This window comes from Syngnathus scovelli, chromosome 4, assembly GCF_024217435.2.
Source record: "Syngnathus scovelli strain Florida chromosome 4, RoL_Ssco_1.2, whole genome shotgun sequence".
Taxonomy (NCBI): Eukaryota; Metazoa; Chordata; class Actinopteri; order Syngnathiformes; family Syngnathidae; genus Syngnathus; species Syngnathus scovelli.
In genome coordinates, this window is record NC_090850.1 from 2774194 (window position 1) to 2918372 (window position 144179).

General features: G+C 45.8%; 4 protein-coding genes and 1 long non-coding RNA gene across 15 annotated transcripts in view; 3 read left to right on the plus strand and 2 right to left on the minus strand.

The window, feature by feature from the left end:
* Positions 1 to 51790: 51790 nt before the first annotated feature.
* LOC125966938 (janus kinase and microtubule-interacting protein 3-like) lies at positions 51791 to 67498 on the minus strand. Of its 3 annotated transcripts, XM_068650406.1 has the most exons (10): positions 67464 to 67498; positions 67293 to 67403; positions 53850 to 53920; positions 53609 to 53713; positions 53180 to 53465; positions 52888 to 52950; positions 52515 to 52801; positions 52380 to 52433; positions 52239 to 52259; positions 51791 to 52093 (listed from the first exon to the last, which is right to left on the minus strand). In XM_068650406.1, exons 7-10 carry the CDS (start codon positions 52632 to 52634, stop codon positions 52046 to 52048), a joined length of 243 nt encoding a protein of 80 aa, XP_068506507.1. In that variant the 5' UTR covers positions 52635 to 52801; positions 52888 to 52950; positions 53180 to 53465; positions 53609 to 53713; positions 53850 to 53920; positions 67293 to 67403; positions 67464 to 67498; the 3' UTR covers positions 51791 to 52045. The 3 variants fall into 3 exon arrangements, with proteins under 3 accessions (XP_068506507.1, XP_068506505.1, XP_068506506.1); XM_068650404.1 differs by having other exon boundaries at positions 52380 to 52801; XM_068650405.1 differs by lacking the exons at positions 67293 to 67403; positions 67464 to 67498 and adding an exon at positions 54005 to 54628 and having other exon boundaries at positions 52380 to 52801.
* Positions 67499 to 68220: 722 nt separating this feature from the next.
* On the plus strand, positions 68221 to 86587 carry LOC125966925 (cortexin domain-containing 1 protein). The gene is made up of 3 exons (XM_049717535.2): positions 68221 to 71702; positions 71899 to 71953; positions 86014 to 86587. The coding sequence occupies exon 3, from the start codon at positions 86036 to 86038 to the stop codon at positions 86270 to 86272; it is 237 nt and encodes a 78-aa protein (XP_049573492.1). The 5' UTR covers positions 68221 to 71702; positions 71899 to 71953; positions 86014 to 86035; the 3' UTR covers positions 86273 to 86587.
* A 1127-nt stretch (positions 86588 to 87714) lies between these two features.
* fah (fumarylacetoacetate hydrolase (fumarylacetoacetase)) lies at positions 87715 to 105863 on the minus strand. 8 transcript variants are annotated; one of them, XM_068650403.1, is made up of 15 exons: positions 105727 to 105863; positions 104507 to 104617; positions 104162 to 104334; positions 103710 to 103831; positions 102232 to 102281; positions 101150 to 101240; positions 100050 to 100147; positions 99723 to 99775; positions 99489 to 99588; positions 97302 to 97432; positions 92421 to 92496; positions 90779 to 90825; positions 90291 to 90392; positions 88408 to 88545; positions 87715 to 88095 (listed from the first exon to the last, which is right to left on the minus strand). In XM_068650403.1, exons 4-15 carry the CDS (start codon positions 103811 to 103813, stop codon positions 87928 to 87930), a joined length of 1158 nt encoding a protein of 385 aa, XP_068506504.1. In that variant the 5' UTR covers positions 103814 to 103831; positions 104162 to 104334; positions 104507 to 104617; positions 105727 to 105863; the 3' UTR covers positions 87715 to 87927. The 8 variants fall into 8 exon arrangements, with proteins under 8 accessions (XP_068506504.1, XP_049573431.1, XP_068506503.1 ...); XM_049717474.2 differs by lacking the exon at positions 104162 to 104334 and adding an exon at positions 104796 to 104939 and having other exon boundaries at positions 105727 to 105849; XM_068650402.1 differs by lacking the exon at positions 104162 to 104334 and adding an exon at positions 104796 to 104939 and having other exon boundaries at positions 88408 to 88525; positions 105727 to 105848.
* Positions 105864 to 106758: 895 nt separating this feature from the next.
* Positions 106759 to 108588, plus strand: LOC125966934 (uncharacterized). The gene is made up of 3 exons (XR_007480607.2): positions 106759 to 106901; positions 106996 to 107104; positions 108248 to 108588. It is a non-coding gene; the product is annotated as an uncharacterized lncRNA (long non-coding RNA).
* A 16627-nt stretch (positions 108589 to 125215) lies between these two features.
* cttn (cortactin) overlaps positions 125216 to 144179 on the plus strand; it is a 22915-nt gene continuing 3951 nt past the window's right edge. Inside the window, exons 1-13 of one of the 2 annotated variants that reach the window (XM_049717465.2) lie at positions 125216 to 125383; positions 126356 to 126463; positions 126575 to 126648; positions 126734 to 126863; positions 130022 to 130132; positions 130349 to 130403; positions 133340 to 133450; positions 134578 to 134688; positions 136298 to 136408; positions 138461 to 138571; positions 140683 to 140738; positions 141539 to 141608; positions 142670 to 142920. In XM_049717465.2, the coding sequence (XP_049573422.1) occupies positions 126380 to 126463; positions 126575 to 126648; positions 126734 to 126863; positions 130022 to 130132; positions 130349 to 130403; positions 133340 to 133450; positions 134578 to 134688; positions 136298 to 136408; positions 138461 to 138571; positions 140683 to 140738; positions 141539 to 141608; positions 142670 to 142920 (1275 nt within the window). In that variant the 5' untranslated portion in view covers positions 125216 to 125383; positions 126356 to 126379. The remainder of the gene's footprint in view (positions 125384 to 126355; positions 126464 to 126574; positions 126649 to 126733; positions 126864 to 130021; positions 130133 to 130348; positions 130404 to 133339; positions 133451 to 134577; positions 134689 to 136297; positions 136409 to 138460; positions 138572 to 140682; positions 140739 to 141538; positions 141609 to 142669; positions 142921 to 144179) is intronic. The other variant, XM_049717466.2, reaches the window with a different exon arrangement.

Genomic DNA, 144179 nt, shown 5'->3' on the forward strand with positions numbered 1-144179 from the left:
ATGATAGCATTTGTATACAATGACTGACAATCGATCTTTTCTATTATTTCAGTTAGATTAAGAGTTCTTTAAATTTAATGAGTTTGATTATTTAAAGGTTTGTTCAATCGTTTAAAAATGAGCTATGTTGGTTTTACTGAGTTGAGTAAAAGCAGGGAAAGCAGGGCTGCAATAGTTGTAAAGGCTTGGGGAGCATATTTGCAAATGGAAATGAATGCGAGTCAGTTTCTGAACTGCAAAAGATAAGTGGCATATTGGAAAGTTGGAGGGAGTATAGTTTTGTGACAAGTTCCTAACAAAATAAACAGATTTAAAAAAAAAAAAAAAACACACACTGAAAGTTGAACTGTTAATGAAAATTGTGAACTTGTCTTATACAATTCAGTCATGTAGCAGAGATCGGGTCAATTATATAAGTCAAGCCAAATCAAATTTATTTATTCAGCCCTTAACCACAGAAACGTCTACAATTGCTCCGCATGCCCACAGTTGACAAATATTAAAGACATCCCGTGATCATAACGCAGTGGTTCTTAACCTTGTTGGGATACCGAACCCCACCAGTTTCATATGCGCATTCACCGAACCCCTTGCTAGTGATTCTTTTTTTTAAATTCAAGACATAGATGTTTTTTACTGGCGCACAAAATGAGCTGTGCATGAAAATCACCTTGTTCAAAGAACAAAACCAACACAATGCATGAATTCACAACAAATTACATACTGGCAAATCAGAATTTACACGATAAATCAGGTTTGTTCGGACCTCCTCAGTGGAGGCTCTGTCGAATCCCTGAGACCGACTCACCGAACCCCTAGGGTTCGATCAAACCCAGGTTAAGAACCACTGTCATAACACTAAGCGCTGCTAAACTCAGTTATCAGGCACTTGCAATGAATCTCACAGTGAGAAGAAAGAGTGTGACAGTGGCTAAAGTCAGACTCTCAGAATAAACAGGATGAAGATTCCGTGCTCACAATTATCAGTATTATAACGATATTGCTAAAATAATCTAATGCTAAAAGTTTTACTTTAAATATTAAACAAAAATTGATCCAATGTACTTTTTGCACATTGATTACAAACAAAACAAAATTCATTTTCAGATAAGACACCACAAAATGTTCTAGGAATGCCATAATATATTGACTAAATCAAACTTGAGTGTGAAATTAAGTTGGTGTGTGATTTTTGATGTTTTTGAATGGGTTTGATATCAGGATCACACCTGAAATGAACACTAATCAACTCACAACCACACAATCACACAAACGAACACACGTACCCACCCCCACACACACACACACAAGCATGTTTACAATGTGAAATGGACAGTTTTAAAAAAATGTTTAAGTGTGTTAACATTTATAGTTTTTTTTCAGTCGCTAACAAGCATTTGTCACAGTCTAAACTCTAAACACAGTTAGCACAGCATCTGTATTTTGTAGCCATACCATTCACACATTTCATGTTGTTTCCGCACAATATGCAGTCAAACACATTTCCCTAACAGACAAGCTATACCCCCAACAAAATTATTGATTGCTGTTGTATTATTACGAATGTGAATAACTCACAACAGCCCACGATAGTAAAAACAATATTCCACACCTTAGATACAGTATCAAAACCTCTGCTTCTGCAATTACATCAGTTCAAAGGCCATTTCTCTCAGCTGTTAATAAATAAACAATTGAGTAATTGACACAGCTGATGAATTAAAGTGGGCCGATCACAGCTGACTCCAGTGTGATTCCAGCGTGCACGTGATTATTTTTAATTTACATGCATTCCCTTTGCCCTCGCCCATGCCCCCACCAATGTGGCTGCCATGTAGGCATGTTGCTAATTTGTCATATAGCCAAGATGGCTGTCCCTGTCTGTCGGAACTGAATCAGCGACAGTGTGCTGGGATAGGTTCTCACATGCCTGCAAGACCTTATAAGAATAAGCAGTTCAGAAAAGGATGGATGGTCAGAGATGGATGGATGGATGGATGGATGGATGGATGGATGGATGGATGGATGGACGGACAGACGGACAGGCAAACGGACAGGCGGGCAGACAGGTAGATGGATGCTTACTTTTTACATGTTTGTGTATCAAAGAATCAAAGTCTCCTTTATTGTCAATTCCTCCGTATGTCAAGACACACAAAGAGATCGAAATTACGTTTCTCACTATCCCAGGGTGACAAGACAGAGTTCACAACGCGCATACAAGTAAACAACACAGGAAAAATAAAACAAGAAGTCAACAACAATGAACAATAAGCGTGATAGCACGCTGGCCGCTCCCGATGCACAGCAGAGTCCGGTAAGATGACAGTCAACCAGGCCACTGTGAACACGAGCACACAGCAGGCACGCACTGTCCGGTTCGTGTATCCTATCAGGCGAACGCAACCCATCTTGTTGTCCCGCGAATGAGCGTATGCCAGGAGAATGGAAGGCACGGCTGGGCGAGCTGGGTTGGCCGTAAGCCTGGCCCGACGTCTCCGCGCTGGCCCCTCTTCCGCTGCTTCGCAGACCCGCTGCCGACGCATCCCAACAATGCTCCAGGACGGAGCAGTCCGAGCTCACAACGCAGTCCAACCGGGGGAGGAAGAGTATGCCAGTCCGGCGTCGCTCCATGACGAAGCAGTCCGAGCGCCCTTAATCTCTCCGCACCAAAATCCAGAACGCCATAAAACCCACTTCCGCAGATGTTGAGCAGAACATGCCCGCCGCACTAGTAGCACGACGTATCACACGAGACGAACACACACATAACTGCCGGACAAACACACAGTAAACACTCACAAAACACCGAACTGGACAGAGAGTGGCCGCTGCGTGTGCACGCGCCGCCATATTGAATCTTGACAGTCGTGCTGCCGTGAAAAGCAAGTCTGTCTCGTAGGTTTTACAAAACATTCCTCCTTAGTATTTTTGGGTGAAATGCTCAAACGTCTTCCAGGCATCAATCCATAAAATTGGCCAAGTTTGCGGACAACACCTCCCTCATCAAGCGTATCTCAGACGGTGATTTTGTTGGCTTTAGTGCACCTCCTTCCTGTAAATTACAGGACAAGAGGAAGGAGGTGCACCGACTGGTGTCCAGGTGCAACTGCAAAGACTTGGATCTTAACACCCAGGAAGCAAAAATAATAATTGTGGACTAGCATAGCTCCATCGCGCTTCCCCACCCTCACAGACTCCTTTCTCTCCATTGTAGAGTCCTTCCACTTCCTGGGCCCCATCATCACACGGGACCTCGAGTGGGAGCCGACCATTGGTTTCCCTCATTAAAAAGGCCTAAGAGAGGATGTTCTCCATCAAAATATGCTCAACAAACTTGCCTCCATCTCCTCTCCTCAGGCTGGAGCATTCACTTTGGTACCACCACGCTGAGAATTTTTTTTTTCCACAAGCTGTAAGACTGTTAAAGTCTAACGCTGCTCTGCAGAACCGACATCAGACCCCACCCTCAATGATTATTCGCCTCTGTATGTTGAACACTATTTTCTTGAACCCTGTTTTATTTTTGTCAAATACAAAGTTACCTTGTAAATATCATGCGCTTTTTTCAAGCTTCTTGCATTTTCATTCTCCTGGATCTTTTGATGCATGGCATTTTTGCAAGTTCAACCGTCAAAAAGTGTCTCTCTTATCTCCTTATAATATTTATTTCCACTTATTTTGTTGGACAATTTTCATTTTCACGAGTCTTAAGGCGGGCAGCTCGATGGGGCGCTGGGTAGCACGTCCGCCTCACAGTTAGGAGGGTGTGAGTTGGATTACACCTCCGGCCCTCCCTGTGTGGAATTTGCATGTTCTCCCCGTGTACGCGTGGGTTTTCTCCAGGCACTCCGGTTTCCTCCCACATCCCAAAAACATGCTTGGTAGGCCAATTTGCCCCGAAGCGTGATTACGAGTGCGGATGGTTGTTCGTCTGTGTGCTCTGCGATTGACTGGCAACCAGTTCAGGGTGTCTCCCGCCTACTGCCCGATGACGGCTGGGATAGGCTCCTGCACGCCCGCGACCCCCGTGGGGACAGAGTGGTACAGAAAATGGATGGATGGACAAGTCTTAAGGCATAATGGGCTAACCTGGGGCCTCTGTGTCTTGGTAACTAATATTCCTTAAATCTTCGAATTTTTGCCTTGTCATTCACAGTTAATAATTCTGCCTTGAGGTTTATATTCACTCTGTAACGAAGAATGGTCTTTTCACAATGGATAGTGCACAGTCACTTGCAATGGATGCAGATGTACATAGAGTGGTCCACATGTATTAATATGACTTCACTGTAAATGTGAGTCTCTTTTATTTTTATTTTATCTAATATTTTAAAATCAGTAAGGCAGAGAGATTTAAAACTAACAACGGCACAGTTCGCAACTAACGCTCTCAGCTAGCTTCATCATTTGTAGTCAGGTCGCTGCTCAACCATAGCGGAAGTCACACATTGACTTCTGGCTTCAGTTGTACCGCTGCCGTGAACATCCGTGTGACTCCTTAAGCATGGTTCCCAAACATGTAAACTAATTAAAATATTGTACAGCAACAGCAAATAATAATATAATTATGACAAATACATAACAAAAACACAAATCTCACATTACACAGAAAAGAGAACCTCATTAGATTTTCTTTATCCAGCAGAATAACAATTTTACAAAAAGTGCCACATAATAATCTTTCTTTTTATGAGAGGTTCATGAGAGGGAGTATGACTATGGCAAGATGGAATTCAAGCTTGCCCAAATAACCCTTTCGGGGAGATCATTATCTTTTTAGAAGGCTGCGGGCTTCTTCACCATGTATTTTATGCATCACTTGTCCTCTTTTATTTAAATGTATTTTAAATCTTTATCTATCTGGAAGTCTGTGTGTTTTCATGTGGCATGACTCAACAGTAGCCGTTAGCTTTGAGAAATGTATGCAAATGAAAGCATATCACAATGAAGACTAAGCGGTTAGAATCCCTCTGGGCAGAATCGTTCACTGAGTGATAAATATCGTTCATTCGCAGTGAATTAATCACTCGTGAAGAATCAGTGGAAGTGGTTGTGATTCATGTGGTTCATTTGCAGTCAACGACTCACAAGTCACGTTCAGTAAAAATCCTTTCCCTGCATGCATTCTAGCACGATACAGCACTAATACCTACAAGATGTTAAGTCAAACATGTTTGGGGGAAAAAAAACGTTATACTGTACACAGTTTGGGTTGTTTTATGTTGATATACAGTATTTCATTTGGTGTAAATGGAACTGGACAGTTCACGATTCTAAATCACCATCAATATCCATCGTTGTCTGTCTGAGAGATTCAATTGCACGCTCTTTGTTCTTTAATTAAAACGCATTACACTATTCTTGTATACTGATCTTGATAGTTATCAGCTTGTTAATGGCTCACTCTATTTCAATATATTATAGCCTCACTGATAACTCACATTAGATTTATCAGGCCACAATATTAAACATCTCTCTCTACCTTCCTTTCGCTGTCTCACTAGCAAATTGACTTTCTTCTTCACAGCCTTAACTCAGCCTGAGTTCTTCTTGCATCAGCACATTTACAAGGGCAGCAGTCAAAACCCCATTACTGCATATTTATAGCAATGCAAGACATAACTGACATTCAATAACTCATATTGTTTGCAGCACTGTTAGTGATCTCAAAGCAGTGCGATTGATTCACAGTGCAGTTTCACTTAGGTGAATTGACCTTTGACATAAACTTTATGGTTTTCAATTCAAAATGGATATATTCCACCTCTCCAATAAGGACCTTCAAGGGGAGCAGAAAGAAGGCGAAAAGGATAGGCCTAAGAATGGAACTTTGGGTGACTGAAAGAGGTGCAGAAGACAAATGATGTTCAACGAGACTAACAGCTAACATCCATCAGACAGAAACCACTGAAGAGAATTGCAGCTGATGCCCATACAAGATTCAAGGTGAGATGAGGATTTTGTGATTCCCTGTGTCGAAAGAAGCTGCAAAGTCTAAAAGAATAAGAATAGCATAATACCCTGTGTCAGTGGCTAAAAACAAATCAGTTCAAAAAGGGGCAGATTCAGTATACACTCAGCATAAGTGTATACGTCATCATGGTTATGAAAACTGGAATTCCCATTGCTCCAGAAGCACACAACAAAATGGGAATACGGTTCCTTGCGTGTGATACAACAATCGAGAAGGTAGACACAAACAGTAGCAGTGTGCAAATGAGCAGTAAATGCACTTGTGTGGCTTTTCTGTGCTCTGTAGGGCTGACCAGAAGGCAACAGTTTAAACAGGTTACTGCTGGGGTGAGAGTTGTCCATGACAATGTTTGTTGCTCTCCTGAGGTAGCAAGGGCTGGCAATAGCCTCTAAATTGGGCAGAGAGCAGCCCATGATCATCTGGGCTGTCTTTATAAATCTCTGCAGTGCTTTCCTGTCAACAGTCGCGCATCCAGAATACCACACTGGCACATTAGGGTTTGACTCAGCAGCAACTCTGCTAAAGTCGAAGATGAGCTATTTTTTTCTGTGCTGTTCAGTGTGAGGTTGTTCACTGTATAATACTCCGACAGACTCCGTACCTCATTTTTGTCTGCTAACTCATCTCTGTTTGACTTGAGTCCAACTAGCATGGTGCCATCAGTTAATTTTATGTAGGAGTTGGAGGGATAGGGGGAGCAGTCATATGTGTACAGTTTGCACAGGAGGGACTTTTTTTGGGGGGGGGGCTGTTATGGTGATGGAGTAGTGGGCGGCAGAGCTGGTCGCAAAACCTAATGACGCTTTGGGCTTGTATAGGTTATATCAAACACCAAAATTATTTTTGAAAAAAATAAATCAATTCCTATTCCCAACAGAGTGAAATGAACACTGTCACTGCTACTGGTTATTTATTTGGGCAAGCTTGAATTCCATCTTGCCATAGTCATACTCCCTCTCATGAACCTCTCATAAAAAGAAAGATTATTATGTGGCACTTTTTGTAAAATTGTTATTCTGCTGGATAAAGAAAATCTAATGAGGTTCTCTTTTCTGTGTAATGTGAGATTTGTGTTTTTGTTATGTATTTGTCATAATTATATTATTATTTGCTGTTGCTGTACAATATTTTAATTAGTTTACAATTCAATATACAGTGGAGCCTCGGTTTTCGAACGTCCCGGTTCTCGAACAAATTGGTATTCGAACAAAAAATTCGAGATTTTCTTTTGCTTCGGATGTCGGATGAATTTCGGTTGTCGAACCTCGCGAGATGAGCCGAGAGGGCCCGCATGCCAACTGACTCCGTTCGTTATTACGTTCTCGTTACTCTGAGGATTGCATCAACTCTAATCATGCCTCCAAAGGAAGCAGGTGGGAGCAGTAAAGCTATCCTAAAACACAAAGACGCTCCTAAAGCAACACGACAGTGATCGCCCGGTGCGCTGCGGTTGCGCGATCGGACCAAATTAAGCTCCCTGCGCACTGAGGTCCACTTAAATTTTGGAAAGTCCATTAGGACTTTAAAAATATTTTCAAAATTTTAGCGACTGCTCTATATATATATAATAATGCGACCAGCGCGGTGCAGTTGCACGGTCGGCGGCACGCTACGGTTGCGCGTTCGGTGGTGCACTGCAGTTGAACGATCGGACAAAAATGCGCAAATGAAAAAATGCTTAAAAAAGGCGGTTTTTGTTTTGTTTGGAATGGATTAATTTTTTTTCCCCATCATTTGTAATGGGAAAACATGATTCGGAATTCGAACGATTCACTTCTCGAACAACCTTCTGGAACGGATTGTGGTCGAAAACCGAGGCTCCACTGTATTTCAAAGTACGTGTTTGTGTGTGCATGTGTTGTGGTCGAGGCACCAAATGGGGATCTCTCACAGGGTGCCATTCAAAGTAGGTCCACCAGGCCATTAGCGCGCCGGAGGAATTGATATACCCAGACGGCCATTTCTGCCACTGGGCCACGTTGCTATTGTCTTCAGTCACAGGCTTTGAGTATGGTTTATTTTGGTGTTAAAACTCAATTGTCCAAGATTACTTGAAAAGGAAGATCAACCCTGCAAATCTTTTTTTTAAAGCTTTTAACCATGTTAAAATGCGAATTCTTTACCAAAAACACCCTCAAAGTGGGTGTTTTCCTCCCTTCTCACATCTTGGACCATTCCTGCTCATTCCTCCGTCGTAAGCATCACCCTTGCCTGATCCAAGGAAACGACTGAATCCTCACTTTGTGCAGCTATCCTTGCAGCTTGAACACTACACGTGCCTGTGACACCTGCCACTCAACCACGCCCTCCTAATCAAGTAATCAGCAATACCTGTCACTGGCTCGTCAGTCTCCCTATTTAAACCCCGCAATCCAGTCACTTCCTTGTCAGCCTGTCCCGTGATTCCAGCCGTTCATTCACTGATATCAGTCTGTCTGACTCCCGTTACCGACCCGGCCCGTGTTGACCTGTCTAGCCCTGCTTGCTGCCCATCCGGACCATCTACCCGTTACCGACCACGTCTAGCTCACCGCCTGTCCTGACCGCCTGCTCGCCCCAACCACGCTTCTCCGCTACGCTCTGCCCTGCTGCGCGCTCGCTCTGCTGCCTTTCCCACAAGGTATTGTCCAGCCCTCCCCAGCTGGTAAAAGACGCACTCGAACGCTACACCGGCAGTCACGTCCGCCAACCACATCTAGGTGATGCCAGCGCTCCAGCCCGACCACCGCTCTCGTGTTCCACTTTCCCCTTCCCTTTTATCAATAAAGTCTGTGTCGCTCTGCATTTGGTTGTCTAGTCTGATCCGTCATAGCTTTTGGTGTGTCAAATAAATTATAACATATTATGCTCAAGTACTAGTCATTGCTGATTGGTGCATTGTATTTTTTTGTATGTAATTTCAGGATGTCCTACTTGCGAGTGGTCAAGAATGCACCTTGAGTCTAGCGACAAATGTGTCCGAGTCCAGCGGCGGCGAGGGTTTTAGTGAACAAGGCATCTTTAAAAAATAGCCACCAAATAACTGTGGAAAGTTTGAAATGGAATGATAAAGTTCCCCTAAGAATGAAAAATGTCAATTCAAAAAAGGATTCATTATTGGGGAATTATGTTATGAATGTAAGATAAGATGCTTATGGAGGTGGAGATGAGGACTAACATCAATTCTCTTCACCTTCAATATTTGCAAGACTGGAACATCCTTGAAGATGTCTATTTTCTTTTAATCTGTAGAGGAAGCAGTCTAATTGACAAAATGTCCAAAGAAAGCAAGGTGACAACCTTGAGTTGCATAAAAATCTATCTTTAAAAAAAAAATATCTAAATGAAATCTATTGGAGCAAGCAGCAGATTCAACCTTGAGTGTGGAAAATCCATCCACATATCCATTCTCTTCTGCTTATCCAAGGCCGGATAATGGGGGCAGCATCTTAAGTAGGTAATTCCAGACATCTCTCTCAGGAACCATGTTGTCCAGCTTCTCCTGGAGATCTTTTCCAACTAAGCCAAGATGTTAGAGTTGTGCTCACTCCAACTTATTTTGCAAGAACCACACGGGAGACAAGTAACCTGCTGGTGGAGTCCATTCGTCGCTGTGCGTACAGCGATGATCGAATGGAGGTCTGACTCTCGGCTCCTGCAAGAGCATTTTTATTAAGAGAAACAGGGTGGGGGTAAGAGTGGACTGAATAGAAAAAGCCCTTGACCTCTAGTCAAAACATAGCAAGGGGTGTTTTACGACTTTGTGTAGGATGGGACAAGCTAGGTTGTTTATTACAGGTTGCATTCCAGCATAAACATAAAATTAATCTAGCTAGGTTATTTATTACAAGTTGCATTTCAACATAATCATACGATAAAGATAACCTGGAAAACCCTGACATCTCCCTCCTGTTTTATCATATGATCATGCCACCCCAAACAACAAATACCCCAGATCAAACTCATTGTGTAAGCGAAAAACCTGCTGGCCAGATGTTATTAGCAGGAAAAGTCTCACACGGTCCCTCTGCCTTAGGCGATCAGAATGCTATCAATAAAAAAAAGAAAAAGAAAAACACAGAAACAGCACATCACTGTATGCATCACTTGCGAAGCATATTTGATGGTCAAATCAACAAGTTTCTGTAAAACATGCGCAGCAGAACAGCATCTACGCAATCCACGTTTCATTATCATTATCACATCTGTCACTTCTAAGAAGTTGTATATGTACTTGTGTTTTCGTCAGCTGATGATGTTCCAGTCTGAAGGTGTAGTCTGTCACTCACACTGGTGCACACACGTGTCCAGTTGGCAGGCAGCATCGGACAACTCTTGTGACCACAAAACCACGATCCGTTCTGAACGAAGTAGGTCCCGTCCGATGGTGCAGCCATGTTGGTAGGAGAGCCCTCACGCCTTGAAAACGACTCTCTCTCATCCTGGCACACAGCGGTGATGTCCAAAGCTCCCATCCAGTTTCCTCCTGGAGAGCAGTCGTCGTTAATGCATTTGTGGGTCCCGTTACCTTGGATGTAACGTGTAATTCACTCCAGCTGGTCTCCCTGTGTAGGCCACTTGTGGTATTGTTCATCCTCTAACAGTCACATTGAGATTTGCCCAGAAGAGTTCATCATAGGCACCGTCTGCAAGTCCAGGGCGGGATGGGTCGGCATCACTGATTGTTACAGCTCGGTGTTGATATCCAACTCCTCCCATGGATGCCATACATTACGCTTTAGTGACATTCATTGCTCTGGCCTCCAGGTGACCTTGTGTGGAGGAAGAGTTTCGAACACACATAACGTCCCTCCCGTGTGTGAGCTCTCACAGTGACCTTCACATACCGGTACCAAGTGTTGGTTTCGTATGGGTTTCTGGGGTCCCATGACCAGTCCTATAAGTTCTCATCATGTGACCATCATTTTCCACGATCAACATTGTCATTTGGTCTGTTCAGATGAGTCCATAGACCATAGCACGCTCCAAACACAACGCAGCAGAGGATCCATCTGGCATATGGATCCCCATTGCTACTAGGCTAGCAGAGACACCGGGACATCCCCTCGCCTAGCGGAGTGAGGGTCGTTGTTCGCTTCACCATCATTGAGACTCCCCACCACTCCGAATTAGGGGTCCAGCACCCTCTGCAACTTGCAGTGGCTGAGGTGAATTCAACTGGGCCATACAGCAATCTTCACTGCGGTAGTCAGCAAGACTTGGAATGGTCCCTCCCGTCGTGGCTGACCCAGTTCTTTCTTTTGATGACCTTGATGTAGACCCAGTCTCCTGGATTGATGGGGTTGTCAAACTGTGAGGAGGAAAGATCAGGCGGCAGTAAATTTGTCTTTGACACAGTTTGAGCGTCCTGATCATATAATCTGCCAAGGACTGCTCTTCATCTGTTGTTTGCAACTCTCGTAGTCAATTGTAGTGCCCATTTAACTGGCAAATAGGAGTGTTTGCGGGAAGAGTTTGAACACTTCCTAATGATTCCCTCTAACCAAAGACTACTTATGACAGGGGCTTTCCCATTTATTGCCTCCTGGTTTAAAAGAGATTGTCTTATCCATGCCTTCTTTCCCCTCACACGCCCGCACCCACACAGGGTGCGCACACACACACACACACACACACACACACACACACACACACACACACACACACACACACACACACACACACACACACACACACACACACACACACACATCTGCACGCCCACATACACAAAACAGCATACAAAGTTCAGACGAACGACAACAGACTGTCACAACTTTACAGAGATTACGCACGAACACAGAACACAGACAAAGGGATTCTAATCCATCTCTCGTGTAGTTTCTTTTGATAAAATCTCCTATTGGTAACTGTATAGCAGACGTTTTAGCATATAATCCCATACTCTGCTCTCTCACTTCTACTTTTTCATGTCGGTGCAGTCGTAGGTGGCCCCTATTGCAGTCAATGTCTTGTTAACTGTTGCCTTGTGCGACTCCTATGCATGATTGTGTGAAAGTCAAAAATTGAACGTACCTAACTTTCTGACCATCCAACCTCCACTGTGGTACAAAAAAACCTTACTATTGTATTGAGTAGGTACATTGAGCAACCTAGCTTCCTCCTGACTGCCAAATGTCCTGTTCTAAAATTTATATAACTCGACCTCTACTTCTTAAGCCTGATGAGCCAAAATCTCAGATCTTGCTCTTGTTTCCTACCATTTTAGCCTATTTGTTTTATCCAAATCCGTTCAATCTCTGGTTATAATGCTTTTCTCTGTAGCCGTACGTATTTTTCAATTTTTTTTATCAAATCTCCTCAGTTCTGTCAAACTCAGTGCACAATGAACCTCCCTTCCACTTTGAACCAAGCTCCACCAAGTTTGGTAACGCCGTAGGAATGCGATTTGGTCGTCGGACACTCCAAGTCCATATCTTTTTTTTGCACTTCACCCTCTCAAGTTGGTGTTCTTTTGTTGTTGCTACAGAGCGGCCCCATCCATCACTCTTGAATGAGTACATTGTTCAAATGAGTCCATTTTCATCATTGTGAGTTCCTCCGCTTTTCACTGCCTTTTCCGTCCCCGAGGATGTTGTATTTCCTCCGGAGTGTACTTGTCCCTCTCCAAGCACAACAGTAGTCTTTTCTTGTCCTTCGCCAAAGGTCAAAGGTGGTTCAGAGCCAGGCACCATTTTGTAGTTGTTCACGGCTGCAGGCGAAGTCTCGGATTGAGTTTCAGGGACCCTGACACTGAGAATGACGGGCTGGGACATCAAACTAGTAAGACTATCTCCAAATGTAGCTGCTGCCATCAATTTGCTGGTAGCGTTTGTTTACCAAACTTCAAATTCTCCTAATAACAGCGGTCTCGTTTTTATATTGTAAATCCTGCAACTCATCCTATTTTCGAGCTACATTTTATCTATAGTTCCAATTTAATGGGACAGTATGTTGTCTTCAGTATCATTATTGAAAATTAACTCATTGAGGTCTGCGTTCCACATCTAGCCCTGATATGTCTTGACCTCTTAAATGTTAACTGTGTCATGCTTGCTCAAAAATGTGACTTAGAATATGGTGCTGTGAATTCTCAGTCTCCCAATCAAATTGGATCCCACTTCGTAGTTCTTATCGTTCTCATGTTCCTGTTAGCCTGCAATTGTCCTAATCAAAAATGTTGTTTTCTTCTGTCTTTCTTTTGAACCTCCATATCTCTTGTGTTGCTAACCTATCCACACCAGAAAACCATTTAAAGGGTCTTAAAGAAAGAATCAACAGATTACTCCCAAAATCTCCTCATTATTTATGACTCAGCAGTCCTTTTCTCACTTGGGTGGGCGCACACGGGGCTGCTGGACGATCTATGACCCCACAGTCAGCCTCCCCAACTCAACACGGTGCATCTCTTGTCAGTTGTTAATGGAAACCAGACGTGTCTCGTGCCAATTAGTCTATGTTCATGGACCAAGGCCCAAACAATCCCTCACGAACCTGACCCAAAACATGACCCGGTCACACTTACGCTTACTGGTGAGATATACATTGCATGATACCAGAACAAAAAAATTACCACAGTATAACACCAAATGTATTTGAAAATTCATTGTCATAAAGTGTTGGATTATTACTATCTTCCACGATCTGTTCTACTCACTCCCTCCTTCTGAGGCTTGGCAACGCCCATGCCTCACACCTTGACAAACTTTCTGGGAGAATGTGTTCTTTACTACATACAATTCCATCATCATTTAATTTGACTTTCTTTCCAAAACGCTTCTCAATTTCTCAGTTCACACATCTTCTACATGTGTTACTGGTTCTCCAGTTTTTTTCTCTAGTTAATTATCAATCCAAAAGCTACGTGTTTATTTTTAGCATTCAACCTGGTCAAAATCACTCTTTCATCAAAGTCGCTCTACTAATTTTCCATAGTAGTCGCCAACGACTTCAACCATTCAACCTTTCATTCAGGCAATCATTCATCAATGCTCATCATATGTATCTCACACAGTCTCGAAAAAGGAGTCTTCCTATCACATTGGTCCCAATTCATCCAAGCTCACCACACAACATTCATATATAATTTTCAACTCAAGGTTCCTGGTAGAACAATCCACCAATTAAAAAAAAAACGTAACTAAAAAAAACTACTGGCAAATTAATCTGACATTTTTATTCTTTGTTTTTAAATTTGAAGAGCTCAATCTCTCAGATTTAGTTTACATTTAGAGTTTTGTATAATCTTATAACACAACCAATCAATTATTCCTATTAAATGTAGCGTTGCAAAATATTAAATTCACAATTTAGCGTCTTCCAATTCCTGAAAGCATCTTCTGTTGTTTTGTTTACTTCGAATTTCTCATGAGGACTCGAAACTAACATGCACTAGTGTGAATTAGTTTCTGCTCGCAAACAGATTTCTCTCTTTCCCTCTCATTTCTATCTGTCAAAATTGTTTCTGTTCTGCCGTGTAAATTGAAAAGACAACAGTCTAGCAAATATTTTTATACTAAAAGTTTAGCCAATCTTCATCATTTCAACACATACGCACACACATGCACAGCTCTCGCGCGCGAAAGGTAGGTCCCAGCACTAATGATTCGTCACAGGTTGGCCATTTCCCGCGGTCGATCATGAGCTGGTCCCTCCCACGCACACGAGGACAGCACATTCTAATTTTTTTTTAAAATTTATCTTCTATAAGCAAGTTTGTATTTCTTTACCACTTGATTTGCAAATTTTAACTTTCTGGTCACACTTCAACTTCCAATTCCCCTTTTACTCCATATTTTTTCTTCCACTTTGTCATGTATTGCATACAATTAAGAAATCTACTTGCCATGAACCTCTCATCTCAAAGAAAAGCAGAGCAAGAGATTTACCGTTCTTATTTCCCATCTTAATTTTAGTAGTTTTAGGTTTTGCAATGTTTTTTCATTTTTTTTTTTCTTCGAGGATCCTCAATGCAGGTTTAAATTGACCTTTCAACAGATTACTAACCTGTGTTATTGCCGTGGATCAATGCTAGAACTGCTTTTTAGTCAATTTATCCTACCAGTCACACTCTCAACCACACAAACACCAGCGTTTTTAGGCCTATCCAGGGATGGGTGAAAAACCCTCCCAAACAGCTTGGAAAAATGGACAAAAGAAAGAAGCTACGCCCTCCTTCAATTAAGAAAAAGAAGCTCTGTTTTTTCTTACCCCGTTCCTTCCACTGGGACTTGAACCCAAGCTGTTCTTTGGCCGGAAACACATACAAAGAAAAATCTACGCCCTTCTTTGATTAACAAAAAACAAACTGTGTTTCTTAGCACGTTCCTTCCACTGGGACTCTAACCCAAGCCAGATCCCTCAGCTCGAAAAAATAGACAAAGAAGAGTCTACGCACTTCTTCGATGAACGAAAAAGAAGCTCTGCTTTTCTTAGCCTGTTTCTTCTACTGGGACTTGAACCCAAGCTGTTTCATGGCTTGGAAAAACCAAAGCCGTATCTCATAGCCCGGACAAACCAAAGCCGTATCTCTCATAGCTCGGACAAACCAAAGCCGTATCTCATAGCTTCAAGCCTTTAACTTACTTGTCCCCTGGTTCGTTGCACTGCCGGATCCCGTCAATCCGCCTCTGTCAGACGAAGGCAGACCTAAGATGCTGGCCCGGCGAAGAATTCTCTTCCCAGGACTTTCTTTTCTAGGTCCTCCTAATGGACGCTGGCTTGTCGACAATGCAGCACGTCCTTCTTTGTCAGCCAGATAGCGGGTATGAGGGATCCCGGGATTCGGCACCAAAATGTTAGAGTTGTTCTCACTCCAACTTATTTTGCAAGAACCACACGGGAGACAAGTAAGTCCTTTTAGACACCTGCAGGTGGAGAGTCCATTCGTCGCTCTGCGTACAGCGATGATCGAATGGAGGTCTGACTCTCGGCTCCTGCAAGATCATTTTTATTAAGAGAAACAGGGTGGGGGGAAGAGTGGACTGAATAGAGAAAGCCCTTGACCTCTTGTCAAAACATAGCAAGGGGTGTTTTACGACTTTTTGTAGGATGGGACAAGCAAGGTTATTTATTACAGGTTGCATTCCAACATAAGCATAAAACTAATCTAGCTAGGTTATTTATTACAGGTTGCATTCCAACATAGTCATACGATAAAGATAACCTAGAAAACCCTGACACAAGATGTTAGGGTTTTCCAGGTTATCTTTATCGTAGGATTATGTTAGAATGTAGACTATAATGATTAAATCAATCTTGGCTTGCCCTCACAATGCAGAGTAAGATGAAGTGGTTGCTTCCTCTGCTTGATTGACCAGCTGCAGGGGAAGCAATCAAAGTTGTTCTGTTTCCCACAACAGTGTAAAACACCCCCTGCTCTGATCTTATCAGAGGCCGGGGGTTCACCAAACCTGTCCACTCACCCCCACTCTGTTCCTCCTAATAAATATGCCCTTGCAGGGAGGAGACTTTTAGACTTCATTCCTGTAGCGAGTGAACTCTCCACCTGCAGGTGTCTAAAAGAACTTGCCTGTCTCCCGTGTGGTTCTTGCAAAATAAGTTGGAGTGAGCAAATCTCTAACACAAGAGGTATAATTTCTCTGGCGTGTCCTGGATCATACCCCGGGCCACCTCCCAGTGGGATGAGCTCAGAATACGTCACCAGGGTCATCCAGGAGGAATCCCAACGAGATGCCCAGGCCAGCTCATCGCCTCTCAATGCAGCGGAGAAGCAATTCGACTCTGTAAAAATGTCTTCAGCTGTTTTTTTAAAAATGTATAATGATTAAAACCCATTTTATTGTCATGCCTGTGGTTGCTATACAATTATGTAAAATTGGAAAGTTTATATTCTTGAGTCACTCAATAAAAAGTTGACTCCCATAAAAAAAATTATGCGATTGGAATGACTCCAAAGTCAAGCCCTCATAGGTTGCAAGGGGAAAATATCCATCTATCCAGCCATCTTCTATACCGCTTGTCTCCACGGGGATCACGGGCGTGCTGGAGCCTATCCCAGCAATCATCGGGCAGTAGGCGGGGGACACCCTAAACTGGTTGCCAGCCAATCGCAGGGCACACAGAGACAAACAACCATTTGCATTCGCACTTACACCGAGGGGCAATTTTGGAGTGCTCAATCGGCCTACCAAGCATGTTTTTGGGATGTGGGAGGAAACTGGAATGCCCGGAGAAAACCCACGCGGGCCTGGGGAGAACATGCAAACTCCACACAGGGAGGGCCGGAGGTGGACTCGAACCCGCACCCTCCTAACTGTGAGGCAGTCGTGCTAACCAGTGCCCCATCAAGCTGCCTGGGGAAAACATTGTTTTTGATTTTGACTGCAAATAGTATAAAATTGTGAATTGTTTTGTGGTGAATTTCCTTCGGTGGTCAGCTGGTCTTCAAAAGCTAGCGGTGGAAGGTGGCTGGTTCTGGGAAGGAAAACTCCAGTGAAACACGGGTGATTGGGAAAAGATTTTATTCAACCGATGTCAGGATAAAGTGTCTCACGCCCAGAAAAATTGTCGAGTTCCCCCCGAGTCTTCCAGCTCTCGAGCCGTATATCCCGTGCCTCCTCCTTCTGGGGGTCCGCACAAAGGCTGCTGGATGACCTATGACAGTCTACGTATTGTTCCTTCCTGAGTGAAATATTCATGGAATAAGAGCAGAATAAAAATATACTACAGTTTCATCTGTTATTTTTGTTACCAAGTCACGATGATATAAGTAATGTAAATCCCTCAGGAGTGTACACTAATGGATTTGGGAACTGTCCTCTGATGCATATTTGTTCTTCCGTTCGCATCTTACATTAATCCATGATAATTTTACACCTCATCGAGCATTGACCATGAGGTCTAATTTGGCTGGGTAGTGAAAGTTTGGGTCTGGAAAGTATGGAATGTTGAAATCTCAGAAGGAGGGACCCCTGACAGAGTAGCTGTGATTTTAGAACCAAATCGTGACACCAATAACATAAGTGCGAAGCTAGATTTTTAGTTATATTAATTTTATTAAATTAAATTTTTGCCAGTCAGGTTTTTGCAGGAAATTACTCTATTTTTATATACTTAATTTAAAATAGTTACATCTACTGTGATGTAATTGAAGAACATTGACTGTGCAGACCTTAAACGACCACAGGTAATAACCAATCACAGCTCACCAGTTTACTGGGTTTCGTCATGTGACATTCGCAAGCTTAGCACTTGCGTCTAATTCACACTGATTGCGGAACGGATGCGTTGCGTATGCGTTGTGGAAAGGTAAATATGCACTCCGTATGCCCTCCGTATGCGTATGATTTCATTTTTGTATTGTGGACTGACTCAAATAAAAGAGTGATTATTTTAGGATTACAGTAATCCCTCGTTTATCGCGGATAAATGGTGCCAAAAACCACCTGCAATAAGTGAAATCCGCGAAGTACGGTCACCCTCTTATCTGTACATTTTGTGTGTCAATAAAAGTATATGAAACCATTTAAGTGCATATTTTATTATTAGAACATTAAATAATTGTTTCAAACATGTAAATCATACATCAATAGTATAAATAACAGAACATTTTGTATAAGTATTGAAAATATAAATATTATACGAGCGTGCCTGTAACATGTTAACAAGAACTACTGGGCAGGCTAACAAGTTAGCGGAAAGATGCTAATTCGCGACCGTGCTAACACGCGAAAACGGACCTATAAAGGAATGCAATAGCAATACTACATTGTCCTAAAGGTTAGACACATATGATCGATCATTTCTCTAAAGGGAAATGTGCTTTCGGTAGTTTGCGAACATATTTTTTTAAGGCTGTGTTAGACTTATAATCAGATAAATATAATATCTAGTAGTGGAGTGCTCGTGTGGTTGGTGGGTTGCGAAGAATGTGTAGGCAAACTGCATGAACTTGTTTTCTTCGAAGTGTTGGGGAACAGGATGTACCATCGGTCCAGACAGGGAGTACCTGGCGAGAACACCTCAAGGTCGGTGAGAAACGAGAATAACATCACGTCCTGGTGGTCGGGCTTCGCGGGGAAAACCCAACCGCCAGACAGCTGAGGCCGGACACCTGCACTCAGCGATAACACCTAGACGAGGAGGAGATGGCCACCGACCAATCATCACACAATGTTTTGCATGTTTTAATATTCATATTGTGTTTCTTTAAAACTGGGCAACCCAGAGGAATGTGTCGTCTCTTGTTGTGGGTCACAAGAACGCACGAGTTTTGGTGTGAGGGACCCGGGACCCAGGCGCCTGTATTAGTTCGCTTTGTCAGGAATAAACAATTGGTAAATTCGGTCTGATTGATCTACTGGTCTTCTCTTTGACAGAACGAACTCGCAAAATTGTTAGGTGCGCCAGTGTGTGGATTAGGACATAGCAACTCGTGTTAAGTGTTGATCGCAATTTGGAGTCAGATCAATAACTAAAATCCGTAGCCTAACAATTTCTTGGTGACCCTGATGTGATGTCAAGAGAAGGGTAATTGACAACTCGTGGTCTGTATCCAAGACACCGGACAGTGTCAGGGACACTGTCTCCTGGTCGGCGAACCGTTTGGAATAAGCACACAATGTTGAGCTGGTACGACGTCTCCTCAACCCTGAGCCCATCAGCTCAGTGGCCTAGTAGTAGAGTGTCCGCCCTGAGACTGGAAGGTTGTGGGCTCAAACCCCGGCCGGGTCATACCAAAGACTGTAAAAATGGGACCCATTACCTCCCTGCTTGGCACTCAGCATTAAGGGTTGGAATTGGGGGGTTAGATCACCAAATGATTCCCGAGCGTGGCACCGCTGCTGCTCACTGCTCCCCTCTCACCCAGGGGATGGATCAAAATCACATGGGGATGGGTTAAATGCAGAGGACAAATTTCACCACACCAAGATGTGTGTGTGACGATGATCATTGGGACTTTAATTTTATCACCGATAAGGTAAGCAGAATACCTGTTACTATGAGTCAAAATTCTGCAAATTGAAAGAGGAAATTTAAAAGGAGACTGTCGTTCAGATCAAATAAGGTGTGCAAAAAGTTAAGATACACACGGTGAATAAGCTTGGAACTTACGTGTGTAACGTGTACAGTAAAGTCAGGGACTTACGCGTACTACGGATAGGTCAGGGACCTAGTGGTTCGTCGTAGCGGACAAGGGTGCGGTGACGATCGTGTTCAAATAGCTGGGGTGTTTTAGAGATCCCCGAGGAGAAGTGAGGCCTCCTCAAAAAGTATCCGGTGGTAACAGTTCCTCCTGTGAGAGAACAGACCGCTAAAATATCCAAAATGAGCAACCAGATTGGGTTGGAGTGTGTGTGATGAGAGGAATGAATAGAGAGAGATTGAAGGAATGTATGCTGATGTGGAAGCGCAAATTGTGAGTGGCATTGACCGATAGAAAGTGGCAAAGAAGCTACATGAGAGATGGATTCAAATCCCTTTGTGTGTTCTGTGTTCGCGCGTAATCTCTGTAAAGATTGTGTCAGTCTGTCATCGTTCGTTTGAGCTCTGTGTGCGCACTTTGTGTATTGGCGTGCGTGCGGATGCGTGTGTATGTATGTGTGCGCTCGGTGTGTGTGCGTTTATGTGCACACCCTGTGTGGGTGCGGGCGTGTGAGGAGGAAGACGGCATGGATCAGAGAATGTTCAAGAAAGGAGGGGGGCCGGTGGTCTCCAAGGTGTGGAATGGCGCTATACCGGTGGGGGTGGGGGCCAGCGGGGCGCGCGGGCCTGGCCAGACCGTGGCGTCAACATTGATACGCTGAGCCCCTCTCGTCCAGGGGCGCTGTGCCGAGGAGTCCGCAAAGGCGGGGCTGGGTCCCCCGGGAGAGGTCAATGTCGAGGAGAACTGAGGCAAGACGAGGGAAGATCAAATGTTGATGAGCAAAGGGTGCATAACCAACAGCGAACGTGCATGATTGAAACTGAAACATCACTGACACTAATGTTTAACAGTTTGCAAATAGGCGAGAGAGGGGCATGCTTGCAATACTCATTAAAATACTAATGTATGTGTACCTGTGGGTCTTAGATAGAAAGATAGAAAGAGGGAGTGAGAGAAGAAAGTGGGGCTAACTCGTAAATAATGAGGAGATATTGGGAGTAATCTGTTGGTCCTTTCTTTAAGACCCTTTAAATGGTTTCCTGGTGTAGATAGGTTAGCAACACGAGAGATTTAGAGGTTCAAAAGAAAGACAGTTAAAAGAAAATATAATTTTTGATTTGGACAATTGCAGGCTAACAGGAGCATGAGAAAGAAGAGCTGAGAAGCGGGATCCAATTTGATCGGGGAGATTGGAAATTCACAGCACCATATTCTAAGGCACATTTTTGAGCAAGCATGACACAGGTAATAACGTTTGAGAGGTCAAGACATAGATCAGGGCTAGATGTGGAACGCAGTACTCGATGAGTTAATTTAATGATACTGAAGACACAATGTACTATCGCATTAAATTTGAACTATAGACGAAACGTAGCTCGGAAATAGGATGAGTTGCAGGACTTACAATATAAAGACGAGATCGCTGTTACTACCGGGAGGCCTTGCGCATGCGCCAGGTGGCCGAAAATAGCTCCAGCCGAGCGGATCGGAACTTTATAAGCACCGCGGATGAGATCGCGGAGCCTTATTTGACTCCCAGCGGGCCGCGCGCGCACGACGAGTGGCGCCGGTGACCGTCCAGCTCCATCCGGTACCTTGCACGGCCCGCTTCTCCCCCCGTGCGGACTTCCAAGTGCTCGGGGAGACATTCAGAGGCTGCCGGTGCCGCTGTAGCGGGAAGCTGCCTCCCTCTGGCGGACACGGCGAGAAATTACACCGCCGGCCAAACGGTGGGAGTAACTATGACTCTCTTAAGGTAGGCTCACTCGACATCTTTTTAACGGTTCGTGGAGGACCCAGGGGACTTCCAGCCGGTTCTCGAGGGTGCATTCCTCCTCACTTTTGAGGCCCGAGGAGGCTTCCAGCACCTCGGCTAAGCATTTACCATGGCCCGCTGAGCTTCCAGAAGACTTCCAGCCGGTTCTCCGGGTGCTTTCCTCCTCACTCTTTAAGCCGGCCGAGGCTTCCAGAGCCTCAGCTAAGCGTTTTCCACGGCCCGCTGAGCTTCCAGAGGACTTCCGGCCGGTTCTCAGGGTGCTTCCCTCCCAGCTTTTTAAGCCGGCCGAGGCTTCCAGCACCTCGGCTAAGCGTTTTCCACGGCCCGCCGAGCTTCCAGAGGACCTCCAGCCGCTTCTCAGGTTGCTTTCCTCCCAGCTTTTTAAGCATTTTCCACGTCCCGTTGATCTTCCCGGAGCTTGTAATGGGGAAATACCTCCCTCTGGTGGACACGGCGCGTAAATACACCACCTCTCGCACTTAGCGCACACTCGCATGGCTCCGCGTCCGAGGACACTTTGCCCGGCTGAACGGCGGGAGTAACTACAAGTCTCTTAAGGTAGGCTCGTTCGACATTTTTTTGAACGGTTCGTGGATATATATATATATAAGTCCGCTCCCCCCCCACACGAGGGACTGGGGAGCTGTCGGGTGTCTTCACGGACATCTTTAACGTTTCCCTGCAGCAGGCCATCGTCCCCTCGTGTTTCAAGGCTGCCACCATCGTTCCTGTGCCGAAGAAACCTGCACCGTCCTGCTTCAATGACTACCGCCCTGTGGCACTGACGCCCATCATCATGAAGTGCTTTGAGCGGCTGGTCTTGGAGCACATCAAGTCCGTTCTCCCCCCCACCATTGACCCTTTCCAGTTTGCGTACCGTGCCAAGCGGTCCTCTGAGGATGCCATCTGCTCTGCCCTCCACTCGGCCCTCACCCACCTGGAGAGAAAGGACTCATATGTGAGGTTGCTGTTTGTGGACTTCAGCTCTGCCTTCAACACCATTGTGCCGCAGCGACTCATCCGCAAACTCGACGAGCTGGGCCTCAGTACCTCCCTCTGCAACTGGATACTGGACTTTCTCTGTCAGAGGCCTCAGGTGGTGCGTGTTGGCGACAAAATCTCCGCCAGCATCACGCTGAGCACGGGGGCCCCCCAGGGCTGCGTGCTCAGTCCATTGCTCTTCACCCTGCTGACGCATGACTGCACTGCTACCTACAGCGACAACCGCATAGTGAAGTTTGCTGACGACACGACTCTGGTGGGTCTCATCACGAATGGCGACGAGACTCGGTACAGGTCGGAAGTTGACCTTCTGACCACGTGGTGCAGGGACAACAACCTCCTGCTGAACGTCAAGAAGACCAAGGAAATCATTGTTGACTTCCGGAAGGGTCACACAACACACCTACCGCTGATCATTGACGGTGCTGTGGTGGAGAGGGTGAGCTGCACCAAGTTCCTGGGGGTGCACATCAGTGAGGACCTCTCCTGGTCCGCAAACACCTCGTCACTGGCAAAGAAAGCTCAGCGCCGCCTGTACTTCCTGCGGAAGCTCAGGCGTGCATGTGCTCCTCAGGCAGTCCTGTCTACATTCTACCGTGGGACCATTGAGAGCGTCCTCACCAGTTGCATCGCTGTGTGGGGTGGTAACTGCACTGAACAGAACTTGAAGGCCCTGCAGCGCATAGTGAATACGGCTGGTAAGATTATTGGTGCTTCGCTCCCCTCCCTGAAAGACATTTACACCTCCCATCTCACCCGCAAGGCAACCTCGATTGCCAGAGATGTGAGTCACCCGGCTCACTCTTTGTTTGACCTTCTGCCCTCTGGGAAGAGGTACAGGAGCCTGCGCTCCCGCACCACCAGACTCGCCAACAGCTTCTTTCTCCAGGCTGTTAGGGCCCTGAACTCGCTTTTTTTTTTTTTTTTTCGCTTTTTTTTTTTTTTTCCTGTTCCTCTTATTTATTTATTTATTGTTGTGTTATTTATTCATTATTTATTCAGCACACTTTTGTTATACTTGTTTACTTGTTTGTCTGTTGTGAGCCATGTCTTGTCACCGTGGGATAGGGGGGAACGAAATTTCGGTTTCTTTGTGTGTCTTTGGCATGTGGAGAAATTGACAATAAAGCTGACTTTGACTTTGACTTTGATATATATATTATATATCATATATACTATATATTATCACATATATAGTCAAATAATGTAAAATTATCAGTCGTTTATAATTATTATATCTATATTGTTTACATGTGATGTGTGATTTATATAATTATTATGCATATAATGTTATAATTATGGTACACTTGTTATATTATCATGATATGATCATATCAGCGGAAGTTGGCCTGGGCTCCGGGGGAAGAGGTCGATTTTTCGCCATTGTGGCCGATCGGGGAACCAGCCGAGGCGAACACATCACGGCGCGAGAGCCGTTGGCACTTTGAAAAATGTTCGCCAAAGTTGACCGGGCTCCAGGGGAAGATGCCAAATTTTTGCCATTCGTGGCCGACCCGGGAACCAGCGAAGGCGGATACGATTTCAAGGGAAGCCTAGGTAGCTGGTCTGCGGGCCGATTGGGGTCTCGTAAACTACCGGTAGAGGACGCCGACCCACGCCGGGTCAGAGCCACCGAGAGGCGGATGAGCTTTCACGGAAGCCCCGCCGGCCGGTCCGCGGGCCAAACGGGGTCCCATAACCTACCGATAGAGGACGCCGACCCACGCTGGCCCAGAGCCACCGAGAGGCGGATAGGCATTCATGGAGGCCCCGCCGGCTGGTCCACGTGCCAAACGGGGTCCCGTAAGCTACCGGTCGCGGACGCGAACCCACGCTGGGCATGAGCCACTGAGAGGCGGATAGGCATTCACCGAGGCCCCGCCAGCTGGTCCGCGGGCCAAACGGGGTCCCGTAAGCTACCGGTCGCGAACGCGAACCCGCGCCAGGCATGAGCCACCAAGAGGCGGATAGGCATTCATGGAGGCCCCGCCAGCTGGTCCGCTGGCCAAACGGGGTCCTGTAAGCTACTGGTCGCGGACGCAAACCCAAGCCGGCCCAGAGCCACTGAGAGGCGGATAGGCATTCATGGAGGCCCCGCCGGCTGGTCCGTGGGCCAAACGGGGTCCCGTAAGCTACCGGTTGCGGATTCGAACCCACGCCGGGCATGAGCCACCGAGAGGCGGATAGGCATTCACCGAGGCCCCGCCAGCTGGTCGGCGGGCCAAATGGGGTCCCGTAAGCTACCGGTCACGGACACGAACCCACGCCGGGCATGAGCCACCGAGAGGCGGATAGGTGTGTGTGTGTGGGGGGGGGGGGTTGTGCGTGTTGGCTTCACTTGAGTTCAATTTGGTATTTTCGTCAAAAGCGCATGTGGTGAAATTCCACATATAGGATGGGCAAACACATTCCAGTAAACTATTAGTGTCATTTGGGCTCTCAAAATGGCAGGGAAAAGATGCACAGCAACACAAAAATATGTAGATGAAAACAGGACGTTTTTATCAGAGTGGGAAAGTTTCTAGTTTTTGTTGAACGTGATGGCAAACCATTCTACCTGATATGTCAGACCTCAGCGCATTTCAAAGATTCAAATCTTCAGCGCCATGCACTTCAGCTCACTCCATTCTAACATACGCATAATAACTAAGTCTGCTGATCAAAACAGCGGTTACTATATGACGTCGCTACGTCGTGGTCACGTGACGCAGAGAAGACGTCAATGGGCGGAACTTCCGCCGAAATTCAAATCCGTGGGCAGAGTTAACTTGTTTAAAAGGGAGTGGGCAGAAGAAATATTTAATTTATTTATATCTATTTTGAGTGCACACCATTATGTCAATGCATAAAATCTGTAAATCTACTAAACAAAACGGCGGTTGCTATATGACATCTGTCACGTTGTGGTCACGTGACAGACGTGACGTTGATGGGCGGAACTTCCGCCGGAATTCAAATCCGCGGGGAGAGTTAACTTTTTTTAAAGGGAGTGGGCAGAAGAATTATTTAATTTTTTAAAATCTATTTGGAGTGTGCGCCATTATGTCAATGCATAACAACTGTAAGTCTACTAAACAAAACAGCGGTTGCTTTATGACGTCTGCCACGTCGTGGTCACGTGACGCGGACGTGACGTCGACACCTACTTTACATCCCACCGATCACAGGACCCCTCGGCTGCATAACCGCGCCCCCTTCCCAACCAATCGGATTTCATTCTCATTGCCGCACCCACTTTCTGATGCGTCAACAAATCATGAAGCAGTATTTAACAAGCAAATTGAACCCCCCCCCAAAAAAAGTTACAAACTTTATGCAGAAGTGAGAGAAAATTGACACAGTATACCCCAAGGGCAGGTCTCGAACACTTGTTCCATCGTACCAGAGGTACTAACTTTACCACTCGACCAAAGACTCGTGACTATGGCAGTGACAGAAGAGCAACGTACGTTCACCTCAAGAGTGAAAAGTGCCTTCAAAAACTAAAACCTAAGTGCCACTTTGCCCGCCTCCTACCTCAGCCCAAATTCAGTCTGACCAATCAGAGCGCAGCTGAACTTGGCCTCGCAACAGGAAGTAGGAAAACGGCGATGTTGGAAAACAAGACACGGCGGATGGTAACACGACGACTAACAAGAGAAATATTTTTATTTTCTGCTTGCAACTGGACCGTCCAGAGCGTACACGGTAAGTAACACTCATTTTTTTTTCTGCTCCTCCTATTTATTTATTTATTCATTATTTATTCAGCACGCTTTTGTTATACTTGTTTACTTGTTTGTCTGTTGTGAGCCATGTCTTGTCACCGTGGGATAGGGGGGAACGAAATTTCGGTTTCTTTGTGTGTCTTTGGCATGTGGAGAAATTGACAATAAAGCTGACTTTGACTTTGACTTTTTTTGTGTTTAAGGAGATTTACATTTGTGTAGTTTGACTAAAGTTGTCGATGTCGCTAGCGTTTACTGTAATAGCAACTTGTAGCTGAGGCGCTAACCCTAGCAGAAGTGTAGCCACGTTGCATTGTACGTGTGAATATTGGTCGAGGCAAAATGTAAATGTTTAGTTTCATTCCTTTAGGTTCCACGGTGTTTGTTGGCTGTAAGTTTTCCACTGTAGATTGAGTGTGGGCACTCTCAAGTTAACATATGTGATTATACTGCCTAATATGTTACAGAATATGTTGTTGCCAAGTAATGTAGAATAGATCCAAAGTAGTAATCCAGAATAGTTTTGAAAAGGCCATTAGAATAATAAACAAATCTAAATAAGCCACTCCTTCTCCAACAAGTAAACTCTGCCCATTTTGCGCAGTAGATGTTCTGTTAATATCTAGTATTTATACAAAGTCATAATTGAAATTGCTTTCATCATTCATTCATCGGTTCAACCAACGTTACTCGAACTTATTACAAACGTCTATCGATTTAACTAAGCGTTTAATACTTCCTATCAGGTCTCATGTCAAGATTTGGTAAAATACAATTTCAGCAAATACAATTTTGCCAGGGAACAAAAATAGATTAAATAAACTAAATATGTCTTCTTCCCATTAAATAAATCAGAAAAGTCTGTCTTGTAACCAGTCCTCTTCAAACAAGTAAAGTCTGTCCATTTTGTGCCGTAGATTTTGTGTCTATGTCTCGTATTTATACAACATCATAATTTAAACGACTTCATTCCTTCATTCACTTTGGAAATTTAGAATTGCAGCAAATCGAATTTTGCCAGGGAACAAAACTAGATTAATTAAACTAAATAAGTCTTCTTCCAGCGGCTCGGTGGCGCACTGGGTAGCACGTCCGCCTCACAGTTAGGAGGGTGCGGGTTCGATTCCACCTCCGGCCCTCCCTGTGTGGAGTTTGCATGTTCTCCCCGGGCCCGCGTGGGTTTTCTCCGGGCACTCCGGTTTCCTCCCACATTCCAAAAACATGCTTGGTAGGCCGATTGAAGACTCCAAATTGTCCCTAGGTGTGAGTGTGAGTGCGATTGGTTGTCTGTCTCTGTGTGCCCTGCGATTGGCTGGCAACCAGTTCAGGGTGTCCCCCGCCTACTGCCCGATGACGGCTGGGATAGGCTCCAGCACGCCCGCGACCCCCGTGGGGACTAAGCGGTTCAGAAAATGGATGGATGGATGGAAGTCTTCTTCCCATTAAATAAATTAAAAAAGTCTGTCTTGTAACCAGTCCTTTTCAAAAAAGTAAAGTCTGCCCATTTTGTCCCGTAGATTTTGTGTTTATGCCTAGTATTTATACAAAATCATAATTTAAAGGACTTCATTCCTTCATTCACTTTGGAAATTTGGAATTGCAGCACATCAAATTTTTCCTGGGAAGAAAAGTAGATGAAATACATTTAATAAGTCTTACGACTTCCCATTAAATGAATTAAATACTTGTTCCCACTCCTTTTCAAAAAAGTAGTTTAAAACGAGGGCTCTTCACTCAACCTTTAACCCTATTTATTCACCTTCTAGGCTAAGTGTTAAAGGCTAAGTGTTAAAGGCTAAGTGTTAGAGGCTAGGCGCCAGAGGCTAGTTTTTGTGGGCTGAAGTTTTAGTGGGGTTAGTGTGAATACAATCCAAAAGAATACAACAGAATACAATACAATAGAATATAATACATAGATTAAAATAGCTCTTACTACTTCCCATTAAATAAATTAAATACATCTACTTGTTCCCACTCCTTTTCAAAAAAGTAGTTTAAAACGAGGGCCTTTCACTCAACCTTTAACCTCAACCCCGCACGTCACATTGTGTTGTATCTGTGAATGTTGGTTATGGCCAAATGATAGTTTTCTTTCATTCGTTTAGGTTCCACGGTGTTTGTTGGCTATATGTTTTCCACTGTCAGAAGGATGAAAATACAAAGTACAACGCTTGGACGTGGGTGAAGACATCACCGGTGAGTCCTTCCTTCCTATTTATTCACCTTCTAGGTGCTAGAGGCTAAGTGTTAGAGGCTAAGTGTTAGAGGCTAAGTGTTAGAGGCAACACAATACGAACAACTCAACACAATACGAACAACACAATATGAACAACACAACACAATATGAACAACACAACACAATACGAACAACACAACACAACACAATACGAACAACACAACGATACTGCACTGAACAACACGATACCGCACTGAACAACACGATACCGCACTGAACAACACCATTCCGCACTGAAAGACACCATCCCGCACTGAACAACACCATCCCGCACTGAACAACACCATCCCACACTGAACAACACCATCCCACACTGAACAACACCATCTCTCACTGAACAACACCATGCCACACTGAACAACACCATGCCGCACTGAACAACACCATGCCGCACTGAACAACACCATGCCGCATTGAAAGACACCATCCCGCACTGAACGACACCATCCCGCACTGAACGACACCATTTTTTTTTCGACAGTCGAAAAATTCAGGATCGTTTCCACGACGCCAACAACACCAGGAGTATGTGGCAAGGCATACGGGCGATTACAGACTACAACTCACCCTCCCCCCCGGTGGGTGAAGTTGATGCTGACTTCCTAAATGGTCTAAATAACTTCTTTGGGAGGTTCGAGGCACTAAACGGCACTCCAGCAGTTAAAACTGTCCCCCATAAGGAAGAAGAGGTACTCTGCCTTGACTCCGCCGATGTGTTGAAGACTGTTGAGTCTAAATACGATTAGACATTAAATCACTCGCTGCGCCGAGGGTCCGCCGAGAGGACACGCGCGCACTGCGCCGAGAGGGCGCTGCGCCGAGAGGGCGCGTGCACTGCACCAAGAGGGTGCTACGGCGAGTGGGCGCCGTGCCCAGTCAAGAGGTTCCCGGGCCGACAGGAAGTCGCCCCATGCCGAAAGGGTGCTGCACCGCAGTGCTTGGGCGCTGCGAGGGCGCCGCGAGAGGGCGCCCTCGCATGCCCTCACAGCGCCCAAGAGCTGCGGTGCAGCACCCTTTCGGAACAGGGGGGGCACCCTGTCAGGCCAGGTACCTCTTGGCGGGGCCCTCTCGGTGTAGCGCACTCGCCCTCTCGGTGCAGCGCCCTCTCGGCGCAGTGCGCGCGTGTCCTCTCGGCGCACACTCGGCGCGGCTTCTCGCAGCAGCGCTCGCAGCGCGGGATCCCTCTCGACGCAGCGCTCTCTTGACGCAGCGTCCTCTTGACGCAACACCCTCTCGGCGCAGCGCTCTTGCCGCACAGCTCCCTCTCGCCGCAACGCACCCTCGTCCCGCCATCACAGCGCAGTGTGCGCAGCGCGCGTATTTCGCGCAGCGCATGCAGCGCGCGCGCCTCCTCGACGCAGCGCGGCACCCTCTCGGTGTGGCACCCTCTTGCCGTGCGCTCTCTCGGCGTGGCGCCTTCTCGCGGCGGTGCCCTCTATCCACGGCGACCTCGTGGCGCTGTGCCACACCCTTCCACCATGGCGCGGCACCCTAGTGGCGCAGCGCAGCAGGGCGCCCTCTCGGCGCGGCAACCTTCCGGCATCCTCACGTCAATCTCTCAGCGCGACACACTTTCTCTCGGCGCGACACAGCGCTCTCTCAGCACGGTGCCCTCTCAGCGCAACGCCCTCTCGGCGCGTCACACCCTCGGCCCACTCTCCCGGCGCAGCGCGTGGAGCGCGTGCAACGCTCGTGTCTTCTCGGCGCAGTTCGCACCCTGTCGGTGCGGCACCCTCTCGGTGCGGCGTCCTCTCAGCGCAGTGTCCAATCAGCGCGGCACACCCTTGACGCAAAACGGCTCCTTCTCGGCGCGGCGTGACACGGTGCCCTGTCGGAGCAGCGTGGCGCCGTCCTGGTGCGGAACGGCGCCCTCTAGACACCGTGCCCTCCCGGCGTAGCGCACGCACGCTCTCTGGGTGCAGCGCACACTCTGCGCAGCACGCTTGACCTGTCAGAACAGTGCCCTCTCGGTACAGCCTGTGCTGTCGACGCAGTGCACTCCTGGTGCAGCATGCGTGCGCCATCCTGGCGCACCATGGGCCCGCCCCCTAGGCGCAGCGCTAACAGCACGCGCACCCTCTCGGTCCAGCACCCTCTTGGTGCAGGGCCCTCTGGATGCAGCGTCCTCTCAGCGTGGCGCCCTCACAGCGCGCGGCCTCTAGGTGGAGTGTCTCTCGCCCCAAGGCCCATCGCCACGGTGCGGCTCATTCTCGATGCGGGATGGCGATCTCTCGACGCGCACCCCCTCGGCGCACCGCTCGGGCCCTCTAGCTCAGGTATGGGCAAACTACGGCCCGTGGGCCACATCCGGTCCACGGGACCGTTTAATCCGGCCCGCCAACCCTAAATAAATTGTATTATTAAACTTTTTTTTTTTTTCTCGGTCATTTTGCCTGCAATGACTGCGTTTCCCCAGTAGATGGGGAACCACTCGCCTGCGCATTTACTACCGGAAGCCGTGTCAGAAAGCTCGGTGCACACTCACAAGTGCGTGTACGTACTCAGTAGTACGGAAATGGCGCACTCGCGCTCTATTTGTCTCAGTGCCGAATTTAGAGGGTGGGCTGTGACGACAGCATTCTTGTAATTTGCGCGCCGAGCTTTCGGATACAGTTTTACGCTAAAGCCACCCACAAACCTTCCCCTGGAATCCTTCCATTAAAATGAGTCGCCCAAGGAAAAGCAAGGTGGACACTGAGTGCCGAGTGTTTCAAAAGAGTGGCCAATTTGGCTCGACGTACGCGACGTGACGTTCAGCCACATAAACATCAACATCAACCCGTCACAGATCTAGGTAAACGGACCAACACCTCGGATCTCTCCTAAGAATTGCCACAACAAATTTTACTCCAGACTATGACACACTAGCAAAAAAAGGGAGACCAACAACACTGTTCCCACTGAAAATGAAGGGGAGGCTTTCAAGTTTGTTGTAAAAAAATGCATTTTGAATATGATCTGTACAAATAGCAGGGATTGAAACTAGCGACCATTCTCATTTTCAAACAATGCAGGATGCTCAAGGACATTGATGCACCACCTGTTTGTGACTAATCTTAACCTGTAAAGTTCTTAAGGCTTACTTTAAGGAAGTGTTTCCCGTTTCCTCACCTCTGTTATTAGGTGTTTGTGAGTTAAAACTCTGCTCTGATTTTCAGATACCCCTCACCGTGTTGCCGTTTTGATTACTTTATTTGGCTGTATGCTTTCACCGATTCTTCAAGATGATATATTTGGTCAGAATGTTTGCCGTTTGATGTGATCTCATAAGATAAACATCTTTCATTAATCTGACCTGCAGACACTGAAGTGATGGAGACTGTTATTCATAATAACAGTGTCGTATTTTATGAGAATCACTGATAGCAGTTTTTTAGGGATTTTTTTTTAATGCTGTTAATAAATGCATTTGTTTTCAAAAAACCTTTTTTGAATATCCACGCTTTACTACCTACTAAAGGCCAAAACCTCGTTTATATTACTTCACACAAACACTACATCCAACTGCTCCTGGTTCGGCCCCCCGGTCAAAATTTAGAACCCAATTCGGCCCGCAAGTCAAAAAGTTTGCCCACCCCTGCTCTAGCTGCTGCGCCCTCTCGGCGCCGCGCAGTGCCGTTTCGGTGCAGCGCTTGCAGGTCAGCGCTGGCAGCGCGTGCACCCTCTCAACGCAGGGCCCTCTCGGCACTGCGGCGAGAGGGAGCACGAGCTGCGAGCGTGGCGCTGCATGCGCCGCGCCGAGAAGGCACCGCGTCACACCGTACCAAGAGGACGCCGCGGCAAGACCCGGCACATTATCCTCTCGGTGCAGCCCACGTGCCCTCTCGGCTCATTGCCCACTCGGCATAGCGCTCTTGGCACAGCACCGAGAGGGAGCTTCGCCAAGTGGTCACTGCGCCGAGAGAGCTCGCGTGCTCCGCCGGGAGGATGATGCGCCAAAAGGGCCCACACGCTCCGCCGACAGGGCGCCGCGCCGAGTTGGCGCTGCGGGGAGAGGACTACGCGCCATGAGGGTGCTGCGCCATTTGGGGTGCCCTCGTGATGCCCTCACTGCATGCTTTGCAGCACCCTCGTGGCACCATCTCCGTCTCTGCGCAGCGCCAACTCGGCGCAGCGCCGTCTTGGCGCAGCACGCGCGTGCGCCCTCTCGGCGCCGAGAGGACCTAGTGCTAGGAGGGCCCCGCGCCGAGAGGGCGCGCGCGCGTGCTGCGCCAAAAGGGCCTGCGCACTCCGCCGACAAGGCGCCGCGCGGAGTTGGCGCTCCGCCGAGAGGACTACGCGCAATGAGGGTGCTGCACCATGAGGGTGTCGCCCATTTGGGGCGCCCTCCAGGCTTTGCAGCACCCTTGGGGCGCCCTTGCGGCACCCTCTCCGCCTTCTCGCGCACCCACCGAGAACACGCAGTGCCAAGAGGGCCCTGTGCCGAGAGGGTGCGCGCGCTGCGCCAAAACGGCCGGCGCGCTCCGCCGACATGGGGCCGCGCCGAGTTGGCCATCTCAGCGCAGCACAATCCGTTCCAGAAGGCGGTTCGAGAAGCGAATCGGTCAAATTTCGAATCTACAAATGATGGAAAAAGATTTAATCCGTTCCAAGACTAAAACAAAACACCTTTTTTAAGCATTTTTTTAAGTTGCGCTATTTTGTCTGATCAAGCAACTGCAGCGCACCACCAAACGCGCAACCTTAGGACGCCGCCGATTGCAACACTGCATTATTGTGACAGAGCTGTCGCTGAAATTTAGAAAATATTCTTAAAGTCCTGATGTAGAGAGACGTCCCGGCTCGTCGTGCGCGCGCGGCCCGCTGGAATAAGGCTCTGCGATCTCATCCACGGTGCTTATAAAGTGCAGATCCGCTCGGCTGGAGGTATTTCCGGCCACCTGGCGCGTGCGCACGGCTTCCCGGTGGTGCCTGGCGGCGTGCGTGAGTGCACCGGCCGCCGGAAGTCGAATAAGGCTCCGCGATCTCATCCGCGGTGCTTATAAAGTGCCGATCCGCTCGGCTGGAGCAATTTTCGGCCACAAGGCGCGTGCGCACGGTCTCCCGGTGGTCCCGGGCGGCGTGCGTGAGTGCGCCGGTCGCCGGAAGTCGAATGAGGCTCCGCGATCTCATCTGCAGTGCTTATAAAGTGCCGATCCGCTCGGCTGGAGCAATTTTCGGCCACCCGGCGCAAGCTCACGGCCTCCCGGTAGTCCCGGGCGGTGTGTGTGAGTGCGCCGGCCGCTGGAAGTCGAATAAGGCTCCGCGATCTCATCCACGGTGCTTATAAAGTGCCGATCCACTCGGCTGGAGCTATTTTCAGCCACCTGGCGCGTGCGCACGGCCTCCCGGTGGTGCCGGGGTGGCGAGCGTGAGTGCACTGGCCGCCGGAAGTCGAATGAGGCTCCGCGATTTCATCTGCGGTGCTTATAAAGTGCCGATCCGCTCGGCTGGAGCTATTTTCGGCCACCTGGTGAGTGCGCACGGCCTCCCGGTGGTCCCGGGCCCTTGAGAGACGGTAAAGGCCGCGTTGTGTATATGTTCCTGATGGAGGCGCTCTATGTGCCATAATCATCTTTTCTGTTAAATCAGCTACAGCACAAGGAGCGACAGTCATCTTCAAGGAGGGACAGAATCAGCTCATCTATAAAAATGGTACGGGTTTTGATATTCATTTGAATTTGTTTGCTATGACCAAAACAGTTCAGCATATCTTATTTTCTATCCAGAGACAGAGAAAGTAACCAAAAATAGACTGGTGAAGTTTGTTACAAAAAGTTTTATTGAATGTGACACTCAGACAGATGACCTGTATGAACATTTTGAGTCTAGAAAGAGGGTGGAGACCCCACAACCAAAACCGGATGAGACACAACCAATCCCACCTGATGTAAAAATAGAGTTTTGTGATTCAAACTTAAAATGTGATGGTGAGAGCAGCCAGAGTGGTCGTTATCCAAAGCGAGAGGAGAGCCCCTCAATATTATTCAGATTGTGATTATGAGGTCAAATGTGATGAAGCATTCACAAGTATTGATTATTGTTATCGTGTGACTTGTGATATCCCACGAACCCCAAAAGAAGCTTTGAGCTCTTCTAAATCAAAGCAGTGGGCCACAGCTATGAAAGAGGAAATGGAGTCTCTAATAGAGAACGATACTTATACTTTGACGAGCAGGTTACAGTCAAGTGGCAGGATTAGACTATAAGCAGTGGGCCAAAGCTATGAAGGAGGAAATGGATTCTCTAATAGAGAACGAATCGGTGACAAAGGGCAGCCTTGGCGGAGTCCAACCCTCACTGCGAACGAATTCGACTTACTGCCGGAAATGCGGACCCGACTCTGGCATCGGTGATACAAGGACCGAACCGCCCTTATCAGTTGGCTCGGCACCTGTTGGAATAATTTTAAGTGAAGCTTTGGCCTGCCAGACCTGGAGGCCTCGCCTTTACGAGTTTATCTTGACTTTTATCTAGGTTCTTCCTTTTTAGTGATAGGGATGTCTTTTGATCCCTGTCAGCCATTTGTATCCTTCCTGTCCTTATGTTGTCTGTGTGTTTTGGTTCCCATAAGAGGCCTTCACTAACAATGAGCAGGGCTTATTTGCATAGGTGACATGGTCTTTGTTTGATTCACAGGAACTTCATTCCTTTTCATTTAGATATAGGTTTGGTTCATAGATTGTAGTTTATCAGACCTGTTTTTCTTTGTTAAAGGTTACATACAGTTAGAAGTAGTTGCATAAAAGTTATCCCATATTTACTCAATGTTTGTTTAAGGAACTGCATACCGGTTACCTCACGTTTGCTTAATGTGTGTTGAAATGTTTAGGACAAGTTAGTTATTACTATTGTGTGTTAATTACCAAGTAGATAAAGTTAGCAAAGGTCTAGTTGCATTTGTTCCACAGCAAAGCGGCAATCAACGTGCGTCAGGGTATTTGTTGACCTGAGGACAAGTCAGCCAACTGTGAAGGAAGACAGCTGGGGACGGCCTCTGCGGGGGGTCACGAGCCAACAGCGAAGTGCTAATTCACACCACACTACATTCTTTTGCTAATCAGCGTTGCTACAGACACAATCCCCCCTCCCTTTAGTGTAGCAACGCCTCTGTAACCAGGGCAACCATAACATTAAAAAGAGGGGCACGTGGAGTAAGGACTGAGAACTGATGGAGGTTGTAACTGAGATTGCTTTCTCTATCGTTCTCCTCGCGAGTAAACCTGTTCTGGTTGTCTTCTCCTCTTCATTCCAGCGAGTGATTTAATGTCTAATCGTATTTAGACCCAACATTTAATTGGTCCTTCGAGCCGGATGCCAACACACCTGAGGATTCCAGCGGACGGCAGCAGAGATCCAGAAAGACCGCGCGCGGCAGGACCTTCCTAGGTGGGGTCCTAGAATCCTTTTCAAAGGCTGGCTGTCTGCTCGTCAGCTGGGATCTAAGGGTTGAAGGCAGTCCGAGGTACAGAAGTGAAGAGAACCAGAGGGTGAGATTTTTTTTTTATAAAAGTGTGGTGCGGCCGAGGGCTCGTCATGCCCTGTAAAACCCTAGGTGTGTAAGTAGGACAACGGAAGTCCACAGACCCTGCATAACTCCGTGTAGGACAGTGGATGTCCAAGTAGTAGGTTGCGGAGCCGGAGAAAAGCTGAAAATGAAATTTCCGTCTAAAAGAGTGATTGAGAGTGTGAATGGGAATACGTATCACTAGATACAGTATTCCATATTAAAGCAGTGGGGAACACATAACGTGGTTCTGTGGACGCAATAGGCAAGGATTCTCCACCAGAACGCTGGTAGAAGTGAGAATCACCACAGGATCTTTTCGTTATCCCACTGGAAACACCCGACTTTAGAAACCCCTATGGTTTTACAGTTGGGACCAAATTGATTAAAATGGGGAACGGGAAGAGTAAAAATAATATCCGAGATAATCTTAAATGTAAAGATTGGAAAATAATTGAAAGGCAGGATCCCGACCAACTTAAAAAACTCGATAAATGGGTTAAGAAATATAAATTTGAGGGACAACTAAAAACAACCAAATTGATAGAACTTAGAGGCGCCATGAAAGAGAAAACAAAGAGAGACCCTAGAAAGATGAAAAAAGAAGGAGATGAGGATGTGGTGTTTTGGCTCAAAGTAGCAGGAGAGAGAGAGAGGGGAGAAAAAGAGAAAGTGGAAAAGGCACTGTATTGTAGGAAGGAAGATGATGAGACTGGGCCTAATGGTAGGCAGGCAAGAGATAATCAAAATTTACAGAGAGCTAGAGAAGAAGGGGGAGGTGTAGAGGAAGTAGAGAAGCACGTAGGGAAAGCACATGCTACAACTTCAAAACATAAGGTCATAGAGAAGTTGTATCCACAAATACCCGACACTGGTGCACAAGAGGGGTCAACCCCCCCTTATGGGTTAACAGACAGAGCCACCAGACCGAAAATCCCAATAGAAATGGATTGGTCAAAGGAAATGAGAGCAAATTATACAGAAATAGGGAGAACAAAGCAAAATGATAATGAAACCTTTGATGAATATCGAGTGCGCATGAAAGAAGTATTTAAATTACACAGTGGACTGGTGGAAGATAATGCGCCCCAAGGGGCTTATCAACAGCAATTAAAAAATGCCATCCACGTAAGGTCCAGGCCAGCAATACAAGGCTGGGTGATCAAACATTATATAGGCATGAACACCGGAACTTTGGAGGAATACATAAAGAGACTACGTTCTTTTAACATCTGCAACAAACTCTTGGAGATGTTCTACCAGTCCGTGGTTGCCAGTGTCCTGTTTTACACCGTGGTGTGCTGGGGCAGCAGCACATCCAAGAAGGACACCTCCAGACTGGACAAACTGGTCAGGCGAGCCGGCTCTCTGATCGGCAAGAAGCTGGACTCATTGGAGACGGTGGCAGAGGCAAGGACACTGAAAAAACTGTTGGACATTATAGGCAATGTCAGTCACCCTCTGCACTCTGTCATCACTAATCAGAGGAGCCGGATCAGTGGGAGACTGCTCCTCCCCAATTGTAGGACAAGCAGACTGAAGAACTCCTTTGTCCCCCAAGCCATCAAGCTATTCAACTCCTCACTGGGGAGGAGGTGACATGGACATGAACAGGGACATGGAGATGCTTGTAATAACTACACATTCTTCACGTCAATATACAATGCGCAATATTATGGCAACTACTGTGTAGTGTTTTTACCTCCCTCGATTTTCTTGCCTAGTTTATCTTTTGGCCTCTTTTACATTTCATTGCTATCTCTTGCACTGTGTGTATTTCTGCATCTTCTGTATATCTTGATCTCTTGTGTTTTTCTTGTGTATCTTGTATTTTACTGCTACTGGACACAGAATTTCCCTGAAGGAGTAATCCCAAGGGATTAATAAAGTTGAGTCTAAGTCTAAGTCTAAGTCTAAATCACGCCCTCCATGCAGAAAAAGTAGTCAAAGAAAAACAGAAACAAGTGAAAGCGACAAAAGACATTTTTTTGGTAGATGAGGACAGTGACACTTTCTACCAAGATACAGGCAGAGGGTGAAAAGGTCAGAGGGGGCGAGGAGCCACTAATAGAGGAGGCTCCAAGGGCCACGGGAGAGGATTTGTACCTTATAGTGAACATGAATGCTTGAGTTGCGGAGAAAAAGGTCACATGGCACGTGACTGCACATATAAACAAAAACAATAATGACTAGTACAAGATCAAAATACATCAGATTCTCATGTAATAAAGTGGGGACCTGGCAGCCAAAATTAAAGAGAAATTAGCTTAAATATACAGGAGATATTCGTGTTAAAAGGATAAAGTAAGATAAAGAAACACTGAAGTTAAAATTTGAAAATAAATGGAACTGAATTACAAGTAACTCCTAAAACTAAAATAGAGAATAAATCTGACAAGTAAGATGAGCAAAAAGGTGTTCTTAGTACGCTCTATGTGGTTTTATATGTTGTGCGTCATCCTCTTGTGCTGGTGTTTGTGTGCGCGTGCGCGCAGAGGATCCTCATGAATGTTGTGTATATGTGTGAGCGTGTGAGTGAGATGTGTGTCCTATGTGTGTTCAGGAGGCTGTTGAGCAATAATAGGGTAATTGAGAAGTGGATGATGGTGTGCTTAAGTTGGTTGGAGAACCTAAGATGAGCAGTGTGTGGCAGTAGAGAAAAGACGTGTGTGGCAGAAAGTGACGAGAACGGTGGCTTGATAGGAAGCGTGCCTGCGCTCGCGCGTAGTCGCGGGTCGGGGCTGTGCGCGTAGGCCTATGCTATGCTCGTGTGGGCGGTGGGCCGGCATCATGATTGTTGCAGGAAATGGCCAGCCTGTGACCAATCAACATTGATGCCGCGTCCCCCCCTCGCACGGGGGTTGCTATGGCTGTGAGCGAGGCAGGGAAAGTGTGAGTTTCTCAGAGAATGTTTGAAGCAGGGTGATGCTTAAGGAAGATGTGACAACATTAGCATGAAGGAATAAAGGCACTGATGAGAAAAAAAAAAAAGGTATAACCAAAACGTCAAAATAGAGGATGACGTTTGCGCAGCGTTGTTTGTTGGTATTGTTTGTGATCTGTGTCTCTGCTGTTTTTGTGTTGTCTGTGTGCTGTCAGTGTTATGTGTTAAAAGGATGAAATTGGCTAATATACGTAGGTGCACAAAATAATTTATTAGACTGTAGTCTATCTGATTTGCACCGCAAAACAAAATCAATTTTGAAAAAATAGGAAGTAAAGAAAAGCAAGCAATTTGTTTATGGGCAGAAACTGGTCCACACTGCATTAATGCCTAGCCTTGATGAAACAAAATTTGAGAGATGGAAAGAACTTGCTTTCTGGAATTGGATGAAGAAAAATTATGTAATAACGACATTTCAAAGCTAAATTTAAAATTTGAGAATAAGAGAGCGATTGAGCTAGTTAAAGTTAAGAAACAACAACAATTAACTATTATATTAATTCACTGGCAGTTATTTTGTTGATTTTTTTCCGATTGGTGGATTGGTTTGTCACTTTGAGAAAGAAAAACTTCCGATGCAAATGGGCAGCAATATTAACTGCCCCTACAAATGAACCGATACATATGGGCAGCAATATTGAGCCATGAAGTTGTCACGTGATGTTGACTTGACACATGGCTCAACAGGGGGGATGAAAGGGCAGTTCAGTCGGCTTTATACAACATATGGATTTGATTCATATACAAAACATTTATAAAAAAAAAAAATTGTAAAGCTTGTTTACCATGTGCTAAACTCAATCCACAGGGTTATAATGCCTGGTCATAATAGATGCATTCTCAAAATGGATTGAATTGGCTTCAAAGTAAACACTGAATGCCTTAACAGTGGCAAAAATGTTATGTAACGAAATAATACTTTGGCAACAACAGCTGTAGACGTTAAAGAATGAAATTAATATCTCTAAAATGAATGTTTGATAATTGGTTTCAGGTAACTACCTATAAGAGTAACTGGTAAAAGAAACGATTGATTGCTAATGGAAAAACAAGCTGCAAACCAGAGAGAAAAAAAAAAGAAAAAAATGAATATGTCATGTGTATGGGTTTGCGACCGATTCTTTATGTTGTACCATTACCATTGACCAAAGATTGTGTGAAATCTGTCACGCCTACTGATTGTGAAATGTGCAACAGAGCGTTCTATATAATATCCGTTGAGGAAAAGAAAAGAAACCACTGCTTCTAGAGAATGTAGTCAAGCAAAATTGTATATGTATCGACACGCCAAGATCTGGGGAAAAGCTGGTAAAAACCAAAATGTTTTTAAATTTGAGAGACGACGATGATCTGACTTTAATTGATGCAATTAGAGTCCCCAGAGGAGTTCCTGATTAATAAGAATTAATTGACCAAATTGCAGCAGGATGGGAGTCTTCCATTTGTTGGTGGTGTACGATAAACAAAAACGTAGACAGGATAAATTACATCCATTACAACGTGCAAAAATTGGGCAATTGGACACAAGCGGGGCTTGAGGCAGTGCATGAACAGCTAGCCATGACTTCCCTAATGGCCTTCCAGAATCGCATTGCTCTTGATATGTTGTTGTCTGAGAAAGGAGGGGTCTGTGCAATGTTCGGAGAACAGTGCTGTACCTTTATCCCCAACAACACCGCCCCTGATGGGAGCCTGACAAAGGCCATTGAAGGCCTACGATCCCTCAACACGAGGATGAAAGAGCACTCTGGCGTAGACACATCAATGTGGGACAACTGGATGCATGCCTTTGGGAAGTATAAAGCACTTGTGTCCTCAATTATAATATCAGTTGCAGTATTTACTGCTATACTCACCTTGTGTGGATGTTGTTGTATTCCATGTCTGCGTGCTCTGTTTAATCGTCTCATCACTACAGCAATATCGCCCATGGAAGACAAGATGGCCCGAGTATGCCTAATGTCTGAACGCCAACATGTTGATGATAACGATGAAGATGAAATTTTTGCACTTGAGTTTACAGACTTTTTTCCAGATCTGGGTGTTTCCGAATGATGATGATGCACCAATTAACCTTTTGGGTGTAAATATATTTGTGCTCATACCTGTGATCCGACAACTGAAAATCGAGTGAAGTGGGTGTTTTTGGTGATGTAAAAATTGAGCAAATATGTGATAATCAGGGGGAAATGTTGGAATAATTTTAAGTGAAGCTTTGGCCTGCCAGACCTGGAGGCCTCGCCTTTACGAGTTTATCTTGACTTTTATCTAGGTTCTTCCTTTTTAGTGATAGGGATGTCTTTTGATCCCTGTCAGCCATTTGTATCCTTCCTGTCCTTATGTTGTCTGTGTGTTTTGGTTCCCGTAAGAGGCCTTCACTAACAATGAGCAGGGCTTATTTGCATAGGTGACATGGTCTTTGTTTGATTCACAGGAACTTCATTCCTTTTCATTTAGATATAGGTTTGGTTCATAGATGGTAGTTTATCAGACCTGTTTTTCTTTGTTAAAGGTTACATACAGTTAGAAGTAGTTGCATAAAAGTTATCCCATATTTACTCAATGTTTGTTTAAGGAACTGCATACCGGTTACCTCACGTTTGCTTAATGTGTGTTGAAATGTTTAGGACAAGTTACTTATTACTATTGTGTGTTAATTACCAAGTAGATAAAGTTAGCAAAGGTCTAGTTGCATTTGTTCCACAGCAAAGCGGCAATCAACGTGCGTCAGGGTATTTGTTGACCTGAGGACAAGTCAGCCAACTGTGAAGGAAGACAGCTGGGGACGGCCTCTGCGGGGGGTCACGAGCCAACAGCGAAATGCTAATTCACACCACACTACATTCTTTTGCTAATCAGCGTTGCTACAGACACAATCCCCCCTCCCTTTAGTGTAGCAACGCCTCTGTAACCAGGGCAACCATAACATTAAAAAGAGGGGCACGTGGAGTAAGGAGTGAGAACTGATGGAGGTTGTAACTGAGATTGCTTTCTCTATCGTTCTCCTCGCGAGTAAACCTGTTCTGGTTGTCTTCTCCTCTTCATTCCAGCGAGTGATTTAATGTCTAATCGTATTTAGACCCAACAGCACCCCGTACTCCCGAAGCACCCTCCACAGAACCTCCCGAGGGACACGGTCGAACGCCTTCTCTAAGTCCACAAAACACATGTGGACTGGTTGGGCGAACTCCCATGCACCCTCGAGGATCCTGCCGAGGATGTAGAGCTGGTCCACTGTTGCACGGCCAGGACGAAAGCCACACTGTTCCTCCTGAATCCGAGGTTCGACCTGCCGACGGACCCTCCTCTCCAGCACCCCTGAATAGACCTTACCAGGGAGGCTGAGGAGTGTGATTCCCCTGTAATTGGAACACACCCTCCGGTCCCCCTTCTTAAAGAGGGGAACCACCACCCCAGTCTGCAAATCCAGAGGCACAGGTCCCCGATGTCCACGCAACGTTGTAGAGGCGTGTCAGCCATGACAGCCCCACAACATCCAGAGCCTTTAAGAACTCCGGGCGGATCTCATCCACCCCCGGGGCCTTGCCACCGAGGAGTTTTTTAACTACCTCAGTGACTTCGACCCCAGAGATTGGAGAATCCGCCTCAGAGTCTCCAGGCCCTGCTTCCTCAATGGAAGGCGTGTAGGTGGAATAGAGGAGGTCTTCGAAGTATTCTCCCCACCGACTCACGACGTCCCGAGTCGAGGTCAGCAGCACGCCATCCCCACTGTAAACAGTGTTGACGTTGCACTGCTTCCCCCTCCTGAGACGCCGGATGGTGGACCAGAATTTCGTCGAAGCCGTCCGAAAGTCATTCTCCATGGCCTCACCAAACTCCTCCCACGCCCGGGTTTTTTGCCTCAGCAACCGCCGAAGCCGCGTTCCGCTTGGCCATCCGGTACCTGTCAGCTGCCTCCGGAGTCCCGCAGGCCAAAACGGCCCGATAGGACTTCTTCTTCAGCTTGACGGCATCCCTTACCGCCGGTGTCCACCACCGGGTTCGGGGATTGCCGCCACGACAGGCACCAACGACCTTATGGCCACAGCTCCGGTCGGCCGCCTCAACAATGGAGGCGCGGAACATGGTCCACACAGACTCAATGTCCCCCGCCTCCCCCGGGACGTGGGAAAAGCTCTGCCGGAGGTAGGAGTTGAAACTCTTCCTGACCGGAGATTCTGCCAGACGTTCCCAGCAGACCCTCACAGAGCGTTTGGGTCTGCCAGGTCGGACCGGCATCTTCCCCCACCATCGGAGCCAACCCACCACCAGGTGGTGATCAGTTGACAGCTTCGCCCCTCTCTTCACCCGAGTGTCCAAAATATGCGGCCGCAAATCCGATGACACGACTACAAAGTCGATCATCGAACTGCGGCCTAGGGTGTCCTGGTGCCAAGTGCATACATGGACACCCTTATGCTTGAACATGGTGTTCATTATTGAAAATCCATGTTGAGCACAGAAGTCCAACAATAGAACACCGCTCGGGTTCAGATCGGGGGGGCCGTTCCTCCCAATCACGCCCTTCCAGGTCTCACTGTCATTGCCCACGTGAGCATTGAAGTCACCCAGTAGAACGATGGAGTCCCCAGAAGGAGCGCTCTCCAGCACTTCCTCCAGGGACCCCAAGAAGGGTGGGTACTCTGAGCTGCCGTTTGGTGCATAGACACAAACAACAGTCTGGACCCGTCCCCCCACCCGAAGGCGGAGGGAGGCTACCCTCTCGTTCACCGGGGTGAACCCCAATGTGCAGGCGCCCAGCCGGGGGGCAATAAGTATACCCACACCTGCTCGACGCCTCTCACCGTGGGCAACTCCAGAGTGGAAGAGAGTCCAGCCCCTCTCGAGAGGGCTTGTACCGGAACCCAAACTGTGTGTGGAGGCTAGTCCGACTATATCTAGTCAGAATCTTTCTGCCTCGCACACCAGCTCGGGCTCCTTTCCAGCCAGAGAGGTGACATTCCATGTCCCAAGAGCCAGCTTCTGCAGCCGGGGATCAGACCGCCAAGGTCCCCGCCTTTGGCTGCCGCCCAGCTCACATTGCACCCGACCCCTTCGGCCCCTCCCACAGGTGGTGAGCCCATGGGAAGAAACAGTCAAGATGAAACTGGAATAGGATGTTACACAATTTCCTTATTGAAAATGGTTTTGTTCAAAATATTGCTGACTATTCTTTTTACTGTAAAAATGTTGGAAATGACAGAATCCTGTTGATTATTTGGGTTGACGATTTTCTTGCAGTGAGTAATGTTGTGAAGTTTTGTTGTTGGTAAATTATCCCAATACTTGTCTGAACTTAAAGAACAGCACTGGGTGGCAGCTAAACATGTTCTGAGATGTTTGAAATGCACTCTGGACCAGGAGTTGTGCTATAAAAAGCAAAATGTAAACTTGAAGCTTGTTGCCTATAGTGATGCAGACTGGGCAGCTGACCAGAATGACCGGGGCAGTGTTACTGGTTACTGCTTTAGTTTGTCTGAGGCTGGGGCTATTGTTTCCTTGAAATCTCAGAAACAGCCCACAGTCGCCTTATCTACCTGTGAGGCCGAATACATGGCTCTGTCTGCAACAACTCAAGAAAGCTGCGTGCGCAGCGCAGGCAGCGCAGGCAGCGCAGGCAGCGCAGGCAGCGCAGGCAGCGCAGGCAGCGCAGGCAGCGCGCGCACCCCCTCGACGCAGGGCGGCGCCTTCTTGGCGCGGCGCCCTCTCGCCGTGACCTCTCTCGGTGCGGCGCCTTCTCGCAGCGGCTCCCTCTATCCGCGCACGCTTTCGCCATGGTGCGGCACCCTATCGACGCGGCTCTCTGTCGGTGTGGCGCAGCACGGCACCCTCGGCGTGGCAACCTTTCGGCATACTCGCGTCACTCTCGGCGTGACACAGCTTTCTCTCGGCGCAACGCAGCACTCTCTCGGCACGGTGCCTTCCAAGCGCGGCGCCCTCTCGGCGCGTTACATCCTCGGCCCACTCTGCCGGCGCAGCACGTGAAGTGCGCGCAGGGCTCGTGTCTTCTCTGTGCAGTTCGCACACTGTCGGTGCGGCGCCTTCTCGGTGTGGCGTCCTCTCAGCGTGGCGTCCACTCAGAGCTGCGCTCTCTTGACGCAACACAGCGCCTTCTCGGCACGGCGAGACGCGGCGCCCTGTTGTCGCAGCGCGGCGCCTTCTTGATGCAGCACGGCGCCCTATAAACACCGTGCACTCCCAGCGCAGCGCGTGCACATTCTCTGGGCACAGCGCACACTCGGCGCAGCGCGCTTGACCTGTCAGTGCAGCGCCCTCTCGGCGCATCGTGCTAGTGCTGTCGACGCAGTGCACTCCTGGTGCAGCACGCGTGCGCCATCTTGGCGCACCCTGGGCCCGCCCTCTAGGCGCAGCGCTAACAGCACGCGCACCCTCTCGGTCCAGCACCCTCTTGGTGCAGGGCCCTCTGGGGTGCGGCGCCCTCTCGCCGCTGCGCCCTTACGATGGCCAACCTCTAGGTGTGGTGCCTTCTCGCCGTGTGGCCCGTTTTGCCGCGGCACAGCTCCCTCTTGATGCAACGCAGCGGCCACTCGGCGCACGCCCTCTCGGCGTAGTGCCGAGAGGGCCCTGCGCCGAGAGGGCCTTGCGCAGAGAGGGCCTTGCGCAGTGTCGAGGGGTTGCACCGAGAGGGTGCCGCACCAATAGGCAGCAGCGCCGAGTGGGCGCCGCTCTCGCCTCGCGGCACCCTCTCGGAACAGTGCCCTTCCGCACAGCACACGCGCGCGCCCTCTCGACACGTTGCCCTCTCGGTGCAGCGCCCTGTCATCGCAGTCCGGTGCAGCGCGGTGCAGCAGTGCAGCGCGGTGCAGCGCGGTGCAGCGTGGTGCAGCGCGATGCACCACCGCAGCGCGGTGCAGCGCTGCACCGGACTGCGATGACAGGGCTGCACCGAGAGGGCAACGTGTCGAGAGGGCGCGCGCGTGTGCTGTACGGAACCTCTTGACTGGGCCCGGCGCCCGCTCGCCGTAGCACCCTCTCGATGCAGCGCACGCACCATCTCGGCGCAGCGCCCTCTCGGCGCAGCGCGCGCGTGTCCTCTCGGCGGACCCTCGGCGCAGCCTCTCGCAGCAGCGCTCGCAGTGCGGGATCCTTCTCGACGCAGCGCTCTCTAGACACAGCGTTCTCTTGGCGCAACACCCTCTCGGCGCAGCGCCCTTGCCGCACAGCTCCATCTTGCCGCATCGCACCCTCGGCCCGCCATCACAGCGGTGCGGCGCGATGCGGCGCGGTGCGGCGCGGTGCGGCGCGGTGCAGCGCGGCGCGGTGCAGCGTGATGCACCACCGCAGCGCGGTGCACCACCGCAGCGCGGTGCAGCGCGTTGCAGCGCGTTGCAGCGCGGTGCAGCGCGGTGCAGCGCGTTGCAGCGCGGTGCAGCGCGTTACAGCACCATAGCGCGGTGCAGCGCAGTGCAGCGCAGTGCAGCGCGGTGCAGCGCGGTGCAGCGCGGAGCAGCGCGTTGCAGCACCATAGCGCGCTGCACCGCGCTTCATCATGATCGGAGTCAGTAATCATTAAATGAGGTGATTTGAGGTTTCTTCGGCACCGGAATGATGGAGGCAGTCTTAAAGCACGCTGGCACTGTGGCTTGGCCCAGTGAGGTGTTAAAAATGTCTGTGATGACCCCAGCCAGCTGACTTGCACATTCCCTGAACACACGCCCAGGAATGTTGTCGGGGCCAGGGGCCTTACGGGGGTTGACTCTCCTCAGGGTCTTTGTTGGATTAATTTTAAGTGAAGCCTTGGCCTGCCAGACCTGGAGGCCTCGCCTTTACGAGTTTATCTTTCCTTTTATCTAGGTTCTTCCTTTTATGTGATAGGGATGTCTTTTGATCCCTGTCAGCCATTTGTATCCTTCCTGTCCTTATGTTGTCTGTATGTTTTTGTTCCCGTAAGAGGCCTTCACTAACAATGAGCAGGGCTCATTTGCATAGGTGACATGTTCTTTGTTTGATTCACAGGAACTTCATTCCTTTTCATTTAGCTGTAGGTTTGGTTCATAGATTGTAGTTTATCAGACCTGTTTTTCTTTGTTAAGGGTTATATACAGTTAGAAGTATTTGCATAAAAGTTATCCCATATTTACTCAATGTTTGTTTAAGGAACTGCATACCAGTTACCTCACCTTTGCTTAAGGTGTGTTGAAGTGTTTAGGACAAGTTACTTATTGTTATTGTGTGTTAATTTACCAAGTAGATAAAGTTAGCAAAGGTTTAGTTGTATTTGTTCCACAGCAAAGCGGCAATCAACGTGCTTCAAGGTATTTGATCACAGTCAAGGACGAGTCAACCAACTGTGAGAGAAGATGGCTGGTTGAGGAAAGGGAACGGCCTCTGCGGGGGGTCACGAGCCAACAGATGAAGTGCTAATTCACACTACACTACATTCTTTAGCTAATCAGCGTTGCTACAGACACAATCTCCCCTCCCTTAGTGTAGCAACGCCTCTGTAACCAGGGCAACCATAACATTCAAAAGAGGGGCACGTGGAGTAAGGACTCAGAACTGATGGAGGTTGTAACTGAGATTGCTTCCTCTATCGTTCTCCTCGCGAGTAAACCTGTTCTGGTTGTCTTCTCCTCTTCATTCCAGCGAGTGATTTAATGTCTAATAGTATTTAGACCCAACAGTCTTCAACACATCGGCGGAGTCAAGGCAGAGTACCTCCTCTTCCTGATGGGGGACAGTTTTAACTGCTGGAGTGCCATTTAGTGCCTCGAACCTCCCAAAGAAGTTATTTAGACCATTTAGGAAGTCAGCATCAACTTCACCCACCGGAGGTGCTTTTCAGGGCTTAAAAAAAAACGTATTTTTCAAAACAATGAGTTGTAATTACCTTGTACGCTCTAGACGGTCAAGTTGCAAGCTGAAAACAAAAATATTTGTCTTGTTAGTCGTCGTGTTACTAGCCGCTGTGTCTTGTTTGCCAGCATTGCCACTTTCCTACTTCCTGTTGCAAGCCACACCCAAGGATTCTAATTTTGCCGTGAGTTCCGCCTATTGACGTCACGTCCGCGTCACATGACTGCGACGTAATATTATCTAAAACTGTTTGTGCGGTATTGTGTTGTTCTGTGCGGTATTGTGTTGTTCTGTGCGGTATTGTGTTGTTCTGTGCGGTATTGTGTTGTTCTGTGCAGTATTGTGTTGTTCTGTGCGATGTCCTGTTGTACTGTGCGGCGTCGTGTTGTTCAGTGCGGCGTCGTGTTCAGTGCGGCGTCGTGTTGTTCAGTGCGGCGTCGTGTTGTTCAGTGCGGCATGGTGTTGTTCAGTGCGGCGTGGTATTATTCAGTGAGGCGTGGTGTTGTTCAGTGCGGCATGGTGTTGTTCAGTGCGGCATGGTGTTGTTCAGTGCAGCATGGTGTTGTTCAGTGCGGCATGGTGTTGTTCAGTGCGGCATGGTGTTGTTCAGTGCGGAATGGTGTTGTTCAGTGCGGGATGGTGTTGTTCAGTGCGGCATGGTGTTGTTCAGTGCGGCATGGTGTTGTTCAGTGCGGCATGGTGTTGTTCAGTGCGGGATGGTGTTGTTCAGTGCGGGATGGTGTTGTTCAGTGCGGGATGGTGTTGTTCAGTGCGGGATGGTGTTGTTCAGTGCGAAATGGTGTTGTGCAGTGCGGCATGGTGTTGTTCAGTGCGGCATGGTGTTGTTCAGTGCGGCATGGTATTGTTCAGTGCGGCATGGTGTTGTTCAGTGCAGCATGGTGTTGTTCAGTGCGGCATGGTGTTGTTCAGTGCGGCATGGTGTTGTTCAGTGCGGCATGTGTTGTTCAGTGCGAAATGGTGTTGTGCAGTGCGGCATGGTGTTGTTCAGTGCGGCATGGTGTTGTTCAGTGCGGCATGGTGTTGTTCAGTGCGGCATGGTGTTGTTCAGTGCGGCATGGTGTTGTTCAGTGCGGGATGGTGTTGTTCAGTGCGGCATGGTGTTGTTCAGTGCGGCATGGTGTTGTTCAGTGCGGTATCGTGTTGTTCAGTGCGGTATCGTGTTTTTCAGTCCGGTATCGTTGTGTTGTTTGTATTGTGTTGTGTTGTTCTTAATGTGTTGTGTTGTTCGTATTGTGTTGTGTTGTTCGTATTGTGTTGTGTTGTTCGTATTGCGTTGTGTTGTTCATATTGTGTTGTTCTTATTGTGTTGAGTTGTTCGTATTGTGTTGTGTTGTTCGTATTGTGTTACCTCTAACACTTAGCCTCTAACACTTAGCCTTTAGCACCTAGAAGGTGAATAAATAGGAAGGAAGGACTCACCGGTGACGTCTTCGCCCACGTCCAAGCGTTGTACTTTGTATTTTCATCCTTCTGACAGTGGAAAACATATAGCCAACCAACACCGTGGAAACTAAACGAATGAAAGAAAACTATCATTCGGCCACAACCAACATTCACACATACAACACAATGTGACGTGCGGGGTTGAGGTTAAAGGTTGAGTGAAGGGCCCTCGTTTTAAACTACTTTTTTGAAAAGGAGTGGGAACAAGTAAGACGTATTTAATTTATTTAATGGGAAGTAGTAAGAGCTATTGAATTTAATCTATGTATTATATTCTATTGTATTGTATTCTGTTGTATTCTTTTGGATTGTATTCACACTAACCCCACTAAAACTTATTTAATAAATATTTATCGTGATGTGTTAAATCAATTACTGTTAGACATTATTTGTCTGATAATCTACCAAATCTTTGAATTGAAGAATTTGTGATTTAATTAATAGCTTGTTATTATGTTCAGTGTAATCAGACTTGTATATAATTCTAATGGCCTTCTTTTGAAAACTATTCTGAATTACAACTTTGGATCTTATATTACTTTGCAACAATATACTCGGTGACAGATTAGGCAGTATAATCACATATGTTAACTTCAGTGCCCACACTGTATTTATTTATGGATATTTGTTAAATCAAGTACTGTTAGACATGAAATAGGAAGTGTTTAACATAAATGTTATGGCTACTCACCATTGTAGCTCGCTCCTGGTCAATGATATGAGCCTCTTCTTGCAGGGGAAAACTTACAGCCAACAAACACCGTGGAACCTAAAGGAATTAAATTAAACATTAACATTTCGCCTCGACCAATATTCACACGCTTATCTGAAACGGCAGTTAAAAGTAGAGTTACATCAAGTTTTCTTTTTTAATCAACGCAATCATTTACAACCGTTGACCAGAAAGAATCGTCGAAATTCAACGTTCCCCCCAAACGCCACACTCACTCGCTTTTCAGGACAACAAAAGTACTTCTTTTTAAAAACGATGAGTTGTACTTACCGTGTACGCTCTGGACGGTCCAGTTGCAATCAGAAAATAAAAATATTTCTTTTGTTAGTCGTCGTGTTACCATCCGCTGTGTCTTCTTTGGCAACATCGCCGTTTTCCTACTTCCTGTTGCGAGCCACGCCCACGGATTTAAATCTTGGCGGAAGTTCCGCCCATTGGCGTCGTTTTCGCGTATAGCAAATCCGATTGGCTGGGAAAGGGGCGCGGTTATGCAGCCGAGGGGTCCTGTGATCGGTGGGATGTCAAGTAGGCGTCGACGTCACGTCCGCGTCACGTGACCACGACGTGGCAGACGTCATATAGCAACAGCTGTTTTGTTTAGTAGACTTACAGTTGTTATGCATTGACATAATGGCGCACACTCCAAATAGATTTAAATAAATTAAATAATTCTTCTGCCCACTCCCTTTTAAACAAGTTAACTCTCCCCGCGGATTTGAATTCCGGCGGAAGTTCCGCCCATCGACGTCACGTCTGTCACGTGACCACAACGTGGCAGATGTCATATAGCAACCGCTGTTTTGTTTAGTAGATTTACAGTTGTTATGCATTGACATAATGGTGTGCACTCAAAATAGATTTAAATAAATATTTCTTCTGCCCACTCCCTTTTAAACAAGTTAACTCTGCCCACGGATTCTAATTTCGGAGGAAGTTCTGCCCGTTGACGTCTTGTCTGCGTCACGTGACCACGACGTAGCGACGTCATATAGTAACCGCTGTTTTGATCAGTAGACTTACAGTTATTATGTGTTGACATAATGGCGCACTGGTTAGCATGTCCACCTCTTAAGCATGATGTTGCGGGTTCGACGCCTGATCAATGTTAGCATGGAGTGAGCTGAAGTGCATGGCGCTGAAGATTTGAATCTTTGAAATGCGCTGAGGTCTGACATATCAGGCAGAATGGTTTGCTATCACGTTCAACAAAAAATAGAAACTTTCCCACTCTGATAAAAACGTCCTGTGTTCATCTACATATTTTCGTTTTGCTGTGCATCTTTTCCCTGCCATTTTGAGAGCCCAATTGACACAAATAGTTTACTGGAATGTGTTTGCCCATCCTACTTTGTGGAATTTCACCACATGCGCTTTTGACGAAAATACCAAATGAACTTAAGAGACGCCAACACGCACAACCACCCCCCCCCACACACACACACACACACACCTACACACACACACACACACACACACACACACACACACACACACACACACACACAAATGTTGATATGAACATAAAAGAGCCGCATGAATCCAACCAAAGAGCCGCATGCGGTTCGGGAGTTGCGGCTTGGCCAAACTTGCACTATACAACTTTATTTGTATAAAATTTTCACAACAGCTGTCACACAAACAAAGCGGGAAAAACCGAAGACGTGCGTGTTCCGCCCACGCTGGATTTATTTGCACCTTTGAAAAGACACCGTATTGCCGCAGATGTGGCAAAGAATACTTTTGGGCATCTGAGACGGAAGGATGTCCAAAGCATCACGTCACCTGCTCTGGTAGGCATGGTGGTGGGACGTTGAGGTCAACTGCTTTGGGGTTGGCTGAATCTTTGGTCGCAGGATGCCACACACTTGAAGACAGAAGCAGAAAAGCAGAGCTAAATGCAAAATGTACTCACCGGTGACTCCAATTTTTTTCCCCCCTGAAGAAATGGATGGACGGGTGGCTCCGGCTGGCCGGTGGGACTCTTGTTATTCTGACCCTTTCTGACCCACCTGCTCCTCGTTGGTGAGATTCTGCAAGAGCCCAAAGGCACAGCGTCAACAGGCTTCTTTCAGCGCAAAGCCTTCCAAAATTCACATTTGAGCCGCCGAGTCTCGTGGAGTGCGAACATAAGGAGTTCGACATACACTTACGGCGTTATCGCCCAGGATGTCCAGCTTCTTCATCAGATCACTGATGACGATGTCCTGGGAAAAGGCGCAAGGAGCAATGTAAGGTGTTCTGGGACCTCGGGTTAAGGTTAGGGTTGCGAGGGACGCCTTACGTACGCTCATGCCCTCGGCCTCGCAGTAGATCTGCAAAGGGCTGAGGCCGTCTGGGAAACTGACTTGCAGAAACTTCAAGACGGGGGAGCGCCACTCCCTCTCCTGAAAGGCAGAGGCATGCATCCGTCCGTCCGTCTGTCCGTCCGTCTGTCACATCTCTGGCCTCAACACGCTTGTGCGAGTATTTCCACCTCCAGCTCCAGGATGCGGAACTCAAGCAGTTCGTTTTGGTCTCAGATATCCTGGATGTGCTCTTTCAGACGCGCTTCTTCCGCCTCCATCCGCCTGACCTGAAAAGACAGTCAGACCTCATCTGCGGGGCTTCCCGACGGGTGTGACGCCAAGCGACTCCGCCCAGCGCCTTTCTTTCCGTCACCTTTTCGGCCAACTGCTGATTGCTCTGACGCAGCAGCTGGTTCTCCTCCACCTACTTGACATTCTAGAAGAGACAAACGCGTGGACAGCTTTGGAATGTTGTGTCATTTTCATCCACAAATTATTTGGTTGACTGGGAAATGACATCTGCTTTTCTCCGCATTTTCCCAGCCACGTTCGGTGGGTGGGGGGTGGGGGGGGGGGGGGGTTGATCCAGTAATGCCAGACGAATGAGTGACTGAAGAATGTAGCTATTTTGTCTGTGAAAAAGGTGTGCTCATTGATGAGCTTACCTGTCCTTGTTGCTTCAGCGCTAACTCCAGATCTGCTACTCTGCTTTGATAGTGACCCATTTCTACCATCAGCTTTTCTCTGGTCCTCCTCCTTTCAGACCAGAGAACACCCAAGGCTGGGTGAGAATGGGGAGGCTGCGACCCGGCCGGGGGTTGCGGGAAAGGGCGCCACCTTGATCTTCTTCTCGGCGTCGTAGTCCCCTCCGCTGGTCTGGGCTAGCAGAGCGTAGGCTCATTGCAGCGCTTGATATTCTTGCGTCAGCTGGCGGTAGCGAAGCTCCGCCTCCTCATGCACACACCAATGCAACACAGCACTAGTACCAGAATCAGTCAGACCGGCGACAAAGCACCCGCGACGCAAAGACGAGTCCGATTCCAGGCTGAAGAGGAATGTTTGGCGCCAATACGCTGGCAGAAATGGCGGGCTACCTCTTCGGGTTCCGTGTCGGGGGTTCTGTCGGTGTGAAAAGACAAGGACGATCCGTCCGAGTCCACCAACATGTCTTCGTCGTAGCCGTAAAATGTTTCGATGACCTGCGGGCGCAGAAGCAAACATCTCTCTGAACAAACTGAAGCGACACCTCACGATGAATCGACAAGAGGAACGATAGCGAGAAAAAGGCCATTTCATCTTGCGCAACACCAAGCAGCCGCAAACAAACAGACTCACCTTGCAGGACGTCACGCTTTGTTCCTCCTCAGAGATTCTCGACGTCGGTATCGTAGCAGCAAATCTCTCTCCTGTCGACACAAATAATCCGCCTTTGAGATTCTTTGGATGCAAAGGGAACGAACGGCTCCGGCGCAGAAACAAACGCGACTCACAATGACATTTCTGACATGAGGTCCTGTCTCCAGAGCCTGAAAAACACGTCACCGGCGATGATTGGAGGGACACTCGTCTTTTCCAAAAGTGACAACTACAGGGTGTGTCAGGGTTTTCCAGATTATCTTTATCGTATGATTATGTTGCTTTGACTTTGACTGCAACCTGTAATAAATAATATTATTTATCCCTTATTTATCCCTATCGCTTATCCCTTCCTACACAAAGTCGTAAAACACCCCTTGCTATGTTTTGACTAGAGGTCAAGGGCTTTCTCTATTCAATCCACTCTTACACCCACCCTGTTTCTCTTAATAAAAATGCTCGTGCAGGAGCCGAGCGTCAGACTTCATTCGTACAACGGATGGACTCTCCACCTGCAGGTGTCCAAAAGAACTTACTTGTCTCCCGTGTGGTTCTTGCAAAATAAGTTGGAGCGAGCGCAACTCTAACAGGGTGCATTTTGCCACTAGCTTTCTACGGACAATGACGTCGCGCTCGCGGCTCATGGTTGACGGGCTGAGCAGCCGGGCGAGTCCGTCGTTTTCAGCGCACAGCGAGTGGCAAAGGCGCTGACAAAATGGGAGCTTTGAGCTGCTGAAAACGGCAAAACAAGTCTAAAGCGTGTTGTCGTGTAACATGGGGGTAGAGATGGTCCAAATGGTAGAATATGGATTGTTCACAGGGATAAATTGACAGAGCTAAAATTCCAAATTTGTCCAAAAGATGGCGCCAGACCAAAACATGAGACCAAAAGAGAGGCCAGAATAAGCTAAACCGGTTAAAATGGATATAAAAAAGGAACACGGTGTCAGAGTGTGAGTCACGCATGGAAGCACAAATGTGATTTTTATTTTTATTTCTTTGCTTGGCTAAAAATGTATTCTGTAACCGCTTTAAGCAATATTATTTGTCAATTTGATCAAGAGACCCGTCACTGAGAATAGTGGCTTCTCAGTGGCGTGACATAAATTGTTTGGAGAAGCACAAATGTGATTTTTATTTTTATTTCTTTGCTTGGCTAAAAATGTATTTTGTAACCGCTTTAAAGCAATATTATTTGTCAATTTGATCAAGAAACCCGTCACTATGGGAATAGTGGCGTGACACAATTCATGTAACAGAAAGTAGGTCAAAGGTGAAAAGGGGAAGTGAAAGGTTTTGCCACTAGCTGTGCATTTGGTGGAAAGTACTGCGTGGTCAGGGCGGAAACAGCTGCTAAAGGCCAGTTCCCTCTATAGGCGTGAGAAAGCTGGACAGTCCCTTCTATACGCGTGAGAAAACTGGGCAGTCTTACCCTATAGGGAAAGTACAGGAGAAAAGAAAGGGGAGGGGGGGAGACGGAGAGGTCTATAAAAGGTCCTGCTGGAGTAGCCTCAAGGCTTTTCCCCCCAAAAGAGCTCTGATACGTGAAGAGGCCCGGAGGAGTTTCAAGATTTTTTCCAAAGTCCCAAAGATTTTTGTGTGAGACGCAGGATCACTGGACTGAAATTAACTTGGATTTACTCCTAAAAATTGGACTGGACAACTTTAAACGAGAAATTGGTGAGGATGACCGTTTTTATGTATTTTAGCGAGAGGGGGGAATAGTCATCGGGCCGCCGGCTTCCTCGTGGCCAGCCTGTTTCTCTAATTTGGATTTTAGAAGCAAGATCGAACTGATCACTCGACTTTGCTTCCACCAAAAATAGCACGCAACTGGTATTTACCTCTTCCCTTTTTTATGAACTGTGTTTTGCAATCGAATTGTTCTGGGATTGAATGATTTTATTAACACGGGTATCAGTGAGTGAAATTGTTCAGTTTCTGGAGTAATTGAGATTTGTAATTCTATTTCATGTTTCTTTAATAAATGTGTTTTGTATATTACTTACTTCGTTGTGCGCGGATTTGTACTAAATATGCAACCGAAGGCTCAGGCCCGCTTCCCCTTTTTGACGGGCCGCGTAAAAAGGAACTCCGAACAAGTTAGAGACTTAAATAACTTCCGTAGTTATTTGAGCCACGAGTGAATTTCGATCTGTTCGAAAGTTGTTTCGTCTGAATAAAATTAAAGGAAGTGTTTAAATCAGATTATTGGTTTTGTGTAGAACGAAAAGTTGTTTGACTATTTGAAAGGCTCAGGCCCGCTTCCCCTTTTCGTCGGGCGCGGCTCAGTTCCCCTTTTTTGACGGGCCGTGTAAAAAGTAACTCTGAGCCAGTTAGAGAATTAAATAACTTTCGTAAATATTTAAAGGAGGAGTGGATTTCGTTAGAAGTGAATTGTTGGAAATTTACTTCTTCTAAATAAATTAACGACGACGGCTGAAATAAATCAGTGAAGTTGGTGGAGGATAAAAACATTTCGATTGTCCGTCGGGCGCGGCCCAGTTCCCCTTTTGTCGGGCCGCGTCAAAAGTTAAATAGGACACGATCAAAAAATAGACTTGCCTTCCAAATTAATTATTGGGCAAATCTAAAGACAGCACGACATTTTTATTTGGTAAGAAAGTCGCTATTCTCTTCGAAGCAATTAAGTGGGGTGAAGAACTCCGACGGTCAAGTGCTAGATCTACGTATACGAAGTTAGAATTAATCATATAGGGTGCATTAATTTTCTTCTTAAATGCTATTATTGTCACACTTTTATTAATTCGATTCTCTTTCGAATAAAAAAGTTGGTCGGCTCGCTGCATGAGCGACCAAGTGGAACGGACCCATATCAACATTTACTTCGGCGAAACTAGTGCTTGGGTGCGCTATACAAACGAATCCCTGAGGTCTTAACAAAGACATCTAAAAAATATCCGTAACGAATAAGAACTTCAAACATTAGCGGGGAGCCATCAATACGATGCGGTCACTTCGAAGTCCTGCCTCGAATTGAGTTACTCGGCACGCGCTTCGGGTGACTTGAGAGGGATTGGCGTCGTACAGAAATTAGATTGATTCCGGAGGAGTTAATTTAACTCGGGTGGTTAGATTACGGACGAATCTCCGAACCCGGCTAAAATAAACCCGTTACTGGGAAGCCTGGGGCACCTTAATCCGAGAGGTGCGTTTGACATTTTGGCGCCCAACGAGTAGGAGGGGGGTTGTGAGTAAAAGTTTAGAAAAAAAATAGAAATGAGACAATAGAAGAACATTTGTTTTTTGTTTTGCTCACAGCTCCAAAACGAACCTGTGTGGAGTTTTTCAGTTTTTTCTTCCCAGAAACTGTCCTAATTCCGCTCACTGATACAAATAAATGTCAGAACGGCCTTGAGTGACATAAGTACAGTCTCTTTAAGGAATAGAGTTTCCTAGAAAAGAACCTTATTAGCACGGGAGGATTAGAACTGTATTGTGTCATAGTAAACGGTGACCGATGCCCCTCAGCACATTACTTTAAGCATGAGTAAGGAGGAGTTCCTTCACAGCTTGTACTTGTATGGGGTGCTGAAAGTAATGTTTGTAGTATACGCAGAGTATGCAGCAGAACTTGCAAAAGCCAGAGGGGCCGGTACATGGGCACGGATATTGGGTATAAATACAGAAGATGAACCAGTCGATGAGGAGCCTGCAAATGTTTTAGATTTCATGCCAAAGCCAAGGCCAAAGAGAAGGCAACCAATTAGGAGACCGTCTGAAGAGAGGCCTTTTTATTTTGAAAGATAAAAAGAGAAGACTTGTCTCCCCTCTTCCTTTTCCTTTTTCTTTCTCAATTTAACTTTATAATAAACCTTCATTTCTCCCTTACAAAATTTTTTTTTTTGTTCCCGGACACTTGTGTCGATTACAAATTTTTTTGTTTTTGGACACCTGTGTGGATTACAAGGATTTTTGTTCCCGGACACCTGTGTGGATTACAACATTTTTGTTCCCGGACACTTGTGTCGATTACAAATTTTTTTGTTTTTGGACACCTGTGTGGATTACAAGGATTTTTGTTCCCGGACACCTGTGTGGATTACAACATTTTTGTTCCCGGACACTTGTGTCGATTACAAATTTTTTTGTTGTTGGACACCTGTGTGGATTACAAGGATTTTTGTTCCCGGACACCTGTGTGGATTACAACATTTTTGTTCCCGGACACTTGTGTCGATTACAAATTTTTTTTTGTTTTTGGACACCTGTGTGGATTACAAGGATTTTTGTTCCCGGACGCATCAGAGGATTACAGATTTTTGTCCGCTGAACTCACAAAAGGATTTTTCTTTTTTCCGCCCTTTTCTCTTTTTTCTTTTTTCCTGCTGTTGAAGACTACAGTAAAGGCTGACCAGGAGTAGTAACTATACTTACTCTCCAGGCAGAAGAAAAACAGCCAAGATAATTTTTTTTAAGGCTTGTATGGTACATGATTCTTAACTGTTGGAGACCTTCTGTGACTTACAGGTTCCCAAGAATTGAAAGGCTGAGTGGCTTCGGGCTGATGATTAGTCGTCATTTCCTGTTCGCTACAATAACGTTTGAATTAGAATTTGCAATTGAATGTACCCTTGTTAGAATTTCCTGTCAGTAGAAAACCTGGTGGGGAAAAAGGAAAAAGAAAAAGAAGTGCATCCCACCGTTGAGAGCATCAATAAGCGAGGCAAAAGTTCTCATATTGGTGTTCTGAGTAGAGGCGACGCAAAGGGCGCCGCTGAGTAACTAAGAGCTGAATCGACCCTGTTCCGAATGCGCACGGAAAGGCTTCGAAAGGAGACAGCTCGACCCTACAACTAGAGAAACTGCTACTCATTGAAAGGATGGCTAGCGGTGGAAGGAGATTGGATCCCGAACCTGGAAATCCTATGAAAGGAACCGGAAAGGAGGGGTCTAATCCAGACTCTCCAAGACGACATGAAGAACCAGCATGTGTAATATTGTATGGAGGAGGCTTAGAGAAGTGGCCTCAGAAATGGACTGAGTACATAGTGGGATCAAACCCGTCGATAGAGGCAGGATGCCTCTCAACGCGGATGAAGAGAAGCCCTATGAATGGACTCTTTACACCGATGGGTCAAAAAAGGAAGGAGAGCAGAATGCCCACTGGGGTTTTGTTCTGAAGCAAAATGGAGTGGAGCGTTGCCGCCGCAAAGGAAAGACACCCGGCAGCGCGCAAACAGGAGAGGCCACGGCAGTGTTGGAAGGACTGTTAGAAAAAAAAAAAAATCACGCTGGACGCGTAAGACTTATAACTGATAGTCATTATTGTGAGCAAGCTCTCAAATTCGATCTAGCCATTTGGGAAGAGAATGGCTTCGAGGGCGCGAAAGGAAAACTAGTGGCCCACTATGAAGTGTGGAAAAAGATAGCCGAGTTACGGCTAAATTTGAGTCTGGATGAGGTTCACCAGAAATCTCATGTGAAAGAAGGAGCTTATTGGAGAGGTAATAACGAAGTTGATTGATACGTCCAGAAAAGAAGAATAAAAGTTGTAGGAGCAGAAAAATGGGACAAGACCCCTCGCGGAAAAGTGGTCCCAGATGAGAGCGTGAGGCAAGTCGTGTCGGCAGTGCATGAAGCACTAGGCCACGCGGGTCCACTGCCTACGCGAAAAAAGTTAGAGATGCTGGAACTCTGGGTCCCTGACCGGACGATTCGTGCGGTCCTGCGGGATTGTAATCCGTGCAACAAATACAACGCAGGGCGAAGAGGACGACGCACGGATGGATTGAAGATTAGGAGTACTGTGCCGTGGGGCTCGGTTTGTATGGACGTAGCTGGCCCCATGGGAATAAGTGGCGCAAAGGGTGAGAAATACCTTGTTGTGCTGGTTGACTCGATGTCAGGACACGTCGGGCTGAAAGCAGTGAGAAAAGCCAATGCAAACAGTGTGATCAAGACACTAGAAGATGGGTGCATGTGGCTAGGAATCCCAAAAGAGTGGAGTACTAAATTGCTTGATTTGGTTGCAGACCTAAACGGGAGGAGCAGAAGCAGCCGGCCCTCCCCGCCCGAAGAACTGAACCAACGACTTTTTGTGTCACAAGAAGTGGGCAGAACCCAAGACGGCTGTCCCAGAATAAAGAGAAGTGTCGGATCAGCGTTGGACAGAAGGTGTGGATCAAGTCGAGGGACCTGAACAGCAACACGGCAGTGAAGGCCAAGTACGACTGCTCGGACATAGTTAGTGAAGTTTTGGATAGAAACACAGTACGACTAAAGAAGAAAGGTATCCAAGGAGTTGAACAGCTGAAGCCGTTATCGGCTGACCCGAGTCAAGCCAAGAAGTAATTTAAATAACATATGGCAACGGACCACGGAACAATCCCAGCCTTCGTGCGCATGGCCGCACACAAAGGTGCGGTCATCGTAAGAAGAACACCAAATGGGATCCAGACCGGAAGGGCCCTAAATCTGGTGAGATTGGCCAAGCGGGGTTGCACACCCGGTGGACCAGAACATTTTCACTGGACATGGGTCAACGAAGCTTGTGTCATTTGTTTGACACCCAACCTGTTGCCTACTATGTGGTCGGGAGTAGGCTTCATGATGCCACCTGTACTGACCACCGAAGTAAGAGAGCTGGAATTTGCCCAGAGAAATGAGGACAAGCTTCCAGTCAAAGTATTAGATGCCATGGTATGCCACCAGTGTCGAATTACCATCTTGGCACGAATGGTGTTCTTTTCACAGTGGGAGATCGGACCAACTACGGATGTACGGGCTCGACAAATTAGCTCGTGCACGTGTGTTTGGGACGGCGATGAGCTGAAATATTGCCTCATGTGTTTAGATCGCATGGCAAGAGGAAAATTATTGAAAGTCGGAGAAGCAGAGGGATGGCAAATCACCAGGGCAATGACCCCCCTGGCGACCCTCTATCCAGTGTTGGGAGGAGCGTCTTGGCCGGCATATGATAATAATCAGGCCATGAAGAACCTTTATCTGGCCTTGGGCCATTGTTGGCCTTGGCCAAGGCCAGTCGGCCGGCCTGCCCCCGACAGTTATACAGAAAAGGCCGACGAAATAGCCTTGTTTGCTCGTGAGTCGGTTCTTTCCGCAGGAGGAACCGCAGTCCTTGGGGACCTGCTTGAGGGACCTTGGAGGCCCATGACCTGGGCTCGGTCTATAGCCCAGTTGTTGGCGTGCAAGGACGCACCATTGGTCAAAGTGGAGGCAGCCCCTGCGGAAACAAGCCCGACCGTGAGCAACATGTACTGCTATCGAAGTGTTTTGGACACAAGTAACAAAGACTTTCAGTATGTGACCAAAAAGGGAATATACTGTTTTGCCCCTGGGAATAAAGTCGGATTAGTCCTTATAGTGAATGAGGGTGAAGCAGCACTGGTAGGGATTACAGTGAAAATGGCCATCATTCCTTACGAAGGAATATATTCACTGGGAATCAAATTGGAGGCCAAAAGGCTTAGCCAATTTGTAGCCATAAGAAACACCGGGTCCCAGATACGGGATATTCTTAGGGAACAAATACAAACGAGAAAGGAGCACGGCACAGTAGCGGAGATAGAACCTCAAGAAAAGGCCAAGGAGACAGATGACCTTGACCGGTCGGAAGCAAGAGAATGGGATAAAGGTCCCAGCCAGGAGTTGGCACAGGGATGTCCAGCTGGAGGAAGCATGTTCCAATCGGTGGTGACGGAGGAAAATTCAACCACTTTTCTCCCGCCAGAAGCAGAAGTCCGAGTGGAAAATTCAACCACTTCTCTCCCGCCAGAAGCAGGAGCCCAAGTGGAAATTCAAACAACTTTTCTCCCGCCAGAACCAGAAGTCCGAGTGGAAAGTCAACCCACTTCACTCCCGCCAGAAGCAGGAGCCCAAGTGGAAATTCAAACAACTTTTTTCCCGCCAGAACCAGAAGTCCGAGTGGAAAGTCAACCCACTTCACTCCTGCCAGAAGCAAAAGTCCAGGAGGGAAACTTATCATGTCCAAAAGCGGAGGGCGGTGGCGTAAGTGACCAACCCAGGAGGATTCTACAAGACTGGACCCCTTTTGATTGGACGAAGTTGTATCCGGCAAATTGCCCTACTCCTGGCTGCGACGGGAGCGGTAGCGCCCGACCAGGGGCAACACACCACCGCTCATTTAGAGCCTGCCCGGTGTATGTGGGGAGCCTCGAGGTGTGTCCCACGCCTGGATGTGATGGAAAAGGAAACACCAGATGGGGTCCGGAGCGTCACCGCACCCTTAAGACATGTCCAGTGCTGGCAGAAATGAAGCGCAAAGCCTCCGAAACCAGGAAACAAGCCGGTAGCCAAGAGAACAACATGTCGAATGATGCGGTAGACACCAGGCCCGAGGAACCAGGTCCGTCTGCATCCGATAGGCCGCTGGGAACGTTGGCTCGAACGGCCTCCTATTATGCAGTGTGGTCCACAAAAACAGAACCTCAAAAGAAAAAGAGGGGTCGGGCCGCAGTAGAAGAATTGACTAGGCTGTGGAGCCAGCCAGATTCCCAGGGGGAGAATGACTGAAAAAAAAAAAAAGAAGAATGTGTACATACGTGTATATGTAAATGAATAGGCATGTAATTGTGTATGTATACATGTGTATATAGAAGCATGATGACAATGTATTATTAATGGAACATGTTTCTCCCCGTCAGAGCATTGGATAAAATGTGGTCATGGAGACAATATTCATGATTGCACTTGGTATGAGAAGATAGGGGCGGCGCTGCAGTCAGCAACAAGTGCCGCGGTTGAGGCCTTTGGTGATGTGATCAGCGGTGCATTGGAGGTGGTACTGGGGCCAATCTGGGCGTGGGAGCTAGTAGGGTTTGCGTTGATAGGAATAGCAACAACTTTGGGCATTGCCATAAAAGGAAGTATTAAGAGGCTTTTGTTTGACCCCCGCGAGAGAGAAGGCGTCTCTAGTTATGCAAATGACGGCCCACAAGAGGGGTGGTCGGAACGTCTTACTAAAAGGAGAAGTCGGGCGGCCGTTGGGCATTTGAGCCTGACAGCTCAGAGACTGGAACTTCAAGAGACAGAAGAGAAAAAAGAAAAGAAGAAGAACTAATTATGGCAACAAACAGCTCAAGTGGGTTTTTAGATCCAAGGGGGAGGCCAGGAGCAATGAGAGTGAGTAACGAAGTTCAATATTGGGTTTTATTCAGTATCTGGACAGCCTACTGCTGTTCTGGGTCTTGGGATTTGCAACAACTCACTCGCCCCGTAATTTTGGTCATATCAATATTCAAGGTTTTGATTTTGAGATTTTTATACACAAGACACACGATGGGTTTGGGTCTTTTTGTAGTCTACATGCATGGCCGAATGTATGTTGACCCTGATACACCCAGAGGTATTGCCGAAATTGTATTGCTTATTTTGTGGAGTGTTTTGGAAGTGGTGTCAATTTTTGTTTACTATGTTGTGTTCGGGGTTGTCATATTAGAAGCAATATTAGTGATAGGAATGGCCATGTATGTTATAAAGATGGTAGCCGGACTTGACCAGCATGCCCGCACCTCTGTCGCGTGGAGATGGCGTACGGCCAAACTCGTACTCTGGTGCATAGTATGGGGGTCATTGTCTGTGTTACTTTGGACCGAAGTGGTGGACCAGTTGGCAATGATAACCTGGTTTTTTACGTACTCTGTTTTTTTTCCCCTCCCGCCCCGAGAGGCGGGAGGGCAGCAGCCGAGAAGCCCCTCTATTGTATACCGAGGGGCTGGCAGAGGGGTGATTGTTTAATGTGTAACATGAAAAATGTTAAAATTTGTGCTTCCATGTGTTACAGACTGTACACCGTATAACGGATGCACCTAAATGCATCCTATGCGGGATGAGCCACATGAAATTGGCCTGGGTGATCGGGAGATCTTATGTGGGAAACTGTTGTTATCAGGCCGGCTTTAGTTTGGCTTGGCTGGTCCCTGACGGTCTGTATGTAAAAGAGGGAGAGCAGTCCAGCTTGGACCATCTCGGATAGGAAGGATGTGCGGATTTGATGACCACCGCGACTCTGCTCGAGACAACTACAGGGCCCCTGATGGCACGTACGGTTCTCATGCATGGAGCAGGAGTAACCCACGGCACTATCTGGCCTTTGATTCACATGACCTGGCGTCAACAGAACGGCACCCGATGCGTCACTTCACATTGGCAATGTGGGCGCTGTCTGACAGTGAGCGCTCCTCATCGCGTTGTCCCGACTGACTTTTACACGCACCCAGACGCAGGATATGGATTACACCGACCTATGGGGATGCCCAGCGAGGCCCCTGTGGGGCTTGTCCGGCCTGCGCGTCGGGGAGGAGGACGGTGTGTTGGACATTGGACCCTGGATGGGTCTTACGTCCGGTGCAGAGAGCCATGCGAGGGTTGCATGGGGCGTCGGGATCCAGACGGCAGCCGTACGTATGGAGGGCCTGGCTACAATGATGGTCCTCCCCTCGACTCGCCCACCAGCCCCGTACGGCTGATAAGCCCGCTGGAAGTGGATGCAGCTCCTTCTGAGTCTGAGGACGACGATGAGGCTCGAGACGGAGGACGCGGGAGCGAGGCTGAAAATGAGGAGGCAGATGTCGAGAGTGTGGCCACGGGGCGTTCAACACCGGAGCTGAGAGCCCTCGCCGTGGAGAACCACGCTGACGACGACAACGCTGCTAGTCGGTTGTCGCGCCTGATCAACGCCCTCGCAGAGATCGCCCGACAGGGAGACATGGCAGCGGCCTGCCCTACTTCAACGACCGCTGAGGTTGTGAATATCTCAGACGAGGACGACGACATGGCTGTGTAACTCTTGGGGATCAGGGATAATTTATACCTGTTTTCAATCCAAGGGGAGGGTGTCGTGTAACATGGGGGTAGAGATGGTCCAAATGGTAGAATATGGATTGTTCACAGGGATAAATTGACAGAGCTAAAATTCCAAATTTGTCCAAAAGATGGCGCCAGACCAAAACATGAGACCAAAAGAGAGGCCAGAATAAGCTAAACCGGTTAAAATGGATATAAAAAAGGAACACGGTGTCAGAGTGTGAGTCACGCATGGAAGCACAAATGTGATTTTTATTTTTATTTCTTTGCTTGGCTAAAAATGTATTCTGTAACCGCTTTAAGCAATATTATTTGTCAATTTGATCAAGAGACCCGTCACTGAGAATAGTGGCTTCTCAGTGGCGTGACATAAATTGTTTGGAGAAGCACAAATGTGATTTTTATTTTTATTTCTTTGCTTGGCTAAAAATGTATTTTGTAACCGCTTTAAAGCAATATTATTTGTCAATTTGATCAAGAAACCCGTCACTATGGGAATAGTGGCGTGACACAATTCATGTAACAGAAAGTAGGTCAAAGGTGAAAAGGGGAAGTGAAAGGTTTTGCCACTAGCTGTGCATTTGGTGGAAAGTACTGCGTGGTCAGGGCGGAAACAGCTGCTAAAGGCCAGTTCCCTCTATAGGCGTGAGAAAGCTGGACAGTCCCTTCTATACGCGTGAGAAAACTGGGCAGTCTTACCCTATAGGGAAAGTACAGGAGAAAAGAAAGGGGAGGGGGGGAGACGGAGAGGTCTATAAAAGGTCCTGCTGGAGTAGCCTCAAGGCTTTTCCCCCCAAAAGAGCTCTGATACGTGAAGAGGCCCGGAGGAGTTTCAAGATTTTTTCCAAAGTCCCAAAGATTTTTGTGTGAGACGCAGGATCACTGGACTGAAATTAACTTGGATTTACTCCTAAAAATTGGACTGGACAACTTTAAACGAGAAATTGGTGAGGATGACCGTTTTTATGTATTTTAGCGAGAGGGGGGAATAGTCATCGGGCCGCCGGCTTCCTCGTGGCCAGCCTGTTTCTCTAATTTGGATTTTAGAAGCAAGATCGAACTGATCACTCGACTTTGCTTCCACCAAAAATAGCACGCAACTGGTATTTACCTCTTCCCTTTTTTATGAACTGTGTTTTGCAATCGAATTGTTCTGGGATTGAATGATTTTATTAACACGGGTATCAGTGAGTGAAATTGTTCAGTTTCTGGAGTAATTGAGATTTGTAATTCTATTTCATGTTTCTTTAATAAATGTGTTTTGTATATTACTTACTTCGTTGTGCGCGGATTTGTACTAAATATGCAACCGAAGGCTCAGGCCCGCTTCCCCTTTTTGACGGGCCGCGTAAAAAGGAACTCCGAACAAGTTAGAGACTTAAATAACTTCCGTAGTTATTTGAGCCACGAGTGAATTTCGATCTGTTCGAAAGTTGTTTCGTCTGAATAAAATTAAAGGAAGTGTTTAAATCAGATTATTGGTTTTGTGTAGAACGAAAAGTTGTTTGACTATTTGAAAGGCTCAGGCCCGCTTCCCCTTTTCGTCGGGCGCGGCTCAGTTCCCCTTTTTTGACGGGCCGTGTAAAAAGTAACTCTGAGCCAGTTAGAGAATTAAATAACTTTCGTAAATATTTAAAGGAGGAGTGGATTTCGTTAGAAGTGAATTGTTGGAAATTTACTTCTTCTAAATAAATTAACGACGACGGCTGAAATAAATCAGTGAAGTTGGTGGAGGATAAAAACATTTCGATTGTCCGTCGGGCGCGGCCCAGTTCCCCTTTTGTCGGGCCGCGTCAAAAGTTAAATAGGACACGATCAAAAAATAGACTTGCCTTCCAAATTAATTATTGGGCAAATCTAAAGACAGCACGACATTTTTATTTGGTAAGAAAGTCGCTATTCTCTTCGAAGCAATTAAGTGGGGTGAAGAACTCCGACGGTCAAGTGCTAGATCTACGTATACGAAGTTAGAATTAATCATATAGGGTGCATTAATTTTCTTCTTAAATGCTATTATTGTCACACTTTTATTAATTCGATTCTCTTTCGAATAAAAAAGTTGGTCGGCTCGCTGCATGAGCGACCAAGTGGAACGGACCCATATCAACATTTACTTCGGCGAAACTAGTGCTTGGGTGCGCTATACAAACGAATCCCTGAGGTCTTAACAAAGACATCTAAAAAATATCCGTAACGAATAAGAACTTCAAACATTAGCGGGGAGCCATCAATACGATGCGGTCACTTCGAAGTCCTGCCTCGAATTGAGTTACTCGGCACGCGCTTCGGGTGACTTGAGAGGGATTGGCGTCGTACAGAAATTAGATTGATTCCGGAGGAGTTAATTTAACTCGGGTGGTTAGATTACGGACGAATCTCCGAACCCGGCTAAAATAAACCCGTTACTGGGAAGCCTGGGGCACCTTAATCCGAGAGGTGCGTTTGACAGTGTTCAAACGCGTGCGCACAATGCTCCTGCTTGAAAGGTTGGAATTTAAGGGGCCAATTTTTTGGATGGCGGCCACCGGCCAAGCTTTGGACGGAAAATGTTTCCAGGCAGCAGCGAGCGAGCGCGGCGCTGCCGTACGTGCACCGAGTCGCCTGCCTGAAGACCTTGGACAAGTCGTCGATGATGTGCCGCTGCTCCACAACTTGAAGGAACTCCATTTCACCGTCCTGCTGGCCGCAACCGCGGTCCAGGTCATTGAGCGAACTAGGCCTTCTCTGTGGAACACAAATGCAGTGGACTCTGTTGGTACGCCGCCGTTGTCCGCGTCGACTTACCAAGCTTGCCATCTCCTCGTTCTCCTGGGTGACAAAGCGCACTTTGTTTTCAAGGCGACACAGCACCAGTGAGAGTTCTTCATTCTTCCTGCTCAGGCGTTTGTTTTTGTACAGGAGTGGCAGAAACTGGCTTTCTGTTTCTCTCAGTCGCTTTAGCTGCAAGCATGAAGTGCGGGATGTGAAAGACGCACAACACGCGGGCCAGAACGTATCCCTTCCTTTTGCATCGGTTTGAACGGAATCGTGGCTTTGGCTCGCAATAAAAGACATCTACCAGGCAACCGACTCGCCGCGCCGCTCAACTAATAAGCAAGCGCAATGGGTGCCTCGCTGGATGGCGCGCATCAAACATAGCGCAAACCTTCAAGCGTGCCGTCAATAAATTACCAGTTCATTGCGCTCTTCAGAAAGCAGGGTGTTTCGATCCTCCAGTTTCCTGATGACTGCGCTGAGCTCAGCGATTTTCAGATGAAACCTTCGCGTGTCCCGATCCTCCTAAGACTGAAAACGCCCCGCAACACACACACACAACCACTCGTTCAAAGTTCAAAACTATTTTTGTGCTACCTTCCTCCAGCAACGAACTAAGTCATGCATACTGCAAGTGTGTGATGAGGTGGCTTACGCTATGAAGAGGATTGCTAGTAGCGGCGTTGACCCCACTTCCAGGGTAGTTTAGGCCCGCCCTTTGGGAATCCCTCAGGGCAGCGATCTGCTGCTCGGCAGCCTGAGTCTGCAGCTGAAGGCGGTGGACGTGGCCGGCCCCAGGGCTTTATCCAAAACGCTCTGTCTTTCAGCTTGATCTCATCCATCTGGATGTACAAACGGGGAGCGCTCAGGCAGGCGGGCAAACTCATTTGCCAGAATTGTGACAAAAACAATGAGAGCAACCGGCCAATTTTTTTCTTGAATCGACTAGAACACCTTTGCTGTGACAAAAGCGAAGCGAGCAACCGGACGTTTTCTTCTTGTGAAATAGAATAGAATAGAATGCCTTAGGTGTCATTGCACTGCAGGTATACAACGAAATTGGGAACATAGCCACGCACCGCGCATCTGATCAGTCCTACCAGTCGGCGGATATCCCTCTCGCAGTCTCTTGGTCCGGCTCAGCTCCTCCCGATGCTGGTGATGAGCCGATCGGAGCTCGACCGCTCGGGACTGCCAGGCCTGCTGGGCCACTGCCAGGGCTTCTTCCGCGCTCCTCTTTGCCCCGCATTGCTCCTGAAGCTCCTGGTGGAGGCGACACCGCTCGGTCTCCCGACACCACCGCGTCTCCTCCACCTCCGCCAGCAAAGCGCCCCCGCTCCTCACCTGAGCAGACATTGCGCCACACCGGGCCGTTGAGACCACAACGGAGCGCCGCGACGCTTACTTACTATTTGACATTTGGTAAACAAACGTTACTAGTGAATTGATGGCAGCAGCTACATTTAGAAATAGTCTTACAAGTTTGATGTCCCAGTCTGTCACTCTCAGTGCCAGGATCCCTGAACCTCGATCCTGAGACTCCGCCTGCAGCCGTGGACGACTACAAAACGGTGCCTGGCTTTGAGGCACCTTTGACCTTTGGCAAGGACAAAGAAAGTGCTTGTTGTGCTTGGAGGGGGCAAGTACACCCCGGAGGAAAGACGACATCCTCGGGGACGAGAAAAGACACTGTGTGTGTGTGTGTGCGTGTGTGTGAATGTGAGAGAGAGTATTTTATTGTATAGTATTGCACATGTCTTATCAGCATGTTAGTGTTTGAATGACTGCAATGTGTAAGTGTGCATTGTCTGTGTTTATGTTGTGAATGAATATGTCAGAGAAAGAATTGTAAATTCAGTATGAGTAAGTTAGCCATGTGTGTGTGTGTGTGTGTGTGTGTGTTGTGTGTGTGTGTGTGTGTGTGAGAAAGAAAGAGATTTATGTCAATGTCTTATTTAAATGTTTTTAGTTAAACTGCACACTGGTCAAACGAAATTTCAAACTTCTGTGCTAAAACTGTTACATAGAATTTTTGACAATAAAGTAAACTTGAACTTGAACTTGAACTTGAGAAGCGGAGGAACTCACAATGATGAAAATGGACTCATTTGAACAATGGATTCATTCAAGAGTGATGGATGGGTTGGCTCTGAAGCAACCACAAAAGAACACCAACTTGAGAGTGTGAGGTGCTGCAAAAGAAGTGTCCGACGGCCAAATCGCACTCCTTGCTGTGGCGTTACCAAACTGGGTGGAGCTTGGGTCAAGGTGGACAGGAGCTTCATTGTGCACTGAGTTTGACAGAACTGAGGAGATTTGATTAAAATTGAATAATGCGTAGAGCTACAGAGAAAAGCATCATAGTCAGAGATTGAACAGATTTGGATGAAACAAATAGGCTAAAACGGTAAGAAACAAGAGCGAGATCTGATATTTTTTTTCGTCAGGCTTAAGAAGTAGAAGTCGAGTTAGATACATTTTAGAATAGGACATTTGGACTAAAGTGGATTCAGTCAAGAGGAACGGGGGCATTTGGGCATTTTAATAGGGATTGACAGCAAGGGAGATTGAGGATAGAAGACCTGGACAGCAATGACGTAAATTACATTAAAAACTGCCCATTCGAGGGAGAGGGCTTGGCGCTCCCTGTGTGGAGCTGCAGTTTTGCAGAGGGGGTCAGACCGAGCGAGGGAGCGGATGAAAGGAGTGGAAATAGGCAACGACTTAAGGAAGCAGGGAGAGGTGCTGGATGGTGTGACAGGCAGGATTTTTAGGAAGAGAAAAAAGGGGGGAGTGAGACTCGCCAAGAGGGGCAATAAAGAGAAGCAGACTGAGAAACATATTTGAGCTAGACAACAGGAAAAAGGGGGAGAGCCAAATGATGACGTAAAAAGCCACAGGGAATAGTCTGACCCATCTTTATTGAATTTAATTAGGATAAGTAATAGAGATCGAGTTTGTAGAAGCAATCTGAGGTTATGGAGGCTGAAACGCGGGTCCCACAGTTGGCCCCCAAGATAGACATATATGACAATTTGCGATGAATCTGATGGGCGAGTTTATGGAAAATTGAATTGGAGATTTTACAATAGCTCATGTTGACAAGTATGTTCAAATGTGAAGAGTTACTATTAGGAGTCAATGTTTGCCTGCACACTAACATACTAACTTTGCTTAGTGTGGGAGGAGAGCTGAGTGATAGAGACGGATGAGTGTGTCTGTGAGTGTGTGGATGGGTGCGTGCGCATGTGATCGTCTATGACTGCGTGTGCGCAGTATGATTGGCCAGAGAGGTCTGAAGTTGGGGTGATGTGTTTGCAATTGAGGATAAAATTCCTCTCACCTGAAGGGGTGGTACAGATCGGAGGGTCTGGAACTGGTAAGTGATGAGTTCTGACCGGAACCATGGCTCAATGATCAATCAGGGGCACCATCGACAACAAAACGGTGCAATGGAGAAGGCCCATTTTAGTGATATGGTCAGACAAGACAGAACTAGTATCGATATTGACGTGTGACGACTTTGAGCTCACCCGACGGGGTGACGGACTAGGTGGACAGTGACCAATTGTTTGACGCTTGAACATGTTTGCGACAAGAGCACGCTCTGCTTTATTTTTCTGTGTGACTTGATTTTTTTTTTGCAGCATCATCCACCAGCCAAGGAGCGGATTGCGCGTTGCTTGCGTAACTTGTTTCCATTCGTGCAGGTTGTCGATTGCGTTCGTGGAAAGTTTGTGTTGAATTTATAAGAATATGTTAACCCTTGCCCTTTTGGTTTTTATGATGAACTTGTTGATGACGTGGTTTTCAGGACATGATCCGCGGGATTCATTTTATGACTGTTTTTATTTTGATACTTGATGTCTGTTTTTGTGTGTACAAATGTCCGCTGTCAGCAGGGCTATAAGCTCACTGACAGGAGTGCGATGATTTTTGTTTGTGTTGCCAAGTGTGTGGTGGACAGTCAAGTTTCAAGGACTTGGGGTGATGGTCCCGGGGCCCAGATGGGAGCTAGAGGTTCCGCGGGCCTGGCTACAATGAGTGTGGTGATGAGGGGGGACGCTTTGCAGGTTCCTTTTGATACGTAATGACACATTGGGTGAATGTGTCAAAGGGGGGAGTGGTAAAATAGAAATGGGTGAGTAGGTTTCAATTTGTAATTGTGATATACAAAGGTTTTTTTTCCAAATTCACTTGTTTTCAAGCTTTAACAGGACATGCCAGAATTCAACTAGCAGTGATGGAAGGAGCAGAGGAAGACCAGTGGTAACTGTTTGATTTATCATGATATTTTCTCAGTCGTAGGCTTGGAAAAAAGAAAGCCCATTTTTGATAACCATGTGACTCAACAAAATATGACATGTTTAAAGTTAAAGGGAACCGGCATAAGTATTGGGATAATAGATCCCATATAGTGCAAATTAAATTTGTCTGAATATAACCTCTACTCTCTCTCGTGCAGACATCTGGTTATGGTGTGGTGATGACAAATTATATGAAGCCGAAGAATGCATCAGGTATCTGTGCCCTCGTGTCTTTGATAATGCCTGTGGTGGTTGTCCCCCATTGAAATACAGAATCTCAATTGGAACCTGGAGTCCCCACTGGCGGGGCTCCTGAAGCGAGCCAAAAGAGACGTTTTGCCCTGTCAAACGCACCTCTTTCAATAAGGTGCCCCCGGCTTCCCGGTAACGGGTTTGTCTTAGCCGGGTTCGGAGATTCGTCCGTAATCTAACCACCTGAGTTAAATTAACTCCACCGGAATCAATCTAATTTCTGTACGACGCCAATCCCTCTCAAGTCACCCGAAGCTCGAGCCGAGTAACTCAATTCGAGGCAAGACTTCGAAATGACCGCATCGTATTGATGGCTCCCTGCTATTGTTTGAAGTTCTTATTATGTTACGGATTTTTTTTAGATGTCTTTGTTAAGACCTCAGGGATTCGTTCGTATAGCGCACCCTAGCACTAGTTTTGCCGAAGTAAATGTTGATATGGGTCCGTTCCACTTGGTCGCTCATGCAGCGAGCCGACCAACTTGTTTATTCGAAAGAGAATCGAATTAATAAAAGTGTGACAATAATAGCATTTAAGAAGAAAATTAATGCACTTTATATTACCGTATTTGCCGGTGTATAAGTCGACTCGGTGTATAAGTCGACCCCCTAAAATCCATCCATCCATCCATCTTCTTCCGCTTATCCGGGGTCGGGTCGCGGGGGCAACAGCTTCAGGAGGGACTCCCAGACTTCCCTCTCCCCAGCCACTTCATCCAGCTCATCCCGGGGGATCCCAAGGCGTTCCCAGGCCAGCTGAGAGACATAGTCTCTCCAGTGCATCCTGGGTCGTCCCCGGGGTCTCCTACCGGTGGGACATGCCCGGAACACCTCCCCAGGGAGGCGTCCAGGAGGCATCCTGATAAGATGCCCGAGCCACCTCATCTGGCTCCTCTCAACGTGGAGGAGTAGCGACTCTACTCCGAGTCTCTCCCGGATGACCGAGCTTCTCACCCTATCTCTAAGGGAGAGCCCGGACATCCTGCGGAGAAAACTCATTTCGGCCGCTTGTATCCGAGATCTCGTTCTTTCGGTCACGACCCATATCTCGTGACCATAGGTGAGGGTAGGAGCGTAAATCGACCGGTAAATTGAGAGCTTTGCCTTTTGGCTCAGCTCTCTCTTCACCACAACGGACCGGTACAGGGTCCGCATTACTGCCGACGCTGCACCGATCCGCCTGTCGATCTCACGCTCCATCCTCCCCTCACTCGTGAACAAGACTCCAAGATACTTGAACTCCTCCACTTGGGGCAGGATCTCATCCCCGATCCGGAGAGGGCATTCCACCCTTTTCCGATCGAGGACCATGGACTCGGATTTGGAGGTGCTGACCCTCATCCCGACCGCTTCGCACTCGGCTGCGAACCGTTCCAGCGAGAGCTGGAGATCACGGCCTGAAGAAGCCAACAGCACCACGTCATCTGCAAAAAGCAGAGACGCGATGCTGAGGTCCCCAAACCGGACCCCCTCAACGCCTCGGCTGCGCCTAGAAATTCTGTCCATAAAAATTATGAACAGAATCGGTGACAAAGGGCAGCCTTGGCGGAGTCCAACCCTCACTGGGAACGAATCCGACTTACTGCCGGAAATGCGGACCAGACTCTGGCATCGGTGATACAGGGACCGAACCGCCCTTATCAGTTGGCTCGGCACCCCGTACTCCCGAAGCACCCTCCACAGAACCTCCCGAGGGACACGGTCGAACGCCTTCTCCAAGTCCACAAAACACATGTGGACTGGTTGGGCAAACTCCCATGCACCCTCGAGGATCCTGCCGAGGGTGTAGAGCTGGTCCACTGTTCCACGGCCAGGACGAAAGCCACACTGCTCCTCCTGAATCCGAGGTTCGACCTCCCGACGGACCCTCCTCTCCAGCACCCCTGAATATACCTTACCAGGGAGGCTGAGGAGTGTGATTCCCCTGTAATTGGAACACACCCTCCGGTCCCCCTTCTTAAAGAGGGGAACCACCACCCCAGTCTGCCAATCCAGAGGCACTGTCCCCGATGTCCACGCAACGTTGTAGAGGCGTGTCAGCCATGACAGCCCCACAACATCCAGAGCCTTTAAGAACTCTGGGCGGATCTCATCCACCCCCGGGGCCTTGCCACCGAGGAGTTTTTTAACTACCTCAGTGACTTCGACCCCAGAGATTGGAGAATCCGCCTCAGAGTCTCTAGGCCCTGCTTCCTCAATGGAAGGCGTGTAGGTGGAATTGAGGAGGTCTTCGAAGTATTCTCCCCACCGACTCACGACGTCCCGAGTCGAGGTCAGCAGCACGCCATCCCCACTGTAAACAGTGTTGACGTTGCACTGCTTCCCCCTCCTGAGACGCCGGATGGTGGACCAGAATTTCCTCGAAGCCGTCCGAAAGTCATTCTCCATGGCCTCACCGAACTCCTCCCACGCCCGGGTTTTTGCCTCAGCAACCGCCGAAGCCGCGTTCCGCTTGGCCATCCGGTACCTGTCAGCTGCCTCCGGAGTCCCGCAGGCCAAAACGGCCCGATAGGACTCCTTCTTCAGCTTGACGGCATCCCTTACCGCCGGTGTCCACCAGCGGGTTCGGGGGTTGCCGCCACGACAGGCACCAACGACCTTACGGCCACAGCTCCGGTCGGCCGCCTCAACAATGGAGGCGCGGAACATGGTCCACTCAGACTCAATGTCCCCCGCCTCCCCCGGGACGTGGGAAAAGCTCTGCCGGAGGTGGGAGTTGAAGCTCTTCCTGACAGGAGATTCTGCCAGACGTTCCCAGCAGACCCTCACAGAGCGTTTGGGTCTGCCAGGTCGGACCGGCATCTTCCCCCACCATCGGAGCCAACCCACCACCAGGTGGTGATCAGTTGACAGCTCCGCCCCTCTCTTCACCCGAGTGTCCAAAACATGCGGCCGCAAATCCGATGACACGACTACAAAGTCGATCATCGAACTGCGGCCTAGGGTGTCCTGGTGCCAAGTGCACACATGGACACCCTTATGTTTGAACATGGTGTTCATTATTGAAAATCCGTGTCGAGCACAGAAGTCCAACAATAGAACAATATGATCCTAGGAGCCATGTTGTCGGGGGCTTCATGCCCCTGGTAGGGTCACCCATGGCAAACGGGTCCTAGGTGAGGGGCCAGACAAAGCACGGCTCACAAGCCCCTTATGATGAGTAATATAAATGGACTTAGTTTTCCCTCGCCCGGACGCGGGTCACCGGGGCCTCCCTCTGGAGCCAGGCCTGGAGGCGGGGCTCGAAGGCGAGCGTCTGGTGGCCGGGCCTTCGCCCATGGGGCCCGGCCGGGCATAGCCCGAAATGGAAACGTGGGTCCCCCTTCCCATGGGCTCACCACCTGTGGGAGGGGCCGAAGGGGTCGGGTGCAATGTGAGCTGGGCGGCAGCCAAAGGCGGGGACCTTGGCGGTCTGATCCCCGGCTGCAGAAGCTGGCTCTTGGGACATGGAATGTCACCCCCTAAAATTCGACGGAAATTTACGATTTTATGATATATCCTTTGTATAAGTCGAGCTCAATTGTTGCATTATATTAAACTTCAAAATTCAATATGCGAAATTTATTGACGAAATGTGTTCAAATTCCGGGAGGCCGTGCGCATGCGGCTGTTTATAAGCACCGCGGAGGAGATCGCGGAGCCTCATTCGACTTCCAGCGGCCGGCGAGCTCGCGCACGCCGCCCGGCACCACCGGGAGGCCGGAAATAGCTCCAAGCCGAGCGGATCGGCACTTTATAAGCACCGCGGAGGAGATCGCGGAGCCTCATTCGACTTCCAGCGCACTCGCGCACGCCACCCGGCACCACCGGGAGGCCGTGCACACGCGCCAAGTGGCCGGAAATAGCTCCCGCTGAGCGGACCGGCTCTTTATAAGCACCGCGGAGGAGATCGCAGAGCCTCATTCGACTTCCAGCAGCCGGCGAGCTCGCGCACGCCGCCCGGCATATCAGGGAGGCCATGCGCACGCTCCAAGTGGCCGGGAATACCTCCCGCGGAGCGGATCGGCTGTTTATAAGCACCGTGGAGGAGATCGCTGAGCCTCATTCGACTTCCAGCAGCCGGCGAGCTCGCGCACGCCGCCCGGCACAGCCGGGAGGCCGCGCACACGCGCCGGGTGGCCGAAAATAGCTCCGGCCGAGCGGATCTGTACTTTATAAGCACCGCGGATGAAATCGCGGAGCCTCATTCAACTTCCAGCGGGCCGCGCACTCGCGCACGCCGCCCGGTTCAAATTTTCTAAGTGCCAACGGCTCTTGCGCCATAAAGAGTCCGCCTCGGCTGGTTCCCCATGTCGGCCAGAACAAGTGAAAATTCGGCCTCTTCCCCTGGAAGTCCGGCCAAGTTTGGCGAATATTTTCTAAGTGCCAACGACTCAACCGCCGTAAAGTGTCCGCCTCGGCTGCTTCCCCATGTCGGCCACCACAAGTGAAAATTCGGCCTCTTCCCCTGGAAGTCTGGCCAAGTTTGGCAAATATTTTCAAAGTGCGAACGACTCAACCGCCGTAAAGTGTCCGCCTCGGCTGGTTCCCCGTGTCGGCCACCACAAGTGAAAATTCGGCCTGTTCCCCTGGAAGTCCGGCCAAGTTTGGCGAATATTTTCTAAGTGCCAACGACTCAACCGCCGTAAAGTGTCCGCCTCGGCTGGTTCCTCCGGTCGGCTAGAACAAGTGAAAATTCGGCCTCTTCCCCTGGAAGTCTGGCCAAGTTTGGCGAATATTTTCTAAGTGCCAACGACATTCATTTAGACATGGCGATTGAATGTTTACGTACCGGTAGTTATTGTCGTTGCTTGACGCGCGATGACTCGCACATTCGCTCAATACCCAGTACTTCCCCCTAGCAGTCATCGTCGCTGCCTGGCTTTCGATGTCCGTTATTGAGGTGAGAATATTTGAAATTGTTGCTGAGGATGCGTGTTAATGCGACGAACGCTTTATAATGATTCAGTTTCTCGCTGTTTGATGAGCCTGACGGACACACACCCACGCACAATGAGATGCATGAGAAACAGCCTTGGTTACCATCACATTTGAAGCGATAAATACGAAGTTAAATTTTATGACTCGGTGTATAATTCGAGGTCGATTTTTTTCGGTCGATTTTGGATCGAAAAAGGTCGACCAATACACCGGCAAATACGGTATTAATTCTAACTTCTTATATGTAGATCTAGCACTTAACTGTCGAAGTGCTTCACCCCAGTTGATTGCTTTAAAAAGAGTAACAACTTTCTTAAAACGAATAAAAATGTCTTACTCTATTTAGATTTGCCCATTAATTAATTTGGAAGGCAAGTCTATTTTTCGATCGTGCCCTGTTTAACTTTTGATGCGGCCCGACAAAATTAGGAACTGGGCTGCGCCCGTAGGACAATTGAAATACTTCTATCCTTCACCGACTCAAATAATCTATTTTAACCATCGTCGTTATTTTATTTAGAGGAAGTAAATTTTCAAACGAATTCACTTTTAACAAAATTCACTCTTCCCTTAAATATCTACGAAAGTTATTTAATTCTCTAACATGTTAGGAGTTACTTTTTACGCGGCCCATCAAAAGGGGAAACAGGTCTGCGCCCTTCAAATAATTAAATTACTTTCAGTTCTACACCAAACCAATAATCCGATTTAAACACTTCCGTTAATTTATTCAGACGAAGCAAACTTTCAAACGGATTGAAATTCACTCGTGTCTCAAATAACCACGAAAGTTATTCAATTCTCTAAAATTGCCTAATGTTACTTTTATTTATTACTGTCACGTCCCTGCGTCACCGGAATCCCAGCCAAGCCCCAATCAAGGAATTGCCAGCACCTGCTACAGCTCGTTAGGTCCACTACTTAACCTCTATGCATTCTGCCAGTGGTTGTCAGTTCGTCTCCTTACCCTGCCCGTGACACCACTGCCTTTTGGTCCCCTGAACGATCTCTGTTGCCAACTGTTTCCGTAAACTGACCGACCACGCCTGATCGCCGCCTATCTTGACACCCTGCCTGCCTCCGACTACGACTACGCGCTGTGCTCTGCTGCTCAGCCACGCTACACCCGAACCGTGACAGAATGATCCGACCACTACAACGACCAGCGCTTGGACCCCCCTCCACCACCAGCTTCCACTGCGACGCCCGATCCACGTCTGAGCAGGTTCCATCGCCGTGGGCTCCACAGCTGCCGTCAAACTTGCTCCCGCGACTCCGAACCCGCGGCCGCCATCGGAGTGCTTCTGGCGCCAGCGGCTTTGCGGCCGCGATCGGACTTCGCTGCCGCGACGCCGGACCCGCGGCCGCTATCGGAGTGCCCCCCCGGCGTCATCAGACTCACGGCCGCCATCGGGCTCCACCCCAGCGTCGCAGGACCCGCGAACGTCGCCAGACATCCAAGCCAGCTGCGTCGGACCCGCGATCGTCCCTGACTCCACTCCCACTGCTGCGGCGCGTGATGGCTCTTGCCGCCGCGCAGAGCCCCGCCTTCCGAATGTCGCCGATCACTGTACGGACTTTGTGAGTGGTCGCCGATCGCGGTACAGACTTCCCAAGTCGCCGCCCCAGTGCGGTTGTGTTTCCCCGAGTTTCCGCGGAGTGCGGTTCTGTTTCCCCAAGTCGCCGCCCGTGTGCTGTTGTGTTCCCCAAGTCGCCGCCCGAGCGCGGTTCTGTTCCCGAAGTCACCGCCAGAGTGCGGCTCTGTCCCCTAGGTCACCGCCAGAGTGCGGCTCTGTCCCCTAGGTCACCGCCAGAGTGCGGCTCTGTCCCCTAGGTCACCGCCCGAGTGCGGATCTGTCCCCGCAGTCACCGCCCGAGTGCGGTTCTGTCCCCGAAGTCACCGCCAGAGTGCGGATCTGTCCCCGCAGTCGCCGCCAGAGTGCGGATCTGTCCCCGCGGTCGCCGCCAGAGTGCGGATCTGTCCCCGCGGTCGCCGCCAGAGTGCGGTTCGGTTCCCCCAAGTCGCCGCCCGAGTGCGGTGCGGTTCGGTTCCCCAAGTCGCCGCCCGAGTGCGGTGCGGTTCAGTTCCCCAAGTCGCCGCCCGAGTGCGGTGCGGTTCGGTTCCCCAAGTCGGCGCCCGAGTGCGGTGCGGTTCGGTTCCCCAAGTCGGCGCCCGAGTGCGGTGCGGTTCGGTTCCCCAAGTCGCCGCCCGAGTGCGGTGCGGTTCGGTTCCCCAAGTCGCCGCCCGAGTGCGGCGCGGTTCGGTTCCCCAAGTCGCCGCCCGAGTGCGACGCGGTTCGGTTCCCCAAGTCGCCGCCCGAGTGCGGCGCGGTTCGGTTCCCCAAGTCGCCGCCCGAGTGCGGCGCGGTTCGGTTCCCCAAGTCGCCGCCCGAGTGCGGCGCGGTTCGGTTCCCCTAGTTTTTTTTTTTTTGGGACGTCGGGAGACGTCCCTTGGTGGGGGGGGTTCTGTCACGTCTCGCCCCCAACTGCTCCACTATGTGTCTGTCTTGGTTTCTGTCTGTGTGCTCGCCCCTCCCCTCCTGTGTGCCCATGATCAGTGTGATTGTTCCCACCTGCCTCTCGTTACCTGTCGTGTATAAAAGTCCTGTCTGCCCCTCTCTCCCTGTCGGATCATTGGTTTTGGTTTTGGTATTGGTTGCTGCTGGTTTTGGTTTTGGTATTGGTTGCTGTGGTATTGGTTGGTTTTGGTTTTGGTTGCTGTCGTTCGGTGTTGGCGTACTGTCTTGATGCCGTCATGTCCTGCTGTCTTCTTGTTTCACGTCCCGGTCAGTCAAGTTATTGTTTAAGTCATGTCAGTTTACCGAGTCTGTATTTTGAGTTGCTTCAATAAACCCTGGTCCAAGCTGCACTTGGTCGTCCTGCTCCATGCCCCAACCGATCCTGACAATTACGGTCCTATGTTATACCTTAATAACCCCCCCGCACATTAATCAAATCGTCAAATCAACCCCAAACCATCGATTGCACATTCAGTACAAATCAGCGCACAACGAAGTAGATAATATACAAAACACATTTATTGAAGAAACATGAAATAGAATTACAAATCTCAATTACTCCAGAAACCGAACAATTTCACTCACTGATACCCGTGTTAATAAAATCATTCAATCCCAGAACAATTCGATTGCAAAACACAGTTCATGAAAGAGGGAAAAGGTAGATACCAGCTGCGTGCTATTTTTGGTGGAAGCAAAGTCGAGTGATCAATTCGATCTTACTTCTAAAATCCAAATTAGAGAAACAGGCTGGCCTCGAGGAGACCGGCGGCCCGATGACTATTCCCCATCCTCGCTAAAATACATAAAAGTCGTTCCCCTCACCTAGTTTCTCCTGCAAAGTTGTCCAGTCCAATTCTTTGGAGTAAATTCAAGTTAATTTCAGACCAGCGATCCTGCGTCTCACACAAAGATCTCGGGACTTTGGAAAAAATCTTGAAACTCCCTCGGGCTTCTTCACGTATGAGCGCTCTTTGGGGGACAAAGCCCCGTAGCTGCCCCTGCAGGACTTTTTATAGACTTCTCTGTCCCCCCCCCCCCTTTCTTTCTTCTATACCCTCCCTATAGGGTAAGACTGCCCAGTTTTCCCACGCCCCTATAGAATAAAACTGGTCAGTTTTCCCACGCCTCGTATAGGGTATGATTGCCCAGTTTTCCCACACTTGGACACCTGTTGCCTTCAGCAGCTGTTTCCGCCCTGACCACGCATTACTTTCCACCAAATGTACAGCTAGCCCCTGGTAAAACCTTTCGCTTCCCCCTTTTCTTCACTTCCTGTTTCATGAGAATAACTTTTTAAAGTTACGCTTCAATTAACTCTGAAATAAAAATCCAAACCTTTGATCTATTTCTTTAAACAATTTATGTCACGCCACTATTCTCATAGAGACGGGTCTCTTGATCGAATTGACTAACAATATTGCTTTAAGCTGTTACAGAATACATTTTTAGCCAAGCAAAGAAATCAAAAAGTAAAAATCACATTTGTGCTTCTCCAAACAATTTATGTCACGCCACTATTCTCATAGTGACGGGTCCCTTGATCGAATTGACTAACAATATTGCTTTAAGCTGTTAGAGAATACATTTTTAGCCAAGCAAAGAAATCAAAAAGTAAAAATCACATTTGTGCTTCTCCAAACAATTTATGTCACCCCACTATTCTCATAGTGACGGGTCCCTTGATCGAATTGACTAACAATATTGCTTTAAGCTGTTACAGAATACATTTTTAGCCAAGCAAAGAAATCAAAAAGTAAAAATCACATTTGTGCGTCCATGCGTGACTCACAATCTGACACCGTGTTCCTGTTTTATTTCTATTTTAACTTGCTCAGCTTATTTTGGCCCCTTTTTTGGTCTCATGTTTTGGTCTGGCGCCATCTTTTGGACAAATTTGGAATTTCAGCTCTGCCAATTTATTCCTGTGAACAATCCATATTTTACCATTTGCACCATCTCTTCCCCCCATGTTACATGACAGCCCCCATGGTTGAGCGACAACGATCCAACATATATTAACGCTATAGGAATACCACGGGGTGTGCCAGATAAGTATAAACTCGTTAATCAAGTGTATTCGGGATTCGAAAGTATCTTCCTATGGATCACCCCCAATAAAAATGTAGACTGTATTAATTACGTTCATTACAATGTCCAACGACTGGGTAATTATACAGCTGAATCATTTGCAGCAGTTCATGAACAATTGGCTGCGACGTCGTTGATGGCGTTCCAAAATAGAATTGCGTTGGACATGCTATTGGCTAAGGAGCATGGTGTGTGTGGAATGTTTGGTAATACATGTTGTACTTCCATCCCAAACAACACGGCACCAGGGTGCCGACTGACCAGGGCGTTGGAAGGACTAAGGACACTGAACAAAAAGATGAAAGATCATTCAGGTGTACGCACCGATATTTGGTCTGATTGGATGAAAACGTTCGGAAGCTGGAAAGGCCTCATCATGTCTGTGTGTGTTGCTGTGGCTATTTTTACTACAATTATGATTTTATGCGGTTGTTGTTGTATTCCATGTATTAGATCACTCACTGTCCGGTTGATCGAGAAAACCGTTGGCCCGTTGCCACCGATATTGGCCAATATACCCTGGTGACTCAACATGAGCCGGGGGGGAAGGAAGGACCGACAGCATGCTGGTCGCTGCTTGATCGAGTAACGGGTGATGACCTCATAAATGAGGTCATGAGAGGGAATAAAGGGAAATGTGCTTTCGGTAGTTTGCGAACATATTTTATTAAGGCTGTGTTGGACTTATAATCATATCAATATAATATCTAGTAGTGGAGTGCTCGTGTGGTTGGTGGATGGCGAAGAATGTGCAGGCAAACTGCATGAACTTGTTCTCTTCGAAGTGTTGTGGAACAGGATGTACCATCGGTCCAGACAGGGAGTACCTGACGAGAACACCTCAACGTCGGTGAGAAACGAGAATAACATCACGTCCTGGTGGTCGGGCTTCGTGGGGAAAACCCAACCGCCAGACAGTTGAGGCCGGACACCTGCACTCAGCGATAACACCTAGACGGAGAGGAGATGGCCATCGACCAATCATCGCACAATGTTTTGCATGTTTTAATATTCATATTGTGTTTCTTTAAAACTGGGCAACCCGGAGGAATGTGTCGTCTCTTGTTGTGGGTCACAAGAACGCACGGGTTTTGGTGTGAGGGACCCGGGACCCAGGCGCCTGTATTAGTTCGCTTTGTCAGGAATAAACTATTGGTAAATTCGGTCTGATTGATCTACTGGTCTTCTCTTTGACAGAACGAACTCGCAAAATTGTTAGGTGCGCCAGTGTGTGGATTAGGACATAGCAACTCGTGTTAAGTGTTGATTGCAGTTTGGAGTCAGATCAATAACTAAAATCCGTAGCCTAACAAGACCCACTTACATCGTCAATGAATCCTGTACCCCTGTAACACATATACACGAACGGAAAACAGGAAGTGGTATTGCCTGAAAACGACCTTAAAAATAAATCACCCTACGTCAAATCAAAGCACGGCTGAATAACATAAATAGCATGGAGAATTCTGTTTACACACTGTAAATATGTTTTTGGAACAACTTTTATTATAATTTTTTTTATAACAAGGTACAAGTGTACATACTGTAAATGTTTTTAGAACTCTTTTATTATAAAAAAAATTCTATAACAAGGTACAACACTGTAAATATGTTTTTAGAACTCATAAAAAAAAATTATAAAAAGGTACAAATGTACGCACTGCAATTGTGTGGTCACTCCTTGCCTTCTGCTGGCGTGTGGGCAAGTTTCGTGCCATAATTCCTCAATTTAGAAGTTTTATTTTTACTTTTAATTTTTTTTTTTTATTTGGAAAAAAAATCCGCGATGTAGTGAAACCGCGATAAACGAACCAAGATGTAGCGAGGGATTTGTCACGGTCGGGTGTAGCATGGAGCAGGACGACCAAGTGCAGCTTGGACCAGGGTTTATTGAAGCAACTCAAAAGGCAAACTGACATGACTTAACAAACAATAACTTGACTGACTGACCGGGACGTGAAACAAGAAGACAGCAGGACATGACGGCATCAAGACAGGACGACAACACCGAACGACAGCAACCAACACGACAGCAACCAATGATCCGACAGGGAGTGAGGGGCAGACAGGACTTTTATACACGACAGGTAACGAGAGGCAGGTGGGAACAATCACACTGATCATGGCACACAGGAGGGGAGGGGCGAGCACACAGACAGAAACCAAGACAACAGACACATAGTGGAGCAGTTGGGGACGAGACGTGACAGAACCCCCCCCACAAGGGACGGCTCCCGACGTCCCCAAAAAAAACTAGGGGAACCAACCCGCACTCGGGCGGCGACTTGGGGAACCGAACCGCACACGGACGGCGACTTGGGGAACCGAACCGCACCGCACTCGGGCGGCGACTTGGGGAACCGAACCGCACTCGGGCGGCGACTTGGGGAACCGAACCGCACTCGGGCGGCGACTTGGGGAACCGAACCGCACCGCACTCGGGCGGCGACTTGGGGAACCGAACCGCACTCGGGCGGCGACTTGGGGAACCGAACCGCACTCGGGCGGCGACTTGGGGAACAGAACCGCGCTCAGGCGGCGACTTGGGGAACAGAACTGCGCTCGGGCGGCGACTTGGGGAACAGAACCGCGCTCGGGCGACGACTTGGGGAACAGAACCGCGCTCGGGCGGCGACTTGGGGAACGAAACCGCGCTCGGGCGGCGACTTGGGGACAGAACCGCAATCGGCGGAAACACAAACATGAACCGCACTCGGGCGGCAACCCAAACATAGAATGCATTCGGATGGCGACTCTGGAAGTCCGTACAGTAATTGGCGGCGATTCTGGAAGTCTGTACCTCGATCGGCGGCAACTCTGACAGTCCGTACCGCGATCGGTGGCATTCGGAAGGCGGGGCTGTGCGCGGCGGCAAGAGCCATCACGCGCCGCAGCAGTGGGAGTGGAGCCAGGGACGATCGCGGGTCCGACGCAGCTTGCTTGGATGCCTGCTGACGTTCGCGGGTCCTGCGACGCTGGGGTGGACCCCGATGGCGGCCGTGAGTCTGATGACGCCGGGAGGCACTCCAACGGTGGCCGTGGGTCCGGCGTCGCGGCACCAGAGTCCGATCGCGGCCGCAAAGCCGCTGGCACCAGAAGCACTCCGATGGCGGCCGCGGGTTCGGAGTCGCGGGAGCAAGTTCGACGGCAGCTGTGGAGCCCACGGCGATGGAACCTGCTCAGACGTGGATCGGGCGTCGCAGTGGAAGCTGGTGGTGGAGGGGGATCCAAGAGCTGGTCGTTGTAGTGGTCGGATCATTCTGTCACGGTCGGGTGTAGCATGGAGCAGGACGACCAAGTGCAGCTTGGACCAGGGTTTATTGAAGCAACTCAAAAGACAAACTGACATGACTTAACAAACAATAACTTGAAACAAGAAGACGGCAGGACATGACGGCATCAAGGCAGGACGACGACACCGAACGACAGCAACCAACACGACAGCAACCAATGATCCGACAGGGAGTGAGGGGCAGACAGGACTTTTATACACGACAGGTAACGAGAGGCAGGTGGGAACAATCACACTGATCATGGCACACAGGAGGGGAGGGGCGAGCACACAGACAGAAACCAAGACAACAGACACATAGTGGAGCAGTTGGGGACGAGACGTGACAGGATTACTGTAATATGAAATACAACAGAGGTTGCTGGTGAGATAGATAGATAGATAGATAGATAGATAGATAGATAGATAGATAGATAGATAGATAGATAGATAGATAGATAGATAGATAGATAGATAGATAGATAGATAGATAGATAGATAGATAGATACTTTATTGATCACCGGGGGGATATTCAGTTGCTAGCAGTATCCACACCCAAGAGTGGGCACATGAGAGGTCAAAGAACAGATACGCAGGAGTTACAAAAAATGTAAAAACATGCACAATATTATGAATTAATGGATAAATACATAAACAGATAGACAGTATCAACATCAGTCACGACAAACAAAATAAGAGTTGTGGCAGAGACTGTCTGAAGACGAAATTAAGGAAACAGTAAGTTTGTTCATGAAGCTTAACAAAGAGATTTTGGGCTGGACACATAAGAAGACAACACAGTCTTTGTGGCATTGCACAAACCATTTGTCGTTATGTAACTGCCTGGGTCTATTTGGTTGGCAATATGAAGTCCAACACCACTTGTTATGTTGGATTGGTAAAACAGAGTCATGTGAGTTCAGAAGTCTCTCTGACAAACCAAAACAAATATATTTTGTATACAGAATAATAGATAAATGTATTGCATAGAATGTAGCTCCATGTAGCAGTGTAAAAATAATGTTTCTTTTGAGTCAAATAAATATAGTTGTATAACTACTCTGACAACTAAAATGTAGTAACAGTAAATGTATAATATACATAATGTTTACAGTACAGACATGTACAAAGAAAACAGATGATTTGTGACTAGTTTCACAATGATGTATAGTTTTAATATTTAACCTTTTAATCTGTCTAAATATTTGTCTTCCAATCAGAGTCTCGGAATGATCCCAGGGTATGCACATGTGGCCAAGGACAGAAGCCATGGAGATGTTGGCCACTGAGGAGCCAGCCTTTGTTGATGTAGATCAAGGCCTGACTCTGGCTTGCCTTGGCTTCCTCTGCCTGCTGCTCCTGGCCATGATCATCCATTGTGCCAAGGTCATCATGGATCCCTACAGCGCTATTCCCACTTCCACATGGGAGGAACAACACCTGGATGATTACAGTCATTGGCATTCAGAACACATATGAGCACTCTAATCAGAGCCCCATCTGAAACAAGAAGGCTTCTTCACAACACCTTCGTTTGCAGGCCAAAGGAAGTGATCCCTTAATTTAGTAAATATTATTATTATTGTAAGAGAATAGTACACATCTTATGTTTGTGTGCTTTTTTTTCCATTTTCTAAAAGCCTGCTGACATGGACTATTGGTGAAGGACAATTGAACAACTGATGAGACTGTCTGCCCGGGTGCTGAGAGTTACAACTTCAGAATAAGAACGCACAGGTAATTAGGAATCTCTGTCTTGGTGCTGTCATTCATAATAAAGTTGCTTGTCCTCAATTAATTGTATTTCATCTGCCATTTTAGCTCTGATATTGGGTTGCAAAAAATTCAGTCACGTCTTCTTGGCATCTTCACAAATGTACTGTGTTTAGCCATTCAACTGTAATCTCATCTAACGTCACATGTAATTGCATAACAATAAAAAACAACTGTGGCTATTCATTAGTGCACAACCCCAAGGTACACAATCTTGGGTACCTTGAAAGGCATTTTCCATCCATTATCTGAACGGCTTATTCTCACAAGGATCGTGTGTCACAAAACTGATCTGGTATTAGCAACTAGAGAAAGTTGGAGCAAGGCTGGTGAAGAGTACTGTTTATCACTCATTAAGCCCATGCCTCTAAGAATGTGAGTTGTCATAGAATCCAGAGGAAGCGCAACAAAGTACTAGTGGTGTGCTTTTTTCAATTCACGGAGGTGAAAGAAAGCTCCGTAGAGTAGGACCGGGCGTGCGTAAAAGCCATAATAGTTTTTCAAACCTTCTGTGTCACTCCGAATCATTAAATCCTTCAAACTCTTCGTCCTCCGTGTCACTTACAAACAAAGCCGCTAATGATGCTGGTAGTACGTGGGGCCCTTCGTCATCCCGTGATCGAATCTTTGTCCTTTATGTAAACAACCGCTGCGCCGCGCCACGCCACTGATGTCACTTGAAATTCAAATTACAGTAATCCCTTGCTACATCGCGGTTCGTTTATCGCAGTTTAACTTTTTTTATTTTTTATTTTTTATTTTGAAAATTTGTGAAAAAATTCACATATAAGTCGCTCCTCAGTATAAGTCGCCCCCCCCCCCCCACCCAAACTATGAAAAAAACGCGAATTATAGTCAGAAAATTACGGTAAAACAAAAAACTTGAAAACCAAGAAAAGCAACCTTGTTGCCAATATGCTGCTGAAAAGAATTTCTCTATATTTTCAAATCAATCATGAAGCAAACCTCATGTCAGTTATTAACTGAATTCATAGTAGCTTATAAAAAACTATTTATTTATAATCATATAATTATTTCATAAGCAATATAGTTGAAGTGGTCATTTAGAATGTGACAGTGAGTTAAGAGAGCTTCGAATCTTATGGAAACATGAAAAAGGTAAAAAGGAAGCAAAAACACAATCAATATAAAATGGATGCTTTTATTAGTATTCCAGAAATGCCAGGCTAAAAATATCAATAATACTGATTCTGGTACGGTCGTAACACTCGACATGAGGTGAAATAATTCCTCTTTTGAATAAATATTGCAGAGGATTTCAGTAACATTGTCTATGTATGGATGGATATATCTGTCTATGGATCTCAGAGAAATTAATGAATAATTAACTGAAGCTCATATCACATCATTTGAGCAGCATGTGAATGTGTCATATTGTAAATGTGTGCATCCACAAAGGAATGAGTTCTCACACACAACATTCTGTAGGTTTCAGTGTTGCAGGGCAGGGAGGATGACCCCAGTGCAGGACCCAAAGCCCACCCTGTAACCATCTCTTTCACAATGACCTAGACAGAGAAAATACATGTACGGTATGATGAAGCTGTTTCCCTCCAGTCATGTTCAGGTGCAATAAATGTTAAATTATTATGTCCTATACTGTATGCAGTATATGAAATGGAATCTATCCAGTGACTCGAAAATGCACTAGCTGTAATATATACATACTACGTGGGTGTAATTAAATGTTATTTAAAGGTTTATAGATCTTACTTTGTAGAACAGGATATAGCTGACCAAACTCAACGGTGTCTTTATTTTGACCATCTCATAGTGTATCCATTTGTTGTTTCCTAAACAGTGCGCTGATTTTTACTAACCTGTAATGGTGACTTCATCTCCATCCCGGAGGAAGGTTCTGGTTTCTCCTCCACCAAGATCAATGCTCTTGGATCCCCTCCATGATAGTTCCAGCATGGAGCCAAAACTCTCTGGATTCTTTTGGGAGATAGCTTGTACTGATTAAATTGGTAGCACAGATTTACTTCAAGAGCAGTTAATGGTATACAGTACTTATAGGACACTATCTCTTCATCCATATATACCAGTTGTTCTCATTAGGATCACGGGTGAGCTGAAGCTATTCCAGTTGGGTGAAAGGCGGAGACTACATCCTGGAGGAGTTGTGATACATAAATGATTTCTCCTCCATTTTGCCGCCAATAGTCGTCTGATGGCAACGTTTACAAAAGTGATGGACTAAGCACTAACAGAAGTGGATTACCAGTCTGTCACTGATGGAAACATACCCCAAATGTCTTGTGCGTTTGTTATGTAACAGGTTTCTTGTGTAGACTGCATTGACAGTATTTGTACAGGAGGTGACCGCATGCACCAAAGAGAGAATCACCGATTAGGATGGCTGGAACTACACTAACAACTTATTAATGAGCTAACAGGTTGTTAGGGTTTTCCAGGTTATCTTTATCGTAGGATTATGTTGGAATGTAGACTATAATGATTAACCAATCTTGTCTTGCTCTCACAACGCAGTAAAATAAAGTGGTTGCATTCTCTGCTTGATTGACCAGCTGCAGAAGAAGCAATCAAAGTTGTTCTGTTTCCCACAACATCGTAAAACACCCCCTGCTCTGATTTGACCAGAGGCCGGGGGTTCACCAAACCTGTCCACTCTCACCCCCACTCTGTTTCTCCCAATAAATATGCCCTTGCAGGAGGGAGAGTTTTAGACCTCCATTTGAACATCGCTGCACGCACAGCGACGAATGGACTCTCCACCTGCAGGGGTCTAAAAGGACTTACTTGTCTCCCGTGTGGTTCTTGCAAAATAAGTTGGAGTGAGCGAATCTCTAACACATGTAAGACAGTAGCTTTGAGTACGAGAGACTAGGTATGTTCCAATAAGTGTTTTAAGATGCTTATAACGATAACGTAGATGCAGTCTAAAATTTTCAAATTTAAAGCTACAACTACTATTTTTTCTTAAATAATCAATGATTCTGTTTTATTAATAATCAGATTTTTTAAAACATTTGTTACATTGTTATCTGTTATTCAAAAACAGGACTTTGTGTCAAATGGAAAAGTAGACAGAAAATGCACGAATTCAGCTACTATTTTGGTCTGTAACATGTCTGAAAATAGGGGGAAATGTGGCTCATTATTGTCCCAAAGTAAAAGCCGCTGATTGGTAAATGGAATGAAAATATTCATCACAGGGCAAATCAGAATGGAATTTCATTTGGGTTCAAAGGGGTGGGTATGTGGGATGTTGGGTGGAACATAAGAGTTTTTGAAGTTAACACCGGTTAAGTGTAGCTTCTCTACTGAACACTTTGGTGGCACCCACATAAACGTGAAGAAATATGACGAGTCATGTAATGGTGTTCGGTTACACTGTAAATATGTTAATAAATACTATATGAGACTGACTCTTGAGATGACTGCAGCGATCAAATGTGAATGTCAACAAGTCCAGAGAAGTCCAGAGAGAAACCACAGCGCATTCTCAAATTCTTTGCGGACATAGAAGGTTGTGAACTGCTCAGCTGAGACGGGAGTCGCTGATGGTGTAGGGGTACACTTGACTGTCTTGTGTGCCGACACCGTTTATAAAACTTAAGACTTAAGGAAGGTCTAGCCTCATGGGGTCACAAATGTTCAAAATACTCCGTTACAAAGTACACAGCTCCTATATTAAGAAAATAAAAGTAAAATTGATACTTTGTTGTCAGAAACTCACAGGTCCACTAATTGTACCAGATGCCAGCAGATCTCCAGGTCTGATGTTGCAGCCATTGACTGTATGATGAGCAAGCTGTTGCTTCATTGTCCAGTACATGTACTAAAGACATAGAAGAGATGAGCATTAATAAGCATTGTCCTAGCAGTTTCATCATAACAGTTGTAAGAGGAGTGTTTATTGATTGTGGATGCAAAGCATGTATTCAGAACTCTTTTGCCTGTCTTTGATAGGAGACATGGACTACTTGTCAAATAATCAATCAGTCGTGCCTTTGTACTTGTTTATCTGACTGGCCTGTAATGCAAAGTGACGAACAGGCCATATTTAAGCCATGAGCATCAGACACTGTGTTCGCTTTCTCTGTCTCTGTCGCTCTCTCTCTCACACAAAACTAGTACCGTACTCATTTTATTTGGGGAAAAAACGAGCATAGTTTGTCATATGTCACATGTAACTATGTAATAGTTAAAGATACAGAGTATTACCTTGAAGTTTGAAGTGCAGATGTTAGAAGATTTTTTCATAAGATGCCCTGAAGGAGAAAAAAAAATATGACTAAATCATTAACGGTACCGCTCGTCCCCACGGGGGTCGCAGGCATGCTGGAACCTATTCCAGCAGTCATAGGGCAGTAGGTGGCGGACACCCTGAACTGGTTGCCAGCCAATTGCAGGGCACAGAGAGACGAACAACCATCCGCACTCATGCTTATGGGCAATTTGGAGTGCTCAATCGGCCCATCAAGCATGTTTGTGGGATGTGGGAGAAAAATGGAGTCCCCCGGGAAAACCCACGCAGCCATGGGGAGGACATGCAAACTCCACACATGGAGGGCAGGAGGTGAAATCGAAACCACAACCTTTGTGTAAAATGTAAATGAAATGAACACATTAAAAATGTCCAACCTATATTCAACTGAATACACAAAGATAAGGTATTTTATGTTCAAACTGATGAACGTTTTTTTTTTTTTTTAATATTTTTAAATATTTTGAATTTGATGCCTTTAACATATTCCCAAAAACTGGAAACTGGCACAACAACAAACACCAGTTTGGAACATGTTAATTGGAAACAGGTGAGTGTCATGTTGGGGTATGAAAAAAGAAAAAAAAGCCCCAACAAGCTCAGTTAGTTGTTCACAACTAAAGATGGACGATTTTGACCACTTTGTGAAAAACTGTGTGCGCAATTCGTCGTGTGCTCGAGGCCTAAAAGAAAAAGGAGCAACTAGATTTTTATTCGCACAAAGTTCAAAAGACATTATCTGTGTTGGGTAACGTGCACATCTCTGATGGCACCAGTGATTCTAAAAGGTTCCTCCAGGTTTTGGACTAACATACACTGCCATCCAAGCAATGTCTTTTTCAGACATGTTCTTGCTTTTTTTCCATCAAGACAACACCTAGACGCATTCTGCAAGTTACAACAGTATAGCTTTGTAGTAAAAAAGTCTGAAACCTTGACTGGCTTGCTAGCAGTCCAGATGAGTGTCCATTGAAAACTTTTGGTGCGTTATTAAACGTAACATGACAATGAAGATCTTGGACTTTTGAGCAAGCAAGAATTCCTTCAACCAAGTTTTAACAATTGCTGTCCTCATTTCACAACCGCTTATTGGGTGTTATTAAAAGAAAAGGACATGTAGTAAAATGTAGTGTGCCTGTCCCAGCTATTTTGGAATGTGCTTCAGGCTTCAAATTCAAAATGAGTGAATATTTAACATTAAACATCTTGTCTTCAAATCACTGTACATATTTTGTTTTTATTTACATTTAGACAACATAGCTGACAACTGAGAATTGTGTTTGTTTTCTATGTAAAAGTGCTTTTCAAGTCAGAGCATGTGCACCTGTGATAGAGAATTATGTGAGCAGGAAGAGTTACATAATGTTTGGTTACTGCTGGGGCCTGAATTTCCCTGAAAGAGTATTCCCAAGGGATTAATAAAGTTGAGTCTAAGTCTAAGTCTAAGTTAAGAATAGGTGGAAGGTCATGTTATGATGTGAAACCAAGTGGGTGAGAGACAGGAAGAATTGTGTAACCCATGGAGTACAGAACTTGAGTCAGTGTGTGCGGGTTGTTAGACAAATTCACATAGAAAGAAAAAGTTCGTTTCCTCCATACCTTTTAGTGATACAAATAGATTGATGTTGAATGTGTATGCATCTTCATGTTGGAGGTAGGGGAGTGGCTGTGGATCCTGTAAGAAGAGGTCGGGGACGGGGGTGGGGCAAAGAAACTACATTTTATAACACTCATAGAAGTAGTTATTAAATAATAAAACAAATATATAATAATGAAAACACACAATCTTCCCCAATATTAAAATTATGGCCTATGCTATATTCACCTCATCATTCTATGCAAAGGAGCCAGAAATATGCAAAAACTGAATGACATGAAGTATATTCTAGAGGTAATTAAGAAACTTTGAAGTTAATACATGTTGCCATAGGCTGAAATAAGGAATAAAGTACAATTCTAAATGGCGAAATGACTGATTCATTCATTCTTGCGGCTAGATTTACAATGCAGGTCCAAGTGCCTAATTGTAATTACCGTAATTTTCGGACTATAAGTCACGTTTTTTTTCGTAGCTTTGGTGGGGTGGGGGGGGGGCGACTTATACAGAGGAGCGACTAATATGTGAATTTTTTCACAAATTTTCAAAATAAAAAAAAAATTAAAAAAGTGAAAGTGCGATAAACGAACCGCGATGTAGCAAGGGATTACTGTAATTTGAATTTCAAGTGACGTCAGCGCGCGGCGGTTGTTTATATAAAGGACAGAGATTTGATCACGGGATGACGAAGATGACGAAGGGCCCCACGTACTACCGGCATCATTAGCGGCTTTGTTTGTAAGTGACACGGAGGACGAAGAGTTTGAAGGATTTAATGATTTGGAGTGACACAGAAGGTTTGAAAAACTATTATGGCTTTTACGCACACCCGGTTCTACTCCACGGAGCTCTCTCTCACCTCCGTGGATGGAAGTCGGGGGCTGGCGCTCGGCCGGGTGGCTGTCTGGGGATGGTGGATGGGGCTCGGACATGGCTTTTACGCACGCCCAGTCCTACTATACGGAGCTCTCTTTCACCTCCGTGGATGGAATTCGGGGGCCGGTGCTTGGCCGGGTAGCTGTCCGTGGACGGTGGATGGGGCTTGGACATGGCTTTTACGCACGCCCGGTCCTATTCTATGGAGCTCTCTTCCACCTCCGTGGCTAGAAGTGCCACCTCCGGGGATGGAAGTCCACGCTGCCACACGCCTGGAAGTCAACGCCGGTGCTTGGGGCCGTGTGACGGTGAACTATTTATGTTATAGTTATTTGATATATTTTATTTCGTGTAGCAACTTGTATATGTTTTTATCGTTACAGTTCAGTACTTGTTGGCTCGTTGAACTCTTGTTTTGTTAAATAAAGAGCCGTTTACCAAACCCACGTCTTTCCTTGTACTTTGTTAACGCTACAATATAGATATATACTAGATCTGTGGAATAACAATGAGGCTGACGTCAGGGCGCACGCGCGGCGTTGTTGACAAAGGACGAGGAATTTGAGCGATGGATTTAATGATTTGGAGTGACACAGATGGTTTGATAATATTATTGCTTATATAATAGTTATTTGATATATAAATTATATTATATTATCGTTATATGGGCCTGTGGAATATTTTTAAGTGCAAGCACTGTCAGCGGTGCGCGGCCGGCCGGCATTGTTAACATAAAGGACAATCGATAGACACAGATGGTTTTATAAACGTGTTATTTATGTAATAGTTATTTGAATAACTCTGAATGTTACGTTAGGCCCGTTCTCAGCTCTTCGTTTGTGTTTATGTCACGTTAGCATACCTATCGTTTAGCCTGTTGTTGCTCGTTCATGTCTGTTCTTGGTGTTGGATTTTGTCGAATAAATTTCCCACAAAATGCGACTTATACTCCGGAGCGACTTATATATGTTTTTTTTCACGTTACTGTGCATTTTATGGCTAATGCGACCTATATTCCGGGGTGACTTTTAACAATACGGTTTAGCCTTCATTAGATTTTTTGTTACTGTTATCAGATATTTCTTACTTTTAGTACTGAGCAATATAATTCAAAATTCAGATCACTGAATCAATTGCATCCCTTCACAATAACAGTATAGCCCTCAATATCAGATTTAATTAATTAAAATTAAATATGTTTAATTAACAAGAATTTAACAAATAAATCGTACCTGAATATGTGAATTATATGCAGTGGTGCTTCTAATTATGGACGTCTATACTTATGAACTTTTCTTTCAATTTTTTGCATCCCCTTATGAACCAAATTTCGACTTCCGTGAAGGCAATGATTAGTGACTTAGGCTGTGTGTCATGACTCGTCCCCGGTTGTTTTATTATGTGTATATGTTACCATGCTTTCTGTTCGTGTCGCCCCTCCTCTCCTGTGTTACCTCACAATCAATGTAATCACAGTCACTTGCCTCTTTTTACCCGTCGTGTTTTTAAGTCCTGTCTGCCCCTCACTCCCCTGTCGGATTGTTCTCATCTCTCGTCTGTAGTCACGTTGGTTTGTCTCGTCTTTCGGTTCGGTTAGTTTCTCTCCAAGTTGGTCTGTCGGTTCCCTGTCACTCTGTCTCCGTGAAGTTATGTTAGTTTACCGGTTCTGTTGGTTTGTTCCCCTTATCCTCCCTTCCAACTACCTTTTGCTTCAATAAACCCTGGTCCAAGCTGCATTTGGTCGCCCAGCTCCACTCATTCCGTGACAGTGTATACACATAATGCAATTTTAAAGGTATTAGAGAGATACTTATTTAGAACATATTTTGTAATATTTCTCAAATTTCTCCCCACTTACCACAGATGGACTGTTAAATAGCCCGTCTTCAAATATGTATATTAATATCTATAAATCGCGCGCTCTGTGAGAAACAACCTCAACCAATCATTGTGCAGGCGTGAATGATGGCAAAATTGATCAGTTAATTAGTCAATCAATCTGTTTTTTGTGTTTTATTTCCTTGTTGATATTCATGGTCGCTCACGTCTGCGCCAAGTACAGTACCTGTAATGTGATTAAAACTCTGCGAATTTTGGACACTCTGGCTTCATTGTAGCGTTCCCTGGTTGACTTCTGAGTGAAAATTTCTGATGAACGTCGCGATGATGTGAGGTTCTCGCAAAAGAAAAGCCTGTTTTTGACGTCTTTGAGAATACAACTTCAAATATGGCATCCGTGCATGAGAGTGTGGAGGCGTTTCCTAAAAACAACAGGGAAGGGTGGGGAAGAGGGACAAATAGGCTATGGTTTCTGAGTTGTTGGAAAGATCGTCTGTAATGCCTTTAAGCCTTTACATCACAGGTATCAAACTCAAGGCCCGGGGGCCAGATACGGCCCGCCACATCATTTTATGTGGCTCGCGAAGACAAATTGTGCATCAAATTCGTGTCATTACTAGAATTGCGAATTGTCTTCACTTTTAATATCTTTTTTTTTTTTAACTGAGTTTTTTTTCGTCTAATTGGAATCAACCTCCCATCTATCCAAGACTTGTACCTGTCCAGGACCAGGAAATGCGCAAGTAACATCTCTACAGACCCTTCTCACCCAGGTTGCAGTCTGTTTGAACTACTCCCCTCCAGACGGCGTTATAGAGCTCTGTACGCCAAAACCAGCAGACACAGAGACAGCTTCTTCCCCCAGGCTGTTGCTCTGATGAACTCACTCAGAGTCATTACTGTGCAATAACATCCTGCTCTCCACAACTTTTTTGAATTGTCTACACTGGTTGTACTATGTTCTCGGGGACCAATTCAAGATGAAGAAACTGCAGCTCAACCTCCTTGAAGACACTACCAGGACAATCGAGGGCACCTCCGACATCCATTTTTTCATTGATTTTCATAATATGTATTACTTGTGCCCTCTCTGCATCCATTACAACCTGGTGATCCTGAAAGGGGGATCCTTCCATCTGTGGTCCCTTCTCAAGGTTTCTCATTTTCCCCTGGCAGGGGTTTTGAGTTTTTCCTTGCCCTTTTGGGAGCTTAAGATCAGGGGATGCTTTGAGAATAATTGTCAATTTTTGGCTATGTGAAGCCCTTTGAGACTGTTTGTGATTTAGGGTTATACAAATAAACTTGACTTGACTTGACTTGACTATGTGTCCTCTCTGCATCCATTGCAGCCTGGTCATCCTAGAAGAGGGACCCTCCCATCTGTGGTCTCTTCTCAAGGTTTCTCATTTCCCCTAGCTGGAGTTTTGAGTTTTTCCTTGCCCTCTTGGGAGTTTAAGATCAGGGGATGTTTGAGAATATTTGCCATTTTTCACATCTCCTGAGTGTTGTTGTTAGTGTTAAATGTTGAACAGAGGCTGTGATTTACCGAAGTCAAATTCCTTGTTTGGCACGCTCAAACATGGCGAATGAAAACTCTTGAATCTTGATTTGAAAACGAATTGTTCATCAGTTTGTTTTGTAGCTTTTACTGTATATAATATGAGGTACTCATACATTTATTTTGGTTGACAGTCATAATGGCCCTCCGAAAGAAACTATGACTACAATGCGGCCCGCGAAAAAAATGAGTTTGACACTCCTGCTTTACATCATGTCACAAACGAACACGTACTGTCAGGGTGGAAGTCAGTCGCCAAGTTCCAACTTCACAGCAGTTATCTGTGATTGCCCATACAGGTCTGACCGCAGTTCCATATTAACATACTTTGCAAGCCTCAAGCTCCTGCATGTACTCTAGCAAATGAGTTTCTGCTTCTGTCATGCCAAGGACTGTCTGCCTCTCACACACACACGGAATTTAAAGGCAATTATAAGAGACGCTTCAAGTGGCTGCAAAGGAAGTCAGATGTTCACACTCACGATGGCGCAAACGACTTCTTTCTAAATATCCCAAGTGTGCATCTATGAAAATACCAACACTTGAAGTTGCCAGCTCATTCACAGTTTGATAGCACACGAATTTATAGTGTTTGCATCTATGGTCAAACCTGAATGGGATTAGGCTCTGCAAAGGGTAACAAGGCCTCCATGGAGACCACCCAGGGTGAGATTGTTGTTCCGAAGTTCTTCCCCAAGAATGGACCCAGAGGGACATACTCCCAAGCTTGAATGTCCCGAGCTGAAAGAGATTATATGTTCATGAACATGAGGTCTTTTGTTGCTATACACGTACAGACAAGCACAGGTTATTTAGTCTTTATATTCTAACCTCACTTACTAATTACTTAGACTGAGTGGGGAGGGGAACTAGATGGTGTGTCTGTTAATTTTTTGGCTTTCGTAGCAGATCATTGACGTAGAACGCATATGAGCGACAAAGGGACACCACCTACAGAATAAAATCCCACCCACTCGCGCCACCATATACACGCACATTCTGTCTGATAAACGCTCATAAAACGCAAAATAAAAACTGGTGACGAGACGCCACTTTTGCGTCTTGTTCAGATTGTCATCATATAAACGTAGCCTCCGTACTAAAATATAAGTTCCAGTAAACTAATGTTAAAAATATTTTGAGGTACAAAGGCTTCCTAAATCAAGGAGCAATCATACATCCATACAGGAATACATGAGAGGATGAAACAATACTATAGATTATACTATTTTAAGGGATTTCTGAGCAATCATCATTCTTTAGAGACTTGGAACGTTATCGAATTGATGGGAGTTGACTTTACCATGTAATCTTCATCTACTATGTTTGTCTGACAAAATATGAAGGGACGGCATTTACATCTATAATGCAGGATAAAATCAAAGTACAAGTATGCTTTCAAAGTTAAATGTCTGCAAATTAACATTGCCCATTTGAACCGTCTTGAACTGTCTCCCCCGCCCCCCTTACCCTGGCGACCTGCATTACCTTTAAAATTCAGATATTGTGTCTTTTATTATACCTAAATAGGGGCCTTAAAATACCTTAAATATGTGTCTGTTGGTAATGTTTCAAATATGCTAACACAGCTTGTATGGGCAAATGAAGGTAAAAAAAAATTGGAAAAGTGTGCACGCCCGGCCGATGTGAACAATTGTGCGAAGGTTGTGTGACAATGTATTATTTATTTTATGCTTATTTTACATAGTTGTTCAGTAAATATTAAGTTAAATGAAGTACTGGTCTATGATGCTCTCCTCCCTAACCTGCTCAAAAATCTGAATTCTTTTACATAATTGAACATTTTTGAAAAGGTAATGCAATCATTACTTTTCTTAGTAACTAATTATATTTATGATGGTGTGATGCAATTATTAATTCAATTACTTTTCTAGAAAGATAACTAATAACTGTAACTACCGTATTTTCTGCACTATAAGGTGCACCAGATTATAAGGCGCACCTTCAATGAATGGCCCATTTTAAAATTTTGTCAATATATAAGATGCACCGGATTATAAGGAGCACCTTCAATGAATGGCCCATTTTAAAACTTTGTCCATATATAAGATATATACATTTGGCCCGCGGGGCGGACTTTGGACACGCCTGCTGTAGTGGCTCAATATTGGTCCATATATAAGGCGCACCTGATTATAAGGCGCACTGTCGGCTTTTGAGAAAATTGAAGGTTCTTTCAGTGCGCCTTATCGTGCGGAAAATACGGTAATTGTAAATAAAGTAATTGCACTAACACCGGTCGTCATGGTAATGAAATCCATATTAATAATTGGCCCAGCTGTAAATGGGAAGGGGTGTTGATATGACTCACTTTCATGAAGCATGGCTTCTCCCTTGCTAATTTCAAAAAGAAAAAAAGAAGATGCGAAAATTCCAACATGATTATTGATCACAAAGCTATTGTGTCCAAGGCATTTTGAGGAGATTTAAATTCTAAATAATGCATGATACATATCTTTACCCAAGCTTCTATGGCTAAGTAATTATTATTATTATTTATTTGATTTTTTTACGCGACAAGGCCTGAACATTTACAGTACTTCACATCTTGATGTAAAAAATGTCATATGCATAGACACACAAGGTGCATGGTAGCGCACTATTGATCCATCCATCTTTCTCCCATGCTTATCCTATTGCGGGTCATGGGGTGGAATGTTTTCACTTTTAGTTAGTGTTTATTAAATCCAACACAATTCACTGACTGCACTGGCCTGACCAATTTATTTTTGTGAATTTAATGCAGGGCAAGTGATGGTTGTGCAGATGTTCTTACCACTCCAATCGTTCATAAGTACCATGCCAAAGATATGTTCATGGGCTTTCTCAATGGGGATTAGCTCCCCAAGCAAATTCCCCCTGCCAACAAAGAAAGCCTAAACAGAGAATAAAACATATGTATATTTTTACATATTAAAAAAATTATATATTTCAATTAAATAGCTTTTTTTTTTTATAGAGTTACATTTACAAATATGCATGTGATAAAATGAGAGAAAAATATAATCACCATTTCCAGTTCAATGTCCAATTGCTTTGACGGACCAAACACAGGAGGTTTTGCTGCAACAAAGGAAAGTAACATTGCTGTAACTTTCATCATTTATGGTCACTTGTACTGTTCTCTGTTCTGAAATATTCATAATGTGTACAATGTACTGTGTAACAATTTATCATTTAATAATATAATAAGACGTAAAGGCTTTTTCTTTAGCTAAAATATAACATTTATACTCATATTGTTGGAAATTTTTATGCATGCGCTTCATTTACTGGTACGTTTGGTCAACAATAATCAGCATAGTTCAAACTTAGAGTTGTGCCATTGTGAACTTACTCTGGTCGGGTCTCATCTGGCCCAACGGCCGACGAATGGGCGTACCAGAAACAACCACAGATGATGCTCTACCATGATATCCCACAGGAAGTCTTAACCTGCACAAGATAAAGTGCCAATTAATAAAGACAATAAAAAATACTAATCAAATTGTTTTAACTGTTTTTAGGTACCATAATTATCTGAAGGACATTGCTTCTGAAATACAGAATATGAAGAACACAATAGTACAGGTTTTATTTTTATTTAGTGGATAATTGAAGCAAGACAAAAGTAATTACTATGCGAAACTCCAACTTATCAAAATTGTATTACTTGGGCTACAACTTTTCCTCTCTAAAATAATCTGGATGATTTGAGGCTTCCAATTTTTTGGAAAGAGAGACTCTGAGCCAGCTTCTTTCGTGCAGCAACAATGTCTGGCCTCTCAGGCTTGGGCTGTTTATAAAAGGGGAACTCAGCCTTGTCATACACATAGTGTACAATAGTACTCTTGTATAACTACATAATCTCCAACCCAAATTCAACTGAAAGAGGTGACAAAATCACCATGAGGATATCGCGCAGGGGTGGGTAATTCCAGTCCTCGAGGGCCGGTGTCCTGCATGTTTTATAGGTCTCCTTGCTGCAACACACCTGATTCAAATGATCAGGATAGTTGTCCAACTTCTGCAGACCTTGCTAATTATCTGACCATTTGAATCAGGTGTGTTGCAACAGGGTGACATAGAAAACATGCAGGACACCGGCCCTCTTATAGCGGATGAGAATACTAGTATTTTGCCAATCATCTTCTAGGCAGTTCAGTGTCTAACCCAAGAAAGCAAGATGACTTGGCATTCCTACAACAAAGACCTGGAAATAAATTATGTTTGTGCTTCGAGGCAGAGGTGGCCAGAGGCAACGCTTATGCTGCTGTGCTGGAATGCCCTTGTGCTAATATAATATGAGCATCACCTTCATCAATAAAATGAACGTTGAACTGTGACTGTTCACATCATAGCGCCAAGAGCGCTGGGCAGTTGGTCTCACACAATCCTCTCTCTCCAAGAGCACTTGCCTGCAGATGGTGTACCATTCAAGTATTAATGTTAGTTTACCAGTTTGGCATTAGGGCGTTTTCCTTCCCTCGAAACATAGTGCCAACATTGGTTGCATGATCCCTGGATGAATAAAAGTCAGTGTAATCACCTGTAAATAAATAAATACATTTCAAACAATGACCCAAAGCCAGATAAATCCCCTGTAAAATGTACTTGGTGAGTAATATGCTAAATGTAATATTTAAAAGCAAGCAAGAACTATCTTTTTGAATTCAACTAGCATAACCCTGAATTGATTAGTACAGTACATACTGTACTTTCCTGGTACATTATAAGGAGACACTTCTACCTAGAGCTAAGAAGTGTTACTGCATGAGCCCTTCGGAAAATCCTTGATCAGCCAACAGCCCTGGCCTGTTACTTTGGCATCTCTGTTATTATACTGTATTTGTCACGTTTGACTCAGGGTCTGATCCTTTGGCTCATAAGATCATAGATTTCTACGCTTAATAACCTTTTGCTGTCTATTTTATAATATTCTCCTTCAATCTCATCAACAGCCATTTGGATTATACATTTACATAGAAACAATCAAATTCAAGTTTGTGTTTGAAATTCTTTGTCCTTTGTGTAAATTGACCAAATAAAATCTGATACACTGCAGCAGGAGACTTGGGAATTGTTTACCAGCTCAGTGTCCTAGTGGTAGAGTGTCCGCCCTGAGACTAGAAGGTTGTGGGTTCAAACCCCGGCCGGGTCATACCAAAGACTATAAAAATGGGACCCGTTGCCTCCCTGCTTGGCACTCAGCATTAAGGGTTGGAATTGGGGGATTAGATCACCAAATGACTCCTGAGCACGGCACCGCTGCTGCTCACTGCTCCCCTCTCCCCCAGGGGATGGATCAAAATCACACGGCAATGGGTTAAATGCAGAGGACAAGTTTCACTACACCCAGATGTGTGTGTGACGATCATTGGGACTTTAACTTTAAATTATGAGAATGTCTCATTTTATCTTTTCCTTGTTTAATTTCAAATCGATCTGTATTGGAATAATTCACACAGATAAATTTGTATTTGTCCAAATAGAATATTTTTATGTCTGTGATGATGTTGTGCATTTGTGTGTCAACCTACCAATATCTGCGGGAAGATGCATTATGGCTGCGCTCTGTGGGACAAAAGCTCTGCAACACCAAAAGAAAAACACGTTAGATGAAAACAAGAGTGTGATACATTAAGCAACAACAAAGTAATTACACATTTGAAGACAAAAAAAAAACAAACAAATAAATTAATGTGAAGAGATAATACTTGAAGGTTCCATCCATCCATTTTCTGAACCGCTTCGTCCCCACGGGGGTCGCGGGCGTGCTGGAGCCTATCCCAGCCGTCAACGGGCAGTAGGCAGGGGACACCCTGAACCGGTTGCCAGCCAATCGCAGGGCACACAGAGACAAACAACTATCCGCACTCGCACTCACACCTAGGGACAATTTGGAGTGCTCAATCGGTCTACCAAGCATGTTTTTGGGATGTGGGAGGAAACCGGAGTGCCCGAAGAAAACCCACGCGGGGCCGGGGAGAACATGCAAACTCCACACAGGGAGGGCGGGAGGTGGAATCGAACCTGCACCCTCCTAACTGTGAGGCGGACGTGCTACCCAGTGGCCCACCGAGCTGCCTTACTTGAAGGTTTTCTTTGTATAAACTACTGTGCCAGAGGAGGAAAGAAAGAATGGCAAGGGACCCAAATGTAGCAGATTAAGCAGCCCACACATGTGGTCAGGAAAACTCCCAAACATATAACCCAGTGGAAATTGTTGCTAATTAGAGTATTAAAAGACCAAACACATTAAAAAATAAAAGGAATAAAAACAGGGAAGCCAAACACAGGAAACTTAAAGTATGATACAGACCTGACAAGGACAGTAAAACAGGAGGTTAAATGCAAAAAATGCAGAAGACGAGGTGAAGGGAAAAGCTGATTTTGAAGAAAAGCAAATTAACAAGCATAAGACAGTCGTAAATATAAACTAAACAAGTAGTTCCCTGAATCTAAATCAAGTCAACCTTAAAATCAGCATGATCCAAGACACATTGATGCTTTTTCCCATTTGATAACAGTTTATTAAAATAAAGCTAAAAAAACTACTTACTGGTCATATAAGAACATGAGTGACTCACAGTGAGTTACGGTAAGAAGAGAAGTCCAGGTAATAAAACTTGCTGGTGCTCATCATCGAACCTACCTTTTCTCAACATCAGCTCCGAAAGAGGACTACAGTTAATGTTATACGTAGCTAATCAATGTATTGTGATTCTGGTAGCTGTGATTTCATAAGATGTCTGGCTTCATATTAATCATAATACAAATTTTGAAGGTATGTGACACTTTTCTTAAATTGTCCATACGGTACTTGCTTGATGGACATGCTAACTTGTTTAGGCACTGTCAAGCATGGTGCTGACTTTACTGCTCTTAATGCCAATCGTGCTATCGTGTGATCATGTGAAAAAAAAAACTTGTGTGACTTCACTCATAACATGACCAGAATACAAACATACAAAACAGTAACTTGGTGAAAATGATGAACTATACTTTAGAGACTCACCTCCTGCGTAGAGTCCAGTCGTCTCTGAGAGTGCTCTCATTGGCTGAGAGCAAAAACTGCAAAGTACTTCTGGTCTCCTTCCATGCTTCATATCCCAGACCCATGAAAGCATTTAGTGTAGGCTGGAATATAGAACACAAGATCATATGCATAGAAAAACCCAACATTGTGGATGTGTGCATGTAACGATTTGACAAGCAGTGTGTGTAAAATGGATTGCTGTCACAGTGTATAATAAATATTTGCTAAAATATGGCTAGCACCAATTATGTGATGGAACCCATTCCAGGGTTTTAGAATGTCTGAAAGACGTCAGTGGTAATTATATTGTTTCCAATATTGTTTTTGAAAAAAAGTTTGTCATACCACTGTTAAATTTGCAAAAGTAAAATAGTAATACTGTTTAATTTTGGGGCAGCACAGTGGGGCACTGGTTAGCACGTCCGCCTCACAATGCAGAGGTGGTGGGTTTGATTCCGGCTCCGGCCTTCCTGTGGTGTTTGCCTGCGTGGGTTTTCTCAGGGTACTCCAGTTTCCTCGCACACCCCAAAAACATGGTTGGCCGATTGACAACTCCAAATCGTCCGTAGGTGTGAGTGTGAATGGTTGTTCGTCTTTGCGTGCCCTGCAATTGGATGGCAACCTGTTCAGGATGTCCCCCACCTATTGCCTGAAGTCAACTGGGAGAGGCTTCAGCACGCCTGCGACCCTCGTGATGGATGGATGTTTAATTTTGTCAATCCTAGAGCCTTATTGAGGAAAATACTGTACAATGCTTCACTGTGTAAAGAAAATACCTGTTGGAAGACATCCTGATGTTTGGCCATCACAGGTCCTTGAAACAGTGAGAGTATCACACTCAGGTCCAGTATCTGGTCTCCAATGGCAACCCCAATGCGACGTTTGGGCTGAGGAAATACAACTTTTCAAATGATCTCTGTGATTCCTTCAGGGTTCATTCTTACATTTACTTTAGCATGCTTCTGTAACAAAAAGTATTCAGGCAAAAAACATTAATTATTGCTTCAAAAGCTACACTTTTCTTGTTCTATGCAAATTCATAGAACAAAAACCAAAATTACTTACATGATCCAATGTGGAGAATACACCATATGGTAGGTTGTGGAAAGAGAAATCACATGTAGGATCTACTTTTATAAAAGACATTTTTTTCTCCAGAGGTAGTGTTCAAAGTTCAACCTCGTTGAGTTACTGACTGGCAGGCAGCATCTGTGAACGTTTATAAGTGTTGCAGCCTTTGTACGGGTTCGCCTGCTGTAGCACATCCAATCACAAAAAGCCGGTAGGATCCACCCTCACTTTGGCCCTCAGAAGTTAATTTAAACCAGTTTGGGGAATGACTAAGCACTTTTACCTCCTTCACGTGTAAGCGAATATATATATATATATATATATATATATATATATATATATATATATATATATATATATATATATATATATATATATATATATATATATATATATATATATATATATAACGTCCGCAAGAACAATTTGCTCGACAGTGAAAAATGTATTATTTGGGTTGAAAAAGATAGAGGCTGTTTCATGTTTAGTTCTGAGTTTCCAAACGCGTTTGATTTTAATGTTGGAGGCAGATGGAAAAAAAAGAAAGCTAAAGATAAATTGCAATAATCCTAAATTGTGAAAGTCACTTTACGAAAAAAAAAAGAAGAAAAACGCTTAAATGTAACTTCCGCGTTGCATGCATCACAGGCGCGTTCGGACGTTTTTACTCTGAAAGTAGATATGATCGGATAGGACTTGACTCCCATATATTTCTGACCACTGCCTGCACTGGCGTACATTGTTGGACTGCCTTGTGCGCTAACAGGGGAACCAAATCGAGCACAACACCGGCACTTCATTTTTTTTTTTCACACACACACACGCACACGCACACACACGCTCGCACGCACACACACACACGCACACACGCACGCACACGCACCCGCACACACGCACACGTATCATATGTGAGAATCGAACTCACGGTGTCTGCACACAAGACAAGCGAGTGTACCCCTACACCATCAGCGACTACCACACTACAGTTTATGAGTACCAATAACCAAACTGCAAATTTGAGCAACTCCATGTTTTTGTTGAACCGGTGCGCTCTGAGTTTATTTTCGAACGCGCCTGTAAACCTGCGTCATTGTAGTACACTCCCAACGTAATACTGGGCGCGTTAGGAAAATGTACGTCCGAGCACTGGTTCACTGGTACGCGCAAACACATGTCCTATTCCTTGTGTTGTGCTTACTTTTGAACGCACCCGCAGAGTGCAGAATCGTACGGCGATGTCACCGCCATATTTGATGTGGCAAAGTGCAGTATTTGGTAAGCAGTGTTCGGAAAGTTCATTTTCACATGAACTAGTTCAAAGTTCAGTTCACAACTTTTAAAATGCACTAGTTCTGTTCATAGTTCATAACTGAAAATTTATTAACTAAGTTCATTGTTCCAAAAATGAAAAGTTAATTGTTATTTTCTTCCCGCGAATAAAAAAAAAGGTTGCTGTTACCCTCCAGCGTAGTGGCATTTTCTCATTGTTTTTTCTCATTCCATTCACACTAGTATCCAGCGATCAAAAATGTGTTTTTTCCGACCTTCCGTATTGTCTGAAATACAGCATAAAAATACTAGAATTGTCTTTTTCTTTAATGAATTGAAACAAAAACATGACTGTGGTCCAGAATGTGCAACCACAAACAATTTGCTATAGGTGCCAGACTGAAGTAGGAAACAAAGGATGTACAAATGAAGTCCAAAATATTTAAAGTAACATTATATTTGCTTCAACCAACTTTAAACATTTTTAGTGACTGTATTATTTCTTAACTTGTTTTCCCAAAGAACAAGAAAACATTTATAATTTGTGTTCTGCCCTCAGAATTGTTTTCATGATGTTAAAATTGTTTGTGTACTTAAAACAGATGTATTTAATCTATACTTTATGCTAAGAAATGTTTTCTATGTAAGGAAGCATACACGATGGTTATGTGTCGTTCGGAAGCAAATCGGAAATTTATTTCGAAATGCACTGGAAGCTGCGCATGTTTCTGTTGAAGCGACTTGACAACTGATGCGTTTGAGAGACGTTAGCGTTACTCGCGTCATCTAAGCGAATCTTTCTCCTCTCCTTATGCTCACGGATCAACGGCTGTAAGTTATCATTGTTTTGTTGGATAACTTTATTAGTATTTATAAGAAGAATACTTATAGAAGAAACTAAGTGTGTTTGTTGTTTCACTTGCAGTTTTACTCGTTGTGTTTAACACTGAATGGAAATAAAGGGAGCAAGACGCTCTGAATCCTGGCTCAAGTGTTCTATACATGAGTTTGGCTGGCTGCTGAACTGTGATAAGGTACACGAAGTACATAACGCACATGGAGATCAGTACAATTTGGGACATAAAAGTGCAAAGCGTGCAAAGCCCAAAATAAATTACTAAAACAACAAAAAACAATCTAAAGTAATTTGTGGTTCAATGCCATTGAGAGCACTGCAACTCCTAAAATTTCTGAATGCTCTTACAAGATGATACCTTGCCGTTTGACAAGAAAGTTCGAGTGGGGATGCCGCATAGATGTCAAGTGGGCCGGACCATTAAAATTATACCATACTATGCTACAAAACACCAACATATCATGTCTTTCCTTCTTTTTTGTTTGGGGGGGGGGGGGGGGGGGGTAAAGAAGCACAAGAACATTAGGAAAATGTTGAAATTTAATTCCTTTTACAAAACATTAATAGCAACACATTAACATAATTTAAAACATTAACAGTGATGCACTTTAAGATTAAACCATATACACGTGTATATAAAATCAAAATTTAATCCCTGCCTACACCTTACAAACTAAGGAAAGTGCGATTAAATGTGTAAAGAAGAAAGTATTCACATGTCCTGTAAATGTGTAAACTTCATACATGAAACACACATACACATACAATACATATTGAATATTCATGGAGTTGAATGAACAGTAGAAATCCACCATACTTTTTTGTTATGAAGTTGCTGACTAACATTAAATTGCACACTTTTTTTAATCACCACAGTAAGGATTCATCTTCACAGAGCTGTATTTTTTCAATGCAAACAGGCAGCATTTTAAAGGCATTAGACTAGTCTGGACTTCTTTTTGTTCCTGATGCTTGTCATCTTTTGGCCTGTACAAATGCATCAATACCAGGTGCCATGTCCTGACTAGCTGTCACTTTCAGAATGTCATTTGAGTGCTTGTTTGTGAGCCTTGAACGCATTTTTGTTTTATTGATATTCATTACTGAAAAAATTTGTTCACAAAGGTCGGTTGTCCCAAACATGCACAAACGTTTAGCAGCCAGGGCTGTAAAGGGAAATGTGCTTTCGGGAGTTTGCAAGCATATTTTAAGGTTGTGTTAAACTTATAATCATATTAATATCTAGTATTGGAGTGCTCGTGTGGATTGGTGGGTGGCGAAGAATGTGCAGGCAAACTGCATGAACTTGTTTTCGTTGAAGTGTTGTGTATAGGCCCAGACAGGGAGTACCGGACGAGAACACCTCAAGGTCGTTGAGGAACGAGAACAACAGCACGTCTATGTGGCCCGGGCTTCGCGGGAAAATCCAACCACCTGACCTCAGCGATAGCACCGACACGGGGAGGAGATGGCCATCGACCAATCATCTCACAATATTTTGCATGCTTTAATATTCATATTGTGTTTCTTTAAAACTGGGCAACCCGGAAGAATGTGTCGTCTTTTGGTGGTCACAAAAAAGCAAGAGTTTTAGTGTGAGGGACCCGGGACCCAGGCCTGTATTAGTGCGCTTTGTCAGGAATAAACAATTGGTAAATTTGGTCTGATTGATCTACTGGTCTTCTCTTTGACAGAACGAACTCGCAAAATTGTTAGGTGCGCCAGTGTGTGGATTAGGACATAGCAATTTATGTGTTAAGTGTTGATCGCAATTTGGAGTCAGATCAATAACTAAAATCCGTAGCCTAACAAGACCCACTTACATCGTCAATGAATCCTGTGCGATGTCGGTGCTCTCGTCAATTCCAATGGAAAATGCAATAAATGACTTGACTCTCTGTTTCAATTTCTAAATCTGCTGATAGGTCCGAAATTCTCTCTGCTATAGTATTCCTCGTCAGGCTAATGTAATTAGCAAAACCTTGTCACTTCTCGGGACGTACAAGTTCAGCCGCCTTCATCATGCATTGTTTAACAAAGTCATCATCGGAATATGTTACAGGGTGATTGTATTGACATACTGCGCCACCCTGTGGCAGCCACAGAGCCCTCACCTATAATATGCCTGTGTCACGTGTGGTTACCCCAGTTGTATTTCCTACCTGCAGCATGAATACACGGTACTGAGACATAGCTGGACTCGTGTCTTCCTTATCATGCACCACACATGGTGTCAGAAGTCCAAGCAGGACCTGATTATGCCCCATATTCTGTCCATTGTTGAGACAGCGTGCGTTTATTTGTTTTGGTGAGTTTTAGCAGTTTCTGTTAGCACCGCGTTGGTAACGTTATAACGTTAATGATGGCTTCCAACATGCCGCCTCCGGAGCCCATGAAGATGGCTGGGGACACTCACGGTAACTGGAAAAAGTCTGCCTCTTGTGAATACAGAACTATAAAAGATAAACTCATAAAGGACAGGCTTGTGAGGGTGCCAGACGTCGTTTACTAAGAGAAAATGATCTCAAATTGGATCAGGCAATTATGATCTGCCGTGCAGCCGAGGTCATGGACAACAAATTAAAGATGTCACTGGGCAACTCTGGGCCTGGAGAGAGCGTGAATGCTACGCAGGGGGGGACAAAGATATGGATGCAGTAGGCCATCTGAGCCCACCAACACCAGGTCTGCCGGTAGGCCATCTGAGCCCACTAACACCAGTTCACAGCACTAGGGCATGAGAGACACTGGGGAATACAAGTACTGTGGCACAAGGCACAAACGCGGGCGAGACCAGTGCCCTGCATTTGGTAAATCTTGCCGCTCTTGTGGCACTGCCAACCATTTTGGTAAAGTACGCATGAAAGGAGGTCAGCACGCACGCTGGTTGAACGCCATGGATGGCCCGTCGGCATGGGAACAAGAGGACAGTGATGGAGATGAGAGATACAATATGTGTACACAGCAGAGAGCGTGGGAGCTGTGAACACGCAAGGGAAGAAGTGGTTTGTCAATCTGCCACTGCAACAGGGGGTCCAGAGGTGCCAGCTCGACTCTGGTGCCACCTGCAATGTGATGAGGATGAAGGACAAGATGAGACTGGCGCCTAGAACGACTCTTCAGAAGAGTCTCACCAGATTGAAGCTGTACAACAGTGAGTGGATAAACTCGCTGGGGTTGTACAGCACACGGTGTGTCATTGGGGGCAGAACACACAACCTGGACTTCGAGGTTGTGCATACAGGCCAGAGGCCCTTGCTTTTAGGGGAGACGTGAGAGACTGAGCCTGATACGATTCACCATTCCTGAGGAGCTACATAAGGTGGAACACTGCAGGATGGGAGACCTGACCAAAGAGCGTCTCATCAAAACATACCACGACGTGTTCACCAGCCCAGTTCAGTCCCTGCCTGGTGATGTTCACTTTGAGATGGATAGCAATGTGGCGCCTGTGCAGTGTGCCCCCAGGAATGTTCCAGTGGCCCTCAAGGCAGCTGTTAAAGCACAGCTCGATCAATACGAAAAGGACGGACATTTGACCACGGTCACACAGCCCACAGACAGATCAGCAATCTGGTCATAGTGAAAAAGCCGGAAAAGTTGAGACTTTGCATTGACCCGAAGCCACTCAACCGAGCCCTGAAACGGTCCCACTACCTTATACCCACTTTAAATGACGTGCTGTACAAGGCACATATATTCACGCTAGTGGATGCGCGTGATGCATTCCTGCAGTGCCGACTGGATGAGGAGAGCAGCCGGATGACAACATTCTGGACACCATGGGGCAGAAAACGGTGGCTGAAGCTCCCCTTTGGTGTGTCAGTTGCTCCGGAACTGTACCAGAGAAAGCAACATGAGCTCCTAGTTGGATTAACAGAGATTGAGCCCATAGCCCAGGTATGGGCAAACTACGGCCCGCGGGCCACATCCGGCCCACGGGACCGTTTAATCCGGCCCGCCAACCCTGAATCAATTGTATTATTAAACTTTTTTTGGGGTCGTTTTGCCTGCAATGACTGCGTTTCCCCAGTAGATGGGGAACTGCTCGCCTGCGCATTTACTACCGGAAGCCGTGTATTTGCGAGGGAGTTGGGCTTCAAACACGTCATGTCCTCACCGCAGCACCCAAAAGCTAACGGCAAAGTGGAGTCAGCAGTAAAGATTGTGAAAGTCCTGTGCAAAAAGGCTGACCGTGCCAAGGAGGATCCCTGGAAGGCCATTCTTCATTGACGAAACACGCCCACTGAGGGCATGCATTGCAGCCCACCGGCTCATGTCACGAAGGCTGAGAACCCTTCTTCCGGTGGTTGACCAGCTCCTTGCACCTCAGGTCATCACAGGGGTTCCCGACAAGCTGAGGGGGAAGCATCAGGCGATGAAGTTAGTGTATGACAAATCGGCGAGGGATCTGCCGGAGCTGAGCGTCGGCCAGCCCATCAGGATGAAGCCGCTCCCGGGAGACAGGACAGGCAGATGGAGGCGAGGGGTGTGCCTGCAGCAGTTGGGACTCCGGTCCTATTTGGTCGATGTGGGGGGGACAACATATCGACGCAACAGAATTGATCTTCAACCGGCCGAGGCGACCCCTGCCCAACCGCCGGCTCGACCAGAATTGAGTCCAGAGCAGCCTGCAAATAGAGATGGCAACAGAGGCAGCTTTGGCGGTGCCGGGGAGTCTCCACTGTCTTCACCTACCCCAAGGTCACCGCCGTCTTCTCCGCAGGCCAGAGAGACACCACGCCGCATGCAACAGGGCCAGGCCTTCTCCCGGAGTGGGATGCTGATTAAGCCTCCTGATAGACTTTACCTCTAGGTCACACATGGACTGTGACACACACACACTGACATACACTCGAATACGACATGCAAGGACTGGGTGCACTCCCAAACACACGTGGACTGTGAATTCTGTTGAATTAAAAAAAAAAAAAAAAAGAAAGTGAGTGATGTAACAAAACAAAAGTGATGTTCTGATTTATTGTGATTTTGATGACAGGTGTGTTCTTATCCTGCTACTATGTAGTGTCACGTTCTATGGCCATATATTTGATATTTGATGTTGAACCAGGTATTGCTATCTGAGGTTGAATCTGGTGTTACTAATATGTTGTTGGTCTACAGTTGATTTACAGGCAGCATTGTTCCAGTGTGGATATTTTATTAAAGGAATGGAGAGGTTACAGGATGATTGTATTGACATACTGCGCCACCCTGTGGCAGCCACAGAGCCCTCACCTATAATATGCCTGTGTCACGTGTGGTTGCTCCAGTATTTCCTACCTGCAGCATGAATACACGGTACTGAGACATAGCTGGACTCGTGTCTTCCTTATCATGCACCACACATTGTAACAGAATACGGCTTTGATGCTAATGCTATTTCGCTTGCAGTCAGGTAGCTGGCTTTTACCGCTGCTTCACTGACTTGTCAGCTCTGGATGAAAGTTGACTGCTGTTTCCTCAGACCCGCCTGCAATTCGTTGATCTTATCTCTTCTCAGTTGTCCTTGCAAGCCGTCATATTTTTCGCTGTGAAGTCTCGTAGTGGCATCGAATATTATATTCCTTCAATACCGAAACTTGTTGCAAGCACACCAAGCACAAAGGTTTTCCGTGCTTATCTATAAATAAATAGAACGTTGTCCATTTTTAGGTGATAATTCTACACTCAGTATCTACTTTTCTTCGTTTGGATAATGACATTTTGACGAATGAGGGTGTAGGAGAGGGATAGAAATCAGGGTAGAAACAACGTCGCAACAAGCAGCAATTGGTGCATTGTTACCGTCTGCTGTGTTGGGTCTGTCTTCTCTGATCAAAACAATGTTGTCTCCTACTCTGATCAAAACAGTGTGCCCATAGCGGATAATCCATGAATTGCATATTATTAAAATATGAATTCTGAGTTATTTAAGCATTCTTTCACTTTTAAATTATCCTGCGGGCCTGATCGAATGAGGGCCTGATCGAACTTCCTTGCGGGCTGATTCCTGCCCGCGGGCCGTATATTTGACACCCATGGACCAAAGTGAAAGCTTCCACAAGGTTTGAACCTGTTTCAATAACAAACCGCCAAGTGCTTTTAACTTTTTAACTTCTTGGATGTTAAATAACATCTTAAAGAGAAAAGTGACAACATTAATTGAATGAAATATGATGACTGCTGGGATAGGCTCCAGCACGCCCGCGACCCCCGTGGAGACAAGCGGTATAGAAAATGGATGGATAAATAGATGGATATTGTATGCATGTTCATACATTGAGATGCTATAAAATTACATTTATCAGCAATTAGTATTCTTTTTAAATCTTGACTATACTGTATGGGAGTGTAAAAGTAAACAAATAATAACAAAAGTAAACAATTAATAACAATAAAGCTGAGGTGGGCAAGCAATGGCCCGTGTGCCATACAGTCAATCAAGCCAAGCCAAATTTAATTTAGACTGCCAATTCACATGAGAGATTATCTCAAGACACTTAACATATGGAGCAAATATACAACCATGCTTCTTATACATCAAAAGTGAACCACACATGAGCAAACACCAGGTGAAGGAGGCGAGAAAAAACGTATTTACGGACATAACCTCAAACAGGCTCGAGACTCAGTGTGGGGTGGCCATTTGCCTCAACTGGTCGAGTTGAGGTTGTCTTTGATGGAGGAAAGAGGCGGAGAGGAAGACATTGGATGGAGTGAATAAGAAGATAGTGGATAATGTATGAATTGGATTAGGAATAATAATGATACGATATTAATGAGATTACCAATACTGTGAATGACTTAATCACAGCAGCTGTGCAAGTGTTGCTGTTGTTGGCTGGACCATCTGGAAGCACTGACTACAAGTGAAAAGAAGAATCGCATGAACAGCCCCAAAAACGCAACCCACAAATGATTAGACTACGTAATAACAGTTTGCAAAGGAAAGGAACTGACCACTGCCATGAGTGCCCCCCGAAAAAAAAAAAAAAAAAACCTTTTAGAATTACAGATGTTAATACTTAAAATATGTGAGTCCCAATTGGTGTGTTGGCACATAGTCAAGGTTCCAGGTGCACTCCAAGGGTCTTAAATGGGACATTTATGCCCATGTTGGCACAACCACCTGCGCTGGATACCCTGGCAGTTTGGACCAGTACGACACGGATGCCCAGACCTTCGCTGAGTGGGAAGTTGACCTGCTCAAGTTTGACGGCTGCTCCATGGACGCTACTTTGCTTGAGGAAGGCGAGCATGTCCACTGTGTGATCATTCAGGCTACAATTTGAAAGCATTGTTTTCTCTAGGATTGTGATTTGTGGTGGCTAAATTAGAGAGCGTAGCAGAAATTGACTTTGACTTTGAAATGGCATTTATTTCCCTGTGCCTTAATTCCCTTGGTTGTCTCACTTGATGGCGTTTAGAGCCTCTTAGAGTCAGAACGCCCCCACTCCACAATGGCGTGAAAGCGCTTTAACGCATCATTTATTTTTCTTCAGGGTACATAAACTTGTCCAAAGCGCTAAACAGAAAAGGAAGACCCAACCTATATTCCTGAGTGTCCTTTGTATGAGTGGCCTTTCCAAAAGGTAACAATTGATCCCTAATGTTTTAATTCTGAATTCCCCAGATATGGTTTAAGTTGTAGCCTTTTTGTGACCCCTTATTTCAGCCAAATCACACCACCGTTGCAGAAACACGCAACCAGTGGCGCAACTTCGCAAATGTCTATGATTCGTGGAGCAGACTCAAGTCCATCTTGGATTGGACTGCTACTCACCAGGACGTCATTGTCCCCTCAGCTGGTCCCGGGCGCTGGAATGACCCAGATATTTTACGAATGTCTTTAATTTAAGCCTGTGTTTGATCTCCTGAGAAGTGCATGGCCTATGGCAGGGGTGTCCAAACGTTTTGCAAAGGGGCAGATTTGGTGAGGTGAAAATGTGTGAAAAATGTTCTTTGAACCATTAATGTTAAATGCAAATGAATTATTCTATTAAATGTTTATAGCAAATGGCATACCTTCACACAGCTTACAAATCTAAAGTTTCAACCAAAATCACCATGTCTTTCATATTTGAAGACCACATAAAATAAATAAAAAATCTGTCTGGAAAAAAAAAAAACTCTGGTAATATTCACCCCTCCGCGAGTCGTCACCTTATCGTGGTGGAGGGGTTTGCGTGCCCCTATGATCCTAGGAGCCATGTTGTCGGGGGCTTCATGCCCCTGGTAGGGTCACCCATGGCAAACGGGTCCTAGGTGAGGGGTCAGACAAAGCACGGCTCACCCAAGCCCCTTATGATGAGTGATATAAATGGACTTAGTTTTCCCTCGCCCGGACGCGGGTCACCGGGGCCTCCCTCTGGAGCCAGGCCTGGAGGCGGGGCTCGAAGGTGAGCGTCTGGTGGCCGGGCCTTCGCCCATGGGGCCCGGCCGGGCATAGCCCGAAATGGAAACGTGGGTCCCCATTCCCATGGGCTCACCACCTGTGGGAAGGGCCGAAGGGGTCGGGTGCAATGTGAGCTGGGCGGCAGCCAAAGGCGGGGACCTTGGCGGTCTGATCCCCGGCTGCAGAAGCTGGCTCTTGGGACATGGAATGTCACCTCTCTGGCTGGAAAGGAGCCCGAGCTGGTGTGCGAGGCAGAAAGATTCTGACTAGATATAGTCGGACTAGCCTCCACACACAGTTTGGGTTCCGGTACAAGCCCTCTCGAGAGGGGCTGGACTCTCTTCCACTCTGGAGTTGCCCACGGTGAGAGGCGTCGAGCAGGTGTGGGTATACTTATTGCCCCCCGGCTGGGCGCCTGCACATTGGGGTTCACCCCGGTGAACGAGAGGGTAGCCTCCCTCCGCCTTCGGGTGGGGGGACGGGTCCTGACTGTTGTTTGTGTCTATGCACCAAACAGCAGCTCAGAGTACCCACCCTTCTTGGGGTCCCTGGAGGAAGTGCTGGAGAGCGCTCCTTCTGGGGACTCTATCGTTCTACTGGGTTACTTCAATGCTCACGTGGGCAATGACAGTGAGACCTGGAAGGGCGTGATTGGGAGGAACGGCCCCCCTGATCTGAACCCGAGCGGTGTTCTAATGTTGGACTTCTGTGCTCGACACGGATTTTCAATAATGAACACCATGTTCAAGCATAAGGGTGTCCATGTGTGCACTTGGCACCAGGACACCCTAGGCCGCAGTTCGATGATCGACTTTGTAGTCGTGTCATCGGATTTGCGGCCGCATGTTTTGGACACTCGGGTGAAGAGAGGGGCGGAGCTGTCAACTGATCACCACCTGGTGGTGGGTTGGCTCCGATGGTGGGGGAAGATGCCGGTCCGACCTGGCAGACCCAAACGCTCTGTGAGGGTCTGCTGGGAACGTCTGGCAGAATCTCCTGTCAGGAAGAGCTTCAACTCCCACCTCCGGCAGAGCTTTTCCCACATCCCGGGGGAGGCGGGGGACATTGAGTCTGAGTGGACCATGTTCCGCACCTCCATTGTTGAGGCGGCCGACCGGAGCTGTGGCCGTAAGGTCGTTGGTGCCTGTCGTGGCGGCAATCCCCGAACCCGCTGGTGGACACCGGCGGTAAGGGATGCCGTCAAGCTGAAGAAGGAGTCCTATCGGGCCGTTTTAGCCTGCGGGACTCCGGAGGCAGCTGACAGGTACCGGATGGCCAAGCGGAACGCGGCTTCGGCGGTTGCTGAGGCAAAAACCCGGGCATGGGAGGAGTTCGGTGAGGCCATGGAGAATGACTTTCGGACGGCTTCGAGGAAATTCTGGTCCACCATCCGGCGTCTCACGAGGGGGAAGCAATGCAACGTCAACACTGTTTACAGTGGGGATGGCGTGCTGCTGACCTCGACTCGGGACGTCGTGAGTCGGTGGGGAGAATACTTCGAAGACCTCCTCAATTCCACCTACACGCCTTCCATTGAGGAAGCAGGGCCTGGAGACTCTGAGGCGGATTCTCCAATCTCTGGGGTCGAAGTCACTGAGGTAGTTAAAAAACTCCTCGGTGGCAAGGCCCCGGGGGTGGATGAGATCCGCCCAGAGTTCTTAAAGGCTCTGGATGTTGTGGGGCTGTCATGGCTGACACGCCTCTACAACGTTGCGTGGACATCGGGGACAGTGCCTCTGGATTGGCAGACTGGGGTGGTGGTTCCCCTCTTTAAGAAGGGGGACCGGAGGGTGTGTTCCAATTACAGGGGAATCACACTCCTCAGCCTCCCTGGTAAGGTCTATTCAGGGGTGCTGGAGAGGAGGGTCCGTCGGGAGGTCGAACCTCGGATTCAGGAGGAGCAGTGTGGCTTTCGTCCTGGCCGTGGAAGAGTGGACCAGCTCTACACCCTCGGCAGGATCCTCGAGGGTGCATGGGAGTTCGCCCAACCAGTCCACATGTGTTTTGTGGACTTGGAGAAGGCGTTCGACCGTGTCCCTCGGGAGGTTCTGTGGAGGGTGCTTCGGGAGTACGGGGTGCCGAGCCAACTGATAAGGGCGGTTCGGTCCCTGTATCACCGATGCCAGAGTCTGGTCCGCATTTCCGGCAGTAAGTCGGATTCGTTCCCAGTGAGGGTTGGACTCCGCCAAGGCTGCACTTTGTCACCGATTCTGTTCACAATTTTTATGGACAGAATTTCTAGGCGCAGCCGAGGCGTTGAGGGGGTCCGGTTTGGGGACCTCAGCATCGCGTCTCTGCTTTTTGCAGATGACGTGGTGCTGTTGGCTTCTTCAGGCCGTAATCTCCAGCTCTCGCTGGAACGGTTCGCAGCCGAGTGTGAAGCGGTCGGGATGAGGGTCAGCACCTTCAAATCCGAGTCCATGGTCCTCGATCGGAAAAGGGTGGAATGCCCTCTCCGAATCGGGGATGAGATCCTGCCCCAAGTGGAGGAGTTCAAGTATCTTGGAGTCTTGTTCACGAGTGAGGGGAGGATGGAGCGTGAGATCGACAGGCGGATCGGTGCAGCGTCGGCAGTAATGCGGACCCTGTACCGGTCCGTTGTGGTGAAGAGAGAGCTGAGCCAAAAGGCAAAGCTCTCAATTTACCGGTCGATTTACGCTTCTACCCTCACCTATGGTCACGAGCTATGGGTCGTGACCGAAAGAACGAGATCTCGGATACAAGCGGCCGAAATGAGTTTTCTCCGCAGGATGTCCGGGCTCTCCCTTAGAGATAGGGTGAGAAGCTCGGTCATCCGGGAGAGACTCGGAGTAGAGTCGCTACTCCTCCACGTTGAGAGGAGCCAGATGAGGTGGCTCGGGCATCTTATCAGGATGCCTCCTGGACGCCTCCCAAGGGAGGTGTTCCGGGCATGTCCCACCGGTAGGAGACCCCGGGGACGACCCAGGACGCGCTGGAGAGACTATGTCTCTCAGCTGGCCTGGGAACGCCTTGGGATCCCCCGGGATGAGCGGGATGAAGTGGCTGGGGAGAGGGAAGTCTGGGAGTCCCTCCTAAAGCTGCTGCCCCCGCGACCCGACCCCGGATAAGCGGAAGAAGATGGATGGATGGATGGATGGATGGATGAATGGATGGATGGAAATATTCAACATATCTGCGTTCATACCGTATTGGCCCGAATATAAGACGGTGTTTTTTGCATTGAGATAAGACTGAAAAAGTGGGGGTTGTCTTACATTCGGGGTCTAGACATTATACCAATTCACAACGCTAGATGGCGCCAGATATCTTTAAAGTGAATGCTGAACCTCCCCAGGCCAAAGCGAACCCCTGTCACGAAGAATAAAAATAAAAATAGCGGTAGCACGAAGAAGAAAAATAAAAAATAGCGGTAAGAAAGAAAAGAGAAGAAAATAAGAGAAGAGATAACAGAAAATGTGAGGACAGTGACACTGAGCACAGCGAGGCTGAGGATGTTTGTGAGGAGTAATGTTCTGACATGACAGATCTCAGCTACTCTCGAATTTAAACCAGTTTGCATTATTTAATTGCAACGTTTTTCTTTATTCAGATTTGTTTCAAGACTGCAGTTACAGTTAGACTTCACTTTGATGGTTAATGCAGTTATTGCAATTTTGTTGTTTTATCACAGTACCATATTTTTCGGACTATAAGTCGGGTTTTTTTTTCATAGTTTGGGTGGGGGGGCGACTCATACTCAGGAGCGACTTATATATGAAATTATTCACAAATTTTCAAAAAAAATCCACGATGTAGTGAAACCGTGATAAACGAACCGCGATGTAGCAAGGGATTATTGTAATTTGAACTGCAACTGACGTCAGCGGCGCGGCGCACACGCAGCGGTTGTTTGCAGTAAGGACAAAGGATTCGATCACGGGATTTAATGACTTGGAGTGACAGTGATTGTTTGATAAAATTGTCCTTTATAATTATGTGCTGCTGCTTGCTGCTGCTGCTGGTTGATGCTGGCTGCTGCTGGCTGCTGCTGGCTGCTGCTGCTGGCTGCTGCCTGTTGCTGCTGTTGCTGCTGCTCCTGCTGCTGGCTGCTGCTGCTGCTGGCTACTCGCTGCTGGCTGCTGCTGGCTGCTGCTGGCTGCTGCTGGCTACTGCTGGCTACTGCTGGCTGCTGCCACCGCTGCCGCTGCTACCGCCGCCGCCGCCGCCGCTGCCGCCGCTGCTGCTGCTCACTGGACAAGAGGATTGGGTTGTTTGCTGCTTATGAACCCTGGTGTGTGCGTGCTCCCAATCAGGATAAATTGCGCTCAGCTGTTGAGGCGCTCTGAGGAGCTCCACTGCATGCTGCACGTTCACGTCGTACACCTGCAGTGACCTCTTGTGGTCACATGCACCCACAGACAGGAGCGCACCTCCCAGGTCGCCGCAACAGGCATTTCATTCCTCATGTGCAAACTTTGTAGGAACAAATTTTCAAATGCCCAATAGTAATCTTCCCCCAGGCTGTCGCTCTGATGAACTCACACCACTCATAGAGTCTCAGAGACATCACTGGGCAATAATATCCTGCTCTTGCTACTTAAATGATGTTAGTTACCTGAATGTTGTTAGTCACCTTAATGTTGTACAGAGGCTGAGATCAACCGGAGTCAAACTCCTTGTTTGGCATGCACAAACTTGGCCAATAAAGCTGATTCTGATTCTAACAAAGGAATCAAGATGGCGGCGCGTGCACACGCAGCGGCCACTCTCTGTCCCGTCAGTACGGTGATTTGTTCGTCTAATGAGTGTTCGTCCGACAGTCATATGTGTTCGTCTCGTCGTGCTTTATCGTGCTACAAGTACAGCAGGCAGGTTCTGCTCGACATCGGCAAAAGTAGGTTTTGTGGCGTTCTGGACTTTGAAGCGGCGACATTAAAGGCGCTCGGACTGCTACGTCCTGAAACGTCGCCGACCTCGCCCGCTATTCCTCCCCTGGTTGGGGGCCGTCGGAAACGGTGTGCGAGGAGGCAGAAGAGGGGCAAGCGCGGAGGCGTCCGGGCCAGGCTGGCGGCCAACCCAGCGCGCCCGGCGGTGCCCACCATTCTTCTGGCGAATGTTCGATTGCTGGACAACAAAATGGATTACGTTCGCCTGCTGAGGTCTACGAACCGGACGGTGCGGAACTGCTGTGTGCTCGTGTTCACCGAGACCTGGTTGACTGACAACATTCCGGACTCAGCCGTGCATCTGGAGCGGCTAGCGTGCTATCGGGCCGACCGTGCCATTGTACGAGGGGGAAAGTCGCGAGGCGGTGGAATATGCGTCTACATCCAAGAGGAATGGTGCCGGGACTCTGTGGCGGTATGTAAGCACTGCTCGCCACTTGCGGAGTTTGTGATCATTAAGTGCCGTCCTTTTTATCTGCCGAGGGAATTTACCGCGATTCTGCTAGTCGCGGTATACATCCCGCCTACCAACATCGAAGGCGACAGGATCGCCGCGCTTGGTGAACTGTACCAGGCTGTCAGTGAACAGCAGACAGCGCACCCTGACGGTTTCACCATCTTCGCTGGAGACTTCAATCATGCCAACCTGAAGTCAGTTTTCCCGAGGCTTCACCAGCATGTTACTTTTCCATCACGTGGAGACAGCTTCCTGGACCTGGTCTACTCTGCGCAAAAGGGAGCTTTCAAAGTCACCCCCCTCCCCCATCTTGGGCTTTCTGACCATCTCACCGTTTTGCTTTTGCCCGCACAATTGGTGAAGGCATCCAGGCCGGTTCGGAGGCGGGTTCGGGTGTGCCCTGAGGGTGCCTCCGATGCACTTCGTGACTGCTTTGACACCACTGACTGGGACTTGTTTAAGCAGGCAGCCACCTACAACGATCGGACGGACATAGAGGAGTATACTGACTCTGTTACCTCTTACATCACGAAGTGCATCGATGATGTGACTTGCTCAAAATCCGTCGTCACTCGAGCGAACTGGAAGCCGTGGCTGACAGGGGCTGTCCTCAGACTGCTGAGGGCCAGGGACAAGGCTTTCAGAGCGGGGGATGAGGCTGGCTTGAGGACAGCGAGGGCCGACCTGTCCCGAGGCATCAAAGAAGCGAAGAAGGCATTCTCGTGCAAGGTCTCCACCCACTTCAAGGACAGCAAGGACGCACGTAGCCTTTGGCAGGGCATTCAGACCATCACGGACTACAAGCCCGCGCCGAGGAGCTGTGAGGGCGACGTCCGTCTGCTGAACGATCTGAACGGCTTCCTTGCTCGCTTCGACGCCCAGAACAGCACTTGCCCGCTGAAAAACACTCCCCCCCCCACACGAGCAGCCCCTGCGTCTCTCTGCCGACGGTGTGAGGAGGGCGCTTGCCGCTATTGACACCCGTAAGGCGGCGGGCCCTGACAACATCCCGGGTCGAGCGCTGAAGGACTGCGCTGCGGAGCTGTCGGGTGTCTTCACGGACATCTTTAACGTTTCCCTGCAGCAGGCCATCGTCCCCTCGTGTTTCAAGGCTGCCACCATCGTTCCTGTGCCGAAGAAACCTGCACCGTCCTGCTTCAATGACTACCGCCCCGTGGCACTGACGCCTATCATCATGAAGTGCTTTGAGCGGCTTGTCATGGAGCACATCAAATCCGTTCTCCCCCCCGTCATTGACCCTTTCCAGTTTGCGTACCGTGCCAAGCGGTCCTCTGAGGATGCCATCTGCTCTGCCCTCCACTCGGCCCTCACACACCTGGAGAGAAAGGACTCTTATGTGAGGTTGCTGTTTGTGGACTTCAGCTCTGCCTTCAACACCATTGTGCCGCAGCGACTCATCTGCAAACTCGACGAGCTGGGCCTCAGTACCTCCCTCTGCAACTGGCTACTGGACTTCCTCTGTCAGAGGCCTCAGGTGGTGCGTGTTGGCGACAAAATCTCCGCCAGCATCACGCTGAGCACGGGGGCCCCCCAGGGCTGCGTGCTCAGTCCATTGCTCTTCACCCTGCTGACGCATGATTGCACTGCGACCTACAGCGACAACCGCATAGTGAAGTTTGCTGACGACACGACTCTGGTGGGTCTCATCACAAAGGGCGACGAGACTCGGTACAGGTCGGAAGTTGACCTTCTGACCACGTGGTGCAGGGACAACAACCTCCTGCTGAACGTCGACAAGACCAAGGAAATTGTTGTTGACTTCCGGAAGGGTCACACAAAACACCTGCCGCTGATCATCGATGGTGCTGTGGTGGAGAGGGTGAGCTGCACCAAGTTCCTGGGGGTGCACATCAGTGAGGACCTCTCCTGGTCCGCAAACACCTCGTCACTGACAAAGAAAGCTCAGCAACGCCTGTACTTCCTGCGGAAGCTCAGGTGTGCATGTGCTCCTCAGGCAGTCCTGTCTACATTCTACCGTGGCACCGTTGAGAGCGTCCTCACCAGTTGCATCGCTGTCTGGGGTGGTAACTGCACTGAACAGAACTTGAAGGCCCTGCAGCGCATAGTGAATACGGCTGGTAAGATTATTGGTGCTTCGCTCCCCTCCCTGAAGGACATTTACACCTCCCATCTCGCCCGCAAGGCAACATCGATTGCCAGAGATGTGAGTCACCCGGCTCACTCTTTGTTTGACCTTCTGCCCTCTGGGAAGAGGTACAGGAGCCTGTGCTCCCGCACCACCAGACTCGCCAACAGCTTCTTTCACAAGGCTGTTAGGACCCTGAAGTCGCTACCCCCTTCTGCGTAGCGTGCGGCACTGTTGCGCTATTTTCTGGAATGTCTGCTGTACGCGCACTAGCTCCTTTTTTGCTCCTCTTATTTATTTATTTATTTATTTATTTATTTATTTATTTATTTATTTATTTATTGTGTTATTTATTCATTATTTATTCAGCACGCTGTTGTTATACTTGTTTACTTGTTTGTCTGGTGTGAGCCATGTCTTGTCACCGTGGGATAGGGAGGAAGAGAAATTTCGGTTTCTTTGTGTGTCTTTGGCATGTGGAGAAATTGACAATAAAGCTGACTTTGACTTTGAAAAAACTTAGCTGATAGGCTATAATGTTTATATGAACGAAACACATCTGAAAATGCTGTTTACACTAGAAAGCTAATTCAAGCTGATGTTTTCAGGCTGTTCTTCAAAGTTTGATACAGAAAAAATAAAACAAGAAAATGCACTTTCAACAGTAACTATCTGGATTCTTTGGTCCTGTAGTTCAAGTCATAAAAGTGTAGTTGAAAATGACTACGCTTTTGTCAATTAATAAAGTGAATTGAAAATCCAAAGAGCAAATTATACACAGATTGAATTAAATCAGTGGATATTTCAAAACTGCCTTGCCTGCTCTAATGTGAAGGGTGATACTGAGATCTCGACTGCAGTATATGGACCAGGTCACAAGGATTCCAGTCAGTATCAGCAGATTCTTGAGAACAATGTTCAAGAATCAGTGACAGGGCCTGGATACCTCAACAAGACAATGACCCCAAACACTGCTCAAATTCTACTAAGGCATTCATCCAGAGGGACAAGTACAACGTTCTGGAATGGCCATCTCAGTCCCCAGACCTGAATATTATTGAGAATCTGTGGTGTGATTTAAAGCGGGCTGTCCATGCTCAGAAACCATTAAACCTGACTGAACTGGAGATATTTTGTCAAAAAGAATGGTCAAAAATACCTTCAAGCAGAATCCAGACTCTCATTGGAAGTTATAGGAAGTGTTTAGAGGCTGTTATTTCTGCAAAAGGAGGATTTACTAAATATTGATGTCATTTTTCCGTTGGGGTGCCCACATTTTTGCACCTGCCTACTTTTGTTTAGGTAATGATTGCACACTTTCTGTAAATCATATAAACTTCATTCACTTCTCAAATATCACAGTTTTTGTCTGCTATATGATATGTTTAACTGAAATTGCTGATCTGAACAACCAATGATTTATAAAGGAAAATCTTGAGAATGATCAGGGATGCCCAAACTTTTGTACGTATGTGCCTCCTTTCAGCAGTCTCTATGCAAATACACAGTGTAGGTACCTATTAAATGGGTAGCCCAGATGAACATGAAAGGCAAAGATTGATATTTCGCAAAGAGCTTTCCAGGGTCATCATACCTATTGGCTGCACCGACAAGAGTTGGGCTAGAAGAATAGAGTGGAACTGATGCCAAAGTGTCAGGATTTGAACCCACCCCTCAGGAGAGAATGGAGCCTTAATTCTGCACCTTAGACCGCTCGGCCACACTACCGACGATCTGCAGTTTCTACATTGAATTTAGTTGCCAATTCTATTTAAAATGTGAAATTGGAGGATAAATAGTTGTTTTCTCCACCAGCATCCAGGTTAGTGCTGCCCGATTGAGCTTTGTTCATAATGTAATGGTTGTCTTCCTCCCTCCAGTGGGACTGCCAGGTGGCCACAAGCTGCTCACCTGTCATCCGTTGCCTTAGCAGAGATGGCCTGCGATTGAGAACTTACCTGCAGCTTTGCCAGGAACAATGTATCCATAATGGAATTCTTCCTCCGAGGTTATTGGAAACGTTTGTAGGATATGTTTTATTTAAATAGAAATACATGGAAGTTGCCTTTTAGTATTTGTCGTCGGTAGTGTGGCCGAGCGGTCTAAGGTGCAGAATTAAGGCTCCATACAACCAATAAAAGTTACAAAATCTATGTCTACTTTGTCCACAATAGAAAAATGATTAGACTGATAATCCACTGTAACCTGCACTAATGCAGCTGTAATGTCAAGATTATAGTGAAAACATGTTTGAAAACACTTCTAAACCACAAAGTTTGAACCTGATAAATGAAAAACAAAATCACGGCGGTAAATGGTCGTGCTTTATACCGCTTCATGTTTGCATATTTACTGGATTTTATTTTTTTAAATAAATGACATACGTTTTTATCACAATAAGAGACCGTCGACAAATCAAAGTGCTTTAACAAGTGTACCACGCCCATTTCATGACGTCATCACGATTGAGTCCGGGATACAGGGAGAACAGGAAAATCCCAACAGCGTTGAGCGTTCCTCTCCGTCTCGATCGGGGTGTGACCACACGCGTTATAATCCTGAAGATCTGACTGACTGGATTCTTGACGCAGCTCCTTCTGTCGTGGAAGGTGAGGCTTAGAAATATTAATTCCTTTCGAAAATGTCTTGGCCTCGCCGAGTTTACGCCGACTCCGTAATCGTTGGTATGTTAGCATAAACAGCTAGCACAGTGGAAAACTGGAGCAGGAAATGCCGCAGACAGATAGTCGCACACAATTCTGCAAGCCCAGCACATGAATTCACATTACATTGCTGGTGCCAACTCAAGTGCGCGTCAACATATGTCGACACAACGAAAGTGTTCACCCTTTTCCTCTGTTTTCTGCCTTTACGCACCTTTAAATAAACTGCACGCTAATTTTTAAATGCCATTGTTTTACTGCCCAAATGAAAAAACACGTTACATTTGTCCAGTTTCAATTTAAAACAAATACTCTTATGTGTGCTGGGATTTAGCTCCGTGGATCTAATCTACCTGGCCGACATTGATTACATACGTCGCAGTGACCCACCTAACTTAAGTCGTCAACTTCAACCGAAATAAGAGTTATTTTTGGGAGATTACCCGATTCAAACGTCTACCCTCTCTCAATCACACTTGATTAACTTTTCTTAAATCAATTCTAATCCCGACACAGTCAGGAAAATGACAGCTATTCAGGGTTTTTACGCCATTCGTAGAAGGGTGTGGTTGTGTTGTGGGAGACAGGCATGTCATATGGGCAACACAAAATTGCTTCCTGGTCTGTGTGACTTCATCTTCAGGAGCGTGTGTGTGTGTGTATTTTTTTTCTTCCAGATCCACTGAATTTCCATTATTTTCCCCCGACACTTTCCTCGTTTTCCATTTTAATTGAGAGCTCTTAAAACAAACTAAATAAGAAAGCAAGTTGTCGTTCCAACGGGATTTCAATATGCAGTATATAGAGCTAAACAAATGTATTCTGTATGATTCGTTAAATTGAAAATGATTTACATATATTATGCACTCTCCTTTTTTTACATAATTGAATCGATTGAAGGTGTTTTTGTATTTGAAGTGTGTTTGACAAGGGCTCACTAAGATGTGGAAGGCAGCAGCAGGACAGTCAATTAAGGTGACTGTAGCTGATGGAGGTGACGACTGGGAGACTGACCCAGACTTTGAGGTAGCTTTGCACATCATCTTCAGCCATTTCTGCTTTCATGCTGCACATAGTCATTGTTTTAGACACCATTTTGCTGTGTTGAAATAGCTTATTCTCCCCCTGCATTTTCAGAATGATGTGTCCGAGAAGGAGCAGCGCTGGGGTGCAAAGACAGTGGCTGGTTCAGGACATCAAGAGCACATTAAGTAAGAATACAGATGTTTCTTTCTTTGGTCTCTTTATAGGACCTACTACAAATGTGTCCATAAATGATTTGTCTCGTTGAAATAGTATCCATCAGCTGCGTGAAACCGTGTCAACAGAGCATACTAGCTTGAAACAGCAGGAATTGGATAACATGCCCAAGGCCTCGCATGGATATGGAGGAAAATTTGGGGTGCAACAGGACCGTATGGACAAGGTACAGGAACGCAAAATCTGCTTTTGTTTTTATTAAGGCTGCAACCAATCATTATTTTAATAATTGAGCAATCTCTCAATTATTTTATTGACTGAACAGACTATAAATAATGTTAACTTCCATCCCTTTTATTGAAAAACGTTTTTTTTTTTTTTTCTTCAAAATTGACAATGCAGAAAATGCCAAACATGATTCAGTTACTGGTTTGGTCTGTAACGTATCAGAAATTAGCAAAAATGATCACTTTTCCAAAGTAAAAGCAAATATTTAATTCAGATTCAGCACATAGATAATCAATCTGCTTTCAGGAAGGACTACAGTACCAGCCATAAAATGCATCATAAAGAATGAAAAGACACATATAAGTCACACTGGAGTAAAAAAAAAAAAAAGTCAAAGTCTCCTTTATTGTCAATTCCTCCGCATGTCAAGACACACAAAGAGATCATTTTTGAGGGAAATGTGTTTGATAAAATCCAACTCAGAGAACAGACATGTCACCTTGAAAGACAATTTAAAATAAAAATAGAATAGAGGCAACAACAGGCTGAATAATTGTACGGTATGCTAACGTTACATGACAAACAACGAACTGAGAAATATGTATGTTAACATATTAAGAGTTAGTCAAATAACTATAGCATAAATAATATGCTAACAAGTTTACCAAACCATCCGTGTCACTCCAAATCACTAAATCCAACGAAATTTTCTTCCTCTGTGTCGCTTTTAAACAACTCTGGAAGTAGAAGATGCGGCACTTCCTCTTCTACGTCGCTTGCGTCAGACTTATTGTCAGTTGCAATTCCAGTTATTCCAGCCTTTCTGAATCCTGACACACAGGCGAAGAGCGCCCTCTTGCAGCTTAGTTTGAAAATAACATGTGAAATGATTTAATAATGTGTTAATTTCACACATAAGTCGCTCCTGAGTATATGCTGCAGCTCGGCCAAACTGGAAAAAATTTGCGACTTATACCCCGGAAAATACGGTAATTGTATATTTCACGTTGAAACTGAAATTCTGTGCATGTGGACCATTTTAAAATAAGAAACAGTAATCTATTCTCAGAAATAACACATTTGGCAATCGACGAGTTGTTCATCAGCCTTAGTAAATCTACTTTTTTCGGACTCGATGTGTTTGAACCCTACAATCTAAAGTCCAGATCTAGTAGATTAAAGTAGTTATGTATTCTTGCGTTCAACACATTACTTGATTGACAACGCAGTTGTCCTTTCACACTCTTCCCTGGCAAGCAGCTCCATCCATTCAGTCTTTCCTCTTTGGTCTGTATAGCTCAGGCATGTCAAACTCAGTTTGGCTCTGGGGCCGGATCCAGACTTTCTGTTCTCAGGTGGGCCGGATCAGTAAAAGAATGGCAACTCCAATTATTTTGCTTTGTTTTTCAGTACTATGCTTTATCATTCAGCCTACATTTGTAGCCTACCCTACATATTATAATCACGGATGACAAGGAATCTTTTCTAAGCACAACACATTTTTTTCACAAAGAATGAAAAAAAAAATGATTTCATGGTTCACTGGTTTATTTTAACAATGAAGTGAATGCAGTTTTACACCTGAACCAACTCACCACACTTGACAAACTCAAGTGGGAGCTATGAAAAAAATATTCTCGCCTTAATTGTCGTACTGCTTTGAAATAAGTAAAAAAAGAAATACAAAATAAAAGTTATAGCAGTGCATGCTTATACTACATCCGATCAAACTACTAGGCTGGGCCTACTGAAGCTGAGAATATACTGCACAATATTAACTGTCTTTAATATGAAACCAGATTAATCTTATTTTTAATGATCTGTATTAATGAGTGCAAACAAAAAAGTATCACTTCACTGGTTTCTTTTATATCAAACAAATTGTTTTAGGTTCATTACCTGACATGTTTCGGCGGTTTCTTCCGCCTTCATCAGTAGTACCGCCGAAACATGTCAGGTAATGAACCTAAAACAATTTGTTTGATATAAAAGAAACCAGTGAAGTGATTAAAAAAAGGAAAAACAAGATGAACTTAGTACAATTAAAAAAGTATCAATATTGGGTGTCAAATCCTGAGTAGCAGCACATTTAACAATATCATCCAAGTGTTTATTTGTTAACCTTGAGCGCTGCTTTGTTTTATTATCGTTCATTACGGAGAAAACCTGTTCACATAGATAAGTAGTCCCAAACATGGATAGAACGTTTGCAGCCATGGCTGTTAATTTGGGGTAACCTGGCACGAGATATTGATAAAACGTATCCAATCCCACGGACCCAAATTTATCCTTCATAGCGGAATCGCACTGCAAGTCAATAAGCTCGAGTTGAACGTCAGCTGGCATATCAGAAGGCTTCACTGTAAATGGCGAGCGAAAAAAGCCAAATTTGTTCTCAAGTTCACTGAATACCTGAAACCTCCGCTCAAACTCTCGCAGAAAATCTGTTATGTTGTCTTTATATTTTTTCAAATCATTATCGGGACGGTCCGGTGCCTCCGGACGAACAGCTGTGAGACAAGAGAAATGCGCAGAGTAACTTCTGTGAATAAATAATGCTCAGTCCATTTTTCCTTAAACTCTGCACTCCGTGTCCACTTTTTTTTTTTTTTTTTGACAGTGCCATTTTGGGAAGGATGTGTTGACCGACTTGTTGTGAATTGTGAAGCAAGATTGACGGCTTGGTTTTAGTACTAACTCGTGTCAATGCCGCTGGACGTGAGCTCTTTTACACATATACTGCCCTCCCGTGGCCGGAGGGAGCACTTGGTTTGTATTTATTTTAAAAAATCATAACTTTTGATAGAAATGATCTAGAGACTCGCTTCTTTTTTTGACATACTCAGAAATTTATGCCGGGCCGGATTAAATGATTCAATGGGCCGGATCCGGCCCGCGGGCCGTATGTTTGACATGCCTGGTATAGCTACTGCATCATGAATTTGATGAGTGAGCAATGCTTGATTCTTTGTGTGCATAGATCTCTGATGAGTCAGATGTTACCACTGCTAACTGTTTCCAGTGACTCTTCTCGTTTTTAGTTTTCTCCTGCTCTCTTTTATCAATCTATTTTAATCACTACCAACAACGAAATGTATTCTGATGTATTATGCTATCTTTTAGTGCCCTAACAATATCTTGGACTGTGTTAAACAGTCTGCTGTTGGCCATGAATACCAAAGCATGTTATCCAAGCACTGCTCCCAGACCGATAACTCCAAGGGCTTCGGAGGGAAGTATGGCGTTCAAGCTGACCGTGTGGATCAGGTATTTCCTGTTTCTGACCACTTGTTGAAAACATCACAAACTATATTTCCATGATGCATTTTAGTAGATGTAGAAGTAGTAGTTATTAAATAAAGATAAATATGCAATAAACTCAGGTTAAAGGGATTTTAATGTTAGTACATTTATCATCATTACTTGCATTTTGTTGACCTAATTCATCTAAATATTGCCTTCCTTTTTCTCCTCTAATTGTAGTCTGCAGTTGGGTTTGAGTATGCCGGGAAAACAGAGAAACACGCCTCACAGAAAGGTGATGTTGCAACTAAACTGAACTTTAACCTCAGATCACAGTTTGAAATTTGCAGGGGCATGCATTTGCCTGCTTCATCTGGTTACTTAAATCTTCTGCAGCCGTCTTCTATCTTTCAACATACACTGCTCAAAAAAATTAAAGGAACACGTTGAAAACACATCAAATTTCAATGGTGAATTTTTTTTTGGGGGGGGTTATCTATACTGATATGGACAGTTTAATGTCTCAGGAACAAAAGGATTCCACATCTTTTGATGGAAATAAGTTTTCAGCCTACAGAGGGCTCGGTATACAGACACCCCAAAAATCAAAGTGAAAAAATGATATGGCAGGCTCGTCCTTTTTGCCTAAATTCAATTTCTGTAACTCAAAATTATTTTCAATATCTTGTGTGGCCCCCACGAGCTTGCATGCATGCTTGACAACGTCGCGTCATGCTCCGAATGAGACGGCGGATTGTGTCTTGTGAGATGTCCTCCCAGATCTGTCTAAGGGCATCAGTGAGCTCCTGTAAAGTCTGAGGAGCAACCTGGTGGCGTATGATGGACCGAAACATTATGTCCCAGAGGTGTTCTATCGGGTTTAGATCAGGTGATCGTGAGGGCCATTGAATTGTGTCAATTCCTTCATCCTCCAGATACTCTTGCCCCAATAGACCGGGCATTGTTGTGGATCAGGAGGAACCCAGGACCTACTGCACCAGTCTGACCATGGGTGCAAGGATTTCATCCCGATACCTAATGGCAGTCAGACTGCCGTTCTCTAGCTTGTAGAGGTCTGTTCATCCCTCCATGGAAATGTCTCCCCAGATCATCACTGACCCACCACCAAACCAGTCATGCTGAATGATGTTGCAGGCAGCATAGCGCTCTCCTTGGCTTTTTCAGACCCTTTCACGTCTATCACAGGTGCTCAGGGTAAACCTGCTCTCATCTGTGAAAAGCACAGGGCGCCAGTGGCGGACTTGCCAATTCTGGTGTTCTATGGCAAATGCTAATCGAGCTCCACGGTGCTGAGCAATGAGCACAGGAAACACTACAGGACGTCGTGCCCTGAGGCCACCCTCGTGAAGTCTGTTTGTGACTGTTTGGGCAGAGACATTGACACCAGTAGCCTGCTGGAGGTCATTCTGTAGGGCTCGGGCAGTGCTCAACCTGTTCCTCCTTGCACAAAGCAGGAGATATCGGTCCTGCTGATGGAATGAGGACTGTCTACGGCCTTTTCCAGCTCTCCTAGAGTAACTGCCTGTCTCCTGGAATCTCCTCCATACTCTGGAGATTGTACTGGGAGACACATCAAATCTTCTTGCATCAGCACGCATGGATGTGTCATCCTGGAGGAGTTGGCCAATCTGCGCAACTTCAGGAGGGTTAAGAAATCGCCTCATGCTCCCAGTCGTGATAATGACTCTAGCTAAAGCCAACACTTGTGGAAAAACAGTTAAAAAAGATCAAGAGGGAGGAACTTGAAATGGCCTCCACCTGCAAAATCAGTCCTGTTTTGGGGACCATCTCGTTGTTGCCCCTCTAGTGCACCTGTTAATTCCATCAACACCAATGCATCTGAAACTGATTAACAACCTTATCAGAAAAGTCTAATTTAATTCATGCCATACCCTGATAAAAACTGTTCCTTTTTTTGAGCAGTGTATTTACACTTGATGAGACTGTCAATTGTGTGAGCTGCACCATCAACCTGCAGCATGTGGTTTTTGTCCCCAAGAATTTGGAGCATTTGGCAGGCAACAAGCAATTCCAGTGTTGTCTCTCTGTTCTGTCAGTGCATTTTGGTACATCAATTGTTTATGAAAGAGATGCTGCAGCTGACAACTTAAAATGATCCTCACGACGAACCTGATTTGATTCTAATCATTAGATGATCTTGAATTATAAACTGTCCCTTTTGTTTGAATTTGTTTTGAATTTTAGTTCAAGGCCAATTAGCAGCATTTAAAGCTTCTGGATTTTTTTCCAGCCATCATACACAGGGAGATTTAGAATTACAAACAAAAAATGTGTAAAGTTTCAAAATAAAGGGTCAGAAGCAACGCTTATGAAATGAAGCCCTTCCACAATAATTGTGCTGTACTAAACTTTTGTTCTTTTAGACCTAAATAAATATCAAAAGACTTATGGTGAATCTGATACAATTTTTTTCAGTTTTGTGAATACAGCGGACCCTTGATTTTACGCGGACTTTGGGGTTCAGAATTTGGGAATCACGTTAACCCCGAAAGCGTGTTATAGGTCTTGCAAGTGTAATAAAATCAGAGCCATGCATATGAGTGTAGTAGGGAAATGCCTACTGATACACGTGGTTGCATTTGGGGAATAACATCATTGTTCTGGGTGAAAATTAATATGATATAATTTTAAAAATTATTATATTACCAATCGGGTTAGCGATCATGTAGGGACGTCCTATCCTATTAGCATAAGCAGTCATAAAGATCAAACAGCACTTACCGCTCGCCGTCTCTGTGATCGCACAATGGAGTGCTGTTCCAACTTCTTTTTATCAAACGCCTTTAAATTAGTCATGGAAGTTAAATCACAAATTTTTATGCGCTAGCCATTTAGCTTTGTACGGTCTTTATATTGTCCATTTAAAATACTACTTCAAAATCTGTGAAGTCGATTGCAGTGTCCGCTAAACAACACATTTTTGTTTCGAATGCAGGGTCTGTGACCAAACTGCGTTAGACAAAAAGTTGCGTGGAATCGAAACACGTTCTACTGAGGTTTAGGTGTATTTCGCAAATCAAGTGTGGTAATATAATGACTGCTATGATTATTTCACATATGTTGAATCTACCGTATATTACTGAGAATTGCCAGGATGTTTCTTTTGGGGATTTGACCTTAAATTGTGACCACTTTTGCTATTCCGCCTCACCCTGACCACTAACCATCTCCATTTTGCCCGCTGTGTAGACTATAACACTGGGTTTGGCGGGAAGTACGGTGTACAAGCAGATCGTGTTGACCGGAGCGCAGTGGGCTTCGATTACCAAGGCAAAACTGAGAAACATGAGTCCCAGAAAGGTTTGTTTTCATTTCATGTATTCAATTTAAACATTAACACATTCACAACACGCCTAATGAAGAAATCGTACTAGAAATGCACCATAAAGAAATTCTTGGTCAATGTGAAGTGTACTTTCATCTTTTTTCTCCTCCCCCCCCCCCCCCAATTCAACCCAGTATTATATTTTTCCGAGGCAACTGCATGCAGGGGCAAATGGCCCTGTACCAGCTGTACAGTAAACCACGCAGGAGTTGGAAATGGACATCAAATCGTGTTTTTGTTATTCCCTGATCATTTTAGTTTGATTATACAAAATGTCTGTTGATACAAAAATGACGCAACTACACTGGCTTATGGTTATTGCGCCTGACCAACCATGTGGCGGTGCAGCGATTAATTGATCAGTGAGCAACGAATCGATGAGCAAATTAATCGATAATTGTAATCCATTAATCCTTAACATTGTCCAAATATTCTAATTTTCAGTCTCTCCTCTATAAATATTTTAAGATTGTCACCCTCAATGAATACAGTTTATCTTTGTGCTGAATCAAAATAAGACATTTGCAGTCATGTGCTTTTACGTTGGAAAACATTTTTTTTTGCTGATTGTTGGATGTTAGTGACCAACCAAGTAACTGAATCTTAAACATTATTTTTTTTTTTTTTGTCCGTTAGTTTGAAATAATGTCAAGTTTTTAAAGATAAGATTGAAGTTATGTTTTTAAATTTGCCAGATTCATGGATTAATCAACTAAATAAAGGACTAAGTTGCAAGTAGAGAAATGAAATGAACCCGTATATGCAAGACCATGTTTACTTTCAGTTTTTTGCGCATGAACAGTTGGACTTCATGATCGCATTCTGCCCATGTGAGATTTTTTTTTTGTAATGTGAACGAGTAAATAAAAATATGGGATTTAAGAAAACATCTCAGTAGGTCATACCCTACATGCTGTGAGAAAGTAGTGTAAGTGCAAGGTCTCTTGTTCCTTTTTGAGTGATGTGCACACTTTCACGGCTGCTGTAGCGGCAGTCCTTGGCAGCCACATTGCCTTCTCCATGCCAGTGTTTAACAGGCTTTCTCTCTTTCTTCTTCATTTCAATCCCTCCTACGCTACCATTTGCTGTGGGCATTGGGCAGATTATACGAAAGGTTTCGGCGGGAAGTTTGGCGTGGAGATCGACAAAGTGGACAAGAGTGCTGTGGGCTTTGAGTACCAGGGCAAAACCGAGAGGCATGAGTCTCAGAAAGGTTGGTAACGTTGCGGAGATATTAACAAGCTGACTTTTGACACAAGCCAATCTCATTGTATGCATACAACAATGCAGATAATTTAATATATTTTCTGTGATTTAAAATGTATAGAAATGCATTCAGTGGTCATTGTAAAGAGTGTAGCATTTTTCCCCTGATGTGATTTACCACAGTTATCAATTCATTGTTGCTCCCTCCCTAAAAACAAAGGGAGCAGGTTAAAGTGTTTTTACATAGCCACATATCCAGACACGTACGTTATCTGTCTAATCATTGTATGACTTGATTTAAACATGTACACTGTGCTCAATATAAATGAGTTAGCGCTCTGTAAGCACAAGAACAATTGTCAGATTTTGGGATGATGATTAGACACACCGGTGATTGGATTTTTGTCAATTAGACTTCTAAGGCTTTTATTGGCATGTATACTAATTTTTATAACGCCAGAACTTAAAATGAATTTCAATTTTCTGTGTGGACATTAAGTCTCATTTTTCATTTCAATGGCCCACATTTGCGGGAATGATTTGCAGTGTAGCATGCCATAAAGCATTGATTCTCAAGATCCATCCATCCATCCATCCATCCATCCATCCATCCATCCATTTTCTGAACCGCTTAGTCCTCACGGGGGTCGCGGGCGTGCTGGAGCCTATCCCAGCCGTCATCGGGCAGTAGGCGGGGGACACCCTGGACTGGTTGCCAGCCAATCGCAGGGCACACAGAGACAGACAACCAATCTCACTCACACTCACACCTAGGGACAATTTGGAGTCTTCAATCGGCCTACCAAGCATGTTTTTTTTGGAATGTGGGAGGAAACCGGAGTGCCCGGAGAAAACCCACGCGGGCCCGGGGAGAACATGCAAACTCCACACAGGGAGGGCCGGAGGTGGAATCGAACCCGCACCCTCCTAACTGTGAGGCGGACGTGCTACCCAGTGCGCCATCGAGCCGCCTATTCTCAAGATCATGCAAGGTTTTCTAACAAAATCTGTTGGAGTTTACTCATTCATGTGGATTACGGAAACATGACAGGAAAATAGGTGGCACGTAAAATAACGCTTAACATTGACGGTCTTCTAATTGTAGACATATTTATTCTTGCTGTAAAATTAGGATTTCTCCTATCTATTCCCTTCTACTCCAAATCAAATTGCTAAAGTGTTGTTTTTGTGTGCCCAGAGGCTCAGAAAATCACATTGCGGTCTGTCTCGACCTGTCTGGACTCAAAAGCACAGCACCACAGACACTCTCCTGTCGCTGCTTGTCTAACATATTTGACAACGTTTTACTACTAGTTTGGCTAACTGTAGACTGTAGATATCTGTTTGAAAGTAAGAGATGCCAAGAATGTACCTTAAAATTTTACAATTTGCAACTACTTTTGAACCACGGCAACACCAGCTCTCTAGCATCACGCTGCGTGATCTCCTTCCACTGGTTGTATACATCAGAAATATACAACTGTGTAAAATGAACCCTCCCCTTTGATTTATTAAACTTCATACTACTGTAGTTATAAATAAAATTTAATTAAGTCATTTCATCATACTTTTTTCTTATTCAACATGTGAGCAACAGCTCTTTGTGTTGTCTACAGACTATGTCAAAGGTTTTGGAGGCAAATTTGGTGTGCAGACGGACCGGCAAGATAAATCTGCTCTGGGGTGGGACCATCAGGAGAAACTACAGCTCCACGAATCCCAAAAAGGTATTTGTCTGGTTAAGACATATTTTAGGTTTGTAGATGGAAACATGAAGTTTCGGGACTGCAGCATATGCATGCACATCTATAGTGGGGCACGATGGATGGATAAAACGATTAAAATAACAATAATAATTCCCTTAAGTGCATTGATAAGTAATCACAGACAGAAAAATCACTAATACAGTAAATTGGAAGAAAAAATAGGCTCCACAGATTTCCAAATGTGTTTTGTCAGGAACAATTATAATTTCACAAATTGTCAAAAACATCCTCTGCTGAGGGTGAATTTTGACAAGATTAAAAAAATACTACATTTTAAGAACAGTAATAAACTGTTGGCTTGCTATCATGTTGCTGTACCGTATTTACATTTTTCTTCCTGTATTTTATTTTTTACTCAGGATTTGCTTGATTCACCATTATGTTCACAGTAGTTTTATTAAGAAAATGAATGGTACAATGTCCAATAGCTCTTTTTAGGCTTTGACCTGACTTCCTCTTTTCCATTGTGGCTTCTCTTTGATATTTGATGTGTAGTATTTCAAAGCTTGATTACTTCCTCAATGTGAGTCAAACAAAAGAGGAACAAAGAAAGAAAGTCAAAACATGGCTCGGCTCAAATTTAGCATTAAACGTTTATTTATTTAGTACCGTAATTTTCTGACTAAAAGTCGCTCCGGAATATAGGTCGCATTAGCCATAAAATGCACAATAACATGAAAAAAACATATAAGTCGCTCCGGAGTATGTCACATTTTGGGGGGAAATTCATTCGACAAAATCCAACACCAAGAACAGACATGAAGGAGCAACAACAGGCTAAACGATAGGTATGCTAACGTGACATAAACACAAACGAAGAGCTGAGAACGGGCCTGACGTAACATTGAGAGTTATTAAAAAAAAAATACATAACACGTTTATAAAACCATCTGTGTCACTCCAATTCATTAAATCCATTGATCGTCCTTTGTCAACACTGGATGCGCGCCGCTGACGGCGCTTGCACTTTAAAATATTCCACAGGCCCATATAACGATATATAAATTAGATATCAAATAACTATTATATAAGCAATACTATTATCAAACCATCTGTGCACTCTAAATCATTAAATCCATCGATCAAATTCCTTGTCCTTTGTCAACAACGCCGCGCGTGCGCCCTGACGTCAGCCTCGTCGTTATTCCACAGATCTAGTATATAACTATATTGTAGCGTTAACAAAGTACAAGGAAAGACGTGGGTTTGGTAAACGGCTCTTTATTTAACAAAACAAACTTCCAGGCGTGTGGCGGCGTGGACTTCCAGCCACGGAGGTGGAAGAGAGATCCATAGAATAGGACCGGGCGTGCGTAAAAAGCCATGACCGAGCCCCATCCACCGTCCCCGGACAGCCACCCGGCCGAGCGCCGGCCCCCGACTTCTATCCACGGAGGTGAAAGAGAGTAGGACCGGCCGTGCGTAAAAGCCATAATAGTTTTTCAAACCTTCTGTGTCACTCCAAATCCTTAAATTCTTCAAACTCTTCATCCTCCGTGTCACTTACAAACAAAGCCGCTAATGATGCCGTTAGTACGTGGGGCCCTTCGTCATCTTCGTCATCCCGTGATCAATCTTTGTCCTTTTTGTAAACAACCGCCGCGTCGCACTGCTGACGTCACTTGAAATTCAAATTACAGTAATCCCTTGCTACATCGCAGTTCGTTTATCACGGTTTCACTTTGTTTTTGTTTTTTTGAGAAATTTTGAAAAAATTCACATAAGTCGCTCCTCATTATAAGTCGCCCCCCCCCACCCAAACTATGAAAAAAAACGCGACTTATAGTCCGAAAATTACGGTAGATACTCTCACGCAAAGCAGATTTCAGCAAATTCAGTGCCGATGCATTGTGACTTTGAATATGGTCGGTCGAAAATGCCAAAGGGGCAGTGTATAAGCACTGTCGAGACCTGTCTCAGCCTTTAGTGGTCTTTCCTTGTGTATCTATGTTTGTGTTGTATTGTATCGTCTGTGTTTGTCCATACTGTATGTATTTGTGTGTTATGTTGCAGACTATAAGCGTGGGTTTGGAGGGCAGTATGGGGTAGAGGTGGAGAGGCAGGACAAGAGTGCCCTGAGCTATGAGTACAAGGAGAACCTGGCCAAGCATGAGTCACAGAAAGGCACAAATAATTTCTACAATGCTTTCACCTCCTGCTTCTCATATCAGAACCCCTACCTGGTCCTTGTCTTGCCTTTCCTTCACAAAATACATGCCAACAGCTTCATAGCCATTGATCCAACCCCCCCCCCCCCCCTTTTACAGAATTATTTATTTCCCTTTCTTTTCAGTATAAGGCCATCCCCTATTTTGCTGGAGTACCGGCTTCTTCTTTCAGTTAACCTCCACCAACCCTGGGCTGCACTCCACTGTCATACAATGTCAACTTTGCACATAATATAGTTTTTTTCCAATGTTTTAAGGCTGCTATGCTCAATTGCTCTTTAGTGTCAACTAAAGTAATTATTTTCATTGCATTGTTGGGATAAGTATTAAGCAGGTTTAATCAATTTTAGAGGGCTGCCATTTTGGCCTTCTACCACCCTCTATTACTATACGGTCTTCCCTCATTTTTTGCTGGGGTTACGTTCTGAAACGAACCCATGATAGGCGAAATCCGTGAAGTAGAAACCTTTATATTTTTACCATTATATATGTATGTATTATTACCATTATATATATATATAACATTGAATATGTATGTATTATTACCATTATATATATAACATTGAAACCAAAGAACAAAACCTGTTTTCAGGTCCATGCATTTGTTTGACAGAGAAGTAAACGCTTTCTGACAAATAACTACAGTTAAATAATGATTTTAATCATCAATACGAAGTACGTACTATATAGTAGGACAAATTGACAAACTGACTCATGCGTATTTCTGACTGCTGCTGCGGCCTGACTCCGCTCTGTATTTTTTTTCTTTTGAAGCCATAACGCACTGCGAAAAGAAATCCGTGAAGCAGCGAGGCTGTGAAAGGTGACCCGTAATATAGCGAGGGATGACTGTACTTCCCAGTAAATGCTCATATTAATCAGATATCAGTTTTCTAAGAGTTGCAGAATTCTCCAGGAAAGCAGTAGTTTGAAAAACAATGATTAGTTTGTTGCAATGTGGCTTCTTAACTCCAAAGCAAAAACCAGTCCTGAGCCTTATGAAAAAATCTAAATGCAGTTTTTTCTTAAAATTTTTTTGCAAAGGGTCTTCACATATATTATTTTAAAGAAACACAACCAAAAAATAGTCTTTATTACCATGAATAGGGTCAAACATTATACATACATGTTTCGTTCTTATAAGTTAGCTTTAGTTTAAAATTAAGGCAAATTAATTGTGATTATGATATAACATCTGTCTTTTTTGTAGTATGGGAAAATAGTTTCCGCCGCACTCTCAGGACATGCATCTTTGAATATCTATTGGGAACAACTTTGGAGTTTTTTCTGGGCACTTGGACTTCTTTCCAAAAATAATTGTAATTGAAGACTCTAAATTGTGTGTCGGTGTGAATGTGAGTGGGAATTTTTTATGCCCTGCACTTGACTGGCACTCAGCTCAGGGTGCACCCTTCCTCTCACCTAAAATCAGCTTCAGCTCACCTCACCTCCGACCGATCCTTGTGAGGACAAACAAGACTGAGGATGGATGGATATATTGTGCCTCAATTCTCACCTCCACCTGCGGTTTCTCGCATTGCTTTGATGCCTATTCTTTTGTTTTTTGTTGCTTTGGCTCAGTGCATTTTGTTGCATGATAGTTGCTACAATCATTTCATTTTTATCAATGCCTCCTGACGAGACCAAGCAGACATGTCTGATCTTTAGTTTGAAGCAAAGGCGAAATGGCTGCTTGACTCAACAAGCGCCTGGCTTTTAAGGTTGTACTTCAGCTGTGCATTTTTCTGTTCCTTCCTTATACAGGTTTGCATGAGTCCATCAACCTATCTTTTTGAATCCTGCGGTTTTACTGTTGTATGAAATAATTCAACCACAGTCTGCTTCATCTGAACTCTTACAAGATTCCATACAAATACACTTTTAGTGTTCTTTAATGAATTAGAAGATAATCAGTTATCAAATGACAAATGCACAAATGAGGCTAAGCTGAAGAGAAGGGTTAGATGTATAGCTATTCAAAAAACAAGTTCAGATACTGACTGGGGTTGAAATAACTGATGTAAACACTAGACACTCGAATTTCTAACCCTCCTCTCCCCCCCCTAGATTATTCTAAAGGCTTTGGAGGAAAATTTGGTGTCCAGAATGACCGGATGGATAAGGTACATTCACTGTATTTTCCGGACTATAAGGCGCGCCGGACTATAAAGCGCACCTTCAATAAATGGCCCATTTTAAAACTTTGTCCATATATAAGGTGCACCAGACTATAAGGCGCACCATTAATGCAATCACAATATAATAACTTGAAATAGTGAAAACAATGACAATATATCAATAATGTTAATATCACACAACACACAAAGTAAACATAAAGCTTACTTTAATAAGTACAAAACAGATTGATCAGTAAACTTTAAAAGTTAAAGATTAAAATAACAAATTAACAATTTTATAAAAAGTTGAATGAATTTTTTGTTAGATGTATTATGTTTGTTTTATTGTTGTTATTGCATGAATAAGAAGGGTAATATTGGTGTTTGTGACTGCAGTAAACAGGCCAGGTTGCATCATGTCAGATTTTTAATCCAAATCAAATCATTCTCCATTTTATCTTTTTTATTTCAACTTCAGACGGAACAAATTACTTTATAATCACAAAATAATGATCCATGGTCTTTTTGATTCATGATTCATAGTCTTCAGCGGGCCACTTATGATTGATTTTATGACACAATGCTTCGGGCCAGTTTAAATTTAGACGTGAGCCGCAATTGGCCCGCGGGCTGGAATTTGGTCCATATATAAGGTGCACCTGACTATAAGGCGCACTGTTGGCTTTTGAGAAAATATAAGGTTTTTAGGTGCGCCTTATAGTCCGGAAAATACGGTATGTTTGCATCCTCGTGTCACACTTCATGTAGATTACTGTTAAACATGTTTCTTTGGCTGTGCTTGACAGAGCGCAGGCACCTTTGAGGATGTTGAGAAGCCCAAATCAACTTACCAGAAAACTAGACCTGTGGAGGCTGGTAAGCATCGACCAGTATTTGTTGACGCCACATAGTGACAGTAACACTGAAAACACACGGCCAAATAGCAGTATAATAAAACACACTGGGTTTTACAGCATGATGACTGTCATATAATGGCAAATAAAATATATTCATTTTACTGTAGTAAAATGTAACTGAAGAGCTAGAAGGTGCAAATCCACAATTAATTGGAATAATTTCCCCAAGATAGTTAACAAGGTAGTTGAAAGCGGAGCTTATCGATACTCCTGTTTATAAACATCCAGCCCAAGGGCTTGTTTAGTACCAGGACTCTGTACCCAAATAGGGGGTAAATTTCATCATGTCATGTCGATTATGAGAGAGAGAAATGTCAACACGTTTGAAGTCGGACAACTTTAGGGACCTCGAACTTGAATAGTGTATATCGGCGTTGCCCATACATTTTGCTAAGAGGGCCAGATTTGGTGAGGTGAAACTGAGTTTACTATTTCACGGCGTTTGTTACCAGTCGCCTTGTCGTAGTTTGCATGTTTCGTCTGTTAGTGTCTCTTGATATTGAATTCCGGGCAGTCTGTTATCAAACTAGGCAGTGAAAAAATATGCCAATTTCCACTTGTCCTAGAAGCCCTCTGTCAACTTTCCATTTCTTTGCTACAGTCTATATTTTAGAAATAGGCTTGAAAGGGCTACACAAGGGTCATGCACAAGGGTTCACTCCGACACGTAACATGCGACAGAGTGTGGTGTTAGGAAAGGCAGAGCGCACTTGAGAGCGCAGCCACAAGTCTCCTGCCATCTTCTGGCAAAAGTCAGACTAGCTTTTTTTGGACATTTTTTTCCTACTGTGGTCAACAGTGCCGAGGCTGCGGGCCAGTTGAAAGTTGAACATGGGCCGCACCTGGCCCCTCGGGCCTGACTCTGGACATGCCTGGTTTATATGGTGTAAAACGAGTATGCGTCACAGCAGGGAATAGATCATGTGTCGCTATCATGAGAAAAGAAGACACGTGATGTGCAGTCAAATAGGTGCTATAAAAACTTGATTCCTAATATCACTTTTCCAATTCTCCATCAAGCTGGTAGCAGCACAGGAAATATTAAGGCTCAGTTTGAGAATATTGCCAGGCAGAAGGAAGAAGAGGACAGAAAGCGAGCTGAAGATGAGCGAGCACGTCGACAGGCCAAGGAGAGACAGGAGCAAGAGGAGGCACGACGTAGAAATGAAGAGCGGGCCAAAGTTCCCTCTCCAGTTCCTGTTGCGGCAAGCCCTAGTCCCACTCCCATCCCGACTCCACCTGTCCAGTCTGCCTTTTCTTCAGCATACGAGGTGGGCTTCCAGACATAGAAGACTTTTTATCTAATCTCTTTGTTAGTTTGTCAAATTGTTTTAAACAAAGAGAGAAGATAAACATTTGTTGTTGAGTACTAAAAAGTGGTATACGAATGGAATGCAATGCAAACACACACACACACAAAAAGATCTCACAAACAAGCGTACCATTACCATATCACCTATTCACAACATTAATTATCTGAAGGCACTTTCAAGATTGTGCAGAGACGGCAATGGACAGCCATTGTGCATGTGACGATATTGTTTATGACACCATAGATAATGGCAAAGAAACTTCTCCTTGGCATTTAGACTTAAAGTCACAGTTGCTGTTGAGCAGGGGTCTCAAACTCAATTTACCTGGGGGCCGCTGGAGGTAGAGTCTGGGTGAGGCTGGGCCGCATCAAATCGTAATCCACAAAAGTAATCCATAAAAAAGGTCCTGATCCAATCTTCTCAATTTGAACAAATTAACAGTCAGAACATGCAGAACATGAAGAACAGGAACAGTTCTTCAGAACATAGGCTTCATTTCTACTTCCTCCTACTCCTTGCTGCCAGAGACTTGGCAACGCTTCTTGAGGGAGGAGGCAACTGAGACCCTCAGTATGGCTTTAAGATGCTCATCTTTAATTCTGGACCTGTACTTTGACTTATTGAAGTTCATTGTGGAGAAGAGCTTTTCACACAGATAGGTGCTGCCAAAAAGGCACATGGTCCGCTTGAACATCCTGGAAAGCTCAGGGAAGCTGGGGGGCAGTTCTCTCAAAAATTGTCCAAGCTCCACTGTTCTTCCACTCACTTCCCTGAACTTGGCTTTGAGTTCAGTATTGCACTGCAGGTCAATTAGCTCCATCTGCAGAACAGGGGGGGCATCCTCAACATCAAAGGAGAAGGGGTCAGCAAAAATGTTAAGAGTGGCTCTGTGTGTCTTGAAGTCTGCAAACCTGTGATCAAATTCTTGTTGTAGCTTCCCAATGGTATCAGCATACTTCTCACCACTGAATGCTGTGCCTGAATCCATTTCCAGCTTTGCTATCATTTCACTCACAATATAGCTAGCTTTCACAGCCGCTTCGTTCTCTTTGCTTGTTTTTTTGAAAAAAACTTGTTGCCTCAGTAGAGATTATTTAAGTTTGGCGACCCGATCCTCTCGCTCATCTCCCAGGTATTTTGCATACTCCTCAGCATGTTTAGTTGAGTGATGACGTCTGATGTTAAACTCTTTGTTAACAGCAACTTTATCCATGCAT

Coding starts and splice junctions, on each gene's coding strand:
- LOC125966938 (XM_068650404.1), bottom strand. CDS start 52,634: ATGCATGCCTCTGCCTTTCAGGAGAGGGAGTGGCGCTCCCCCGTCTTG. Junction 52,260..52,379: donor ACATCCTGGGCGATAACGCC/GTAAGTGTATGT, acceptor GGGCTCTTGCAG/AATCTCACCAACGAGGAGCA. Junction 52,094..52,238: donor ATCTCACCAACGAGGAGCAG/GTGGGTCAGAAA, acceptor TCTGTCTTCAAG/TGTGTGGCATCCTGCGACCA.
- fah (XM_049717474.2), bottom strand. CDS start 104,876: ATGTCTTTTATAAAAGTAGATCCTACATGTGATTTCTCTTTCCACAAC. Junction 103,832..104,506: donor ATCAGGATGTCTTCCAACAG/GTATTTTCTTTA, acceptor TCTATATTCCAG/CCTACACTAAATGCTTTCAT. Junction 90,826..92,420: donor TCTATTTGTATCACTAAAAG/GTATGGAGGAAA, acceptor TTTCTCCTTCAG/GGCATCTTATGAAAAAATCT.
- LOC125966925 (XM_049717535.2), top strand. CDS start 86,036: ATGCACATGTGGCCAAGGACAGAAGCCATGGAGATGTTGGCCACTGAG.